A 144,179-nucleotide genomic window follows, 5' to 3' on the forward strand; every position below is an offset into this window, starting at 1 on the left:
TAGACCACATTTTGTTTATCCATTCATCAGTTGATGGACATGTGGGTTGTTTCCCCCTTTCGGCTATCGTGAATAATGCTGCTATGATGGTTGGCATACAGGGTCATCTTTTAAAATACAAATCAGTTCCGGTCACTCTCCACTCCTTTAAAGCTCTCCAAAGCTTTATGTAAAAATAAAATCTAAACTCCTTTCCCTTGTCCACTAATTTCTACAGGTTCCCTCTCTGGCCTCTCTCTCTCTCCCCCAAGCTCACCAGGCTCTAGCCGTACCAGCCTTCTCTTCGTTTCTCAAACTCACCAAGCATGTCCTCCTGAGGGCTTTTGCACATGCTCTCCCCCCTGCCTGGATTGCTTTCCCCCTAGACTTGAGAGTGGCCAGCTCCTTTTCATTCAGGCCTTCCCCGTGCACCTGAGCTGCAGGAGCCCAAGCGTCCATCCAGTCAGCAGGTCCTGCTCCTAGTTTGTTTGTTCCCAAACAGTTGCACCCCTGACATCACATAACATCCCTGTTGGGTGCTGCCTTCTCCCCATTCTAGACTGTAGAGCAGGCTGCCTCGCTCACTGCTGAATCCCAGAGCCCAGACAGGGCCCGGCACACAGGGGGCACTGTGGGTTTGTGGAATGAATACATCCGAAAGTCTGATCTGACAGTGCCGAGTGGAAGTGTGGCAGGACAGAGGAGTCACAGGGCTCCAAAGGGAGCTGACTGGGGGAACACAGTGTTGGTTCCTGTTACACTCCAGCCTCTGCTGTGAACTCTTCCTTCAGCAGCTGCGTTGGCCGCCTCCACGTGGGAGCCCTGGGCAGAGGAACATATGGCATGGAAGGGCACACCTGGCACCATAAAGCCCAAGGCACATGTCCACTCCCAGCTATGTCGGGCTTTGAGCTCCCAGAGAGCTTGGAGGTGACAGGGGAAACCTGGCTGGGTGTAGCCAGAGCAATTCTTAATAGGCGTGTCCCCAAGTCACTGTACCGCGTAATATATATAAGGAGAGAACCCATTAGTCTGTGTCTCTTCAACGTTCAAAATGTTAAGTCATTTTTCAGGCTTGGCTTGATTTCTCGTTCATCAATAAGAGCTACAATCCTGCCAAGCTGGGAACAGATAGCTCTACCTGCTGCTGAGATAGGCAGCTCCGTAAAAGGTACAGGGGATGCCAGCCACCATCCTATGCTCAGCAGGTTCCACACGGCTGCTCTTAAGAGCTATCAGAGGCTCTCATCCTTGGAAGGGGGGGTGGTGTTACAGCTGGATGGCCTATCCTAGGGCCACAGTGATGACATCCGTCACTGGAGAGACATAACCAAGACTTCTGCTGGAAAGATGCTGCATGCTGGACACAGGCGCAAGCTGGAAGCCTGGAGGCCTGGCTCAGGTGCACCCCTTTTAGTAACCAGGTGGCACTGACAAATCTTTGAACTAACCTCTTTGGGTCTCCATTCCATAAAGTGCAAAAGCAAATAATTGAGCCAGATGGTTCTCAAGCCCCCTTAAAGCCTGGACATTCTAACCCAGGTGTAGCAAGAGGGTGCAGAGAGAGATGTGAGGGAGAGAAGGGAACCGAACGCTGCTTTCATCCCCCTTCACATTTTGCCTTGCACCAGCTTGCAGTTGGGTAGTACACCTCAGGACTCTAAGCCAGGGCGAATTCATCTTTGTGGAAAAGAAAAGTAGGAGAAGAAATTATTTCCCCTCCCCTCAAAATGATCAGTTAAAAATCTACAGAATGCCAGTTGACGAAAATAGCTTTCTCATTATTATAAGGATGCTACTGGGTATGCTTCCAGATCACCGTGCTGCAGACAGATTCTTGGGGCCCCCTTGGATTTCCACAGGTCCCTTTAGGGAGAGCCCCTGGCCCTGACTACTCTGGCCCATACAGTCTGCCTGGTCAGGGTCCATGTTTCCATGAAGAATGGGCTTCAATCATTCATTCATTCATCAAAAAAAATGTCTTGAGAAAGCAGGGGTGGGGGGATGTGGTGGTGTGATGAATTGGGAGATTGGGATTGACATATATGCACTAATATGTATAAAATAGATAACTAATAAGAACGTGCTGCATAAAAATAAATAAATAAATAAACAATTTTAAACAAAATGGCCCAGAGAACTTCCATCTCTGGCGATGATGGAATAACTTATATCAGACCAACTTTACCACCAAGAATTTGCATAAGAGCTAATCATAAAAATAAGTTAAATATATTTTATGATATATAAAATATAAAAGTAACATATACATATATAAATATACAAGAAAACATTTTTCTTTTTTTAAAATGTAAAATAATAAAAGTATTTAAAAAACAATGTTTTAAGGTGTCAGGAGCACTCATTTCCAACTCGAAAGTCTGAGATGGAAAAAAAAATGTCTTAAGCACTCACTTTGTGCCAGGCACTCTAGACACAGAGATGCAAGATACAGTCCTTGTTCTCCAGGAGTTCCCCATTCAGAGAGGCAAGTAAACAGAGTGATCAAGCCACAGCAGTCAGGTGTGATAAGTGCTATGGAAAAGAGAAGCACAGGCTGCTATGGGAACCCAGAGCAGAGAACTTAACCCAGAGTTGGGAGGAGTACTCTGCTATCAAGGAGGTCTCCCTGGAGGAGGTGACACCTGAGCTTGTCTTAGAAGATTCTACCTAATTATCTCTATTTTTGTCATTGCTAAAGGTTAAGATCAGCTCACAGCTGCAAGGGACTATGGAGAAATAGTGGTTCCAGGGTTTGGGGAGAGGAGTTGAGGGTCTGATGGAGGGACAGAGAGAGGGATTATGAAGCCGCACTTGGTCATAAATCTTTAATGACACTAAATGACAAGGTTGGGGGATAGGTTTTTTCCCACCATATCAGGTAAGGTGGAGGGTTCCATTGATGGACTGTGAGATTATTCCAGGAGATGCAGTAGGTGGGCAAGAGAGCAAGAGAGCTGGTCTTCCCGATAGGAGAGTGGTTTATGTGACAGGCCGGGGGTCTAAGCCGGATGGGGAGAAGGAAGGGGCACCAAGAGGGAGAGGACCCAGGAGAAAACGGAGGCAAGGGGGACTGGTGAGCCAGCGTGGGAGGACGAGCCAGTGTTACAGAAGCAAAGCATGAGTGTGCTGAGGGTAGGCGGTGAGGCTGCAGATGAAGCCGACCTGTATCAGGCAGAAACATGGAGGCTCTCTGGGCTACAAAGAAGGAAGCCTTGAGGAGGGAAGCTCCCAAATCTCTAAGGAAAAGGGCAGAGTTTCCCCGGCCCTCTGAACTTGAGGAGGTTTCCTCCTCCCTCCTACATGAGCAGATGAGAGAGGATCCCCCCAAATCCAGCCCAGATCAGTGGGGACGCAGCCAGATGGGATCCCCTGCCTCCTCTGACATGTTAGCAAAGCCTCAGCATTTCCTTAGAGCTCCATCGTTTTTGCCCGCTCTTCACCTTACTCTTCACAAATGCCTTCTTGGGACAGAGGGCAGCCATGAGTATCTGATCTCCAGGGCCATTCATTTAGCAGCTGACCCAGCACAAAATGTAAACGTCTCCTAACTGGTCTGCACAACCACTCAGTATTTTCAAGAATCTAGCATTTGTAGAGGAGCAGGAAAAAGAAGAGGGAAAGAGAGGGGAACGATGCCCTTAGGACATCCTGCAGGACCAGCCCACCCCAGAGGTATTGAGGATGTGCGGGTGCCCTGGACACTGCTGTGGGCATGTATGTGTCCATGTGTGTGCACATGCATGCATTTGTGTGTACGTTGTGTCTGCATGTGTGTGCTTCAGGATGTGTGCCCAGGTGCCTGTGTATGTGTGTGTGCATGCATGCATGTGTGACTGAACGTGTGCCTATATGTGAGAGGGGAGTAGCAGGGTTCCCTGGGGAATCGGAGGTCTTGCCAGTCGGCTCTGTGGCAGTCTATGGATGTCATCCCATCAGGCTGCTTGGGAGGCAGCCATTTCCACAGTATTTTCTACTACAAGTGGTCTCTACTATTTCAGATAAAAAACAACCTAGGGTCTTTGCAGAAGCTCCCATGATCTGCTATCACTTAAATGTGTCAGCAGGTGGCAATACCAGCAGGCTGATCGCTGGGTCAGAAGACAGGACCCTACGGAACACCATTTCTCTTAGACTGGAGCCAGCCCCAAGGAAGGGCTGAAATGTGCCCAGGCAGCTTCAACCTCCCCTGGATCATCCCTATGTGTGGGGTACAGGACAGACCCAGGCGGCTCTTGGCATGGAGGAAAGTAAGATGGCTCAGAGGCACAGCCCACTCCCTCCCCGAGCTCCCCTGCCTGCCCTAGAGGGAGGAACAGCTCCAGGCTCAATCCTAGACCACAGGTTCGCTGGTGGACTTGCAGGGGCCACCGAAGTGAACATCAGGAACCTTGAACCTGGAAGCATCTGCTTCCTGCCCAGGAGGGTGTGTGACTGGCCAGCCTCCTCTAGCGGCTTCTAATTGACTCTGCCCCTGTTGAGCTGAGCCAGGTCTCTGTGTCCCATGTGACCATCCACGTTGACTGATCAGAGGTACAAAAGGTAGCAGAGTGGGCCACTGACCCCAGAATGGCAAGCCAGCAAGACCCTCAAAAGCCCCTGAGAGCAGGGTGTGGGAGATAAAGGTAGAGCTATCGTGCCAGGGCTCAGAGCCCATCTGGGGCGGGGAAGCCAGGTGTGGTTCACTGGAGCTCCGACGTGGCTCCAAACCACCCCCGTTCACACCTGGGGAAGGTGAATCAGGCATCTGTTATCTTTTCCCAATGGAAAGTGATGCACAGCATGATAGTAACAGTAATGATAATAATAAGTGGCATTTACTGAGCCCTTACTACGCCTTACTACCAGGCAGTGTGTTGAAGGTTCTCATGGATTAGCTCATTAAATCCTCATAACAACCTTAAGAGAGAGAGGTACATAATTGGTGCCGTATTACATGTGTCGCAATAAAATTTGATGATATTAAGTGAGGAATTTTCCCTTGTTGAGTGCCATACACCTCCCTCCCTCCCTACGTGGAGCCACAGCCTTCATTGCCTCAGAAGCTATGCCTTGCCCACAGGTGGTGGGTGCAGAGGATACAAAATCAAGAACAAAAAACAACCAACTAATAAAAAAATAGAGAAAACACAGAAATTGATCGTGTCTCCCAACAGGCATTGTAAGAATCATAGCAGAGACCATCCTCTTGAAGTCCCAGGGGTTTTGATTGACAAAAGCACCGGGACTTTTTGCTTTGATGTTTTATAGAGAATGTATTTTCTACATTCCAGAAGTTTGACTTGGATTATGGAGAGGCAGAGAGGGAGGGGCTGGCTGCTGAAAGCGTCTGCCAACAACAGGGACTGGGAAGAAGGCAGGATGATGAATGGTTTAAGAATGATGCCTTCCTCCCACTCAGTCAAAAAAAAAAAAAAAAAAAAAGGAGCAGGAATAAAATAAAAAGGGATGGTGGGAGGAGAAGGAGGGAGAAGCAGCAGACAATCTACAGAGAAGCAGGCGGAAGACCAGAAAGGAGAGGAACCAAATTCACTGTTGGTGCGGCTTTCTGAGAGGAGCCAGGGTTCTCCCCTCCCCACTCTCTCCGCACCCACCCTGCACCCTCTCCACGCCACCACTACGTTCAGAAGATGTGAGAAACCCAGCTGAAGTGTTTCCTGGGTTTATGCTGCAGGGAGCAGCAGAGGGAGGTTTTGAGCCTCCAGAACACACACACATGCACAGACACACAAACACACACAGACACACAGCAAACGTCTGGTGCACCCACACACCCTGAGTGCCAGGGGGTGGGGGGCTGGTCCTGCTGGATGTCTTAAGGGCTGTCATTTCTCTCCTTCCCCCAGCTCACTGTGATGGCCAGGTCTCTTGCTCTGGGCACCAAGACTGACTGGGCAAGTGTTTTTCTTTCTTTGCTTTTTTATTGCATAAATAATTCAGTATGTTATAACCTAAATAACACTTTCATGGCAAAAAAGAAAATACAGTTAAGCGAAAGGAAAAATAATTAAAATCCCGCCATCCAGAGATGCTCACTATTAATAATTTGTGTGTATGTGCATGTCTACCTATAGATCTATGCAAATTAGGTGTATTTTTATAGCAATACAGTTTCCAACTGGTTTTACAGTCAGATTGGGAAGGACTATAGCCATCAGTTAGACTATGTCACCAGTAATTACAAGGCTGCCCTTAATTCAGGAATTTCTATATAGTCCCATAAAGATAAAATAAAGGAAAAGTCATAGCCATCTTGTGGCTGGAAGAATGTACCTCAGGGGAAAGAAGGGACGGAGCCCAGCTTCTGACCCAAAGATACGGTGCAGACCAGGCCAGACTCTGAGCTCTGGTCCTGATGTTGGGATGCCCTGGGTGCCAGTGTCAGGCCCAGCGGGGCCGAGCTGCCATTCTCTCCCTGTTGCCTGCAGACCCCGGACTTTGTTCATTTCCAAGTATGTGCAATGCCTTCTTGCAAAATGCCTTGAGTTAGAAATCCTCCTCTCAGGATCAGAGATCTGCACTGGGGAGCAGAAGGGGGCAAGTTGGTCCCTAAGACAGTGAGAGCCCCAACTCTTTAGACCCCCAAAAGCTTGAGATCAACATCCCACCACAGTCTTAGAGACCCATGTGAAAAGACTTGAAAAGCCAGGCACACAGGAAACGTGTGCTTCCCATAATGGTTCAGATGAAAGTATATTGTCCAGAACATTTTAAAAGCAAGCAGCTTATTTCAAACAGGGGCACACAGAGGCTACTGACGTGCACTGTGAAAACTCAATAAAGGAGAACATCTAATGAAAACAGATAAAACGTACCACTGCAATCACAGGTCATGCATGAATTATTAACCTCGGGGAGTTTTCTATCAGTTCTGAGAACTATGGATTGAGTCTCTGGTATACAATTTGGCAGATACTGGTTCTCCATTTCACATGAGAGAGGTTGAAGCAGGAAATGTTTTTATTTCTTCTTTAAATATATAGTGTAATTGCCAGTCCGCAATGACTAAATGTTATTGTCCATCTGTTGGTTGTTCAAGGACTGGTAATGAGTAAACCTTAGCAGGTTCACGCCGCCTTCTGTAGCACAGTGGCTGGGGCGTGTACACCCAGGTAAAGTACTGAGAATTTGTTACTGAACATTTTTATAGAGACCAAGAAATGAAAACAGCCTTGAACAGGTTTAAAACTTCTGCTCAAAATTTTTTGATGAATTCTCACTGCAATCAGAATAGAATGTAAACTCTTTCGTTTGGTTTATAAGGCCTCCCATGATCTGGCCCCCTACTCTGTGTCATGTCTATCGCTTCCTGACTTTCTCTGCATCAGCCATCTTGCTCTTCAAGAGTCTTCAAAGGTGTCAAATTCTTTTCCAACTCAGGGTCTTTGCACATGCTTTCCCCTCTCCCTGAGCCATTCATCTCCGCTCCCACACTCTCTGCCTGACTTTCTCTTTCTCATTCTTCAAGTCCCAGTTTAAATATCACCTCCTCAGTGAGGTCTTCCCTGAATGCCTTTTCTTAAGTAGCTTCTACCTGCCCAGCAATATCATCTCAGCATCCCGTTGGTCTCCTCCAGGTCACTGCTTGCAGTTTAGAGTGGTTTAACTGTGAGTTTACATGCCAAGCCTCTGTCTCTCCCAGGATGGCAGAGATTGTGTCTGTATTATTTACCACCATAATTCTAGCAATAAGATGGATGGGTGGATGAACCATGCTATTTGTTGCTATTTGTTATTTTGGGGATGTAATGTGTAAATGGCAGATTTGAGTCAGGACCTATGACACAGTCACAGGGATTAGAGTCCAGGAAGCTCTGCCCACAGACCAAGAGGTAAGGCACCCAGGGGTGGACCAGGTTTTCTTCATGTCTCCCCCATTGCACCTGTCAATGTGGGCCTCTCTTTTGGCATGCACCCAAATTCCCCTTAGCCCTTCAAAATCCTTAGCTCTTTTAAGTCCCCATCAAGTAGCACTTCCTCCTTTAAAAATGTTCTAGGTTCCTCAGTCAGAAAATCAAGAGACTCCTTAACACCCTTCTTCATGTTACAGGGCTCCTTCCTAACCCTCTAACAACCATGGCCCTAACTTTCATTTCACTACTTGTGTTCTGTCTCTATCAGGCACCTTGGCTTTGTATGCTGGTTATGATTTTCCTATCAGATGATAAGTATTTTGATTAGAGTCTCTGATTCTGGTGCCTCCCTATCCTGAGAGTTCTAACTGTAGTGGACACAGACCTCCCCCGCCCCAGACGAATCCTAATGCTCTCCCATGGGCTTGTGGTTTCACAAATCCCTCTGCCTCAAGCTCCTGTCAATGAGGGATTCAGTTTTTTTCAAAGTTTCCTTTGAAGAGGAGCTCCCCTCAAAAAAATCAACGCCCAAACAGAACATTTATAGGGACAGTAAAACTTCCTGAAGGTTTTGGAAACCGCAAAGAAATAAATCATATCTCAATTCCTGGAGCAATCAATCTCAGAATCCATCTTTTTCTTTTTTTTTTTTTTTTTGTGGTACTCAGGCCTCTCACTGTTGTGGCCTCTCCCATTGCGGAGCACAGGCTCCGGACACGCAGGCTCAACGGCCATGGCTCATGGGCCTAGCCGCTCCGCGGCATGTGGGATCTTCCCGGACCGGGGCACGAACCCGTGTCCCCTGCATCGGCAGGCGAACTCTCAACCACTGCGCCACCAGGGAAGCCCTCAGAACCCATCTTTTTGTATTCCTTTCTACCTGAATCCTTCCCAACTATCCATCCAGACTCCATAATCCTTCCTTAGGGTCCTCTCTTCTTTTAGTTCCCACCTCTCCTTTTCCCCCTCTTTCTCGGAACCAAAACAATTCTCCTTGGCTCTGGCAGAGGAAAGTAGTGATTATCTATGGAAGCTGAAACACGCATTAGGGGTGTCTCACACTCCACTCCAGGCTCAACATAGCAAAGCCTTTTTAAAATGTCTCACCTCAGTTTATAATCTTGCTTCAATATCCTCCACTATCTCTTCCAAAATGCCAAGCACACAGTAGGTGATAGAAAAGACTTGCTGAACATTGACTGGAGGACCTGGTTGAACTGGGAGTCCTGGGGGGTAAAGAGTAAATGTCATGAACGCTTGGTAGTGATAGAACATTCTAGGCTAGCATTCATGTCCTTGATCCTCCTGGTGTGAGAAGTAAGAGTTCCCTTCTCCAAAACCATAAGGGCAGTGCCATCCAGAGACAGGAAATCCATAGTTCAAATTAAAATAAGATGGCAATAAAGTGACACACAAATATCCAGTTGTAAACGTGGAAGGGACTTAACTTAATCAAGCAAAAGGGCACAGCTTTTCTATTGCAGCATAATGTAAAGGCGTTTTATTACACTGGCAATTGGCAAAAAAGTCAAATGACTTTATGAGGCTTTTTCTAAATTACCTTTATTAATGCATGTAATATTTTTGAAAAATTATGCTACAGAGTAAATGTTCCATTGAGCTACAAGTTGCCTGCAGGAATGTGTTTGAAATATACATGGTGAATATGTTACTATCTTTACAACTCATTTCACACTGACTTCACCCTTCTGAAACCAAACTAGCACTGAGTACTTGGAAAGGTATGGGTATTTTACAACAAAGTATACAGCATGGGTAAATTTGCAGATCCTGGAAATACACCAATTGTCAGAGTGTGAGAACGTATTTGGAAGTTTTCTCTTAGAACTTCTTTTCCCAGATCACTTGCATCCTTCTGATATGTAGACATTTACTTCTAAAAACCTCTTCCAGCTGATTTGAATAAATGTGTTTTGGGGCAGCTGACAGGGCTTTTTGTACTTATTGTACTTTTTAACGCTTGGAAACAGAAGATCTAATGGCTGAGGTATGCCAGGAAGGATCCGGGTGAAAGCTTTTGCCTCTTCCCTCTGGTCGTTCTGTATGCATCTATCTTGATAGACAGTACATCTAGTTATGGTCCAGGGATTCCAAACGCAATCTCTCTTCACCTCTGTAGTTGGCTCTGAGACCACTCTCTCACTTTGAATGTGCTAGTAATCCAGCCAATATGATTTCAGAACCTAGGATTCAACATCAATGTTTCAACCCAGATCTCTCCTGTCTTACAGCCTGTCGTCAGGCATGACCCCTGAGCTACTCTCTACCTTCATTCACTTTCATCTTGTTTCTGCTTAAGTCTCCAATCACTTTCGTGGTTCTAAGTCAAACGGATGGGAGTCATCTTGTCCTAATTTATGAGGCTATTTTACATGTCCTGCTGCTTGCTATTCACAGTGAATTCTATAAACTGATTGGAGAAGCAGAAGGGAGAGGGAAAAAAAAACAAGAGCAAAATAACATGTAAGAAAAGGTAGGTCAGTGAGGCAAACTAAAATTGACTGCACTGCTTTACCTCGTGGATTCCTCCAGAGCTCCCACTTCAGAGAGGAAAAACATGCCGCCTCTCTGCAGACTGAAGCTACAACATCCCCGAGAAGCCACCATCAGCCAACGGATGTCAGGCTTTGCCCCTCTGTTCCCACTGCAGCTAGTTCCAGACTAGGAAGACTTCCAAATGCAAAATATGTCACATTTAGACATAACTTTTAAATTCTGTTTTTCAGTCATTCACACTCCCTTTCCTTGCTTATCTAACCCGCACCTTGGTTTTTCGATTCGTTTTAAAAGCCCTTCTTCATATTCTTCTTTGGCAGGATGATAGTGTATTAGAAGTATTTGGATCAAGTCACTGATGAGTGGCTGGTTGCAAATCATCAGCTAGGAAGGGGAACCAGGACCTCCCCCAGCCAGTGTTAGGGCTGGTGGATGAGATGTAGTGATTTCCCTAGTGTAGCTCAAGGGGTTCCCTTGAGGTTCCCTTCTCTCACCATAGCTCCTCCACTGGCCTCCCAAGGACCTGCCTTCCCACAGTCTTTTGAAAGTCAGTATATTTCTACAGCTGGCAGAATGTTGCCCATGGCTATTACAAGGAAGAACAATGATCTAAGACGCGTTTATCTAATATATAATAATTGATAACGTCTAAATTGGTTTAATTTTTAAGTGTGTATATGTAACATACATGTAATATATATGTGTATATAGAAGTAAATATCTTTACATATAGTATATGAATATGCACACACATTTTTGATCAAAAAGCGTTTTGTTTCTCCCGTGGTATCCCATCTTCTCATCTTATACTATGCCAGCAAGTGTTCTGACCACACAAACAGCACAAAACTAGAGTGATGTTTCATTTCCCAGATAAGCAGAAAATGCCAAGTCATCGGATAGAGCTTAATCCATCCACCATGTGGTGATACCAACCATGTGCTAGGCACCATGTTAATTGCTAGGGACACAGAAGTTGAGTAAGATCCATGCCTTTACCTTCATTCTCAGCTGATGACCTGCTTCTTTGAGAAATGCAAGCAATCAGAAGAGAAATTCTATCCCCTCCCACTTTCCCATTTACCAACCCACTTGCTTTTACTCTGCCTTCCCTCCAGTGACTAGGCTCTTATCTAAATCCAGCTCTCAGTTGAAGACGGGATCTCATCCTCTCTTGCCCACTTAAGGACACTAGTCAACTGAACATCCTCTCTATTCTGCATCATCTATTTTCCTCTGCTCTGAAGTCACTTATGACTTCCACATTGCCAAATCCAATGGTCAATTCTCAGTTCTCATCTTACTGGATAGATTCACAGCTCTTAACACAAATGAATCCTCCCTGCTCCTTTTTTTTTTTTTTTTTGAGGTACACGGGCCTCTCACTGTTGTGGTCTCTCCCATTGTGGAGCACAGGCTCCAGAAGTGCAGGCTCAGCGGCCATGGCTCACGGGCCCAGCCGCCCCGTGGCATGTGGGATCTTCCCGGACCGGGGCACGAACCCGTGTCTCCTGCATTGGCAGGCAGACTCTCAACCACTGAGCCACCAGGGAAGCCCCCTCCCTGCTCCTTGAAATACTGTCTTCCCTTGGTATGGATAAGTCCACTCTCTCTTGGCTCTCCTTGTGCCTCAGTAGGTCCTCTTTCTCATTCATCCTTGCTGGTTCCTCATCAATAATAACATCTCTAAATGTCAGTGCACCCTCCGCTTCCGTCCTTGGAATCCTCTTCTCCTCATACACTCACTCCATCCATTTCCATGAATATTCACTGATAACTTTCAAATATATATCTCTAGTCTAACATCTTCCTTGAAGTATAGGCACTTATATCCAACTTCCTCCTCAGTATGACCTCTTGGAGTTCTAATAGTGACCGCTAACTTTATACATCCCCAAATGAACCTCCATGCTCTAAACCTGGTCCTTCCTGGCCTTTTCCATCCTAGTTAATTGCGTTGCCATCCTTCTGTTTGCATAGAGCAAAAATCTTGGTGCTATCTTTCACTCTTTATTTCTCTCACCTACCATATTCAATCCGTCAGGAAACTCCATTAGTTCCTCCTTCAAAATGTTACATAAGTCACATCATGTCACTCCTCTGCTCATAACCCTCCAATGGTTCCCCATCCTACCCAGAGAAAACCTGCAGTCCTAACTATGGCTTCCAAGGCTCTACATAATGGGCACTGTTTTCAGACACTTCTGACTTTATCTCGTATCACTCTCCTTGTCACTTGCCTTCATACTATTGTCAGAATAACACAAATATAAACCCACCTCAGGATCTTTGCACTTGCTGGTCTCTCTGACTAGAATACTTCTCCTCTACATATCCGCATGGCTTGTCCCACCACTTCCTTCAAGTCTCTGCTTAAATATTTCTCATAAGAGGTGTCCTTAGACCTCCTAGCACCACTTTACTATCCATGTTTACTCTATTTGAACTTTCCTTATAGCACTTATCATACTTGGTATACTATATTTATATATCTCTTTTCTCTCTTCCACCCCTGGGGTGTAAGTTCCTTGGGAGCTACTTTGTTTATTGCAATGTCCCCATTACATAAAACATACTAGATACTCAATAAATACAGATTAGTGAACAGAATTACAACCTCAGTCCTTGCCCTTAAGGAGCTCATAGTCTAGCAGAGCAGCCAGAAATATAAAAATACACTCACAAGGCAATGTAGGAGGTCAATGACAGAAAGCTCTGGAAGCAAAAAAGAGACACAATTACCATCCCAAATTGGGGAAGATCATAGAAAGCATCCTGGAAGAGGTGATAATCAGAGTATTAAAATTAAGGAGGGGGCTTCCCTGGTGGCGCAGTGGTTGAGAGTCCTCCAGCCGATGCAGGGGACGTGGGTTCGTGCCCCGGTCCGGGAAGATCCCACATGCCGCGGAGCGGCTGGGCCCATGAGCCATGGCTGCTGAGCCTGCGCGTCCGGAGCCTGTGCTCCACAACGGGAGAGGCCACAACAGTGAGAGGCCCACGTACCGCAAAAAAAAAAAAAAAAAAATTAAGGAGTCAGCTAGGTGAGATGCATTGGTGGAGAGAGAGTAAGGAATGGGAAGCGCTGCCAAGAGCTTTTAGGCAGAGGGTCAGCGGGAGCAAATCCAGAGAATTCAGAAACTCTGTGCTACATGCCAGAACATGGTAGGAACCAGAAAAGGTAGAAACATATTCCTAAGCATAAACCAAGAGGCCAGGAGTGGCAAAAGATGAGGTTGGAGACCGAAAGAGAGTCATATCATGGAGCACCTTCAATGCCAAGTTAATGAGCTTGGGATGTAGATGACAGCAAGACATTTCAAGGTTATATGAAGAGGTATGATGGTGTTATTCACTCAGAAACTCAATAAACTTCTTTTGAATTAATATAGGCAACGTGCCAACTGCTGGGCAAATAGCACTGCGGTCACAGTTATAGTCCAGTAGGGATGTCAGTGAGCAGCTACAGTGTAGGCAGGAATGGAGTACGACCTGAGCCAGATCACCTCCCCAGCAACATGGAGGATGGCTGGGAGGGAAACACACAGGAAGGAGTGACAGATCAGCTGGAGGACTCATATTCCAATTCAGGCAAGAGATGATAAATTATCAAACCCAGGGAAGGAACAGTGTTCTCAGAAACAGTTGACACCCCATATGCTGTGATCATAAAAGGTAGAGATTGGGCTCCCCTGGTGGTGCAGTGGTTGAGAGTCCACCTGCCGATGCAGGGGACACGGGTTCGTGCCCCAGTCTGGGAAGATCCCACATGCCGCGGAGCGGCTGGGCCCGTGAGCCATGGCCGCTGAGCCTGCGCGTCCGGAGCCTGTGCTCCGCAACGGGAGAGGCCATAACAGTGAGAGGCCCACGTACCTCAAAAAAAAAAAAAAAAAAAAAAAAGGTAGAGCTTATTTGGAACCTTCACTCCTCTTCCAGTGCTTCATCTCACACCTGCTCTCTGGAAATGGATGTACGTTACCTCACAGGCTGCCAGAACCTTCCTGGGAAACCAGCACTTAGATGAATCTTGAAAATTCAGTCTGGCTGCATCCTGAGAATTTCACATGCTGCTTCTCTGGGATCACACACTGAGACACTTTGCAAGAAAATTTAACAGAAAACAGATGGCAAATGTCGTGAGGCCTCACACAACAGAGGAAGCAAAGGAGTAAACCCAGAAACAAAGCGCTAGGAACAGAGTTCCTAGAGCAGGCAAAGAAGTGGTCACCTGCCCTCTGCCCGTTGACTTGGTACGACTGGGAGGGGGACTGACCTCCTGCAGGAGCAACTTCCGTCTCTGTGACCCAGTGGATGGGTTGGTGCTTAGACTGATGGATGATTTGTCCCACATCCTTTCCTTCTGTTCCTTCACTCTGAATATTCTTTGAGCTCATTACAACAGCTCAGAATGAACACTCTAAATTTAGACCCAAACTATTTCATGTTTCCAAGGGAACTGTAAATTACTTTGTGAATGTACATACAACACAGCCAGCAAAATCTGCTTGATGAAGCCCTCTCTTACATTCAATGTCTGAAGGTGCCTCATCAATTGTTGCCCTGTCCAGGCTCCTGGACAGCTGACAGCCTCAGACAGATTGCCTTTGCTTCCCCATAGGACATTTCTCTAGGACACTCTGCTGTGGGTACAAGGGACTCAAACCTTCAGCTGCTACAATTCCAAACTCCCCAAAGTTCTACACTGTGCCTGTGAAGGGTTTGTTGGATGGAGAACACAGTCAGGAATGCTCCATTGTTTGTGATGAACGATCTAATATGAGAATGACCAGACTGCCCCTTAAAGCCTCGTGTCCTACCTAATAGTGAAGAGAGAAGGGTCAATGACCTAGGAGGGGATAATGGAGCACGGGAAACAGTTTTTGGTGAGGTTAGTGGATCATTTAGGACTGAGTTCAGCTATGGAACAGAGACTGGAAATAACAATGGCTAAAACGACTTAAAAATTTATTTCTCAGGGCTTCCCTGGTGGCACAGTGGTTGAGAGTCTGCCTGCCGATGCAGGGGACATGGGTTTGTGCCCCGGTCTGGGAGGATCCCACATGCCGTGGAGCGGCTGGGCCTGTGAGCCATGGCCGCTGAGCCTGCACATCCGGAGCCTGTGCTCCTCAACGGGAGAGGCCACAACAGTGAGAGGACCGCGTACTGAAAAAAAAAAAAATTATTTCTCTCTCACATATAAAAAGTCCAGAGACATCCAGTCCAGGGCTGGTATAACAGACACACAATGTCATCATGACCCTAGACTCCTTTTATCTTCTCTCTACACTTCTTATTGTGTAGTTTCTGTCCTCAAGTTCACTGCATGGTTCAAGATGGCTTCTGGAGCTCCAGCTGTCAGGTTCATGCTCCAGTCAAGGAAAGCAGGAAGGTGGAAGGGCAAGAAGGATGCCATTCTCAGTGGGTCAGCTTCCTTTGGGCAACTTTTCCAGACTTCCACACAATACCCTGCTTACATCTCACTGGCCCTACCTTGATTATCTGGCCACTCCTAGCAAGAAAGATTGGGAAATATAGTCTTTTAGTTGGATGCAATATAGCCCCATATATTATGTGTTTGCCACTAAGAGAGAAGAGGAGAATGAAAACTGGGTGGAATCCAGCAGTCTCGGTTACAGTTAGGCTGTAATCATATGAGGAGCAGAGGACCCTAGCCCCTAACCTGATATCATGGAACCTAAAATAACAGCAAACGCTCTGCAAAGGGAATGAGTCCAAGAAGAATGGAAGGATTGAGAGGAGAGGAAGGAAAGAATGATCAAGGAGGGAAGGAAATGGAAATGAAAGGAAGAAGAGGAAAAAGGAGACTAGAAAAGAGAGCTGGAAATCAGAAAAAAGGAGAAACAAAAGAGGGTTAAAGAAAGGAGGAAAAGGAAAATGTAACCCAGGTGTTTCAAGGTGCCTCCAGTTTCCATTTTTAGGAATGACTTTTATTACCGGGTAAATGTTGGCTTCCTCTTTCGCAAGCCTAGGGTCTTCTTCTGTGCCCTTCTAGGAGCAGGGCTCCCTGCTTCTGCTTGTAACCACAGATGTTCCAGCCCCTTCTCCTGCAATGCCTAGGAAATGGGGCCAGCCAGGTTCCTCTATCTCTGGGCGGCCCTTGACCGTAAGCTTTCACCAAACCAAGCACCCCGGTACCCAATGTACATACTCAGGGTTCATTCCTATAGCATCAGGCACACCTCCAGTGTGGAAGTTGCTGCTACCTGAAGACAGCCCCTTCTGGACTGGCCTCTGCAACATGGTGTTCTCTGTGATTGCCTCCTTCACCCAGGACATGTAGCCCCTGGGTCAAGAATCCCAGTCGGCCACCCAGCCCCTCTCCAGCCCTCCACACAGGGGGAGGCTCATCCACATTCCTCTTTGCATCTTGCCAGTTGAGGCAACAATGCATTAAGCTTTGGCAGAGGGCATTGGTATTCCCACCTCCATCAGTAGCCTGCAGAGGGAGAGACAGATTAAGGTCCATAGACAAGGGGATGTGGATACCCAGTGAGGGCTGAAGACTGACTGATGCCCTTACTAGGTTGCCTATCAAGTAATCACCTTTCACAGAGGCAAGCTTTGGTTTTCCTCAGCTTTTGACCCTGCCCTTTAGGAATAGAAGACCACCATCATGGCCTTGACCCCCTTCTATGATTGTTCTGAGAGGCATTGACTCTTTACTGCTCTGCCTGAGGCCGGGCCCCAGTACAAGAGAAACATCACAGCAGAAGCCCTCCTGGCCACCTGAGAGGAAAAGCACCCATGCTGATTAAACTATTTTTATTCTGGACCTTCCTAGAACCTAAAGCACTGGGTGGAGGCTAGTTCATCCACCAGTGGAAGGAGGGGAAGAGGAGAAGGGAGGATGTCGCCTATGGTATCACCATAGTTAGAACGTAGAACGTTCTGTAGAACAGACACTGAGATCTTACATGTATTTTATATTACCCTCAATACCAACACAGTGCTCCCCTCACATGGTAGACAGTTGATAATACCTGTTAAATAAATATATGAGAAAATGTCTATTTTCTCAGCTCCACATAGCTGAGACACAAACCTTAAAATTTTTTTTAAATAGCAAGTTAATATGAAAAACTTCCTAGGAAAAGGTTCAGGTTCTGATTTTTCTCGTAACTGATTCATTCCTCCCTAAACGTCCATTTGGTACAGGTCCCCAAATGAAAAGGCAGTTTTGAGGATGTCCGAGGCTGAATGTCACACAGATGATTATGCAAAAATGCAGGCTGCTCCCGGGGCTCTGTGGGGAGCTGTGAACGATTCAGTTCCTGGAATAGGTACTTATATGAGGAAAAAGCAGATGATGAGGTCAAATGTCTCCCCCAGTTCATATCTATACCTGCAAAATAAGGATGCCCAAATTGGGCCCAAGAGAGACTCCAAAATACTTAGAGTGGCACTAAAACAAAATTTTCCTTCTCCTCATCAAAAATGATGTTTTTTTCACTCCAAAATATGAAAGAACTCATTATTGCAGTCATAATTTCCCTTTAAATAGTGATGTTTCACTGGGTCCTCTTCTCTATACAGTAGATATAAACAACTTTTATCTAAAGACTGTGAAAGGGAAGTAGAGAAGAAATTTGAAGGATTCCAATGAAAAACATGGTTCTCTGCTGGGTTTAAAGGAAAACTCTGAGGCTGCATGGAGGAGGACGATTGTACAGTGGAAAGAACATAGAGCCAGGCGTCAGGAGACCTGCTTTCTAATCTCAGATCTACCACTGAGAATCGGGTTGCTTCTTCTCCTGTCAAACGGAAAGGTCTAAATTGAGCTCTAAACCCTGCTGATGCCACTTGGAGTCTGTACCCATTGGAAGTACAAGGAGATGGGAGTGAGGAGTATGGGAAACTGTTCTAGAACATGATGTAATCTCAGCCACTAAAATGATCCTTTTAGCCTGAGATAGGAGGTTACAAATATTCTAAGACTTCTGTCTAATTCTTGCATCAGGAACCCTGACTTAATTCCTTCTTCAGGAGTTATTTCCTAAAGGCTGTCCAAGTTGCCGTTCAGCTACCTGCCCACCAATTTCTTTCTCACTTTTGCTACTATTATGACTACCATGACTTTTGTTGTTAGTTAATTTCCTCAGCTTCTATACAGAGCCAACTCTAAACAAAGTTAGCTGAAAAGCTGGTGTCTCAGCATAATTAGTTGTCTGACCCATGCATTGAGGTTTCAGCAACCAGCTGTGTTGAAGCACTGCTACTTTCTTCCCCACCAAATGATGACTGACCCAGGGCTAGAAAGTAGGTTTTCTCTCACACACAAATTCCACCCTTCTTGTAGAGTTTCATGAAGTCCCGTGTTAAGAAGGTTGGCAGGAGAGCGCATCATGATCAGTTGGCAATGTCTGCCATGAGGGAAGAAGACAGAAGTCATGACATACATGCCACTTATTTGCTGTCCCTGGGCCCCAAGCTCTTGGACGACCAACCTGTGCCTTCATGGAGATGAAACTACAATGGTGAGGACCCCATTCCTCCAGTGACAAAATCTTTCCTCAACCAGTGACCTCATACAACAGTCTCCGCCCATCGTCCAAAACAGAGCTCCCAGCTCCTACCCCTATTCTCCAGTTCCAACCTGTGCTCTAAGTTCTTGAGAAGCATTTTACAAAGAGTATTTCTGTAGTATTAACCCTAGAAGATGCTATTAAAAGAAGGGCTTTTGATCTGACATTTGGGAAATGTCACATGCTAAATATAGCTAACATTTTCATCTAAGAGTTATTGAGCATTCATCATGTCACAAATTTTGATTTAAGTGCTTTGAATGTTTTAGTTAATTCTCACAACAACCCTATCATAATGTCCATTTTACAGATGAGGAAACTGAGGCAAGAGAGGTCACACAACCAGCAAATATTGGTGCCAAGTTTCAATCTGGCAATCCAAATCTAGAATCCATTCATTTAACCATTACATTATGTTGCCTCCCATTTCTGTATCTATCTATCTTTATACTGTGTATCTTTATCTACATATATACTATAAACCTATACTTACCTCTACATCTATATCTATCTTCATGACTCACAAATCACATTAGCATGTTAAAGGCTCTTAAAATTCCTTCCATAAAGAAATTTATTTAACTCTGTTTAAGTGATTTCTAAATTAATTTGACACAAGAAGCCCCCAACCGACACTTTTCTCCCCATCTTTGCTTAGCTTCTACTAACAACTCATGGTATAGAATGTTCTAGAGCACCAAGAAAATATGCTTTTGAGGGTTTTCTGAAGGAAGAATGAGAATCTTGAATCCTAGACTCGGTCTCTGCTTAATTTACCATTGTTAGTGGTATTAGTATACAATATTAGACAAACATTAGTATAACCAAATGACTTAAAAATCCATATGAGAGTTATCCAATTTTTCAGGTCCTAAATGAGTTTAAAGGGAGTTAGTAAATGTAGAGAACAGAATGGACTCCATCCCTGAATTCCCAATGAAATTTTTACGTAATTGATGATCCATGATAAACAGGTCAGTCAAGTCAAGCCAAGAACAAACTAATATAGATGGTGAGCATTTCCACCTACATAAAATGAGAATAGTGTGGGATGGCATAAAAAGCTTGAAATTTGGACTAGAGATTTTCATTTGAGCCCCAATTCAACCAGTACCTAGAACTTCATTCCTTCTTATAAGCTCAACATATAATATTGCGTCTGGTAGGTGCTCAAAAGAAATGTATGTTGACTCAAATGAATGTTTGATCTTGAACAATTTTCTTAACCTTCCTGAGCCTTTGTTTGCTCATGTATAAAATGGAGAAGATAATAAGGATTTCAACTTCCAGGGTTGCTGTGAAAATTCAATCAGATGATGTATTTGTGAGTGTTAATTTTAAAGGCTGATGTAAATGTCAGTTGCAAGCACCGTCATCATCAACAATAATAAACTTAGTTGGATCTGAAGCACAGCCATTCCAGTTTACATCAGCTCTCTCAGCCAGGTCTCCACCTGAGTCACACCCTGAGTAGGGGACGCTGGGTAGTGGCAGGCTTGCAGGGAGAAGAAACCCCCTGGTACAGAAAGAGTTAAAAGAAAGGCCACTAGGGACAAAGCAGGGACAACCCCTATGCAAATCACCTTCTGGCTCTGAGTAAAAGAGCCCCCGAAAAAACACTTAGATGCTGAGACATTGGTTTACACTTGATACACAGTGACTGTTCAATAATGGTTTGTTGAATTCAGCTAACTTTACACCTTAAGGTTTACTTAGGAGATAGAATGGTATCCCCCTGGACATCCTCCTTGAATGTCTCCCCAAACTACACAAAAGATAGGATTTCTAATAATAAATCCAGATACCAAGCCCAAGTCCATTCTGTTGTACTGTATTTCTTGGTGCTGGAGCAGAAGTGCCTGGAAAATGCAGCTTCCAAAAAAAAAAATATATATATATATATATGTTGCCAGGACCTCACACACCTGTAAACATCAGGATAAACACTTGATTCTTCTTCCTGAAGTATCCTCTAAACTTGGCCAAAAGAGGAGTCACCAGCCCCATGTGACTATTGAGCACTTGCCGAAATGTGGCTAGTCCAAATTGAGATGTGCTGTGAGCATCAAGTACATACTGGATTTCAAAAACAGTATTAAAAAAAGGAAAATAGCTTGTTAACAATGTTTAATACTGATTACATGTTGAAATCATAATATTTTAGCTATAGAAAACATATTAGTAAAATTAATTTCACCTGCTTATCTTTGCCTTTTTAGTGTGGCTAACTAGAAAATTTTAAATTACATACGTGACTCGCATTAGTGACTTGCCTTATACTTTTATTGGACAGTGCTGCTCTAAAGCAATGATTTCTAAATTGTGGGTTGTGTATTAGTAGAGCATGAAACCAGTTTATTGGGTTACAACCTATTCTTCCTTAATGAAGGAGAATAGAATATATATTCTGTGTTAGGTTGGATTAAAACATAGTCAAAATAGTAAGTATTGTTTTGTGAAATTTGGTTTCAATTGTATATGTATATAGAATTTATGCATGATGTATTGAGTTACAAGGTAAGAAATATTTTTCACTGCCAATAGCATAAAAAAAGTGTTTCAACACTCCTTTTCTAAGTTATATAGGATGAGACAGTACTTCCTTAGATCAGAATGTTCTGGCGTAAAAACTAAGGCTATACGACTGGTATCTGACTAGGGAGATTCAGCAATGAGTCAGGTCGATGCTGCAATTTTTTTAAGTTCTGCTTATGGAAACCTCGCAGCCTCTCCTGATGCAGTAAAGCGGGAGAGAAGGGCACCTGCACTGCCCATTAATCCACCCCTGTGAGTCATATAAGTACAGAGGCCTGAGGAGAGAGCAGCTGAGCACTGCCCTGCGACGCCCTGAGGGCTCCTGGGGCCCTGGCACATCAAGGCAGGGGCAAACAGCATCCAAGGACCCTGAGGAGCAGGAAGTAATGCCCACTCAAAGGCAAATTAGACCTTGTGTTACTAGTTTATCCATCGAGGTCTGCTCTTTTCTTCAGTCTATCCCAGCATGACCGGAGAAGTTTCCTCTCCAGACTGGTCAGGGAATCCAAAACTCAAAGACCTCTTCCCTCCAGGTGGTTAAATTAGAAAAATGCAACCCACCCTGCACTTCCCAGAGACTGAGCCTCAGTGATCTCAGCAGGCTCCTAGGGCAGCACTCCCTGGAAGTCAAAGGCCAGCTCTAGGTTGATTTAAGACCCCACAGCAGCAAGGTGATGAGCTGGGCTCTGAACAACCTCACTGGTGGCAGAGGCTGAGGTCCACCCCGGGGCTGGTCCTGACCTCACCCCAGTGATGCAAGTTCATAGAAGGCATGGAAGCTGCAGCTCCCTGCATTGTAACAGCTGCTCAACCCCAACTCTGCCCCAGGAGTCTCAGCCCTGGGAAGAAGGGTCAGAAGCCTCCTATGTTTCCAGGCCCCAGTCCATGGGGGTGCTGACAAAAGGCTTGTCTTTGCAAATTCAGTGGCCGTAGGCAATGTGTGAGGAGAAAGGATGCAAACACATCCCATTGCTGCCAGCTGCCCTTTATCCTGCCCAGTGGTTGTCACCAAAGGCCATTTCCATAGCTAATGAGGACACTATTTCAGGAACTGACATCACAGGTTTCAAAAAGTTCCTGAAGCTCTTTCTGAGCACAATTCCATCTTGGCCAGCAGCTTCTGTCTTGCACGCAAACTTGGCCGCTGGCCCTTCCTAACTCACTCTGATGGAACCTAGCGGTGCAGGGTGGTGCGTGGGAACGGAGGGACTTCACCCACACCCATCGTGTCTGCTCTGTGCTCCGGGCACGCCCACCTTGCTGAAACCTCTCTTCTCCAGAGCTTCAGGTCCACCTGCCTGAGGGCCCTGCTGTTCAGATCGGTCAGAAACCACAGAGTCGGGAGTCACCCTGCTCTCCCTCAGGACTCCCTAATAGACCTCGTTCTTTATTTTGATCTGGACCGAAACGGAATGTCCCCCACAACAGCCGTGCATTCAGACACGATTCTGCACGCGTCTTAATGAGGAGGACTGTGCAGAGGAAACTAGTCACCCTGTCAACACTTGCCCAGGTTCCCAGTGAACAGAGAAATGTGCTTGTTGCCAGGGGAGGAGGGAAAAATACAAAAGCTGCTCCCTGAGTGAGATCCACCTAGCAGCCCCCCTACTCCCAGGCCAGGCCTGGCCCCTGCCTTACCTGTACAACCCTGCAGCCTGGCAGCTGATGCGGACCCGAGTTGGCCTGAGACTTGCCTTCTGAGCCTGCCTGAACTGTCACTGGGTGGTGCTTACCCAAGAAATTTATTTGTTTAAAGTGTCAATTCAAATAGCATTCCATCCTAATTATGTGAAGAAACACAGAAAAAAATCGGGGAAAAATATACCAAAACACTAGTGGCTTTCACTGGGTCAAGTTATTAAAAATTCAGCCTGTATGTTCTGATTCGTTTATAATGAATATGTGTTTTACTTCCAATCAGAAAAAAAAAATTTTTTTTTTTAAAGTGGATTTGGCACAGGTCTCACTGCTAGTTGGAGAACCCAGGACTGCCGATCGCTTTCTTTTTTCTCTCTCTCTTTTTTTTCTTTAGAGAAAGACTTTATTTATTTATCTTTGGCTGCGTTGGGTCTTCGTTGCTGCGTGCGGGCTTTCTCTAGTTGCGGCAAGTGGGGGCTGCTCTTCGTTGTGGTTAACGGGCTTCTCACTGCGGGGGCTTCTCTTGTTGTGAAGCACAGGCCCTAGGTGCCACGGGCTTCAGTAGCTGTGGCATGTGGGCTCAGTAGCTGTGGCGCACGGGCTTAGTTGCTCCACAGCATGTGGGATCCTCCAGGACCAGGGCTCGAACCCATGTCCCCTGCATTTGCAGGCAGATTCTTAACCACTGCGCCACCAGGAAATTAAAAAATTTTTAATAGAGACTTGTTGGTTTGCTTTAGGCCATTGGTGTGGGTATTGTAACTCCCAAGGCTTATGGTGTTGGCTGGCACACACCCAGCTTTACCCCTGTGACACATGGGATTTGCATCCTGGTTCTGTTGATGTGTCTCCTCTTCTTTAGTTTCTGACTCTGGTGGCTTTGATCCAGCTCTGTGACTTTCAGTTGACCCTGGCTATGCCCTGGATACACCACATTGTCCACCCTAGTCTGGTCCAGCTCAGTACAGCCCCACCTTGGCCTTGGACCCCAAAGTTGGCCTCCCAGGCCCCATGTCTGGTTGCTGTAATCAGGTGAATAGCTTTTGATCCCTGGTGTCCCTCTGGTTTCTTAGAGTCCAGTTTCAGGGTGCAAACTCAGCCTAGGAACAGCCATAGAATAATTCAGAAATCCTTGTGATTCTTAGGGGATTGAGTTCTCTTTTTACATTCTAATCAACCCCACTCTGGAAAGCAGACAATTCCCTGGGGGTTGTTGATCATCTACATGAAGTGATGGTCCTCCTCTATACTTGTGGGTCAAGAAGACGCACCACAAATGCCACCACAGGATTTGTCATTCTTCACCACCTGAGCATCCTCAGTTCTACTCAATCCAACAATTACCAACTTAGCAACAAGTGAGGACTCATCATCCTGCTCGTGCCCCCTCTAAATGCTGGGGCTCAGGGAAGACTAAGAAGGCAATACAATTCCGTGGCTGGATGTCAAATAATGAAACTCTGATCCATGCAGAAATGGAGACCATGTGCTTCTTTATTTGTCATACGTTAGCAATGCTGAGACCTTCCCACTGATTATGGGCCACTTCATAGATGATACAATATTCCGCCCCCCTGGACATAGTTCTTTTTTTTTTAATTGAAGTATAGTTGACTTACAATGTTGTGTTAATTTCTGCTGTGCAGCAAAGTACATATATATACATATATATACAAAGTACATACATATACATATCTATACATATTCTTTTCCATGATGGTTTACCACAGGATATTGAATATAGTTCCCTGTGCTATACAGTAGGACCTCGTTGTTTATCCATTCTATATATAATAGTTTGCATCTGCTAACCCCAAACTTCCAATCTATCCCTCCCCCACCCTTCCTCCCCCTTGGCAACCACAAGTCTGTTCTCTATGCAGGACACAATTCTTAAACCTCCTCCTGATAATGAGGGTCTAAAAGGTTGAGAGCAGTACCTAGGAGAAGATTCATTTGGAGAGAGCAGTATTTTTACATAGACTTGATTCTCACTATAAATAATTCCCACTTCACAGGTAGTCAGAGCAGTCTCATGACTTGCTCAAGCTCAGAAAGCTTGAATAAATAAAATTGAATAAATGAAATAAATGAAATAAATGAATAAATGAAAATGGCAGGAGACCCAGAGAGATGCTGTCTTCAAGGCAGGGCCCTGCCCCCTAGGCAATGACCCCTCTCTAAAACCTCCCTGAGGTGGCCCTCTGGAGAGGACCGTCTGTGACCTGGCTCACAGCCAAAAACCTTCATCAATCCAAGGGCAAAGAAGGCCACAAAGCACTCCTTCACTTCTGAGAAGAATCAAGTAAATCCACGAGAAACTGCCAGGGACTGAGTAATCAGAGAAACCAGCCTTTCAGTGAAGATGGACGGGTAGCAGGTAAAGACAATTAGGGGGTGTAAACGGTCTGACAGGTACCAAGGTCAATAATAAGAAACAACGTGACAGGCAGCAGTAATCAAAATAAGTGTGCGGGGAAGACTGCAATCCTGAAGCTATCAGCAAGGAAGCCTGGAAGGGGGTGGGCAGGACATTTATTACCCTAACAATAAACTGTGCTGATGGCCAGCACTCAGTCCCATTGGGGTCACCTCACACACTCCCAGCAGCAGTTCTCCTGGCTAACACTGCAGAGAGGAACGTTTCAGAAACTTTGGCAGCAGGAAAAACCAGTTTGTGGGGATATGCAGACACCTGAGTAGGTAAGGATGGCTGGAAATACGTCACAGGTTTGTGTATGTATGTATTTGGAAAGAGAGAGAATCTACTAGACTCCAGGATCTGTGCTATATGCTGGGACCAAAGACAAGTAGATTATACACCTGCCCTCTAGGGACTCTCTGTTGGTGGGGAGATGGGGAACAACTTTGCAGGTAACTATGTGATAAGTGTAATAACAAGTTCTGCTGGAGCTCAGAGAGGGAGATTATTGTCACAAATTCTTTCTCATATGGAGGCTTCCAGACACACTGTATGCATCCTTTGACAAAAAAAAAAAAAATTGAATCTTGGTGCCCTTACTTAAATGCTTTGTGATTTTAGACAAGCCACTTAAACTCTCTGTGACTCAGTTTCCTCATCTGTAAAATGGGGACAACCATAGTAGTTGGTATGGTTGCTGTGGGGATTGAGTTAATATGTAATGCCCTTGGATGAGTGCCTGGAGTGTCCCTGGGGTATGCAGGTATCAGTCAGAAAAAGCCACTCCTTTCCTTCATAGAACAATCCTGCACACATATTGCAATGCGGTCAATTGCACAAATCCTGGGTCATGCAGTTATGTGTGAAGGTGAAGGTGGTGGGGATTTTACCTTCCTAATCAAAAGCAGCGGGTTTGGACAAACCCAGCCACCAGTCCCACATGCTCAGTCTTCAAAGAAAAGCCCAGCGATCTTGCTATTTTGGAGAAAGGCAATACATACTCATTGTTGATTTATGAAAAGACAACACTCAGAATGGGAGAAAATATTTGCAAACGAGTCAATGGACAAAGGATTAATCTCCATATATATAAACAGCTCATGCAGCTGAATATTAAAAAAACAAACAACCCAATCAAAAATGGGCAGAAGACCTAAATAGACATTTCTCTGAAGAAGACATACAGATGGCCAAGAAGTACATGAAAAGCTGCTCATCATCACTAGTTATTAGGGAAATGCAAATCAAAACTACAATGAGGTATCACCTCACACCAGTTAGAATGGGCATCATCAGAAAATCTACAAACAACAAATGCTGGAGAGGGTATGGAGAAAAGGGAACCCTCTTGCACTGTTGGTGGGAATGTAAATTGATACAGCCACTGTGGAGAACAGTATGGAGGTTCCTTAAAAAACTAAAAATAGAACTACCATACAACCCAGCAATCCCACGACTGGGCATATACCCAGAGAAAACCATAATTCAAAAAGAGTCATGTAACACAATGTTCATCACAGCTCTATTTACAATAGCCAGGAGATGGAAACAACCTAAATGCCCATCAACAGACGAATGGATAAAGAAGATGTGGTACATATATACAATGGAATATTGCTCAGCCATAAAAAGGAACGAAATTGGGTCATTTGTAGAGACGTGGATGGACCTAGAGGCTATCATACAGAGTGAAGTAAGTCAGAAAGAGAAAAACAAATATCGTATATTAACGGCATCTATGTGGAACCTAGAAAAATGGTACAGATGAACCAGTTTGCAAGGCAGAAACAGAGACACAGATGTAGAGAACAAACGTATGGACACCAAGGGGGGAAAGCGGGGCGGGGGTGGCGGTGGGATGAATTGGGAGATTGCGATTGACATATATACACTAATATGTATTAAATAGATAACTAATAAGAACCTGCTGTATCAAAAAATAAAATAATAAAAGAAACTTTTAAAGTTAAAAAAAAATGTGGATTCGTCTTATTGATCAAAAGTTTCATTCTAGACATTAGGCTCTAGACTAATGAAGGTATAATATTCCAGAACAGTAGGAAGGCACGTCACTGCCTACTTCAAAATTATCTTCAAATACAGGATAAAGCATGGAAAATTCTCAGAGCTGGCTTGGGAAACATGTCACCTGTGTTGGGCTTCTCATTCAGTGAATCAGGCTGGTGTCTGGCTCAGCAGGGGGAACTCTTTCATAATGATTTCCCTGCAGGAATCCTGTTTGATAATGCAAACTAGGATCAAAGGGATAGGTTTTCCCATTACAAACTCCAGAAAAAGGATTCACTCTTGAGTTTTTACTGGGGAATCTGGGAGCCCCTTGGGGTATAGTCCTCCAACCCTCAAGCAGGAGAGTTGTTGAGTAAATCCAGAGAGAAACAGAAAGGTTCCCTGTGCCCTGACCACCTTGGGCTCCTCCCGCTCTCTCCTCTGACCCTCGGCTGGCTGCCAGACCCCATCCCACCCCAGCCCTGCAGCCAAGAGTCAATGGCTGCACCCCCAAACCCCTACTCCAGCCAAGTGCTCGTTAAAGCCCCTATACATGGCCAAAGAGTTGAAAAAGTATAAGGCTGGAACTATTTTTTAACTCAGAGAAACACATTCTTGCTGAGGAATAAATAAACCCGTGCCTTTATCATTATTATTTTTTAATGTCACCGTACTTTTCCAGTTTCCCCATCAGAAAAACAAACTCAAGAAGATGTGAGTCAAATTCCTTTTAACACTGTAAAGTTCTCAAAGACAAATTTCTCAAGTTTTCCTCAGAAAATCTGATTTCTTTAATACCAGCTTTATGGCATGTTATTCATAGGAATAAGCCTCAGTTTACTCATCTGTAATGTGGGGCAGTATACCCACCTTACATACTTTACAAAATTCATAGAACAATCAATCGAGATTACGTTTATGAAAACGTCTTGAAAACTATAATGAGCTCTGCAGATGCCAGGTGCTCCGTTACTCTGACCCATTTTAGTGCTTTTCAACAGGGGAAAGGTGGAAAGACCAATGTGAGAAAAAAATGTTGAAACCTTTTACAGGCAATGAATCTTATTCTCTGCTACAGCATGAAACCACACTGAACCATGTCCACTGTTAGGTTAGTTGAAGGCTGTTGTTAAAATGAAAATATGACTGTTATTTATGGTTTAAGGCCTACCTGTTTCCAAATAGGTTTTCAGAAGGTGTTAATTTATTGCCAACACTGCATCTTGTATTACTTTGGCATTTGACTACTGAGGGAATGAGGCACAGAGGACCGGTACGTTTTAAGCAGAGTTGGGGCCAGGAGGAAATGTCTGGGGTAAACAGCCCTTCCCAGGAAGGCAGGTCCCTGTGGAGACCTGCAGGGATGAGCACTAGACAGCCACGGGTCACTCAGTGAGGACACTGCACCCAGACCATCTGGGGTTAGTAGAAGCTGAGCTGTTGCCATCCTTAAGCCCCAAAGGAGGTGAAGGGAGTTGACAGAGAGGTTACCAGAACCTGGAAAGAGAGTCAGTCCTGTCGAGAAGGTCACCTTGAGAGAAACTACACCCTTCAGCTGAGGGACACAACCAGCAGGTGACCTCCCAGGAAGGAAGTCAGGACCCCACTCCCCTCTGGCTGGAGCTGCAGCTCCCCTACTGGGGATCTCCTTTAGCTGAATGGGAAGCTCTCTAGGAAGAGAGATCAGGTCCAAGAAGAAAAGGGTGGAGAGAGGGTCTGGAGGGGCAAAGGGAGAACTCCAACTGTGTGTGCAGGAGAGGAAGGCAGGCCCAGGCAGTGCGCACAGAGGCTAAGGAGGGAGGAGAGTTGCTCTGGGGAAGGAGAACTCCCATCAAAGAGAAGGGGGCGCTATGCACAAGTTATTTCAGGCATCAACCCCAGCCCACCGGGGACATTCTGAATCCTCTTTTGGGCTGTTTTGTACCCTAAATGGATCATACGTGGACTTGGGAACCCTCAAAACCGTGCTTTGCTCACCAAAGCCTGGCTATATTCAGAGCCAACTCAGTGCTGTCTGCATTCTCAATTTGTCAGAAAGGCAGCTGCTTGGAGCTAAATGGTCAATTCTTACCTTTATTCAGATTGAAAACATTTAAAAAGTCCAAAATTGTATAATACATAGCCTGGATTTAGCAGTTAATAAAACAACATTTGAATTCTACTGGAGCCCCCTTTTAGCAACAATGAACAAAGATGATGCAGTATAACTTAATGGAGAGCAAAATGCATTTTGTCAAGACAGAGAGCGAGAGAAAAGGAATTTAAGAAATTATGTACCCTGAAAAACCACTCTCTAAAGTAATGAGCAAGGCTAATCCAGGCCTTACTGACTGAATAACTACAAAATAAGATAAACGACAAGCAAAAAAAAAAAAAATCCTTTGAGTTTTTCAGATTAGAATTCATCTCTGGGGCCAACTGCAACTGCAGATATTAAAGGATTTCTTTAATCATGTCACGCCCTGCTTAAAAAACACTGAGGCTCCACCAGCCCACAGAATACAGAGGAAACTTCTAAAGATGCCAATCAAGGCTCTCTGACGTCTTCTTAGTCCCCTCAACCCTGAATACACACAAACACCCCAGGAACTGTGCCCTTCTTCCTCACTCACTTTACTGCCCTTTTCCCTGTCTCCTCCTTTCAAAATCTTTCTAATTCTTCAAGACCCAGCTCAAAGGCTACATCGATGGAAAACATCGCGATTTCTCTAGAGAGTCTTGCAGTTGAAATGATTCCTTCTGCTGGGCTCCCAGAAGAATTTCTCCATACCTGGGATATGCTACTTATCATGGTTTGCTATTTATTCTTGTTATGTAAATACCTTCCTCCTAGTTATAAAGGGAGTTACCTGAGATTTCTCTAGCTCACCCCTGACATCTCGAATGGAACCTAGCCCAGTTCCTGGCATGCAATCAGTGTGCATCTGCATTTAATTAAACAGGCTGTGCTCCATATACCAGTACCCTTGGAGCTTCCTCAAATTTCAAAATGCTATTTCATGCACTAGAAAATAGAATTCATCTGTGTGTAGTCTTTGGTTCAGAGTGGTGCTCTTTCATGCTCGAAAACACATATTGATAATTTGCACAATAAAGTAAATAACTCCTCTAGACCTCTAGAGCTAAACGTTCATAAGTTGCCACCTCCAACATACATGTTATCTGGAGAAGTTAATGGATATCAGACATTAAAGCAATTATTCAGTTCCTGATAGAAGGACCAAATCCAATGTAGTTATGTCATATAATTGGAAACAGCATGAATCTGATATTTGAACCTGTCATTAGGTATTTTTTAGAGCAGATGAATTATCTGGTCTTCTGGATGTGGGTGAATATAATTTCTACAGGTAACTACTCCCAAGATTTGCTTGTTTCTAAAGGGTCTCAATGTCCAAGTAATCAAGCAAACAATTCCTACATTTATAGTTATAATTAATTAGAAGTTCTGAGCCCATGTTTATAAATTGGCCTGGCCCCGAGTCGGCCTCCTGGACATAAAGCCCTGGAAGCACTACTAAGACATGACCAGCTCCCTTACCTTAGGCACACACAGGGCATGTAGGGATTATTTTCAAGCATTTTCATAACATAGTTTTAATTGATTTTAAACCTTCGTGAAGACTGAAGATAGTCCCTTCAGAGGCAGGACTTCCTTGCACTTGGCCTTGATGCTTCAATCAACCCTGCTTATGCTGTGCCCTTTTCCCCCCTCCTCACCCACTCCTCACAGCTCGTATCCACCTTTCCAACACCACCCCTCCATGCGGACTGGGACGCCACCTCTTCAGGAAGCCTCTTCTGGTCACCTGTCCCACACTGTGAGGGGCATCTATTAAACTTAAAGTAAGTGACTAATAATACAAAAGGACAGCCTTGCCGTGTCGTTCAGTTTCACGTGTATGAGTCTAGTCTTCTCAGCTAGATTATAAGCCCCATGAGGGCAGAGACCATTTTTTTATATTCTAAAGCAATTTCTCCGTCTGTTCTAATGAGTATCTTGGGCAAGGAAAAAAAAAAAAAAAGCATCGATTTGGGCTGCAGTCTGAGTAGTCATCTTTCTTAGAAGAGACTTTGCTTTGCAGTTGTATTAAATGTAAAGAAAAGAAAGATGAAAAGCAGGATGATGACTGTTCAAGAAGAGTGATTGAACAGCAAACGGTGACGTGCTGTTCTCCCAGCTTGAGAAACACACGATGAAAAATAGATATAAATGATAGCAAAAGGTCAGGCTCTTAGAAGAATTTGTGAACCAAAATGGTGGAGATTAATTAGGAATTCATTTTTTATATCCTACCTACTTCCAAAGGACAAAGGTGGCTGATGGAGGGAGGTTGTGGCATCCACGAATAAACTGAGAGTCTGGAAATATGACTCAGGATTCAGTTTGGTTCTAACTCACTGTGTGTAACTGGGCAAATCACTCCCATACTTTGAGCCTTATCTATAAAACTGGAATAATCCCATTGCCCATTATGAGGATTAAATAGGGCTTTGTATATATGACTCCCCCCCACCCTCTCTCTCTCTCTCTCTCTCTCTATATATATATATATATATATATACACACACACACACACACACACACACATATATAACTATATATATATATATATATACGTGGTTATATATATATTTGTATATATATACGTATGTATATAGTCAAATGCTCTACAGATGTTAAGAATTCTCTGGGATCTATAGACATTGGATAAATTCTCACCTAAATGGGATCTCTATTTACCAAAAATCATGGGGAAACCTGGAGGTAGACTGTCAACCTTAGCTGCTGCAAAAGGAAGCAGAGGCCCCCAGCAGTGACATTTGCCCAGCCTCTCCCCTTAGACTGTAAAGCAGGAATTCAAACCTGGATGGCCTCACACTCACTTCCAATCGAAAGATTTTATTACTCCTTTGGTGTTATTCCCTTGATGGATCTTGAGGACCCCACTTTTCAGATGAAGAAGGAACTGCTCTGAGAGGCCAGGTCAGTTGGAATTCTCGCAGACAGCACACGACAGAGCCAGAGGACAAGACCAGAAGCCAGATTCCTCCACCCAGCCAATGCGGTTTCTCTATCCCGCAGGGACACACACACAAATATACTGGGCTGACCCACTTGTGCCAAAAAATGAGTGTGGCTCCATCACATTCTGAACCAAAGACCCTTCCTGCAGATCCCACCTGGAGGCACGTCAAGGGATGTGGTCCCGGAGCGGGGGTGAGGCGGCCAGTCCTGGGGGCAGGCGACTCCCCAGCCTGGCCTTGCATCTCCTCTGACACTACGCCGCGTGTCCCTCTTGACAGCTCTGGGCCAGCCACCGAGTCCTGTCTGCAGGGAGTTTTCTGCCCTCGGGTTCTTTTCAGAAACCTGACATGCCCAATAAAGGCCTGGGGCTGATGGAGACAAGCGGGCCCTGAGTCCTCCCAGCAGCCCTGACGCTGCCTCCGCTGACACAATGGGGCCGCAGTAATCACATTACACCCTCGTCTTTCATAATTACCCTCTTTCTCCAAGTGACAGAGCATCCCAACGGCAGGCGGGGAACTATTTTTAAACTAATTCTAACTAAAAAAAAAAAAAAAAAAAAAAAGAGTGCCATTTTTTTCACAGATATGGTTCTGGTTTATAAATCACCCCCAGGGACAGTGTGGAGTGTAAGGTTGGCAGAAGCTAGAAAATCTAAACAAAGCACTGGCTGCTCACCTCTCCTTGCCCGCCCGACAACCTAGACACTCATTTTTTTCTTTCTTTTTCTTTTTTTTTTCTGAAGCTCCTCTACCTGTGTTTGTCTCTTTCACTCCCTCTCTGGCTCTAAGAGAAAATAAAAAGGAGAAAACACAAAGGCAGAGCTTCAACGTGAGTGACTTGTGGCTCTTTCTGTCCCTCGTCGTCCCCCTCCTCCCTCCCGCCCCACATCCCACCTTCCTGAGACCACTCCTCCCCCCTCCCAGCCTGTGTAAAGGTGATGGCTCCCAGAACATTTTTTTGTAACAGTAGCAAAGCCCTTCAACGTGAAGAAACAAAGCCAGGAGAAGGCATGTGGAGGGGGGCAAGGGAAAGAAAAGCCACTGAAGGACAACTTTAGCTGGGGCAAGACTTGGCCGAGCCCGGGTGACCCGCACTCTCCCCGCAGGCCGCCCGGGGGACGAGCACAGACCCCAGCAGCACGGCACCACCCGTCCAGCTGTCCACTCGCCTCTTACACATGACCCGGAGACCCCTGTGGTGCCCGCCATGATAATTATATTGATAAGGAGGCTGGAGTGGAGGAAATGAGTCAGTGGCACTGCATGGATTTCCTGAGTATCGATCTATCGAATTGCTGCAACTTGCTTGCACTCTCATTTGGAGGGTCATTAGCTAATACCTGTCTTGCTTACAACTGTTAGTGTCTCATCGAACCCTGAGTGTATTATCTGTCCCTCAGGTTTATGTTTTCTCCCTCCACCTGTAGAACTCTGTCTGTTGCTCTCGCCAGCCTGGCGCTCTGGCATATTTTTCTTCTCCATCTTCTCAGCTTTCTCCTCCTCTTCCCCTCTCTCAGCACCACTTCATCCTCTGACTGGCCTGTTTTGCTTCTATCCTGGAGTCTTACAGCTCTGGTCGGATGACTCATCTGAGAAACAGGAAGAGAGTGAGGGAGGAGAGGGCTCTGCTGGTCCCCTCCAGCCTCCAGCGTTGCTTTTGGTGACAGAGATTTTGCATCTAGCTTAGAGGTGCAGCCACCACTTCACACCAAAGCCAGACCACGGGTCTCAGAGCAAGCAGGACCCCTCTAAAGGCGACAAACACATCAACGTAGCATTCTTGGATATGCCACAGGATTAGAACAGGCCTTCCTCATAGGAAGTTGCAAAAATCTGCCCAGCAGCATCGCTGAAGAGTGCCACGGAAAGGGGCCGCCTGCAGAACAGTCGGTATTCCTTGTGATCCAGAGGAACAGGTGGTGGAGGTAGAGAATGAAGCCCGAAAGGGAAGCTTCCAGGGACACAAGAAAGAAAAGCCACTTTGAAATAATTATTAAGTGACATGAGCTTAGCAAAACTAAGAGCACATTTACGAAGCAGGCACTAAATAAGCATGAGTTTCATTCCCCTGCCCCCTCCAGCAGGCTTCAGATGAAATGAGAAAAATGAAGCCTCCCTTGCCATTCATCCCACCCCCTCTCACTGCCTGCCTTCAGAAAGCAACCTCAGCCATATGCAAATGGAGAGAAGCAGAGAGGTCAGCGGTGTGGTTAACAATGGCTTGTGACTGAGCCTGCTGGGGACCAGCCAAAGGGAGCTCAGGGAAGTGAATGAAGCTGGCAGGGGCCAGGGCAAGCCCTGGTTTTCTGTAGCTTCTGGTTGGAGGGGAACTGTCCTAGGAAAGGACAAGTGTAAAAAATGTCTCCTGACCCCTCTAGGATCAAGGTTTACTTGCTGAGCATTGTTCTTGACTCTCTGGGACACAGTGGAGGCTGGGCACTTTTAAATAAAAAGCCAGCAGACAAACCTTTCCTCCAGGGTAAGAGGCTAAAGCAATATCTGGGGTAGTAGCCGGGATTGGTGGAGAAAACATTAAGCGAAAAGTCATCGCTGTCAGGAAGTCCTAAATCTGATCCAGGGGGAGGAGAGTGTTGATTTGTAAGAGCTCTAAGTCTTTTCATGAGAGTGCTATGTGGCTGCTAATTAAAGCTGGCTGAAAAGCAGCAGTTAAGAGGACAGACTATGGTCAGCAAGATCTGGGTTCAGTCCTGGCTCCTGCGCTCATTAGCTGTGCAATCTTGGTCACATTCCTTGGCCTTTCCTGAGCTCATTTTCCTTGTCTCCAATAATGGAACTTGAAAGAGGACCTACCATCATGGTGAAATCACCACAGAGTCCTGCTGGTTGTCTACAGCAGGTCTGATCGATGGATGCCCCCTTCTGATTGGTTGTTGCCTGAGCCATACCAGTTGCTAAATATCTTGACTCCTAAATCTAAATATCACTCCTCCTAGCTTATAGGGTTGCTGTCAGGAATGAACGAAGTACTATAAGGAAAATGCTTAGCTTGGTACCTGGCAAATACTCAGTTTGCTATTGGTATGTATCGTGGATTGAATTGTGTCCCACAAAGAAGATAATGTTGAACTTCTAACCCCCAGTACCTCAGAATGTGACCTTATTTGGAAATAGGGTCATCGTAGATGTAATTAGTTAAGACGACATCATATTGGTGTGATGGGCCCCTAATCCAAGATGACTGATGTCCTTGAAGGAAGATGGCCCCGTGAAGACACAGAGACACAGGCAGAGTGCAATGTGAGGATGGAGGCAGAGACTGGAGTGATGCATCTACTAGCCAAGGAATGCCAAGCATTGCCCGCCATCACCAGAAGCTAGGAGAGAGGCATGAAATAGATTTTCCTTCAGAGCCTCAGAAGGGATTAACCCTGATGACATCTTGGTTTTGGCCTTCTATTCCAGTCTCCAGAACTGTGAGAGAATAGAGTTCTATAGTTTTAAGCTACCTAGTTTGTGGTAACTTGTTATGGCAGCCCTAGGAAACTAATACAATATTATAATGGGTAGACTCCTCAAAAGACACATAAGACCCTGAATTCATAAAGTAACAGGAAAGAGAAAACCTTAATGTTCATTTTAATCCACTCTCTGATGTGATGCTTGAAAGCCCATCTTCAACATTCTCACTAAGTAGTCTTGTGGCTTGTGCTTGAACACCTCCAGTGACCAGGAACTCACTACCTACCATGACAACCCAATAGGTCTGACTATTATAAAAACTGTTCTTTACATGGAGCCAAAATCTGTCTCCCTGTAGATTCTCCCATTTGGGGGAAATTCCCTCCCTTGGACCTTTTTCTGTATAAAAGTCCAATCCCATAGCATTTAACAGCCCTTCAAATACTTGAATTCCTTGAATAAGCCATATTCATGCACATGTCAGAGTTTTAGCAAATGCAATTTCTTTTGTCTATAATGAACTTCTGTCTTCTCTACTTAAAGAGTCATCTATTAAAACCCAGTTCAGTATTATCTTCTGATAGACTAGGTTATGCTGTAGGAAAAAGCAATACCAACATCTGTGCTTCAAAACCAAAAGTTTATTTCTCTCTCATGCACTACACACCTACTGTACACAGCCAGGGCACCCTTTATCATGGTCACTCAGGGACCCAGACTGAGAAAGCAGCCACCATCTTGAACATTGCCAGTCACCATCGATGGGAAAGAGAAAGCTCTGGGGGGTCTCCCGTCAGCAATGAATGCCCCCTCCCAGAAGTCACCCACATCACTTCCTCTCACAACCATCGGCCAGTACTAGTGACATGGCCTCACCTAACCAACAGGGGGCCGGAAAACACAGCCCTGGAAAATGTAGTCCTACCACACGTCTGGAAAGCCAGGCCAGAAATACTTGGCAAACAGCACTGACGATTACCCCACACTCTCTGCGTAGCTTCCCCCTGCTGCCCCAGGCAAAGTTGCTGTGTCACCTCCAGCCCTCTAGGGACATTTTGTGTGTTTTTTGGTTATGATAATGATCACATTGCATTGTCATTATATTTACTTGTGTTTCCATCTCTTTCATGAGGCTGAGAGTTTCTCAATGGCAAGAACTAGATCATCATAAACATTTAATATGTGGATGCATTTGAGAGCAATGACTGTAGAGCCACAGTAAGAGCCCAAGTCCTTACAGTGGTTCACAGGCCTTCTCTGACCTGGCCCCCACTCCTTCTCTGACCTCATCTCCCCACATCTGCTCCCTCATTCACTCGCCTCCAGTCTCACTGTCACTCAAACTCACCAGGCCGGCTCCTGCCTCAGAGCCCTCACCCTTGCCGTTCCCTGTGCCTGGAATGCACTTCCTCAGCCGTCTGCTAAGCTCACTCCTTACTTCCTTCAGGTCTCTGCTCAGTGGTCACCTCATTAGACAAGCTTTCCCCGGCTGGGCTCTACAAAATATCCATGTGACTTCCCTGTCCTGGTACCTCCTCCTCTCCCTTCTTTTCTTTTCCTCCACAGCAGTTACCACCTGCTGACACAACACACACAAATGAATGTTACATCGTCATATATTAAATACCATATAATATGAATTATATCATACATTATATATGACATACAGAATTATTGCGGGTATTTATGTATTGTATGTCCTCCCCCTCCCACCCTCTCCCCCCCCACACACACTTAAATATAACTTCTGTGAATAAAGGAACCAGCATATAGTAGGTACTCAATAAATATCTGTCAAAGGAATGAATGATAAAGGAACGATAGCTCTGGGGTTGTCACTTCTCTGGACAAAAATGCTAAGTTCCTCCCTCTCCTACAACAAGATTTTGAGTACCTTCAGCATCCTCTCCACCCAGAAGTAATCAATGACAAGTGCAGTACAGAGCAAAACAGTCCTCTGCGCATCCTAGTCTATGATTTCAATTAATAAAGCCTGAGTCTGTAAATCAACTATACTTCAATCAATCAATCAATCAGTCAATCAGTCAATAAATCCTGAGTCTAAATAAGGCTTTGGAGGTTACAAAAATCACACTGTTGACTAATTCATAGTCAGTCTGGTTATTGACTAAAATCTTGTGTTTTTCACACATAAAGCTATACTTTTCTCTCCACATATAATTTTATAGTTGTTGCTTTGGACTGGTGTGGAACCTAACATTATTCCCTTTTAAGTTTCCTGTCACTTGTCTTCCTTTTCATTTATAATGTCATTTATTCTTTTACTTATTTATTGAGTGTCTTTTCTGTGCAAAAAGTTCTGTTAAGTACTATGGGTGCTACATGATAATTTTATGATTCCCAGAAAAAAAAAAAACTATTCAGCAATATCAACATGGATCAGACAAACCAACTTTAGTTTAGCAAGTAAGATGGCTAAGGCTCCTTAGCCTTCAATGTAAATGTAAGTGTAAATGACTTATGTCAGAGCCATTCCTGGGAAACTTTCAATGATATAAGGGCAGTGTGCCACTCCAAGGATGAAATGCCTAGAGCAGCTGAAAATGGGAAGGCAAGTAATACCTCAGATAGAGGGGCTTGGAAAGAGCTTACAGTCATGAGAGAACTTTGGTTCAGACATGTCACTCCCTGTGTCCCCAAGGTTGATTTACCTCATCTGATGTAGCCAGTGGATCACCACCTCTCCCATCACTCCACGAACCTCACCCTTCTTTGAATAAGGGTATGCTAAGGTTGGGCTTTCCGGCTGTCAAATGATGGAAGAGATTTCTCACATGTGCCAGTGATTTCAGGGTAGTCCTGGGATAGGGGAAGAACCAGGCAGTCTGGCTCCAGAGTCCAGAATCTTAATAGCTCTACTCTGTTCTGCTTCTTCTTCATATTGGAAACAAAGATTTTAGTCCAATATATAATATAAAGACTGAGTCATAAGGCATGGTTTCCAAAATAGCCACTAATACAGATTACTCCTAATAAAATCATCCCTCAGAAATTGTCCAATTGAACTGAAATTGAAGAAAATAGTGAATAACTTGAGGATAATGGAAAGAGATTAAATGAGTTGGAGAATGATTCAACCTTTTGCTCGCAGGGCATTTACTCATTAGTTCATCTGTTTATCCATCCTTCCATGTATCTACTCACTTATTCATTCAACAGCCACAGTACAGAACACGTTTGCTGTCCTAGACACACATCAAATACTGTGAATAAGATGTGGTCTGACCTAAATTGACTTAGCAGTTCGGGGCCAGTGTGTGTGGGGGGGCAGGAGCAGACAAAGGAAACCCAGAGTCTAGTGTGGCAAATGCTGTCAGAGGGGCTTTATAAGGAGTGAGGGATAAACTTAGCCTGTGCTGGGGATGCTCCTTAGCCTCCTGAGGGAACAGGAAGAAAAAGATGAGAGGAGAATGCTTCATGCAGGAAGGAACATTGGATCTGGCCCTAGCAAAATTTTCTAATCTCAGTATTCTTGGGAAGATCCTATAACTAACACAATTTCCATCAGAGACAACAGAACATTGAACATGCTTATCAAGACAAGCACTGGGAGCACAGCAGTTAAGAACACAGGTTTTGGAGTCAGACCTGCATTCAAATTTTAAGCTTTCTAGGCAGAATTCACTCCATTACAAGATGGGGATAATCATAACATCCCATCATAGGTTTGTTCTAAGGGTCAAGTAAGATCCCACGTGAGGTGCACAGCGCAGTCTGTACACAGTACACATTCAGTTGATGTTAGCTGTTGCTTATTGCCTTCTTCCCAAATTCACATTTACTCTCACTCTGTTCCTTTGTCCTTAATCTTCTTAGCTCTAACATTACCTTTAGAACCAAAATTTGTAAGCCTCTTTTCTCTTTTACACAGGGAATATAGAAGAAATATAATTTCTGTAAAACTGATTTGCATTACAGGAAATTTATCGTTCTCCATGGTTCTTGGTGACTAGGTAACCAGTAGAGGAGCTAATACATTATTTTAGCAATTTAAACAGGACCTCGGAAGAAAGGCACCCTGTGATCACAAAGCACTGGGACTATACTAATGAGAACATTAAAAGAAAGTTCGGCTCACACAGTCCCAGATAATCACAAATGTACCTAAGGATTATTAACAACCACAGTTACCTGGAACTATATTATCTGCCTGGTCGGTTATTCTAAAGTCAACTGGTATTTGAACACATGAGCTTAGAGGAGTTAATAAGTTACTTTGAAGTGGCTGGTGGGACCCCTTCATTGTAAATATCTGGCGAAATATGAGGGTATGCCTAAGGCTCAATGGTACCCTTCATCCTAATTCTCACTCAGAAGTGAAAGGATGCTCTGAGTTCTCCTTGGAGGACTAGCCTAGCCACAGTGCCCCTGCCCCGAGTCCTCACATGTCTTCTTTGTTGGAACCACTTGTCCACTGTGGAGGCCAGACTCATGTGTTCTAGATAAGCCTTTTGGGAAATCAAAATGCCCTTCTGCAGAAGCAGTATCCATTTTCAGGGGTTCATTCCTCTAGGGAACAAAAAGCTCTGGGCTTTCATGACCCTGGTAGTCACTTCCCAACCTTCCCCTTGAAATCCTCACTGCTATCCTTTAGCTTTGCAGGACCGTGCATAGCGTGGTGCCCAAGTGCAGGTCTCAGAGGCCATCTCGTTCGTTCCTTGGTTTCTCTTGCAAATTTCCACAACTCCATGCTTTCTGCTGCAGGCCGGTCTTGAACCCAGCACTCTGCTGAGAGGATGGGGGCAGACGGAGAAACGGTGGTCTTGAAGAACATGCTCATTGGCGTCAACCTGATCCTTCTGGGCTCCATGCTTAAGCCCTCAGAGTGTCAGCTGGAGGTCACCACGGAAAGGGTCCAGAGACAGCCGGTGGAGGAGGAAGGAGGCGCTGACAGCTACAACACATCCGGCAAAGAGCAGCCGGTGGTCTTCAACCACGTGTACAACATTAACGTGCCCCTGGACAGCCTCTGTTCCTCGGGGCTGGAGGCCTCGGCCGAGCAGGAGGTGAGTGCCGAAGACGAGGTGCTGACAGAGTACACGGGCCAGACCTCGGACCACGAGAGCCAGGTCACCTTCACCCACAGGATCAACCTCCCCAAAAAGGCCTGCCCATGCGCCAGCTCTGCCCAGCTGCTGCAGGAGCTGCTGAGCCGAATCGAGATGCTGGAGAGGGAGGTGTCAGTGCTTCGGGACCAGTGCACCAGTAACTGCTGCCAGGAAAGTGCGGCCACAGGTAGAGTCTGGGAGTTTGCAGCCGGTCTCAGGAGGGAGGGAGGGCGCTGAGCAGAGAGGGAGAGTGAATGAGGGTGAGCCACCACTCCCCTCGAAATCCGGCACCTGTTCACACAGAGGGAAAGAAGTACCCTAGTCTGTAGCTCTCTGTTCAGACGTCTCTAAGATCTAAATGTGGTCCTTCCCGGGGGATTTGGTGTAGGGATCCTCTACAGCGCTTAGTCAGTTTGAAATACATTAACCTGATTTTGGGGGGATGAGTCAGGTAATGATACATCGGTTCAGCACAGCAGCTTCTGTGGTGAGCAGGGAATTTGAGGTCTGTCTTCATTTATCTTTGGTTTTCACAGGCTGTTGAATTGATATCTATCCATGTTAACCTGAGGGACTAGAGAATTCAGGCGCCCTGTTCACTCCATCTCAGTCTTTCTCCCATCTGAGTAAATGATAGCCATTATAGTCTCAGAGGACCTGGCCCCATCTTCTCCAGCAAGGTGGAAGTTTCAGCCCCTGCCCCCTCCACGAACGCACGTGGGTGTACATGCACGTGCACGCACACACCCGCTCACAGAGCTTATTACAACCCCCTCCCCTCCAAAGGCTGAGTATCCAGGACTTGTACCTCTAGTCTCACCCACCCCCTGACTAGTAACACTTACCAATGACTATCTTGTCCTCTCTGGGAGAAGTCAGAGCCAGACTTCCTGACTTCAAATCCTAGCTCTGCTACTTACTAGCTTGTGACTTAAGCAAGTTACATAACCCATGACTTCCTTTCTCCATTGACAAACGGTGACAGACTAGAACATCAGGAGTTATTAAATATAAAAATAAAAGCCTCCATTCAGATGAAAGCCTGGCTTCTACTAGGGACCCCACGTGCAATAGCTGTTATCAGCTGACCCCCGATGAGCAGAAAGTGTGTCCCTTTTTGTGCCCAGCTCCTCTCACCCAAAAGGTACCTTCAACCCATGAAATTCATTCTTTTGTAACAAGAGGACTGTGTCTTCCTTACAATCTTGGGTTCAAGCTTTTACCTTTTATAGTGGTTTAAATGAACCACTATAGTTATAGCATGGTAAGGGCTAGGGCAGGAGATATGCATAGAATCCTAAAAAGATCACAGCAGACAGTCACCAAATGAGACAAGTTCTGGGAAGCCTTGGAAGTGACCATAGTGCTAAGCTGTGATGAATGAGCAGAGTTAGTTAGATGGCGGGAAGGAGAGGGAGTGGGATGTGGCTGCAGTGCATGTGACCTTGTCCTGCATCACAGGCCTGGCACTCAGCATACAAGCCCTCAGATCCCCTTCCGTCCCCATAGCCAGCACCTGGGCGTCTTGGTCAGGGGCTGTCCTTGGGCTGTAGGAACCTCTTTGGCCTGCCCCAGGGAGACAATGGACATTTACACCCTCCAAGGACAGCCTTTCATCCCAGTTGAGGTGTGGCTTACACTGTGTCCAGAAGTCCCTGCAGGACTGCACCCAAGTGACACCCCCAGGACTTTGCCTGATAATGTGTCTGGCTTGGGCTCCAACCTCCTGAGTCTCCCCTTCTCTCTGACCGGTTTTTCCCGGGAGCACTTCCCCGTAAGTCACTCTCATCTGAATTCTCATCTAAAGTCTGCTTCTAGGGAACCCAAGCCAAGACACACTGAAGGTGAGCCCCTGAAGGACGAGGGACCCGATCTCACTCATCGTGGCCCCCAGTGCTGTGCCAGACACAGCCCCTATTAGATGAAAACATTCATGAAGTCGATGCTGTACCAAACTAGCTTGAGCTTAATTCTCAGCAACACAAATCTGATCAGAGAGTGAGGAGAGGTCTCTGCCCACCCCTCCCATACCCCATTTACAGGAGGTTCCACTGCTGCCCTTTGACCTTCTCCTTGGCCATTCCAGGACAACTGGATTATATCCCTCACTGCAGTGGCCACGGCAACTTTAGCCTCGAGTCCTGTGGCTGCATCTGCGATCAAGGCTGGTTTGGCAAGAACTGCTCGGAGCCCTACTGCCCCCTAGGCTGCTCCAGTCGGGGCGTGTGTGTGGATGGCCAGTGCATCTGTGACAGCGAGTACAGCGGCGACGACTGCTCAGAGCTCCGGTGCCCAACAGACTGCAGCTCCCGGGGGCTGTGCGTGGACGGGGAGTGTGTCTGTGAAGAGGCCTACACTGGCGAGGGTTGCAGCGAGCTGAGGTGCCCTGGGGACTGTTCGGGGAAGGGGAGATGTACCAACGGTACCTGCCTGTGCCAGGAGGGCTACGCTGGTGAGGACTGCGGCCAGCAGCGGTGTCTGAACGCCTGCAGTGGACGAGGACACTGCCAGGAGGGGCTCTGCTTCTGTGAAGAGGGCTACCAGGGCCCTGACTGCTCGGCAGGTAGGGAGGGGAGCTCGGCGGGGCCTTTGTCAAGGGTGGTCCAGCAAACTGGCTGGAGGTGGGAAGAGAGATGGGAGGGAAGGTGAATTTTAGGCCGAAGAATTCCCAGCTGGGTCATGCACACTTGCTTTCCAAGACAGCTGATTTCTTGAGTCAATCACGATTGACGAGGCAGATTTAAGCGGGGAAGGGTGGAAACCAGAAAAGGTCAAGTTCAGGATGAAAGCTGAATCTTACCCCAAGACTGGAACAAAGTCAATGGTAATAATGGTGACAGCATTTCACTGTCCTTGAGATGGAAGAAAGCAGAGAGTCAGACCATGGCACCACCTTAGGCAAGGGACCACTCTAACTCAGCGGGCTTCCCAGAGCTCCACCTGCTCCAAAATATCCCCCTTGCCTGTTGCCATATTCTGGGGACACTTCCTTTCACAGTGCGAGGGCATGCGATGGTGTTTAGTCTGTGATAACCAGACTGGCAGGGCACTCTGGCACTCTGGCTATTTTGGAGCTTACATATTGCAAAGTGTTATTAATTTTTGAAATGATCTAGTGTCCACATGGATAAAAGTATTTATAGGCAAGGAATTACTTGAAACCAGGAATAAACTACTAAAGGCATTGAGCAACAACGCACATTCTAACTATTAGTACAGCATATTAAAAGGTCACGAGTTGCTTTGTTCCAGATGACATAGCAAATTGGAACCAACCCCATATGTGTCTGCACCATGGAAACCAATACAAAGGTGATGTCCCAAAAGGCAGACCTAAATCTATCAGTGGGAAAACACCAATATCTCACTGGAGATCATTTTCTTTTGCCTAAAATCAGATTATTGTCATTATCTCACTGTTACTGCTCATCTTCTGACTAAATCAGGGACTCTCACTGATACATATGTGTTTTAAACAGTACAGATTGAGTGACCGATCTTGATCTTTTCCATTTGTAGTTCAATCTGTAACAGTGGGCTCAGAGTGCTCATTGGGAAAAGTTAAAATAAAAAATAACAACAAACGAACATTTTTAAGCTTTCTGATGGGTTGATTCTAGGAATTTTCTGATCGACCTTCTGACCTTGGTTTAAGGGGGAAATCCTGGGAGGCCAGCTTCACCAGCCTTTTATTCTTGAGCATCATCAATGATTCCCACCTAGGTACCAGACCAGTCAGACAAGTCTCCTGCACCTGCAACTTCAACTTAAAAGTTTTTAAAAGGTCGATGGCAACAACTAAAAGATAAACAACAACCTGCTGCTTAGGAAAAAAAAATTTTCATGTTCTTCCATTTTTTTCCATAGTCGATGATTTCATTTAGCCTAATTTTGTTTACTGAATATCTTACTGAAAATATAAATAGTTGTTATACCAATTGTTCAGAAGGAAAAGTCAAGCAGAAGTTAAGCTTCATCATTTCTGAATCCAAAGTCCTAGGTAATTGCTGGGAAGAGGAGGCTGAAGCATGATCCTTGTTCCCACCCACAGGACGAGGCTCCATGAGGCCCCATCAGAGGATGCTAAGGGTCCATTTGGGCCCTTTTCTATGTACGGCTATTCTGTAGTTCACATCCTTCTTAATAAAATTGATCTCTGTTGGGTGGTACATATTTCTCATGTTCTTGACCCTCCTTTTCCACAGGGATGGGTTCATTTGCAAACAGAATCTTAATCTGATCCAGGGTCCAAACTGAACCAGAGAGAAGCCCTTCTGGTCACTCAGGGAAGACTCAGCAGCTGCTAGCATAACTACAACTGGGTTGAGCCCAAACCATAAGCACATGTTACCTCCAACACGTTACCTCTGTGCTGTTTGAGGAAGACTTCTGGACGCCCAGATAAATTACTTTACAGGTTCCCAAAGCATATGAGGAGGGACAGTTGCATAATCTCCATCTGTTTCTATAGCAACCATGGAGCCACCACTGATTGCAGCAGGTGCTGCTCTCAAGGCTTTCTTGTCTTTTAAACCAAATGCCATGGGTCTTTTCCAGAGAAGTAACTAGGTCATTATCTAAAGTGCTACTTCACTTGCTCTTTGTGAGAAGGCTCTAGGAGAGGGGCTGCTTATCCACTGTTTGACTTTCCTGGCCAGATGCACCCACTCCAGCATTACTGCTCCCCTTGCCAACAGCAGTGAGGAGAGGAAAGAAGAGAATGGGTAAGGTGAAAACATGGAGAGCCACAAAATGCACTTCTCCACAGGTCATTCTTTTCTCTCTGGCAAGGGCATGGAAAATGGCTGCCCATTGTGTGGACTTCATTCTGAGGCTCCTTAGGCCGCTAGAGCATAAATGCAATTGAATAGGGTTGACAAGGCCACTCTATTTGACTCCCAGCCTTGATCTTTCTCATAGTGGGCCATGGGACCAGATCTCAACCTTTCTGCCTCTGTTCTCTGGCCCGGTAAAGATAATAGAACAAAAAAATTCATGAATATGAGCACTTAAAACAGGCTTTGAAAGAAGCTACTCTGGGCTTCTCATTTTACAAATTGTAAAAAGCAGCAGCCCTGAGAGACAGGAAGATTTTTCCACAGCCAGACAGCTAATTAATGGCAGAGCAAGAATAAGAACCCTGGTCTCCTACCAACTTCTAGCACTCTTTAATCCTCCCTGGGATGCTAAGTAGAGTGGAATCGGAAAATAAAAATTTTGAAAGCCACATACACAAAGAAATAGTCTTTTGATATGAAAGCTGAGCTCTGTCAAATGATAAAAAATATTAGGTGTTGGAGACGGGGTAAGGAAGCACATCCAACCATTTGTCCACGCCTGCCCCCAGGGAAGGAGGTTTGGCCACAACTCCCTGCAAAGCAACAGGATGAAAGAACAACCAGAGCAGGGGCTTGAAACAATCCAGAAAGCCGTTCCCTGGACTTCAGTCAGACCTGCAGAGATTCATCACCATCAGCCTCTGCGTCTGCCAGCACTGCGGCCAGCCCAACCTTTGGCACCTGAAATCACTCGCTCCTCCGAGCGAGACACTTCATGGAACTAATTCCAACTGCTCTCGCCACATATGTGCAAAATTGATGCGAGATCTAAAAAGTAAACAGCATGGCATCTTTGCAGATAAGCAACTCCAATTCCTCAAGCTGCAGTTTACTCCTTTTTAACTGCCTGCTCTTCCCCAAGTTCCCAAGTTGGAGCCCCAAAGAAAGTAAGACTAAGAATAATTCGCAGCCCACCACACACACTAAATTCCTTGAATCAAGGCATACGGCTCTTTTACGGTTTGCTTTCTAGCAATACCATCTCCTTTTATAAGAATTACTGACACCCAATGTACACAGCTGCTACTAAGTTATAGGGTGAAAGGTGATGGTCTCCTCCTTGGAGCCACCGCTCTCAAGAATGCTTCTTCCACAGTCGACACCATTGCTTCTTTCTCATCATTACCACCACCAGGCTCAGGTCTCAAGATAAAAAACTTGCCAAGTTAAGTTGTCAAGATGAAAAAATCCTTCTGTTTTTTACTTTAAAATCCCCAAATGCTCTGCCTGGATCATTCTCCTTCGTCGTGATTAGCTTTATTTTCTGGAGAAAGGCACTAAAAATGAATACACTGACTTGTCCCAAATGCCCTAAGAATTGTTGGTGACTTGAAATTTGGAATGGCTGTTTCTGTCACCATAACAGGAGGAGCCCCACACAGGAAACTTGGAATCAGCGTGTTGAATAACAAAAGGCAGGCCCTAGAGAATCTTTCTTTCTTTCTTTCTTTTTCTTATTGTTGTGCTTTTGTTTTATTTATTTTTTATTTTTAACATCTTTATTGGAGTATAATTGCTTTACATTGTTGTGTTAGTTGCTGCTCTATAACAAAGTGAATCAGCTATATGTATACGTATATCCCCATATCCACTCCCTCTTGCGCCTCTCTCCCACCCTCCCTATCCCACCCCTCTAGGTGGTCACATGCACCGACCTGATCTTCCTGTGCTATACAGCTGCTTCCCACTAGCTATTTATTTTACATTTGGTAGTGTATATATGTCAGTGCTACTCTCTCACTTCGTCCCAGCTTACCCTTCCCCCTCCCCACGTCCTCAAGTCCATTCTCTGTGTCTGCGTCTTTATTCCTGTCCTGCCCCTAGGTTCTTCAGAACCTTTTTTTTTTTTTTTTAGATTCCATATATATGTGTTAGCAAACGGTATTTGTTTTTCTCTTTCTGACTTACTTCACTCTTTATGATAGACTCTAGGTCCATCCACCTCACTACAAATAACTCAATTTTGTTTGTTTTTATGGCTGAGTAATATTCCATTGTATACATGTGCCACATCTTCTTTATCCATTCATCTGTTGATGGACACTTAGGTTGCTTCCATGTCCTGGCTATTGTAAATAGTGCTGCAATGAACATTGTGGTACATGACTTTTTGAATTATGGTTTTCTCAGGGTATATGCCCGGTAGTGGGATTGCTGGGTCATATGACAGTTCTATTTTTAGTTTTTTAAGGAACCTCCATACTGTTCTCCACAGTGGCTGTATCAATTTACATTCCCACCAGCAGTGCAAGAGTGTTCCCTTTTCTCCACACCCTCTCCAGCATTTATTGTTTGTAGATTTTTTGATGATGGCCATTCTGACTGGCATGAGGTGATACCTCATTGTAGTTTTGATTTGCATTTCTCTAATGATTAGTGATGTTGAGCATCCTTTCAGGTGTTTGTTGGCAATCTGTATATCTTCTTTGGAAAAATGTCTATTTAGGTCTTCTGCCCATTTTTGGATTGGGTTGTTTGTTTTTTGATATTGAGCTGCATGAGCTGCTTGTATATTTTGGAGATTAATCCTTTGTCAGTTGCTTCATTTGCAAATATTTTTTCCCATTCTGAGGGTTGTCTTTTCATCTTGTTTATGGTTTCCTTTGCTGTGCAAAAGCTTTTATGTTTCATTAGGTCCCCTTTGTTTATTTTTGTTTTTATTTCCATTTCTCTAAGAGGTGGGTCAAAAAGGATCTTGTTGTGATTTATGTCATAGAATGTTCTGCCTATGTTTTCCTCTAAGAGTTTTATAGTGTCTGCCCTTACATTTAGGTCTTTAATCCATTTAGAGTTTATTTTTGTGTATGGTGTTAGGGAGTGTTCTAATTTCATTCTTTTACATGTAGCTGTCCAGTTTTCCCAGCACCACTTATTGAAGAGGCTGTCTTTTCTCCATTGTATATTCTTGCTTCCTTTATCAGAGATAAGGTGACCGTATTTGCGTGGGTTTATCTCTGGGCTTTCTATCCTGTTCCATTGATCTATATTTCTGTTTTTGTGCCAGTACCATACTGTCTTGATTACTGTAGGTTTGTATACAGTCTGAGTCAGGGAGCCTGATTCCTCCAGCTCCGTTTTTCTTTCTCAAGATAGCTTTGGCTATTTGGAGTCCTTTGTGTTTCCATACAAATTGTGAAATTTTAGAGAATCCTTCTTAAAAGAAGTTTCTTACCTCTAGGATAAGCACCAGTCTGGAATTGGCATCCTACATGATAGTCTGAATTATTCACTGATGTAGTTTATTTTTAAGGGCTGTGTATAAATGAAGGAAAGCATCTGGTACAATCAGTAACCCATCCTACAAATTGTAGGGGAAAGAACACACTAAGTATAGATCTTGGTTTGATAATCAGTTCAGCTATGACCCAACTCCCTTACTTTTGGCAAGTCCTTTAGCCTGGGTCTCAGTTTCTCCATTTGTAAAGTTGGGATAATTATATCTACCCAATCTACCTCATAGAGCTGCTATTAAAGGATTTTTTAAAAAAGTCTAGTTAGATAGTTTATCTAAACATGTTTTATAGACTGAAATGCTATGCAAATGTAAAGTGGTATTGTACACTGGCTTAGAGATTCTAGAAGCATTGTGCCTGGGTTCAAATCCTAGCTTCTGTGTTTGCTGACTCTGTGAGTCAGTTTTCTTCTCTATAAAACCGGGGTAAAAATAATACCAATTCCATAGTGTTGGTGAGAGGATGAAATAAAAAAATCTATGTCAGAATGTTTAGCATTGTCCTTGGTGCATAATAAATGCTCTATATAACCATGCAAAATACTGATAGGTTCTATATACCAACCCCTCTTTCCCTGGTCCAGGAGTCATTTGGTATGCATTATACAGGCTACCCCAAAGATCTTAGTGCAATTCAAAGCTTTCATCATGCCAGGGTTAGAAATGATATATGCTTATAAACTATCATTTGAAAGTTTGATTATTTAAATTTCATTTACATTAATCTAGTTTTATAAATTAAAAAAAAATAAATTTAAAATATTTTTGTTTTGGTCAACATTTGCCATCTTTAATCAGAGGAAGCTCTGCTATCTAGATTGTTTTATACCATTCACAGTTTGGGGTAAAAGCAATTAAAGCAAATGCCCAACATTGTAAATATATGTTCCTAATTTCCATCTTATGAGTCCTCATTTACACCTCTGCCAAGGATTTGAGGCTGAGCACCACAGGCAGCGCAGGCACCTTCTTTTCACATGGCCCTGTGACTAGCAGCTGCCTCAGTCCTCTGCTCTTGTAAAGATGAAAGAGTGAGAATTCTCAGAGGAGAAATTCAACACCAATGACAACTTTTAAACTAACCAAAGCCTCCACTGCATATAAATTTATAAGTTAATTATGACTATTTAAATACTGGCCTGATCTTCGAGTTAATCTATGGGCAGGTCCAATTACAGGTATACTGGCGTTAACTTCCTAATTGATCTTAAAGTTTCAGTCATTTAATACCCCCACTACTGGAGAATCTTCACTTCCCAAGGGAACCATACATGAAAGGCTATTTCAATGAGGTTTAATTTTTGGTGATTCTCTGAATAGCATTTGAAAAGTAGAACAAGAGAGAAAAGCAAAGCCCTCAAGAATGCTCCTTTCTCATCATCCCCAAAATCAAGGCTAATAAAAATTTGTTTAATACGAGTTCCATTTCTTTCAAAACTTAAACAGTCTCCTTTTAACAGGGAAAATAAAGTGTTATTGAATGTCTTCATCAGTCCATGGTATCTAGGATTTACTGTTTTGGCTTCTTGTATTTTGCAAGATAACCAGGAATAAGCCTTTATTTCCACTTGCCAAATCAAATACTGGCTCTCAGGGTAATCTGGTAACAATAATTTATTAAACTACCAAAAATATTAGCCAATGTATGCTGTTAAATATCTAACAACTAGATCTCTGAGGGAAAAAGTAAAAAGCCCTGCTTTGTAGCATTTGCCAACTTCCATGGTGTAAATACTCCTCCGTGGCCAATTTCAAACTACCAACATGAAGTCACTAAATGCATAGTTGGAAACAGCTGTGCATTAGCACACAATTACATAGTATTTCTACCAGAGAGATACAACACATGTAAATTGACCCAAGGGCATAGATAATAGTAAAATGTAGTGAAGTAATTTGCCAGTGATGAGTTTGGAGTATTCATAATTTTGTTTTTAAGATAATTTACTTAATTGTAAGTTAATATTGAATACAATTTAATCTTTAATAATGACTATTTAAAACTGTCTTGCAAAATTCGACAATCAACTTTCCTGAGCCAGTAGAAGCCGGCTCCAGCACACCACTAACTCATGGCCCTATAGGGATGGGAGTACTGAGCACAGAAAAGATAAGAACATGCTTGCAAAGGGAATTACCAATCACTCAAAGGCAATGAGCTGAGCAGAATATACAGACAGGGCATGTGGGGTGAGATATGAGGAAGGAAGTTGGGTCCAGGATGGGGAAGGCAGTCCTCTGAGCTCATGCTATTTGTGTATTGCCTCCTGGTAGTTGCCCCTCCAGAGGACTTGCGAGTGGCTGGTATCAGCGACAGGTCCATTGAGCTGGAATGGGACGGGCCGATGGCAGTGACGGAATATGTGATCTCTTACCAGCCGACGGCCCCGGGGGGCCTCCAGCTCCAGCAGCGGGTGCCTGGAGATTGGAGTGGTGTCACCATCTCGGAGCTGGAGCCAGGTCTCACCTACAACATCAGCGTCTACGCTGTCATTAGCAACATCCTCAGCCTTCCCATCACGGCCAAGGTGGCCACCCGTACGTACCATTTCCCCATCCTGTTTCATTCTTCTTTTCTCCTACATGAGATCATGGGCATTCGTGATAGTAGTGTCTTTTCTTAATTATTCAGGGATGCCTGCAATAATCATTGCTCTTGAGGGGAAGGGCTTCCAACGTGACCCACTTAGGAAAGGGTACCTCATTAAAAAGTCACTTCCAAAAAAGAGTTTCCAAATCCAGGCAAACCCTATCAATTATAGAACCAAAAGGACAAAGAGTACTTTAATTATTGAGTTCTGACTTGTTATAAGCTAGTCTGATTAGAAGTCAAGGAAAGTATGGGCCTTATATAGACTTCAAATCTAGTTAGAGACTAGAAACCAGGAGATATAAAATAGGATGTATAATAAGCAAGTGCTAAATGGTACGTTACAGATGGTAAGTGTATAACAGAGTGGAAAAAAAATCTTATTTAAAACCACAACTGAAAACACCCACCTCTCCTCATAGCATTATTTCTTCGTGACCGTTTATTTAGTAAAATATCCTGATAGTCCATTTTGATGATAAACGTTGAGGCTCTAAAGCGTTGTCTAGAAAGACAACGGGGCAAAAGAGAGACAGTCAGACACAGAGAGCAAGCTAAACTCTTCTCCATGAGAAATGGAAGTGTTCTATTTATAACAGAGAAACTGCTATAGGTATGTATCTATATTTTGTATGTTTATTTAAGCACAGAAATTTTTTAAAAAATTGCATGCCAACTATTAACATTGACTACATCAAAGAACAGAATAAGAAAGAGATGGGAAGGGGCTGTTATTTAGTTTTCTTCATACACCTCCGAATTCTTCAATTATCTTTCCAACACCATTTGTCCAGCTCTCAAATGCCAGCTGGGTGTCCAACAATCCAGTTCAATTCAGTTCAATATCTATCCACCTGGAGTTAGCATCAGATCCCACAAGCTAAGTCCTCAGTCTCACAGGGCCTCCACGTCAGTTGCCATCACAAGTCCCAGGTTGACACCAGGACTTCTCACTGACCAGCTATAAATTTAAGGTTTTCCCACAACCCCTGCTTACTTTTGGTAATTCCTTAGAACTCACAGAGCTTTACTCTCTATTACCAGTTTCTTATAAAGGATACAACTCAGGACCAACGAAATGGAAGACATGCATAGGGTGAAGTATGGGGTGTGGAGTTTCCACGTTCTTTCTGGACAAGCACCCTTCTCAGTACTTCCATGTGTTCACCAACCCGGCAGCCCTCTGAACCCCGTCGTTTAGGGGTTTTTTTATAGAGGTTTCATTACACAGGCATGATTGACGAAACCACTAGCCATTGGTGATTAACTCAAGTCAGCCCCTTTCCCCTCCCTGGAGGTTGGGATGTAGGGCTGAATGTTCCAACACTCTCTCTAAATCATGCCTGGGTTTTTCTGCAGACCAGCTATCTAGGAGGTCCCAGCTACCAGTTATCTCATAATCATACAAAAGATACTCTTATCATTCTGAGAATTCCTAGGGTTTTGGGAGCTGTGTGCCAGGACAAAGACCAAATACTTATTTTTTATTATATAATGCAGAGAATTTAGCAGTAGCAGGAAACGGGAACAAGACGTGACAATGAAACATAAGCCCCTGGGTTGGTAAATGGGACTTATCACCAAATATGGGATGAGAGATCTGAGCCCATTTTATGTAGCTCTTAAATGACAAGATGGTATCTGGGTAACAAATGTCATGAAAGTTCAGAATAAGAAGAGGTTGAAGTAGGAAGAGTTGGCTTTGAAGTCTTCATGGAGGCCCAAGGACTTGAGTTGTGCTTTGAAGGATGTAAGCATAGGGGCAAGCAGAGGGAAAAGGATTTAAGAAGTTATTTTGTCCCCTTGCTTTTCAGGTGACAAAGACCCTGTTATAATATTGGACTCCCCCTATGAATGCTGCCTTTTTTTTAATATGCCTGTAATTATCTCTGTTTATATTTGACCTTTTTCTTCAACTCCTCTCGTGCCTGAGAACTAGTTTAAAATATCTGCAATGATTGTGTAGAGAGGCAGGTCACCATCTGCCGCTTTCCCCACCTCGCTCCAGGATGGGTCACCTCAGCAAGAGCCTGGCCCGACTCCCAGGCGTCTCTTCTCTGATCCACGTGCACATGCTGTGATGAGGTTTCCATCTCCCATGGCCTTTGTTACACCAATTCAGGGCATCCCCTCAGGCAAGCTCCCAGGTGACAAGGACAAAATCATGTAAGCTCCCCTGACACGCCTTCAAGTGGGCTCAGAATCAGCCCTGCCTTTCACCAAGAAGCATGAGGAAGCTTCCAAACAGGAAGGATAAGAATCTGTCAATTTTCCAATGGGAATATCCCAGGAGAGGCACAGCTAAAATGGGAGCAGGCTCACTGGAGAACTGAGAAAAGTCGTGCTGTCGTATTTCAGGGCTGGTACTTGGAACTCCATTAGGACAAGCATACTTCCACCTGTGCGTGTGTGTGTGCGTGTGTGTTGGGGAGGCGGCGGGGGGGGAGGGTGTAGGGAATGGAAAAAGAGGGAGATAAGCAGAGGAACTAAAAATGAGATACATGAGGCAAAGGTGAGTGAAGGAGAGAAGGGAGAGAAAATGAAGGAACAGCTGGAGAAAAGAAGAAGCTAGTGGAGTGAGTGAAAACCCCAGTATCTGCTGTCCCTCGATTATGCCCTTGCTTTGCTTGTATACGTGAAATGGAAATTTCAGACCATCCTAGACGTGCGATTTGAGCTAAACAAGATATTCTTAGGGCACATCACGTGATCGAGAAAAGCATTCCAGACTATATTCTGAAGTTGGCTTCCTCCACGTCTTTCATTACTCTCTCTGTGCCACGGTTTCCTGGGTGTGAAATGGAAACAGTGATGTTAGCCTTTATATTGTCTCTCGGGAACCCTTAAAGCCTCTGAAGACAGTGTTCAGTTTCTCTGAAAAGCATCATGTTAAATGCCAAGATTCACCACCTTAGTAAGGAAAGGAAAGTGTGGGTTTTTTATTTTAATAGTAACCTATTATGTAACAGAAAGCATAAAAAAGTATTTATTAGGTTATGTTTGTTAACTTTATTCATATCTTCGCCCACTCTGAGTGCCAAGACCACAGTGGCATGGGCTGACCCCTTACCTGGAACCCACCACCTGTGTAATGAGATTGGGGTAGCCTGCCCATCACACGCCACCACACCCATGGCGTGGAGGGAGCCCCAGGTAATGCTCTCTGCCCCTGCCAGGGAGAGCCATGACATGGTCACCCACATTGCTGTGTTCCAGATCTCTCCACTCCTCAAGGGCTACGATTCAAGACGATCACAGAGACCACCGTGGAGGTGCAGTGGGAGCCCTTCTCGTTCTCCTTTGATGGGTGGGAGATCAGCTTCATTCCAAAGGTAACCCCCACCTGTCAGACTGCTGAACAGCCTTATTTGGGGTATTCATACCCTCAACTTGGAATCGGGGCAGCAAAGAAGGCACTCCCCCCAATCTCTCTCTCCATGCCATTAGGACACAAAGGGGCATTTTGTGGGTATATGGGCTACAGAACATTTCTTTTATAAAGGCATGGTAAGGACTGAGTAATGGCCCTGAGCCTGGCACCTGAGCCTTGGATGACAGGAGAATGCGGAAGCAGCCACCAGCCCCAGCTCTCTGCTCAGAAAGCTCTAGGGTTTAGCAAGCTATAATTTTAGCAAGTCTGAAAACTGAGACCTTCAAAAAGTTGGGGCGTCTCTTTAGGACATAAGAAAAGCCAGACTGAATCGGTCTTATAATCAACCCACAGCTTCCTTCTGTGCAGACAGATGCCCCAAAAGTCAGCTTGCATGGCTTCAGTCTCTAAAGGTCAGAGATGTATCACAAAAACACCTTTCATAACCTATTCATTGAGAAATTTTTTTCTTAAGCAAATTATATTATTAGTCTTTGAGTTAAAAATTATCCTAAGATTCCTTTCCATTCATCAAAGCAGTATTTTATTTTATTAACCCTAAAACTACTTTTCTAAGTTGCCAGAGGCGCCTGACTAGTTCTAGTTTTCCAGGATTTATTAATGCCACTGATGTTTTCCCTAACTATACCACTCATAAGGGTATAATGTTTAATCATAGTCCTTTCCTCTGTCTTCATCTTTCAATATCAAAGAGGATTTTTTCAGTCATTCATCAGACTTAATGACAGATGACACATTTTTGGCCTATGAGACTATGATTTCACCACTGTTTTACTTCAAAATTCTTAGAGGCATGGACTGTTGGAACTGATGACCCTTCATTTTATATCTAGTTTGTTTAGTTTATAGAAACTAAGACTCAGTGAACTTAAATGATATCAGACAGCTAGTTGGTGGCAGGCTTAAAAGAAGAATTGGGTCTCCACTTCCTATTCCAGGGCTCTGTCCACTTCTCTTATGTGGATATGGTCACGTCATGGCAAGCTAAATACATCGAAGCAGACATTCTATACACATACATTCTTATATGTCTTATCTGCATTAAAATGGCCAGTAAAGTATGGTGGGCAATTGGATTTATAACAGGGCAGAGAGAATCATGTCACACTGCCACTCAGGCAGGAAAGAAACCAATGCCAGGTTTGCCTGTTTTACATCCAATATGTAAAACTCTAAGAGTGGGGCTAGCCAGGGCATGCCAAGGTCAAATATACAGCCACAGAAAACAGCTGTATGATCTGTAGGTTGAGGCCAGTGGGAGGTCACGTTGATTTATAAAAGTGTGGCTATAAATTACATAATAGGGCACTCCAGGTGACATAAACAGAGACCAAAGAATAGTGGAGAAGGGCAGTGCCACAAAAAAGAGCCCTCTTGTCACCTCCATTTCCAGAGGCACACAGAGAAAATGTATAATAATAGGCAAACAGACAGACAGATAGGAGGGTAGAAAGATACAAAATCCTGGACCCAGCATCATCAAGTTGATCTTTTTCATTTCCTCTTCCACCAACTTGTCTCTTTCTTCTCTCCTTTGTATTATTCTTTGTTCTACCCCTTTTCTCTTCCTTGTACTTCACAGTTAGTTGTGTCACGGATTCCTAACTCATCTGGGTAATAAGACAATGACAGATTTGCAGCCAGTGTAACACCATGAGAAACTCCAGATACAGCAAAATAATAGCTCCGGCTCATTAAAAAACTGGGAATGTCTTAGTTTGAAACATGTTGTCATGTACATAAAGATGTTTACACACATACATACACAACTAGACTCTTCTAGCTAGCCAAGGGCATGCTCACCATGATAAATGCCAAAAAATCTGATAGATGGTAAGCATCAGACATTTCATTTTTGGCAAGAGCCAATCTACATCACCTCATGACTAATTTTTATTGGCAAACTCAGTAGACTCAGAAGAGGCCAAAGAAATGTTCTTGAAAATTGGTTCTCCGTTTGCCAAATCCTCATAGAGTGGTGGCATTCTTCTTGATCCTGCTGGGAGTCATTCCTGGCCCCAGACCCTCAGCTGTCAGCCTGGAGGGCAGAGAAGTGGTCCCCATCTTTAATTCACAGTCAGTGTCCCACACATTTCCCTCCCATTGATTTCCTCTTTTGCTTTCTCTGCTTCTCCCTCCCCCCCCACCCTGCAGAACAATGAAGGAGGGGTGATTGCCCAGCTCCCCAGTGACGTTACATCCTTCAACCAGACGGGATTAAAGCCTGGGGAGGAATATACTGTCAATGTGGTGGCTCTGAAAGAGCAAGCCCGGAGCCCCCCTACCTCAGCCAGCGTCTCCACTGGTGAGTGCCCCCCAACCTTTCACTTTATGGCTACCCATTAGGTCATTCAGGAAAAACTGCAGACTCACCCAGGAAGTAGAGAGACAAAGGGATACTAGGATGTCTCCCACAGCTGAGATTAATTTGGGTACCTGGAGATGGAGCTACTCGACGAGATGTTTAGCTGAACATCTTCCTTATCCTTGCAAGCACAAAACTCTGGAAGAGTATTCTACGGGGAAATTCTTTGTTAGGATCTCGGTGTATGTCTTCTGATCTTACTCATTAAGAGGCCTTGTGTGTCAGCCCCTAGTACCTTGAGCTTTGGAACCAGCATGAGCTAATTCACTCTTATTTATTGTGAGATTTGCAGAAAGTCATTTGACCTTCCCAAACCTCGATTCATTTGACAATGATGAACTTCATAGAAATGACATGAGGATTAAATCAGATAAAGCACACAAAGTGATTAGCACTGTGTCAATGACAGTGAGTGCTCAATACCTTGTGTGTATACATACGCTCAGAGAACACTTTTAATAGTGAGAGCGGGAAACATCGTTCAAAACCAGTAATTGTGGGTTGGGTCACTGTTCAAGGTGATGACTTAAGTTGATTATTATTTCATCCCCACAGTTCCTCTCATGCAAGACCATTATATTTCTAGGTTTGATTAATTAACTGTATCGCATTTTGCTTTATTGTTTCCTTAGCCAACAAAGGATGCTGTAAATGAACAATTATGATGCATGTGTGTGCGCCCTCACCAAGAATTTCTCAAAAGTTATAAATAGCTTCTGGTATCATTTTTGGTTCTCATTTTATTGATGGGAGAGTTGAAACTCGAAGGTTAAGCAATGTTCCCTGTTAGTAACAGAGACTGAGGTAGGCGAATATTGGTACAGCTTTATTTTTTATAAACAGAAACTGACACCTAAGAAAACCAGTCATGAGTGCAGGACAAAGGCCAAGTTGGCCAGAAAAGGGAATCACAACACTATATAATGAGCCCATGTTTATGGATTAGTGATTCATACCTTGTTAACTGGATCCAAACTAAACAGCATCAGGTGCTGAGGCTTATGCTCAGTCTAGAAAACACTGGTTTAAAACTATTGTGGCATTAGATTATGCTCCATTAGAGCACCAGTTTTCCATGGCCATGCCTCAAGGCAAGGAGGAAGTGGAGATGCAGGTCTCTAATTACTCCCACTCCCATGACCCTCACACCCTCCAACCGAGGCAGCTCCACTTTTGTCTGTTCTATATTTTGTACAGTCATTTAAGATTTTGTTCTTTTAAAAAAGAATATTAGCCCCCTCCTCCCCAAAAGGCTTTAAAACCACTATACTAATCCAAATACATTTTAGAAGAAACTCTATAGCCATAAAGTCTAAAAGTACTCTGGAGGAATCTCTCCAGACACCAGTGGCCAGACTTTTTCCCCAGTTCTGTTTCCCAAGGTTATGCTGGACCCTGAAGAGTTGATTTGGTAACACGTGTAGCTTCTCCTCTTCTGATGTGGAATGTTTCAGGGTCGCCAAATCACTTCTGTGATTTGATATTAAGAAAGTATTAGTAGGAAAAAAAAAAAAAGCTAGAAGGAGATGGTTCATAAGAGGGCAGAGAAGAACATTACAGATGTAGGATGCTTTTCTTCCAAAGTACTGACAGCACTTAGAGAAGATAGTCCAACTCTGCTTTAGTCTTCTACTTAAACCACATTTTGACAAAATTTGCAGTATTTTTTGGTTTGGAATTTCCTTAAGATTAAAATTAAAAGTTCCAGATCTAGTCATCTGTGGTAAAGCCAGGCAGAATTTTTTTCAATTAAGAAAAAAAATCCTAGTTCATATTTTGGGATTGTGTACAGAATTGCGAAGAAATGGAAAGAAAAACATTTATTCCAGTTTACTTTTTGAGTAGGATGTGTGTTTGTTTAAAAATTAGGGCCTAAGTTGAAAGTAAGCTGATACCTCCTTGACTGGAATGGGACATGGCTACCCAATGGCCAACTGAAGGGCCGAATCCAAGGACGGCTGCAGAAAAGATGTTTGGCTCTCAGCCCTGTCTGCTGTTTTTAAGAAACAGTTGTTTAATTATTTCCTTCTGCTAACGTCTGACCCAAACCAACCCCTCCTGCGAAGCTCTGAGTCCTCATCAGGCACGCAGGCTGGCTTCTTCCAGGCAGGCCATTTTGGGAATTCAAATTACAAGACCTCCTGCAGCCAGAGCCCTTGGTGCTACACAGTCACATTTTAATATGAGCAATCATTATGATTAGGATCTGGGGACTTAAAGAGCTGATGGACAAAAGCCTTACATGGTCATTTGAGTTTTGGTGACATCTTTTTTTTTTTTTTTCAAGAAGCTCCAATTCATTGAAATGCTTCACTTTCTTTCTTATGCATATAGAAAGTCATCTATTTATTTCATTTACTCAACACCCATTTACTGAGTGTCTACTATGTTTCAAGCACTATGCTTATTCAGCAGTTAGGAGATCATTTCCTCCATCTCATTATTAAATTAAATGAAATTTAAAAGGCCCACGTTACTTAAAACCACTAAATACAGTGTGCAGAAAAGAAAACATCTGGATATATTCTGTTGAATCTCATTATTACTCCAAATATGAAAAACAGAACTTCACTTTCACTCCAAACCAGGTGGCACCAAAACCAAAATGGTCTGGTGATTTTCATTTTGGCTGGTGCCAGACCAAAAATCCTAAGCTGCTTAATAGAGAACAGGACTGGGCTAGACCCAGAAAGAGGGTGGGGTACCCAGCGAAAGGCCCAACTCGGAAAGATTAAGAGGCTCCAAGTCAGGCTGAGACAGTCCTGAGGGAGACACTCCATTCTGGAGACAGATGAGGAGGTGGTCCAGTGCAGACTGGTTAAAAAAAAACAGAAAACAGTCTTCATCAAGACTCTCTGGTAACAAGGGAAAAAAACTTTCTTAAACTAGCTGTAGCAAAAAAGATAATTTACTGGAAGGACACAGAGTGTCTTATGAAACCCCAGGGCCAGAAATGCATCTGAGTCTCACAAAAGACTTGAACCAAAAAATGGACAGTCAAGAACCGAGTTATTCTCTATACCTTTCTAGAAGCGCCACAAGGTCACTCATTTCTGCTTCTCTCTATGTATTTGCTCCTAAAATTCTGCACCCAATTCCAGTATGTGTGTGACTGGGGGAGGGGTTCCCCATACCAAGCAATTCTCTGCAACACCAGCTGGGTGTCCTACCACTCAACTCAATTCCAACACATCTACCTGGAGAGAGCATCGGATTCCACAGGTTGGAGGGCTCAGTCCCACAAGACTACCCTCCACTTCAGATGCCAATCACGAGTCCAGGTTGTCACCCATGCTTCTGACTGACCAGCTACAGATTGGAGGTTCCTATGACCCCTCCTTGGGTTTGATTAATTTGCTAGAGCAGCTCATATAACTCATGAGGAAACTCATTTTCTCACTGAATTACTGGTTTATCACAAAGGATATTAAAGGATACAAATCAACAGCCAGATGAAGAGATACATAGGTGAGGTCCTGAACAAAGGAGCTTCTGCTCCTGTGGAATTTGGGGCCCATGACAGTGGCACAGGGAAGCATTCTGGTTCCCCAACCTGGAAGCTCTCCAAACCCAGTCCTTTTGGGTTTTTATGGAGGTTTCATTACATAGGCAGGATTGATGGACTGACCAGATGTCAGGGGTGGGACTGAAAGTTCCAACCCTCTAATCACCTGGCTGGGTCCCTTGGCAACCAGCTTTCTCCCTCGCTTCATTAACATAACAAAAGACAACTTGATCACTCTCATCACTTAGAAAATTCCCAGGGTTTTAGGAGCTCTGCGCTAAGAAGGGGAAACCAAATAGGTATTTATTAAAAATCACCTTTTCCCCTTTCTCCTCTTCTCTCTCTCTCTCTCTCTCTCTCTCTCTCTCTCTCTCTCTCTCTCTCTCTCTCGCTCTCTCTCTCTCCCCAGATCAGATGTTTTCTATTTATTTGTGAATATGGTAGAGAATGGCCAGACCAGCCCTGGCTCTACATGGTCCAAAACCAGCTAACCAGAGAGCCAGAGTCTGTGGCTCCAGTTCCAAATCCTTGAAGAATATTAATATTAACGTTAATCAGCCCCAGCTAGAGGGGTGTAGTCCATAATAAATGCAAACATGGAAGCCGGGCCAGCTCTTTTTAGAAGGTAATGAGTAATACAAAGGAGGGCACGTCAGCCATCCAGACACACCATGAGGAGTTGAGAACACCATTTTCTATTCTACTCACTAAGCCCTTTCTATTTCCCTTCTACATTCTCTCGCCTTGCCCCACCGCCACCACCATCTAATTCAATATGAACAGGACCCCAAGTGGGTGCTGGAACCAGGGTGGTAGGACCCCTAGGAAACCAACCAGCTTTTCCTAGGCAACACCATCCCACAATGGTGTTCCCTTCAGGTGCTCAGTGCCAGAGGCCAGGACTCACGAGGGACACATGCTGAATAACCTGGAGGGACTGTGTGTGACTGCAGTGCCCTCCTGGCTCAGGAATACACAAGAACCGGTGGGGAAAAAATAGCCCACAAGAGGCTGTTCCAAAACCGAGATCCTTGTTTTTACAGAAGAGCAAGTTTCCCCAGAAGGCATATTTCATATCCACAAATACAAATGTCTGTTGGGTTTTTGACTGTCTTAGCAGCTGGTTGACTGAGTTGTTGGTACAGCGAGCAGGGACATCTTCTGGATACTTGTGATGCCCTCATTGGCAACCAAGTTGGAAGTCTCAGATGTTTAGATAGGGCTTCTAATGTCATAGATCTTTCCTTGGGGCTCACAGAATGTGAGAGCTGGGCAGCTGGGCACACACGAGAAACACAGTTCTCTGTTGTCTGTCCCATAACCTCCTGACAGAACAGTGCTGGCCCCCTCAAGCCAGGAAGTGCCCTTCCCCTGTCTAAACTGGGAAGTGCCAATCCTAAAACCCACAGCCGCGTGACAGCAAGATTCAGGGGATCTAAGATCCAGTGTCTGTTCCCCCATTGAAAAACCATGTGTCCTCAGGAAAGAGATTTTATCTCACTGTGTCTCAATTTCCCCATCTGTAAAATGGGATAATAATACCTATTCTCTCTCTGACCGACCAGGCTAATGTAAGGAGGAAAGGAAAGGAAAGAGCTTAAGTCAGAGGCTCACGTCTCAAACTTTTTTTTTTCTATTGGATCCTTCTCATTCAGTCATTGATGGGCCCACGCACATCCTGGTTCGAGATGTCTCCGACACTGTAGCCTTCGTGGAGTGGACCCCACCTCGAGCCAAAGTCGATTTCATTCTCTTGAAGTACGGCTTGGTGGGCGGGGAAGGCGGGAAGACCACCTTCCGACTGCAGCCTCCCCTGAGCCAGTACTCGGTACAGGCCCTGCGGCCCGGCTCCCAATACAAGGTGTCGGTCAGTGCAGTCCGTGGAACCAACGAGAGTGAGTCCACCACCACCCAGTTCACAACAGGTGAGGCTGTAGGTGGGGTGGGGCGGGGGGGAGCAGAGTCTGAGGAGGGGAGAGGGTGCTGAGCCAGCTGGTATCCCCATGGCAAGAGGGGCATCCAGGGAGAGAGATGACGTGCGCTTGGGCATCCACGTATCACAGACACTGCAAGAAGGAAGCGAAAGGTTTCAGGGCATCCCGGTGAGGTCACATCTCAGGGCAGAGAAGCGCACAGCACCAGTGCATGGGAGAGCTGGGTTCCTGTCCTGCCTCTGCTACCAGCCAGATCTGACTTGACAGAAGTCTCTTCCCCTCGGGTTTCAGGTTTCTCCTTTATAAAAGGAAAAGCTTGTCCTGAAGTCACTTGACATCCCCATCGCTAGCCCAAAGGGAAATTTTGTGAGGGTTCAGTACCCCTTCCTGGAGTCACTTCATTGCAATTTGCCAGAAATGGCTGTAATGATTCCATAAGTCCACAGTGAGCATACCAGCATGATGGCACCCCTTGGAGTTGTGCAAAGCTGGGCCTGCATGCCTGGAAGCAGGCCTTCCACCTGAGAGTCTGTGACTCATCCTGCCGTTTGTGAGCACCGGCAAGAAGGCTAATGTAGACCCGGCTCCAATAGTCGGGAAAGGCCAGACCTCACGACCTGCTCCCTGGCTCTCTAGGAGCCCATCAGGCCGACCAGCTAGTGGACAAGTAGGTCAGGCACCATCCAAAGACAGGCTCCCTGGCACTCTCACTGGGTGATCGGGGGCTGTGATCTGACAGTGAGTCTCTATCTAACCCAGATACCCAGTCTCCGCCTCTCTGCCCTGGGGGGCAGCAGGGGGGTGGTCACACATCAAGGAATGTCTCTGACAACTCCCCAGTTGTTGCAGAGATCAAAGAAAACTGCCAGCTTCTGTAAGATCTAAGAACCGGCATCTCCTGATAGGGTAAAGTAGGAAAATCACTAATTCAGGCATCCTACATTGAGTGGTGGCCTAAGAGTCTGTTATGGGATGGGGTAAGCCAGCCAAGGGGCTGCAGGGAGGTTCAATGAACAGCACCATTACCCTCCACTTGTGTTTAAAATCAGCTGATAAATAAGGCAAAGAGTAAGCCAGATGGAGGCGAAAATATCTCCTAGATTGGAGCATGTAGCTTAGTGTTGGGTGGGCTTGCCAATGGATGGACCCTGTGGACCTGGGCAAGACCCCCATCTGGCGGAAGCTGTGGGGCTACGCAGGTTAGGGCTTACAGCACAGAGGAACAAGCAGAGGCCGATCCCCATATGCAGACGGCTCCCATGAGAGAGGGTAGCAGGAGGGCCGGGCCCCGGCCTGCTACAAAACTCACCACTGCAGCAAGTCCATCTTCCCCAGCAGAAGAAAGAGGGAGGCCGGGAATCTCATAATGGGTTTCCCTCCACCCCAAAGGACACATTCCCTGTTACAAGGGAGCAAGCATGGACACTGATGAAACGGAGAAGGCAGTTTGATTCTGAAAGAGGCCCTCTCAGGTTTGCTCTCCAGCCCCTGTGCTAGACTCCACACCAGCCAGGGGTCGCTGGTCAGATGTTTTACTGAACACATGTTGGGATTCCCAGTGACTGTGCATATGTCTTTAAAATAAAGGGACTACATTCTGCCCATTTCTCTTGCCTTCTTTTCCCTCACTGAACCAAAACTGCTCAGGGCCTCACACACAAGCTCCCTTCTTGGTGAATTCAAGGTCAGCCCTGCCCACCCCCCAGCCTTCGCACCCCCAGGACACGGTCTGCTCCGGTGCTGGGACCTCCTGAGGGCCATGAGTCGTGCATTTTTTTTTAATTTCAACACAGTTTTTGTGCGCAAAGTGGTTTCTTTGTGCTTTACTCAGATAAGGAGTTTGAAGAGGCAGAAAAGGAGACGAGAGCTCTCCAGCGGCAGGACGGAAAGCATAATTCTTGATGTTTACGTCAACGAGATGGAAGCAGGACTGGCTGGTGGCCCAGGAAAATTCCAATCAAGACAATTACATTCTGCCTCCTAGAAGCTCCCCCTGAGTTTCCGTTCGTTGTGTGATTCTCTGTTTGCGGTTGCCTGGAGGATGGTCAGCTGCTAGGTGGCTACCTTCTGCAGGCAGCAGCAGCCCGTACCTCCAAGCTGGCCCCCTCTGCCTGAAGCGGATGAGGGGGCAACAGGGGTGGGGTGGGTTGCCGCAGACAGCTTTGCAGCCCAGCTCTCAAGGCCTGGGGTTGGCAGGTGCTGGCTGAATGAGGAGAAGGTGCCTGGACCCTCACGGCAGGGCCCTCAGTCATTTCAGAACTCTGCTTAAATTCAAATTAGCCAAAGTGCTTTTCCAGGTGATGGCTTCGACGCTAGGAGCGCACTAATTGCACAGGCAATTAAAACGGGGATTTGCTTCCTGCGTGGTGAGCAGATTTGTCTGGGTCTTAGAGCCGCTCGGAAAAAGGAAAGCACCAATGGAAGCCCACTGAGGCCAATGGTTAGAGAGAAGGCAGCCCAGGGAAACCGGGAGACCAGTCTCCCGAGCCTCCCTGCCCTCCGGAGCTCTGGTTGCAGTTGCCCTCATAGGGGCATTCCCGGGACTCTTTTGGTGGATCCTTCCGCAAACCACTGGAGAGAAGCATGGAACAGATTCTCCCTCACAGCCCTTGGAAGGGAGCCAACACGTTGATCTCAGACTTCCAGTTTGTGAGACAATACATTTCTATCGTTGAAGCCACCCAGTGTGTGGCCCTTGGTGGCGGCAGCCCCAAGAAATGCATACAAAGGCCCAAGTCACAACAGCTGGAGCTCCCGCCTGCTGGGCAGGGACTGTACTCCGGGATTCTCCAGGAAATGCCTCCACAAGTTCAACCTGGATGGCCCTTGTCAGCCAGCCAAGACCAGCTGCCCTCAGTCAAAGCTGTTCTTTTCCCTGTACCACCTGGCCCCAAGCATCCTCAAAGTCCCCAGCTGGAATATTTAACAAGACTTTTCCAAAGGCTTTGAGGGAGCAGACAAGACAGAGAACTGACAGTATTCATTCAGCCACTTCACATGTGCTTAATGAACACCTAGTAGGTGCCAAGCACTGTCCTAGGCAGTGAGGATGCAGAATAAACAAGATAGACAAGATCCCAGTTCACATGAGTTACATTCCAGGGGGGGAAACTAAATAAGGAAGAAGAAAAGAAACATATGGGATCATTTCAATCACGAGGATTATGCTAAAAAAAATGAAATGGATGATATAGAGGGAGCAGTCAGAAAGGCCTCTCTGCGGTGCTAAAGTTTTAACCAAGACCTAAGTGACCTCAGTCATGTGAGGGTCTGGGGAAGAGCATTCCAGGCAAAAGTACCAGCCAGTGCAAAAGTCCTGGGGTGAGAATAAGCTTGCTGTGATTCAGGAGTAGGAGAAAGGCAGTGCAGCTGGAGCACGGTGAGTAAGGGTAGAATGTTCCAAGGTGCCACCTGAGAAGCAGGCAGGGCCAGATCACGTAGAGCCCTGCGGGCCACAATTAGGAGTTCGTAATAGGAAGAAGCGGAAAGTTTTCAGCAGGAGAACTGCTTGATTTAATTTATGTTTTAGAGGTGAGAGTCTACAGCCGCAGCCTCTCCACAGGGCCCCCACTGGACACCTGGCTTTACCTTGCCCCTAGCTTGCTGGTGTGTTGCAGAGACCAGCACAGCTCCCACTTGCCAGGGTGCCCTTCAGCTGCCCCTCCTAGAGGTCAGGCTTCAAGACCTGGGGGGAGCAAACCATTTCACTCCACCCCAGTCCTAAGACACCTGCCTTCTCCAGCCCTCATTCTCAGGATTGATCTCCTTGGGGATCATTGACATTGGAAATGTCCAGTCCCTTCAGAGGAAACACTGCCGCCTATCCACAGGGCACAGGTCCTAAGGCCAAAAAAGCAAAAGACAAATCCATAGTCTAACAAACATTTCCCAGGTCTGGGGTCTTTAGTTGTGAAGAGCAGTAGGTAAATATAAGACTCAACCTGAACCTTAAGTGAATCTCTTTTTGCTCCAGTTCCATTCAGGCCACACACCCCCAAGCCCCGCCCAGTCCTTTGCCAGCCTCTCCTCCCACGTGAGATTTAGGGATCTGCAGCCCAGAGCATTCCTCCTCCATACCCCTCTACTCAAGCTCCTCTTTCCATCCAACGGCTCGAGAAATCCCACACACAGCACGTGGATAACGCACAGTTTCCAGCATGCTAAACCCACACTGAGTAAGGAAATGTTTCTCAGAAAAATAAGCTGCAGAGGCATAAATCTGCTAAAAGGTTCACCCAATTTACATCACTAAACAGAACACTTCTCACTCTGCAGCAGCTGCACTCAGATTGATTCACAACAGTCCCATCTTCTGAAAGAACAATCGGTGGAGACTTGCCTGGCATTTGCAAATTAAAACAGTCCACTTGAGGTTTTCCCAGAACAAATGGCTGGTCCACTCCAAAGTTAAATTCAAGTCTCAAAGTCAAGACCTATTTGGAACTTTTTAAGTGGCAGTTTGTCAAGACAGCACATTCTTATCCTGTAAGTTGTTTATGTTGTTTCTGCCCAAATAAGCCTGAAGAGATGACCAGTCCTGGAAGAGAGAACCAGCACAATTGCGGAAAAGACCCCAATGCCGATGGTCTTTTCATTGTTGTGGAATTCTTGGAACCCCAAGGAGCAAGCACTGGGGGCGCCAGATTGTTGGAACTCAGGGAGAGCTTTGGAGGCACCAGGAAGCCAGCCCAGGGCTTGGGCACCTAATTTTGTACCAGGCACCATGATACTCACTTCTACATGCATTGTCTAATTTGTACAACTCCCTGAAAAGGCAGTGTTATTAGCCCATTTTACAGATGTGGCCATCAAGGCCCAGTGAGATGAAGACTTGCCCACGGTCCCATTACAGTAAGAGTCGGATGTGGGGCTCACACTGAGACCTGACTCTAAAGCTGACTGATTTCCAATACATCACATCCCCTCTCTATATGCAAAACTTTCAGCAGTGTCTATGCAAGTAAATCCAGGGGAAGACATTTTATACTTCAAAATCTTGCAGTCAATCCTCTGCCTTTTGCTCAGTGATCAAATTTGAAATTATTTCATCTTAATCACTTGGATGCCATCTCTGTTTCCGCTTTCCCGGGTTTCTCTTGCTTAGTCTCAACCTTATGATACTAACTGGTTCATTCTTCAATTTCTAGAACACCACTAGAACTCCTGAATGGGAATGGGGAACGTATGAAGTGTGTGATATCTAACTCCCGAGTAAACCTCTCCAACCTGCCCACGTAATCTGTCATGGCCAACCTGGCAGGCCAAAAGCCGAGGGGCAGGCAGCCCCTGGGTTCACTCAAACGTGAGGCAGAGGGTCATGCGCTCTCACCCCAAAGCCTGTTCAAGTTCAAGATGCACGACAAATGCACATTATCCTGTGTGATGTTGGTGACGTCTGGATTTTTTTAGAGATTGACGCCCCCAAGAACCTGCGGCTTGGTTCCCGCACAGCAACCAGCCTTGACCTTGAGTGGGACAACAGTGAAGCAGAGGTTCAGGAGTACAAGATTGTGTACAGCACCTTGGCAGGCGAGCAGTACCATGAGCTGTTGGTCCCCAAGAGCATCGGTCCAACCAGCAGAGCCACGCTCACAGGTAAGTAAGCTCCTGGGGGCATGGCAGTTCCTGAGTCCACACCCTCCCAGCTCTCTCCCCGGACATCCAACCCCAAATCCAACCGTCGCCAAACCCCATTGACTTAATCCCTCAAGTACCTATCACATATGTCTGCTGTTCTCCATTGCACTGCCATCACCTTGTCTAAGCTACTACCATATCTTGTCTTCGCCACTGCGATAACCTCCCCACTTTCTCTCCCCTCTGCTCTCCTCTTCACTCCATCAGTTATCTTTTCAAAATACATTTCTGATTATGCCATCCCATTTTGCAGCCATTTCAGGGACTCCGACTGCTCTTGGGATAAACTCCAAACCCTCGCACGGCCTTGGTTTCCTTACCATCTTCTCCAGTCTCCTCTCCCTCCCGCGTCCCCTGGTGCTCCCTGTGCTCCAGGCGCACAGGTCTACTTTTTTTTTTTTTTTGCGGTACGCGGGCCTCTCACTGTTGTGGCCTCTCCCGTTGCGGAGCACAGGCTCCGGACGCGCAGGCTCAGTGGCCATGGCTCACGGGCCCAGCCGCTCCGCGGCATGTGGGATCTTCCCGGACCGGGGCACGAACCCGTGTCCCCTGCATCGGCAGGCGGACTCTCAACCACTGCGCCACCAGGGAAGCCCAGGTCTACTTTTTTCAGTTCCTCAAACACCTTCTCCCTCCTGCCACAGGGCTTGGCACATGCTGTTCCCTCTGCCTGCCAGCCTCTCCCACCACCCTCTTTACCTCGTGACATCTGCTTCCCTTCCAGCTCTCAGTTCACTTGTCACTTCTCTGGAACCCTGCCTGGTCGCCAGGCGAGGCCAGGTCATCCTGTCTGGCAGCCTCATCTTACTGGTTACCACTCACAGCACTCCTCAAGTTATCCTTGTACGCTTGTGGGTGTGATTATTGGATTGTCAGTCTCCATCTTAGACTAAACTCTGTGAAAGGAGGACCATATTTGGTTTTGCTCATCATGACTCCCCAGCGTTCAGAACGGCATCTAGCACTTACAGGTCCTGGATGAGTGATGAACGAATGAATAAACACATGCATGAATGATGAGAGAAACTGCACATATTCACTATGACTGGGGCATAGGCTACAAGAGGCCAGTGATAAGGTAAGAGCCTGGTTATGCCTTATGTACCCTATAAAGAGTGTGAGTGGAGGGTTGTTGAAAGGTCTTAAATAAGATGATGCAATGACCAGATTTGGGCAGCTACAGTGCGGAGAACAGACGGGAGGAGGACAAGGCCAAAGGCAGGGAGAGGTCAGGAGGCTGCACGGAGTCAAAGAGAGAGATAATGGTGGTATGAACTAAGACGATAGCCCAGGTCACCATGACGCTTGGCTGGGGAGCATTCCCTGTCCCCATGAGGATGTGGCACCCGACCAGTGCTCCTCCTGGGGCCTTAGACACACCCGCCAGGAAAACCTACCTGCTGGACTTTGCTGAAAGGTAGATGGCTGGAAATGTGGGGCACAGTTTTCAGATGGAGACTGTGCAAAGCAGCCATGGACCAGGGGCCACCAGTGTGCTCGAAGAGACTTTGTTTATCCTGTGTCTTGGCTTCTTGCGAAAGCATTAGTAGACAAGGGATCCACACAAAAGAGTGCGTACAGTAAACAAGGGCAGTATAATCAAATCTGTTTTCCTCCTGAACTGAAATCCCAGACCACCTTGCCAAATGAGGCCAGTTAAAGTAAATATAATAAATGTTTTTTTCCAAACAGACGCACTCCTGAAACACAGCAAGGAGATGGAAAGATATGCTAACCAAGCAGGTTAATGGGGGTGAATTAAACATAGCAGGAACAGACCATCTGGCACAGAGCCTTTACAGAGAGCTGGAGACATTCACAAAAATTAAGCTAAACAAAAAAAACCTGCAGTGATACAGGAGGGAACTGGTTCTAGGCGCAGCCCATCTCTGCTCAGAGCCGCAGGCTGCTCTGGCAATTAGCAATTTTACAAAGATGATGACTAGTTGTTTGGATGGAGGACACACTTTAAAATCATGAGATATAGAGAAGAACTCAGTCACATCCTACTAATAATCATCCTATTATTTCCCATTACCGGTGGGGAGGGGTGGCGGGGAAGAAGATTCTACATCCATTTGATCATCTCTGTTATTCCAGGCACCTTCACATAGTTTTAGCTTATTTAATCTTCACAACAACAGCTCATGAGGGACAGGAGAAATAAAATACTGCCTGCTGTATCAGTAAACAAAGGATGTCACAGCCATCAGCCATCACATTACAGGTGCCCCAGTCAGCATCTCCATTTTACGGATGAGGAAATTGAGACTCAGGGATTTCGGAAACTTGCCCGAGTTCACAAAGCTAGAAAGGGGGCCGTGACTCAAAGGCAGTTCTGAATCCTAGTCAAAAGTCCCCATCCGGGCTTCCCTGGTGGCGCAGTGGTTGAGAGTCTGTCTGCCAATGTAGGGCACACGGGTTCGTGCCCCGGTCCGGGAAGATCCCACATGCCGCGGAGCGGCTGGGCCCGTGAGCCATGGCCGCTGAGCCTGCGCGTCCGGAGCCTGTGCTCCGCAACGGGAGAGGCCACAACAGTGAGAGGCCCGCGTACCGCAAAAAAAAAAAAAAAGAAAAAAAAAAGTCCCCATCCCTTTTCATGGCTGCTCCTACTAAAGAAGTAACATGGAAGGAACAGTCAAATCTTGCAAACTTACAAGGAATGGAAAGGTTATTAGTAAGGAGTGAGCTCAGATAGGTTGATTTTTTTTTATTTGAATTGGGCTTACGAAATAAAATTATAAATATATATTACACATAATTATCCCAGGGAGCTCACTGCTGGGAAGATTTATAAAGGCAAATAGCCTTATGTGATTTAAAAAGGGATTATAGGAATGTAAGGAAATCAAGTATATCTGTACTTGCTGAGATGCAGATTACAAGGATTGCTGGCACTCTTGCTGTGGTAGCTGGGGAAAAAGAAGGAAGGACCTGGAAGGAAGGAAGGCAAAAAGAGCGAGAAGTTTGATCCCAGCTCTAAATACTTGTGTTTTCTCCCTCACTCTCCAACTGGGATGCTAAAGAGGAGACTTTTTTCAGCTTCCGAGACTTGTTTTTGTTTTGGGGGGTTTTGTTTGTTTGTTTTTAGTTCCAAACAAGTTATTTGCTTGTATATATAAAACAAGACCCTGGACTCCGTGGGAAGGGCATTCCAGGCTCATCTGAAGCAATTCCTCCCTGGCCAGAAAGAGTATGAAGGACTAGAAGGACTAGAAACTTCAGCTGTCCCCACCCTCCTTATCCCCAGTCAAAAATAATTGCAACCCTAACAGAAGGTACCATTCTCTCTTGTCTTCAGTTTTATTTGAATGCTTGGTTCTGCAGGACATGTTAAGAGCTGGGACTCTAGACTCTGTATCTAGGCCCGGTTACTCACTGTGTGATTTGGAGCCTTTCTAAGCCTCTGTTTCATCATTGGTAAAAGGGGAATAATGCCACTTACCTCATAGTGTTTGAGGGGGCTTTAATGAGATCAGGTACCAAAGGAGTTTAAGACCATTCTTCTAACATAGCAAAGTACTCAATACGTGGATGATGGTGGTGATGATCGGGGGGCAAGGAGGTGGGGGAGAGGAGGAGGAATAAGGAGGCAGAGGAGGAGGTCTGTGAGCTAACGGATGGTTTGGGACGATCCCCTGTAATAAGTGTGGCACAGCGTGGAGACCCTGCTTCTCAAAGTGGGGTCTAGCGGCAAGGGCATCACCCCAGGAGATGTCAGAGCCTTCTCCCCCTAGACCTGTGGAATCAGAGCCTGCATTTTACAAGCCCCTCGGGGGATTTGTGTGCACATTAATGGTCAAAAAGCACTCACTTAGAGCATGGTTTCTGAAGTCACCCACTCAGCCTTGAGACCAACTTCACTGATGTGCATCTTTGGGCAAATTTCTTCAATTTCTGTGCTTCCGCTTCCTGGTCTGAAGGACATCATGTCTACCTCATAGGTTGTTGGGAGGATTCAATGAACTCATATATATTTATATATCTGAGCACTGGTACATAGAAAACCTTCAATAGCCATTTGACCTTTTATTGTTTTTAATTCCTTCAAAACTCAGACTGGATCTCTGGCCACCTGGCCTCTCCCAGGCAGAAGTTCACATACCCTTTATTCTCACAGCCAGCTGACTCCAAGTCCTTCAAGTCCTACGGCATCTGTACTGGATACTCCTTGCAGAAGCCCTTGTCTCTGCAGCCACCACTTACCCCTTTGCTGTGGAATGCAAGCCCTTCCTGACTCTGGGGCTCAGAGTCACACGGCGGGCTCACAGCACCCCCCTGCATCCTCCATCATATACCTCCCCCTTTGCAACACAGAGACCAGGCTGGGGCACAGAATACCAAACATTTCTTTTCCATTATTCTCTCTAGGCAATGCCCAGCAAACTCCCTCTGGAGTGTGAATTTGTTTCTCGACAACAGACTCGGTGTCTGCAATGATTTTTTTCTCTGCTCTGGTGGCTTCTGCGTCCTTAATGATAAGTCTTTTTTTAGGCTCAGCCTCTCAGCCTGGACCATATCTGCTTGGCCTGTGAACCATACCTGGAGTCCCAAAGGGGTCCCCGAGTGTTATGTATCTTACAGGCTCACCAAGGTCCCTCTAGGTTAGAACCAGAAGCATGTACCAGGGACTGGCACCATCACTGCTTTCTGAGTAGCAGTGAAAAACCATAAACCATACAGAAAACTCCTAGTGGAGGGAGACGGGGAGGAAGGGAGGAAGGGAGGGAGGAGGAAAGGAAGGAAATTTTCATTCTTTGACTGGAATTTGATTAAAAAAACAAACAAAAAACCAAAACCCTGCCTGTGACCAATGCAAATTATAAACACTGCTCTAGTCTCTGTCTGAGGGGACTCCACTAACCTGTCATCAGAAAAGCCTGTGGCTTCGGTGTTTCATGAAAAGGGAAAGGGGTTCGTCTTCAGTCATCTACAGTCTCTTGCCTGGTCCTCCCTCGGGAACAGGAGCCCAAACTTGAGGACCCCTGTGGTCAGGAGAAGGGCAAAAGGAACTGGCCCGTATGGCCACGGGAGCACTGGGCTCTAACCCCGCTCCGGGGCCCGGTCATCACGTCCCTCACCCACTCGATGGGGCACCCCCTACACACCTCTTGATGATGCTTCCCAACCAGCTGCCTCTCTGCACTGCGACTACCCGGATCTCCAGTCAACAAGGTGCTAATCAGAAAAATCATCACCAGGGCTTAGGAAGCCCAGAGGCTTGAAGATTCCTACAGACTTCATGGTGCAACAATGGATCGCAAGAAAACAAAGACCTGCAGCCAGCCACACATGACACCCCCACACACACACTCTCACACACACACACACACACACACTTGCACAAGGCTGATGTGTGCAAGCATGCCCCAGTCAGGCCCTGTGAATTGCCACCTTCCAGGCCTTTGGTTGCTGGGGACAGGAAACCGAGGCCTCTACCAAATCCCTCACTGTCTCCTTGGGGCTCAAATGGAGATCTCGTGGTGAGAAGGTGGGCTCCGCGAGGTGCTTGTCCACAGGAAGATTTTCCATGAAGAAATCCGAGACCCCCAGAGGAGTCCAGCTAGCAAATCAGCGCTGACCGAGGCACTTGACGTTCACTTCACCCTGTCTGCACTCCCTGACGTGCCAGGGCACAAGCCCCAGACCGAGTGCCAGACCTTCAATGCCCTGCAGGCTCCTCTGAGGAGGAGGAGTCAGGCAATGGGCCCGGGGCCTGGGCCAGATGGTGCTCATCCTGCTTTGGGCGAAGTCACAGTGACCCCAAGTGGTCACTTTGTTAAGGCACCCTCTGAGCACAGCGCCACCTTCCAGGGGCTGCAGAGACCCAAGCAGAAGAGAGGAGATAAGGGGCAGAGGCTTCCACACCGTCCTCCTCCTCACAGCTGGCATGTAAGGGCATCTGTCCCCTTATTTGCATTAAAGGGCTGGTGCAAGGGAACCAAGAGTAAAGCCAGGTGGGAATTTTTCCGTTTCTGCTTTGACTTCTTCAGCAGCGAATGCTTGTTTACAGTAAAGACCCAGACATGGGATGTGCCTGTAGGACAGGGGGTGAAGACCCATGTTCCTGATTAACCCCACTGGCAACAAGAAAGTTGCATCTGAGAACAGTGCTTGGTGTTATGATTTTCTTTTTAAATATAAGTTTGTAGGACCAGTCCCTTCCTTAAAGTCAGCATAGAGTCTTCTCTTGATGCTCGAACATCATCCACACCCAAAAAGTGGGGAGATGTCCTCCAAAGCCTGACTCATGCGGGGAACCTTGGAGAAGCATCTGCCATTCCCCAAGAATGTCAGAATGCGGAGCCTGGGAGCTTACATCTCAGTACGTTGAAAAGTAGTTTGTTGCCTATCTGGTATGATTTTAGGGGTTCCCAGAAGATCCTCTGTCTCCAAATACCTCCCCATCTATGAAACATCTGGTACCCAAATTCCCTGCTGGAAATTTCCCTATGAGGGGCCCTACATTAGGTCCCTGGTTTTCATGAGTTCTTTTACCAGATATACCTTTGCATATGTTATTCCCTCAGCCTGCCCTTTCCCCAACCAAATGTCCCCTGATCCTTCAAAATCCAGCTCAGATATTCTCTCATAGAGGTCTTCCCAACACCACCCTTGCCCCCACCATGCTGCTTCTATGCATCATATATTTTTTTCACTATACTACACACTGAATTAAAATATTAAAAAAATCAAATCCCTTGACCCAAAGACCTAAGAGTCTACTGAGGAGACCAGCAAGAAAACTAACAATAACAACATAATAGCATGATTGTGATAAAAACTAAGAGACTGACTGCAAGCTCCTTGGGGACAGGGTCATCAGTTTGCCCCTCCCTTTGAAGGCAGATGTCCTTCAAATGCACTGGAGCAGCGGTCCCCAACCTTTTTGGCACCAGGGACCAGTTTCGTGGAAGGCAATTTTTCCAAGGACGGGGGGTTGGGGGGGCATGGTTCAGGCAGTAATGCGAGCAATGGGGAGAGATAGGGAGACGCAGATGATGCTTCGCTGGCTCGCCCGCCGCTCACCTCCTGCTGTGCGGCCCAGTTCCTAACAGGCCGCGGACCGGTAGGGGTCTGCAGCCCAGGGGTTGGGGACCCCTGCACTAGAGACGACCAAATCCCCAACCCCAGTTTGGTAGACTTGCACTTCACAGATATTCTGGAGATGAGTCCAGGGATTCAGAGACGGAAAGGGTCCATCTTTCTGCCTGGCCATCTGAACCTAATCAAGCCTGCAGACCCCAGGTGTCTTATTCATGTTTCTGCTGGCAAGACACAGCAATCTCAGTTTCCTGGGCTTCCTTCTCCCACTGTTTTCCTGCTAGCAGCAGGAAGCGTGAAGATAGGTTTCCTAACAGAGGGAAGTGAGTCATACTGTCTTTGTCACCCACCCACAGTCCTTGCAGTGCAGGTGAGAATCTGCTAGTTCCTCTTGCTCTCTAGCTCTAATTAATCTCTTCCCGCTCACTAGGTCCCATCCTGCCGATCAGAAAATTCCACACCTCTGTCGTCCCTCAACCTTTCCTAACCTTGGCTAGCTTTCCAGGTTCAAGTCCCTTCTCTAGAAAGCCTTCTCTGGCTACTCCAGCCCATGCTGATCTCATCCCCACTCTGAAATGGTTTTCTTAGTTAGCAGCCCATGGTGTAGTGCCAAATCACCTTCAAATTCCAATGTGCTTACTCCACTCCCCTCTGCTAGCCTGTAAGACTCTTAGGGACAGGGACCATGCTATGATGGGTCAGAAGGAACAATGAACCTGGGTTCTAAACCCTGTTTTATTGTATATTATCTTTGTGACCTTGGTCAAGAAATGGACTTCTCTGATCCTCTGTTTACCCATGAGTAAGGCCCTTCTGGCAGAGCTGCAGGGGAAAACGAGGTAACAGGTATGAATCGCTAAGAAACTAAAGTTAATAATAGACCTCCTGGCCACCAGACACTTAAAATTCTCTTTTGATTTTTATCCTTCCTTTCTTCCCTCTCTTTTTTATTCATTATTCTTCTAGATTACTGCATGCAGCTCATTGCTTGGCATATTATGGGTGCTCAGTAAGTAATTAATTTCCTTCTTCAGTACAGATTTCTTTTTATCTCATTAAGGACAAGGGTGATTCCATTCAGCTCACCCTGGTATCCCCAGTATACAGCCCTGTGCCTGGCACAAAGGGCACTCTCAGTAATGTTTGTTGAGTGAATGAACTGTGTGCTTTGGGAATTCAAAGAAGAATGGATACGCCATGAAAGAGTCGAGAAAAGCATCACCCTCTAAGCTGAACAAAGGAAGTTTTATAAGGGATGCAGAGTGGCGGTTTCCTATGAGATGAATTTTCTGAGCTATTGTTAAGAAAGGGAACAGAGCCATTCATATGCTACTACTTGCAGGAGCTGGATGGAAAGATAAAGTGAGCATTGGTAGAGAGCAAGGGGTCTTTAAAAACTGAGAAATCCCTAGGAGTCCTCCAAGTGCTGATATATAAGTGTACTGGGTATGCCTCAGATACGCATTTTCTTTTCCAGCAGAGGTGTATTTTACCTGCTGGCAAAGAGCAACAATTCACTTGTAGCACAGGAAGAAAGCTGCTGAAAATCAAAGGAAGCGGCAGGCAGGAACCCATAAGCAAGTCTCACTTCCACATCACCTAGACAGAAAGCCTGGGAAGAGAGTCCTTTAAATTCTGCTCTGCACTTTTCTGGGAGAAGATGATTCCGTTGTAAATTATTGAACATTTCATTTAAGCTTCATAAATAAGAAACTCGGATGAAAACGTTACATGGTAGATCCGTTTGGCAACATGTAATTTCTGTCTTCCTCCCTCGATCTGTCACCCTTCATCTACGTCGGAGAATTTCTACTTCATCATAGGCAATTGAAGGTCTCAATCAGTTGTCTGAGAAAAGCTGTTTATGTCCCAAAGGTAATCTAATTTCTCCAACCAAGGATGTACCTGGGACTCGCTGAACATACTGACAGATATAAATGTGTTCTGTGAATGGATCTGGGGCGTTGCAATTACCCAACTCATTCTAGTGATAGGTACTCGGCCCAGCCAGGGGCCAGCTCCTCACTGACACCGGGACTCCCTAAATCACTGGTTTCATCAGAGCCAACAGGCTAAGCTTCAGCAAACTGCCAAGAGGTGTGCCGAGGACCAACCTGTACCTTCCTGGGGCTCACCAAAAAACAGCTCAAAAACCTGGACTAGTTCTCTGAGCAAGGTAATAATACTATGAGCTACTATCACAATGGGTCAGGCACTGTTCTTCACACACATTGGTTCACTTAATCCTCACAATGACCCTCTGAGACAGATACTATTATTCTTCCCATTCTACAGAAATTGAAGCTCAAAGATGTGACGTAATCAGTTACACGTGTAGAAAGTGGCAGAGCCTGAATATTAATGTAAGTACGGCAGACCTCAAAGTCAAAGTTTACCTCCACCAGTATTGACACCTTAGAGAAAGAAAGAACTAAAGGTTAGGAAATGAATGGAGCTGGTTTGAGAAGGAGAAAAGAGGGCTGATTCTAACATATTCTGTCCAGAGAGCCTGGTCAGTAAGGCCTGGTAGGTTCTGCCGTACTGGAGCACGAGGGATTCACCGCACAGGCTGTACTGAAAGCCACAATGAGGAGGGAGTGCAGAACCCTCTGGCTCCCAGGCAGCATTCACCTGCCTTAATCCAAGCCGCTGTTAAGGAAAGGTTGCTCAATGCATTTCCTGTCAAAATCATTCCTATTAGGGCTTCCCTGGTGGCGCAGTGGTTGAGAGTCCTCCTGCCGATGCAGGGGACACAGGTTCGTGCCCCGGTCCGGGAAGATCCCACATGCCGTGGAGCAGCTGGGCCCGTGAGCCATGGCCGCTGAGCCTGCGCGTCCAGAGCCTGTGTTCCGCAATGGGAGAGGCCACAACAGTGAGAGGCCCGCGTATCGAAAAAAAAAAAAAAATCATTCCTATTACCTCAGGGCTCCTGGGGAAGTCACAGCTGCTCGCGGGAGGGGATGAAATGAAGGGAAGGATAAGGCATTCAGTCCTAAAAGCCCTGAACCCTGAGGCCAGAAGCCTGAGGATCATCTCCAGCTGGTCACAGACTTACGCTCTGCCAACGTTTCTTTTTATAAAGAAATAACTACTAATTTGAATAGTGTCCCCCCCACCTCCAACCCCCTCCCCAAAAAAATCCATTTCCACCTGAAACCTGTGAAATGTGACCTTATTCGGAAAGAGGATCTTTACAGATGAAATCAAGTTAAGATGAGGGTGGGCCCTAAATACAATGTGACCAGTGTCTTCAAAAGATTAGGAGAAGACACAGATACACAGGGAGAATGCCATGTGTTATGGACTAAACGTTTGTGTCCCTGCCCGCAAATTCGTATATTGTAATCCTCATTCCCAATGTGAAATGGGGGCCTATGGGAGGTGACTAGGTCATGAGGGTGGAGCCCTCATAAATGGGACTAGTGACCTTATAAAAGAGACCTCAGAGAGTTTTCTTGCTCCTTCATTGTATGAGAACACAGTGAGAAGATGGTCTATGAACCAGGAAGCTGGGGCTCAACAGACATCAAGTCTGCTGGTGCCTTGATCTTGAACTTCTCAGCCTCCAGAACTGTGGGGAACAAATATTTATTGTTTAAGTTGCCTGGCCTATAGCAGCCCAAACAGACTAAGACACCATGTACCAACAGAGGAGAGGCGGAGACTGGAGTGATGCAGCTGTAAGCCAAGAAATACCAAGGATTGCCAGCAACTACCAGAAGCTAGGAAGAGGCAAGGAAAGATTCCCCCCATAAAGTCTTTGGAAGGAGCACGGGCTTACCAACACCTTGATTTTGGCCCTCTAGACACCAGAACTGTGAGAGAATACATTTCTGTTGTTTTAAGCCACCCAGCTTGTCATCCTTTGTCATGGCAGCCACAGGAAATTAATGCAGATGGTGAAAAGGATCCCCAACCCACTTTCCTCACAAGGTTGTGAGGAAACAACAGTCAAAATACAGTCAGGTATTTTGAAAAGAACAAATGTTATATAAATGCAGAACAGCATGATCATAGGGCCTTGGCTCTGTGGAGCCCACAAAGGGCCCCAAAAAGAGCCTCCCAGAGGGACTCAGGCGGACAATGAGGGGCCCTACAGGTGATAATCTGATCTTGTTGCATATTCCTGCAGCTCCAGTCCTAATAAATGAGGGTGAGTTTGATGGGGGTTTGGTACTAGAATAAAGGCCCCCAAAGATGCCCACATTCTACTCCCTGAAACGTGTGACTATGTCATCTTACATGGCAAAAAGGAAAGTGCAGATGTAATTAGGTTAAGGATCTTAAGATGGGGAGAACAGCCTGTCCTATCCAGGTGGGGCCAATGTAATTACCAGGGTCCTTATAAGATGGAGGAGAAGATGGGACCATGGAAGCAGAGCTCAGAGAGAAAAACAGATTTGAAAATGTTACACCGCTGACTTTGAAGATGGGTTATGGGGACACAAACCAAGGGATGCAGGCACCCTCTAGAAGCTACAAAAGGCGAAGAAACAAATTCTTTCCTAGAGCTTCCAGAAGGAACACAGCCCTGCTGAACCATTTCAGACTTCAGACCTCCTAAACTATAAAATAATAGATGTGTGTTGTTTTGAGCCACTGGGTTGTGGTAATTTGTTGCAACAGAAATAGGAAATTAATATACCAGTCAAATCAGTTAATCTGAAAATGAATGTGGGAGAGGGTAGGGAGACACCCCAAATAATTCTAGGTCCTTTATATTGAACCCTAATGAATTTCCCCCTGTAGTTGGGCAGTTTTTTTCATTTTCTCCAGCTTCCTCGGGTCCCCCAGAAGTCATCCTAACATTGAATCCACAGCTTTGAGTGCCCTTGGTAGGGAGCCCACAGCAATAGGACTTCTGCGTGCCCCTACATTAAAGGCCTGACAGCCCTGTGCTCAGCGAGACAGCCCATCCACATTTGCTCCCCAGAAAGGATGCAAACGTCCCCACATGGCCTCAGTCCCTGTCTATAAAAGGTACAGCTTGGTCTTCATCCACAATGTTCAACAAATGCTTTAAAGGCTTATGTCCACACAGTCCTTCTCGATTATGCACTCCCCCGATTCACAATGTAAGCAAGAAATCCCTTCACCCGTTGTAGCCAACCTGAGACTCTAAGTACCTCAGGGAGACCTTCCACAGCAGAGCACAGTTCTGAAGGTCACTGACAAGGGCAGCCTCACTGCCCTCCCGAGGAGACCAGCAGCAAGAAGGAAGCTCTGTACTGATCATTTCGTCCTGTTGACTTGGTATGGATTTCCTAAGTGGTGAAATTGGGATTTCCTAATAGGTAAAAATAGGAGTGGATTCGGGAAGGATTAAACACAAGATCTGAACAAGAACCTAAGGTCATTTGCTTCCCTCCATCCAGCCTTCCCCATCCCTGACACACAAGGAATAATGTTTGTTTCTGCATCTACCCACAGATCTAGTGCCTGGCACTGAGTATGGAATTGGAATATCCGCCATCATGAACTCACAGCAAAGCGTACCAGCCACCATGAATGCCAGGACTGGTGAGTAGGAAGATTGCTGTGGAAGGAGACCGGGACAGTCTGCAAGCCTGAGGGGCCATGGAAGCTTAGCCCAGCAAGGACTGGTCAGAAGGCAATGCCCCCTAGTGAACAGGTCCCTGGGTGATGATTATCAGTCAAAGAACACCATCTACCGGCAGCTTTTTGATTCCCTGTGCCTACTCTCTGACATCTGACGTGCAGGATGGACTCTCACCCTCTCCCCACAGATCTGCACGTGGTCCCCCACAGTCTGAAGGGCTGCCCACAGCTGTGGAGAGCAGAGGTGGAAAACCCCAAATAAGTGGGAGTTGTAGCAAGTCATATTCCCTTCTAGATCACCCTACAGCAGGCAGAATGTGGTACTCCTCACCGTGTAGGACAGAAGCCCTCAGAAAAGCCACAGGCTGAAGGTCTAGACATGGAAACAACCCATTCAATCTAAGGGCAATGGAGAAGTCCACTGAGACCCTTGCTATTCTGGATCCAGCAGTTTTGCTTCCAAATCCTGGGCAAATTCCAAAGTCACTTTAGTAACTTAAGTACAAGCAGCCTGGGCTGGGCTGGGGATTTTGAACCCATCCCTGTCCCAAGGTTGTCCAGCATAGACCACCTCTCTAGAGAACCACATGGACATGGGTCCCCAGGAGTCCTCAGATCTTGTTGCCTGCACAACCATGGCCAGGTCAGTCAAAATGGCACCAGGAACAGAGGTAGCTACGGTTGCCAGGAACGGCATATCCCTACTTGATGGTGGTACCTGTTTTGCCCTGGTTGGTTTACTGAGAAAGGCTGGGAGAAAATGATTATGGAGAGCTTAAAAATCAGCAGCCAGCTTTGTCCCAGAGGTGGGTGTATTCCAGTGGTGTTAGAGTTACTAATGCCTTCCTGCAGATTGTTCATCTATATGCCAAGCCCCCAGCCATCTTTCAAAGGAAAGGTGCTTAACAAAGTGTGAGATAAGTGTCAGCAATGACAAGCCAATGTTCATGGTCAGCAGACTCACTGATAGCTTAGAAATCCACAGGGGGTCCAATTCCAATAAATACTGGCCCTCGTGTGGAACTTATGTAAAATAGGCCACTTATGTTGATCCACAGAACTTGACAGTCCTCGAGACCTCATGGTGACAGCCTCCTCAGAAACCTCCATCTCCCTCATCTGGACCAAGGCCAGTGGCCCCATTGACCACTACCGAATTACATTCACCCCATCCTCTGGGATCGCCTCTGAAGTCACTGTGCCCAAGGACAGGACCTCTTACACACTGACAGATCTAGAGCCCGGGGCAGAGTACATCATTTCAATCACAGCTGAGAGGGGTCGGCAGCAGAGCTTGGAGTCCACGGTGGATGCCTTCACAGGTACCAGGACAGCAGAAATCTCGGCTGGGTTCAGGGATCAACGGATCTTAGTGTGAGAAGGTCATCTAGGCAACCCACTCTTCTAATGCCCCATATCCTTTAGAGAAAGGAAGAATGTAGGTAGAGAAAGAAGAGATAGAGGAGAAACTAATAAATACCTCAAGAGGGAATGGTTGGAGGTAAAGGGGGTGATGAACAAGGCTACCTGCATGCCTGAAATTTTGTATCTGGTTTCCTATAGGCTGCACATAGTGGTTGATCCTGTTCATAATTCCCTGCCTGCACAAAATCAGTGGGCATTCTGAGGATCCATGGGATCATGTTAAATTCCTTCCAGGATAGAGGTTTTAAATCCTAGATCAGTTTTATGAATAACTCAGAGGTAATGCTGGTTTTATACTGCTGAGGGCATTCATTTTTCAGTGTATGGCTTAGAGAAAGGAGAGTAGACAGGACAGGAGAGTGAGGATGTGGAAGCTCTGGGTCAACAGGTGAAGGTGTAGTCCTTTTCTGCGAGGAAAGGAGATCTCTTCAGTCAGATGCCTCTTTTATCCCAGTGGCCCCACAACCTCATGTGGATTTCAGAACCATCCATGTCCTCTGCTTTGCAGGGTTCCGCCCCATCTCCCATTTGCACTTTTCTCACGTGACCTCCTCCAGTGTGAACATCACCTGGAGTGACCCATCCCCTCCAGCAGACAGACTCATTCTGAACTACAGCCCCCGGGATGAAGAGGAAGAGACGATGGAGGTCTCTCTGGATGCCACCAAGAGGCATGCTGTCCTGATGGGCCTGCAGCCAGCCACCGAGTACATTGTGAACTTGGTGGCAGTCCATGGCACAGTGACCTCTGAGCCCATCATGGGCTCCATCACCACAGGTGAGGCTGGAGGACTTGGCAGCAGGTGGTGAGGGGGGTTCCCACGGTAGCCTTCAATGAGTCAATGAAATTTACAAGGAGAAACACCCAAGGAGTAAGAGACCACCTCATTTATCAAGAGAGCATCTATGAGTCGTTCTGAAACAGCCACCTCTTCCAGGGCCGCACAAAATGTATAAGATGGGAAACTTCCATTTAGAAGGTAGGATGGACTCAATGTCTTGAGGAGGCCAGGCCTTTAATGCATTGGTCCAGATGTCTTCCCACTACCAACTTAGGAGAAAGCCCTGGAGAGAGCTAGTCTCCAAGAGGAAACCCTTCTACAGTGAGGAGACATCTGTTCCTATTCTGGCGTGCCATCTCTTGACTGCCCAGTAAGTTCACTGATGTGAATGATGCTTCCTCAGGATCATATGCAACTAGCATGCAACCATACAGGGACCTGGTACTCTGAGAATGGGGTGATCTGCATGTTGTTTGGAAAACACAGGTACTCTCAGCTGAATTGGATCACTTGTATCTCATCCTTCTCATATATAATCACAAATATGAGTGTGCATGTGGGTGAGGACATGTGTGTTTGGGTGGTTCCTTACATACTTACAAGAATTCATAAACTGAACAAGTGGATTAAACACTCAGCTGGTTTTGACCCTGCAATCTTCCAGTAGTCAAAAAAACAAAGTATATAGTATAAATAAAATACAGTTTAGGGAAGTGGATTTGTTCTGGACTTGTGCTCTGAAATCCCTCTACAGCCAAGAGCAATTTTTCCAAATTGAACAAAAGGCGGCTGCTTAACAGAGATAGAGAGAGAGCTGGGTTTGTCCAAGAGAAGCTGCCCCAGAGAGAATGACCATTACTCCCAGTTCAAAATAAAACATACAAACTTAAAGGAAATTTCCCAGTTGGCCTACAGATAGGTAATAGTTGCTGCACAGGCACAGACCTTGACAGCTTGACTTCATGTTGTTAAAATATTCTCCAGGAGCATGATGCTGGCCACTCCTATGAGGTTTCAAGTGAGACTTCAGCCTGATCATGGTTTTAAGGTTGTCCTAGTATAAAGTAAGGTCTTGTCTGCCTCTGGGACACCATTAGCTCTTGGTCCACATAAAACCAAAAATAGGAATTTGTTTTTCACACTGTGCTTCCTGTCTTTTTCCCATAACCACCCGGGGCCTTGTAGGAATTGATCCCCCCAAAGACATCACAATCAGCAATGTGACCAAGGACTCAGTTATGGTCTCCTGGAGCCCTCCTGTTGCATCTTTTGATTACTACCGAGTATCATATCGGCCAACACAAGGTAATAAGGTTTCTTGGTTTCTCAAAGATGAATGGGATTTGGAGCTGGATGAAGATTGTTATGGGAGAACTAGCGTATCCCAGGGGATATCACCCTCCTGCCTGCAATTTCCTTCCTCTCTGCAGCATGCTGCGTCAGAATGAGAGTGGGTTGATGAGGAGCAGCCAAGGAATCCAGAACTTACCAAATTCTCTCACAAAAGGCTTGATTACATTCACTCAAAAAGCAGGCCCTTCACCAGTAGAGTGAACCATGGTAATCGGTCACCATTATCCAGACAGTGTAGCGAGAAACAAAGAACTCTAAAAGAATCTACCAAGAGCCAAGGTCACATGCACTTTTCTGAGAGAATTAAAGTCCAAGGCTAAACACCCCAGGGGATGCCTAAAGACACCACAGAGCCAGATGGAGCCTTGGAGGGAACCACAGTGACGGTGGTCCTATTACGGCCACTCCAGCCAAGTTATGAGTCAGAAGAAGTTGGCCCAGACCTCACCTGCATCCTAACAGTTCTTGCTGGTGCACACAGAATTGTTAATGAAGTAGAAGGTACAATCACTTCCAGTGAGGAGGTGGGATAATTTTCCAGACTACCCTGTCTCTGGGCTGCATGGACCACTCTTTTCTGCCCTTCCCTCTATACTGCTTTAAGACAAGTTTGTTAGAAAACCACCTAATAAATAGGTTTTTTTTCCTTTGCTCCTGGGATCCTATATAATGAGGGGGTGGGATCAGCATGCAAGGTCTCTTCAAGTTCCAACATTCCCAGCCTCCCCGTCCCCCAGCTGGGTGCTGAGCCTTGCACCCATATTGGCTTCATGAAAAAAAGAGTGCCACCAGGAGCTCCTGTATTATGAGCTGTGTATCTACAGGATCCACTGAACTTGACCTGTGGCTTCTGTTCTTCCTTAGTGGGACGACTGGACAGCTCAGTGGTGCCCAACACAGTGACAGAATTCACCATCAGCAAGCTGTACCCAGCTACCGAATATGAAATCAGCCTCAACAGCGTGCGGGGCAGGGAGGAGAGTGAGCGGATCTGCACTCTTGTGCACACAGGTGGGCATGTCTCCCTATCGTGGGCCAAGTCGGGACCCTGGCTGAGGACCTGCGACCAACAAAAGAGGGAAAGAGTGAAGTTGTCCCGGCTAATGCAGAGGGCACTGACCCTGGAATCTCAGGCTCCTCTCCTGGGTGCTCCTCTGACTCACATTGTTATGTAAAACAGTTTGCAATGTTCTCCCCTTTGACCTCCTCTGTAACACTAGGAGTTTAGAGAGACACCTTCTAAGAGTCTTACTGGTTTAGGGCAGACATTTTCATGGAACTTCCAGTATGAAAAGGAACCTTCCAAAGACTCATGACAGAATGAATTCCAGAACAGACATCTGATTCATCCCGTGTAATTGTTAAAAAGACTCAGACAAGGAAACTTTACCTTAGAGAAAAAACAAAAGGGTCTGTTATTCCAGTAATGACCCTTGGGGTCATGAAACTCCTCATCCTATGTGACCAGAAACCACCAAGTAGCTGCATTTGTTCTTGCTTTATGCTCAAGGGAGGAGGAAGGAAGTGCTTTTCTGTGGAAAAATGATGGGCCAGAGGACAGGGCTCTGGCAGCAGCTTGCCTGCTCTCCTTCTCTGACCCCTCAGCCAGCCCATCATGCAAAACTAGGAAAGATTTGCTGTAGAAGACACAAGAGGGAACAGCCAAAGTTTCCTGTTGCAACCCCAGACCTAACTCTCCATGAGGCTATCATTCCTGTAGCACACAGGAAAACATCCAGCTTGCCTCATGAGGAGAACGCCTGCATTTCCTGAGGCTGCTTACTTCCCTCAGAGAATCGTATTTTCTGAATGAAGGCAACTTGGAATTCCTCACTGCTTTTGTAGATACACTCACTAGCCCAGAAAGAATATCCCTATGGCCATGGCCAAAGAAACATTCCTTCAGAAACTCAAACATCTAAAGACACCACAGGATGTTCTAATCTTCCCTAATCTCCTTCCATGCCTATGACTACAGATAACGTAGCCATGTTCTTGGTTTAACCTTACTCTTTCTATCAAGTTATCTATGACCATTAAAGTATCAACTGATATTGACCTGAAGTGATGTCCAATGAGTAAAAAGAAGCCCCTCCCCACCCCCCATACTTTCCTCAAAGTCTTAGAAATCATGTTAAAGAAATTAGGGTTTTTCTCAGTGAGGACAATAAAATGGACTTCTAGAGCCTCCTACCCCGGAAGTAAAGGAGAACAACAATTCAGGTCAAAACCTCATTCCTTGGGTTCTTGGTCATAAGCAAGTCTCTCTAAAGCAGGTATTCAGTAGTGCACCAACCCAAACTGCCCTCCTTCAAGTTTAGGCAGAGCTATTTTGGCAACTCCCAATGACCAGATTACTCACAGAAATGTTTTATTTTGTTGTTTAATATGATGTCTATGATTTTATAACTTTTGGCAATGAGTACTCCTCAGAGTCTCATGGTCAGTCTCAGAGAGGTCAAGCTCATTGTAGTCTCATAAGACTTTTCTTCTTTGTTTCTTTTCAATAAGGTTGCATTCGAAGACCTTGTTCAAGGCACAGATTATGGATACAATTCAGATGTGAAAATTGTAAACATATTTTATGGTTGTTTCTTTGAAATAAAAGACATAGACAAGCGATAAGAACCTTCAGTTAGAGAACAGGACCAAATCAACAGCATATCTTGGTCCCCAAAAGTAAATTCCATGACACGTAGGGTGAGCTGATGCCTAAACTACTGTAATAACCTGCATTTCTAAGATAAATCCCAACTTTATGGAAGGGAGGCACAGTTAGGAAACAAACGCATGGAGCATAGGCAAGTGAGAATAAGAACATGGTGCTATGATGAGCAACCTCTGTTCCTCAACAGGCACTCCTGGCTTTAAGCCTGGACGAAGTCCCTTGACTCTCTATGCCACAAAAAGGATCCCCAGGACTCAGTACAGAGTCAGCCTCGTAAGTAGCAAAGAAAGAATTCAGTAATCAGATCTGACTTTAAAGGCAACCTGAGTCCCATTCTTCATTCCACAAGTATTTACTGAGTAACTTCTAAGTTCCAGGTGCTGGGGTTACTCCCTGACTTCATGGAACTCCCACCATACTTCCTGACATTCATCAACAGAGACTGTTCCACAAGGCATGCCCCTTGTATTTATCAAAGAACAAAGAGCCTGGGAAGCACATTAGCTCATTAACTAGAAATATAATAGTTTCTATAGCATGTTCTTAGTTTCTCCATCTAGGTTTAAATATCTAAAACACAACATCTATACCTTGGACAACCCCGTAACACCTGACAGCCCTCTGCACATAAGAAGTTAATGAATGAATTAAAAAGGAAGATCTGAGGGCAATTAGGGGAGCACGGGGTGCTTGAGAGGAAGGAGGAATGGGAGAAGGGGAAGGGGCTGATGGAATCAGAAGGGGAGAAAGGAAAGAGGTCCTCACTCACTTCATTATTTTGTATAGTTCAGCAGCAGACATGCATCCTGGGTGAAACTATAGGAGACGGTTCTCTGCTCATCCTGCAGTTCCTCTTACCTTTACCTGATATTTTCCTGTACTGTTTCAGCCATGGACAATCCTGTGGATCTGACTGCTACCAACATCACTCCAACAGAAGCTCTGCTGCGGTGGAAGGCACCAGTGAGTGAAGTGGAGAACTACGTCATTGTTCTCACACAGTTTGCAGGTAGGTGTCTGCGGTTCTATGCATCGGGGGGAATGGCGGGGATTGGGGCTGAAGGCTAGTGTGAAAGTAAAAAAAACCAAAACATTTTATCCATCTGAGAGAAAATTGGAAATTTTCCTGCTTTAATTTCACCATAAAGCCCTCAAGATAGCCCCCAAACTCTGTGAACTGTATCAACTATGAGAACTGAGAAAGCTGAATCTAAAAGGTATAAGAAGGGCATGTAACCAAGAGGAAAACAAAAACAGAAATAGCACTTGGAAGACAAAACTCAGAACTTGCCCCAAAATGCTGCAGGCAAGAAAGCTGACTTTTCTAGATATTTACAAAGTGAACAAAACACTAAAGGACCATCCATGGTAACAGGTGACAAAGGATTCAGAACTACTAAGCTCTTCTGTTGCTTTGATCTTCTCTACTCATATCCATCTCAAAAGGTTGAGCCAACATGAAATCTTTCTTTTCTTTCTTTTTTTTTTTTTTTTGTGGTACGCGGGCCTCTCACTGTTGTGGCCTCTCCCGTTGCGGAGCACAGGCTCCGGACGCGCAGGCTCAGTGGCCATGGCTCACGGGCCCAGCCGCTCCGCCACATGTGGGATCTTCCCGAACCAGGGCATGAACCCGTGTCCCCTGCATCGGCAGGCGGACTCTCAACCACTGCGCCACCAGGGAAGCCCACCAATGTGAAACCTTGAGTTGCAACGTCTTCTTCACCATACTTGTTCACCTTAAAGCTATTTGAAGTTGAACAGAGAAGCCCAAAGCAAAATAGTGTTGAGTAATTCAAGTTCCTAAGCCAAGGAAAATTATTTCCCTGCCTAAATTATACATGTGCTCACAGAATATTGTGGGTTATAGGCAGGAATCCAGAGAACAAAGATACCAGAAGAGAGAAGGCAGGCAAATGTCTTAATTTTCAAAAATGACAGATTAAGTCAATTCTGTAAGCTGAAAAGTAAACTGATTGTCAAAGCTTGGGAAAGTACAAACCAAAACAGACTATTAAATAAGCTGGAAGGGAATCAGTGATTACTACATACCAGCACAGGTTCACTAAGCATGAGTTTTACCAAAACCACTTTATGTCCTTTTTTTTAATTGGCAAGTCTGAGAGCACATTAGTATCTCAGCAAGGCATTAAAAAGACCCACTTACCACTTAGATGGAAAAATACATGGTGGACCACATTTGGAGTTACATAGCTGATTGAATGATTGACCCTCCTCAGAGAATGAATATCATTACTATGGATACATCCTAACCTCCCTGTGTGCATGCAAAAGCCACTTCAACCCCTACCACTCCTCCTTGCACATTATGACCCTGCATTTCTTAATTCTCACCTGCCTTCTCAAACCACCGTGCACATGCTCTTTCCTCTACCAGGAAATGCTCTCCCTACTTATCTGCCTAGTAAACCCATCCTTTAAGCCTTAGTTTCAACACTATCTCCATTATTCCCCTAAGGCAGTCAGATGCACCTGCTCACAGATACGAAGCACAGAGCTCCATCATAGCCATTAATTTCCATTCATTCAACAACTACTTTTGCTGCCCTCCCATGTGCCAAGCACTCTCTAAGGCTATAATGATTCAGAGACCAAACATGAGTTTTTGTCTTTGCAGAACTCACTTCTGGTGATGATGCAGACAAGTAAAGAGTTACAACCCAACGTGGGCAGTGTCATGATTTGGGCAAGCACAAAACACCAGTGTGCCACCTCTGATGGGCCACTGTGATTTGGGATGAAGGTGTTGAGGGGAAGAAAGAAGGCAGATCTTAGATAAAGTTGAAGACAAAGAGAATAGGAGAAGAAGGGGCGTTCCAAGAAAAACAGTACCCTGTATGGAGAGAGAGAGTGGGGAGTTTGAGGAACTGCTGTAGTTAATGCGGCTGGGGAGCTGACTGTTGGCAGCATATGCAAAGGAAGATGTTAAAGAAATAGAGCCATTATGTGAGCTCTTCCAAAAGGCAAAACTGAGAACAATAGAAGCCAAATTCACATATATTTTAATAAACTGAAACAGTGGCCCAAAACTCAGTCAACAAGGCAAAATGCAGTAGAAATGAATGCAAAGCTCTTCCCATGGGTGCAAAAAATCAACTAAAATCAACTACACAAGGTAAGGCAGGGGAGTGGGTTATAAACAAGATCTCTGATGAATAATAATCTCAGCATGTGATAACAATATCCCATGACTGTCTCAAAACCTATGGATTAATATACATAATTGGCACAAATAGAAGCAGAGACTGACCCTGTTTCTTTCACTGTCAGTACAATGAAAACTGACAATGTACTGACATTACAATGTATTGTAATGAAACAATCTCAATGATTGTTTTCAATTCTCTTCTGAGTTTTGTATTTCAGCAGGGACACTGATAGACTGCTACTCGTTTAGAGAAAGGTAGCCAGGATTGTGACAGTTTTAGAATCATCACGTACATATAATGGGAATTGGGAGCTGAATTTTCTCAGTCTAGAAGAGAGAAGACTTGACTAGGAAGGGTGGGGGGCAGGAAGAGGTCAGGTAGACAAAGGATTTGGTTTATTCTTGTAACTCCAGAGACCCGAGTAGAAGTTATACAAAAGACAATTTGGCCTCCAAATAATTTCTCAATTAAGATGCAAAGCAAGATGAGAGGGGAGCTTTGTATGGAATAAAATGCTAAGCTCAATAACCTCTAAAAGATTTTTTCCAAAATTCTCTAATATTGCATCTTTATGAAATGCCTTTGGATTTGATAGGTCTTTCCTAAGTTGAAGAGCCTTATTCATTCCTTATCCATAACCATCTGATTTCAGTTGCTGGAGAGACCATCCTGGTTGATGGAGACAGTGAGGAATTCCAGCTTGTTGACCTGCTTCCTAGGACCCACTATACCGTCACTATGTATGCCGCCAGTGGGCCTCTCACCAGTGGCACGATCAGCACCAACTTCTCTACCCGTGAGTACATGGTCAGCTACACATCTAGTATCCTGGGAGGCTTTTGTTGATCCTGAAAATGATCAGTTTCCATGTGCTCGACTAGATTATAGTCTATAGGTTTTGGACAATGCAGCTATGAGCTGTTCTTATTTTAGTTAACTGCAGCCCAAATGCCAGTGAAAGTGAGTTGCAGCTCTCTTCCTGGGTCTGGCTGACAGCAGTAGAACCAGGCCAACAGAGGCCAGTACTGAGAATGCATCTGGCCCGGAAAAATCTGATAGATATTAAAGGGCTTAATATTGGGGAGGGAGTTGCTGGGTACGGTCACGGCCAGGAGAACAGTAGACAAAGGTATAGATATGGGAATGTTATATGTTCAATGATCATGACATGACGATTATCTTCTGACCCAGGAGTGCCTTTTACGCTCCTGTCCAAGCTAGAACTGGGGTTAGCATGTGAGCAGCCCAGAGACCACATAGATAGACAGACTGATCTACATGCCTGGAATCAAAGAGGAAGGAGATAGAGGGGCAGGCACCACTGGCATTTTCTCCTGTCTGCAGTCCTGGATGCTCCTGCAAATCTGACAGCAAGTGAAGTCACCAGACAAAGTGCCCTGATCTCCTGGCAGCCTCCCAGAGCAGAGACTGAGAATTACATCTTGACCTACAAATCCACTGATGGAAGCCGCAAGGTGAGATTTTTCTGGAAAGGTGAAAGACCGTTGCTGTCCAGCAATCCACAAGGGAACAAGCTAGGTTTACCACTATGGATACCTAGCGTGCTATTGAGGAAAGAGCCCTCATCTGCAAGCCAGCGTTTTGGGTGCTAGTCTTGCCTCCACTATTACTCTCCATACAAGTTGAGGCAAAGCACTCAACCTCTCTGAGCCTCAGTTTCTTCTCTAGGTAATGGGGGCATCTACCCTGCAACTTCACTTAGTTGTGGTGATGCGACCAATATGATGACGCACCAGCTTCCAAGCCAATATAAGTACACAGTATTGGAACGGTTTTTCACTAACAGGGCCAAGCAAACATGAGCTGGATACCAAATTGGACAGTCTCATATGCCTCTAGATAAGCATTATAAAGGCTACATCTATATAGCCCACAGTACAGATGACAAATTTCGGTTTTAGGTGACCAGTTGAAACAGCTCACCTAGAGCACTGGTTGTCAAATTTTTGTTAACAGTGGAATCCTTTTTTAAAGTGAAATCATATTCAGAAGCCAAATACACAGAATAGATTTAAGTAGAGCTAGTCTGTTGGATGTGGAAGAGGGAAGCCTAGGTTCCTGCATCCTCAGGGCTCCAGGAGGCCCTGTGCAATCCGAAAACCACTGGGTTCAATAATCCCGGGCCTAAGTGTCTCCCAATGTGCATCCGTGAGATAGGAGCTGGCCTCAGTCTCACATAAGAGCTGTTTTCCCTGCTTATTGGAACGGTTTCCTTCTTACATAATGTGGGATGGAGAGGATAAAAATGGCCACTGCAATACCGACCTTGGGGTCTGAACTTCCTTTCCCCACTGCCCTCCATGGTGACCCCTCTGCTCACCCCCTTCCACCTCCCTCCTCCGCTTATCCCGCAGGAGCTGATTGTGGATGCGGAGGACACGTGGATCCGACTGGAGGGCCTGTCTGAGAGCACAGACTACACGGTGCTCCTGCAGGCGGCCCAGGACACCGAGCGGAGCAGCATCACCTCCACTGCCTTCACCACAGGTGAGAGATTTCCTGCTGCTCTGGTGCCTTCTCCTCCCCTGCATGGCGTCTGGCTCCTTGGCTACCTCTGCTGAGACTTGGCCAGGGAGGAGCCCATCAGAGAAATTCAACTGCCTCTTCCTGCAAAGGAAAATAATTATTCCCTCCACTCCTGCCTTCCAAGGCCCTGCCAGGAACCTCTCACTACCAAGGCAACCACAGGAACCAGCAGTGCAAAGTCCTGGTCCACCTGCACCAACTAAATGCACCAAGTAAGAGAGCAGGCTCCTGTTGAGATTTTCTGCAAGGGTCTTTCCAGCACAGGTTGTCCTTCCCTCCTTCCTTCCTCTGCTGCCTGTAATCAGATTCACCTAGTAAAAGTCACAGGAGTAAAGCCCCAATATTAAAACTGTGGTTCTTCTCCACACGCAAAGCACTTTTGCATTTCTATGGTCTCAACTCATCCTTACAACAACTGGTGAGAAGGGCCTTATTATCCCCATTTCATCTCAGATGATGAAACTTAGGTTCATGGAGATCAAATAACTTACATGGCAGTAAGTGGCTGGGTCAGAACTTGAACCAAAGTCTTCTCCTTCTAAATCCAGCATTCTTCCTGCCTTCCCTCATTAAAGTATCAGCAGAAGATACTGGAAATGCCCTTAAGGGATAAGGGTGTCCTAATGTGTATAACAGGAAATAAACTAACACCTGACCTTTGAGGGCTATCTGACAGGCACTGCTGTTCTAACTGCATTACGTGTACTATTTAATTCTCATGACAGCCTATGAGGTATGTTCTAGTATCCTTATTTACAGATGAGGAAATCGGGCCACAGAGAGGTGAGGTAACTCACCCAAGATCCCATAGCTCTCAAGTAGGAGACCTGGGATTGACCCCCAGTTGTTCTGCCTCTGGGGTCTGTGCTGTTAACAACCCTTTCTAACACTTCCCATGGTACTTCTCTACAGTCTGTAATGTGGGACTGCCCAGTCCAGACCTTGAATTCTCTCCCCCTCCCATATTCGGAGGGTGTTGGCTCTACACAGTGTTGGGCAAGTGTAGGCATGTTCCTTATCCCTAGACACACTTCTGCGTGCCATCTTAGAGCACCAGGATGATTGGATTGCTGTCCACACCCCAGAGCCCATCCTCCCATCACCAGAGAGAGGTGACAGAAATTCCCCCATCCCTACCCAGGTGCCTCCCCCACTAGACTTGTTCTGAATAACAAAGCAGGACACTGGATCAAATACATTAAAACGTCGCTAGTGATTCTTTAGGGTAGTGAGATTATGAATGAGTCCCCTTCTTCTTTCTGTTTTATACTTTTCAATATCTTGCAAAGTGTCGACAATGAGCACATTAATCAGAAAAACAATTTTTAATTAAAAAATAAAAATAAACCTTGCTCACACAACCAAGACATGAATCCAGGATGGGTCCTTGACAAGTGGAATTTGGAGGACACCTGATCTCTTCTATGGGCTGAAGTCAGTTACGCTCACCCTCCATGACCATTCTAGGGGTATCTTATCTCAAAACCAAGGCGTCACCCTCTTCTTGATCAAGCTCTTCCCTGCACATTCACAGGTTAATTAAAGGGTCCTCTAGGGTTTCCTTTCCCAAGCCACCACTCTAAGGCCCATGGATTGGAGCTTTTTCACTGAATTAAATTTTTCCTTCCCCTAAAAAGAATACAGATGACAAAAACATAAACAGAGCCCCTGATCTGCATATTTATTAGGTCTAAACTAATCATTTCATTCCAAAAATGCGTGGGTTTCAAGGCTTGCTCAGTGTAGTATGAGCTTTCAATTCCCATCCTGGTAATGCCACAGCTAGTGGTTGTGAGCAGGATGACAATATGCCTGAGGTTTCTGCAGTATCTTGCAGCTGTGCCTTGCTCCAGGTCTGCCTGGGCTGTAAAAGTATGCCAGCTTCTGTGCCCACCGCTGGCCTCTCTTAGATGAAGCTGCCCCCAGCGGGTGTACAATAGTTAGAATCCCAAATCCAGCTGGGGGCCCAGCAAGATCCAATAAACAGAGGGTTGACAATTCGTGGAAATCTGGGGAAGAGCCCAGGGTAGTGGCTTTGTTAGGAGGACAGCACAGGGGGACCATCAGGATGTATTTAGGTATTTCTTCGTTTGTTTGTATGAGACTTCAACTGACACTGGGTGACTGCAGCATGACCAATACCCCTCGGAAAGGAGAACACTGAAGAGCCCACTTGCCTGTACCATCAATGTAAGTTACTGCCTGAGTTGCTCCAAGCAGTTTGGGGAATCAGAGAAGGACTTGCTACTACAACTACAGTGGTACATGGCAAAGATGGGTCCATGTTTAGAAGTTTTCACAGACTTTTACTGGAAAGCTCAAATTTAAATCTCAATCACTGATGCATACCAAACCCTGCTGGCTTTGTCTTGGAGATTTATCAGAACCCCCTGAAATGACCAGTTACAGAATGAAAAGTTCAGGGACAGAAGTAATGCATGTGACATCACGTTGCACAAAGCCTGGCACATAGCAGACATAATAAATGGTGGTTGAGTGGAATAGTTAAATCCCAGCTGCAGAGCATAGAAGAGGGCTTTCTGGTTAAAGAGAGCTCTAGGAGGAGAGGATTCTCAGTATCCTTCAAAGGGAAGACACAGGCAAAAAGGTACTGCCTACAGAGTATGCTGCCCAGCGTCCCTCGGATTGCAGGCGCTTTCTGCTACCCCACATGCAAATTTCCCTGAATAAATTACACAAAGCCTACAGAGTCATTTGCATGTCAATATTAATGAGTCCTCATTGCCTGTGCCACGCCCTCCCCCTTTTCTACCCCTATCCTCCAATTCCCCCACCAAAAAAGCAAATTTTATTAAAGAAGAAGAGAGTACAAGGGTACCAGCTTCCTAAGTATGGGGGTGGAGATGTTCTCAAGAAGAGAAGGATTGGGGTTTACTTGATAGGTGGCATGAGCTAGACTCCTTTACAAGGAGTCTGGGAAAAGAAAGGCCTCCGTCGCCTGGGCGCCCAGGTGTTTCTCATCCCAGAGATGCCCTGAGAGTGGGCCTCCTCTGGGAAGAGAGGTTGGGGCAGCAGCGCCTCAGGTCTGATTCTGCTCTTCTCTGAGCGCCCCCAACACTTAGCACATCCCAAACCATCCTCTCCCTGCCCCTCCATCAGGACCAGTGCTTATTCCCCTCACACCTCCGAAGCCACATAGTGTACCCTGCAAGCTCCATCTGCAGGATCCTGTCACTTGCTTAAAAGAGAGAGAGAGAGAGAGAAAGAGAGAGAGAGAGAGAAAGGGAAAGAAACAAAAACAAAGAGCAGAGTATCTTCACTTACTCGAAAGATTGGAGGCCTGCTGGCCTGAACCCCATGAATCACTCCTGCTGGGCAAGAGGGCTGAGGAACACCAGAGCATCCTATGTTATGGCAAACCAGGGCTGATGGATTTAGAGGCTAATTTCTTTCTAATAACTAACTGGCATCCTTTCTGACTTCACTGACAGTACCTGAGCTTTCCACTTAGCAGCATCCTATTCTTAGGACAGGCTGATCTCAGCTGATCTTTCTAAGCGTTTTTTATGCTGTGTTAGGGAACAAAAGAGCTTAAAGCTGGACCCCAAAGTGGCCTCCATCCATTGACAAGCCCTCATCTTGTCCTGGGTGGGCCAAGTAAAGAGACTCATTTCAAGCAGATGCCTACTTAAGGGTCTAGAAAAAAGTTGAGATGTTCAAAAAAAAAATAAAATAAAAATAAAAGAGAGAGCTACAAAAGGGAAGAACTGGCTCCCACAAAACCTCAAAAAACTCCTTTGATCAAGATGTCTCCCCTTGTTGCATTCCTGCCCATAACATAAGCCCATTTCATTCTTTCCATCATGTTAATAGCTTCCTGTCCTCTTGTCTCTGGTGTTTGCACAAGACTCTGGGGGGAATTAAATACAAGTAGTATGGAAGAGAAAAAAAATATGGACACATTATTTATAACTTACTGTCACCTGAAATTTCATTCAAGGTCTATTTGTCTTTTAGAGACATGAATATAAATGAGGAAAAAATATTCCCCGCAGAGTAACAGGGACTTTGTGAAATGATCTTCTGAGAAGCCAATTTCATTGTCTATTTTAATACTATAAGAAGCAAACAAGGTGCTCACTAAAGCTTGTCCTCTGAGACAGTGAACACAATAAAACTGGTTGTCTTGACCTTGAGGTTAAGTGAAGACAATCATTTTAGTGAAGCACCCAGAGATGGGTAATGAGAAGTTTTCTTTAGTGCCTTTGTTTTCGTCCCTGCTCTTCCAAAGCCAGGCTGAGCTGCTCTCTGGGACTTTTAAGGAAAACTCCGAGAGTGTACTCTAACACAAGCTTCAGTTTTTGAGGTTGTGAAAATTAAGGAAAATGGGCAAACCCTAGGTTCTGGAACAATAGATGGTGGATCATGCAAGTCCACATAGTTATCAATGGGCAAGGAAAGCCTGATGACCACTATTCATTGCGACCTACTCCTATATATGCCACACATCCCCACACCGGAGTAGGGAACTGAAGGGGCTTCTCTCCGCTCCACTACTTAGAAACAGCTCTGAGTAGAGCTGAGTAAACAGTTCTGAGTAAACTTCACTGAGACAAGCAAACCCCTAAAAGGAGAGGCCCACCTTCTCCTTTGTCCATCAGGGTTCCTGTGCTAGATAAGTATTAGCTATTATTATTTGAACTTTTGAAGTCTTTCTTAAAAAATATTTCCCTTGCCTGTAGGACACAAACATATTTTTCTATATATCCTTCTATTAACTTACTGGATTTATTTTTATATCTAGTCTATTTTGTACACAGTATTAAGTAGGGATACAGTGAGCCAATTTCCTCAGTATCTTCTACTGAATAGTCCATCTATTCTCCATTGATTCGTGGTGCTGTACTGTATATTAAATTCCCATATATACATGGCTCTCTCTCTGAACTCCTATTCTATTCCATGCTCTATTTTTCTGTTCTTTTGCCAACACTACATTGTGTTTTTTTAACCTCCCCCAACATTTAATGTTTTTGACATCATATTCTACATCTTTTTGTTTTGTGTATCCCTTAACTACTTATTGTGAATATAGGTGATTTTACTACTTTTGTCTTTTAAACTTCCTACTAGCTTTATAAGTGGTTGATCTACTACCTTTACTGTATGTTAGCCTTTACCAGTGAGATTTTTCCTTTCATAATTTTCATGTTTCTGATAATGGTCTTTTCCTTTCCACTTAAAGAAGTCTCTTAACATGTCCTGTAATGCCAGTTTAGTGGTGCTGAACTCTTTTAGCTTTTGTTTGTCCATAAAATTCTTTATCTCTCCTTCAAATCAGTAAGATAGGCCTGCTGGGTAGACTATGGTTGTAGGTTCTTTCCTTTTATCACTTTGAATATATCATGCTACACCCTCTGGCCTGAAAAGCTTCTACTGAAAAGTCAGCTGAAAGTCTCACGGGAGTCCCCTTGTATGAAACTAGTTGCTTTTCACTTGCTGCTTTTAAAATTCTTTCTCTTTAATTTTTGCCATTTTAATTATAAAGTGTCTTGATGTGGATCTTTGGGCTCATCTTGTTTGGGACCCTGTCCTTCCTGAACTTGGATGTCTCTTTCCTTTCCCAGGTTAGGAAAGTTTTCAGCTATTATTTCTTCAAATAAGTTCTGTGCCCCCTTTTCTCTCTCTTCTCATCTGGGACCCCAATAACGTGAATGTTAGTACACTTAATGTTGTTCCAGAGGTCTCTTAAACTATCCTCATTTTCTTAAGTTATTTTTCTTTTTTCTGTTCAGCTTGGGTAATTTCCACTACTCTATCTTCTAGTTCTCTGATCTGTTCCTCTGTATCATCTAATCCACGGTTGATTTCTTTTAGTGTTTTTTTTTTTTTAATTCAGTTATTGTATTCTTTAGTTCTGTTTGGGTCTTCTTTATATTTTCTAACTCTTTGTCAAACTCCTCACTGCATTCATTCATTCTTCTGAGTTCATCAACCATCTTTATGATTGTTACTTTGAACTCTACTGGGTAGATTGCTTATCTCCACTTTGTTTAGTTCTTTTGAGGTTTTGTCTTGTTCTTTCATTGGAACATATTCCTATGTCTTCTCATTTTGCCTCATTCTCTATTTTTATTTCTACATATTAAGTAAGTCAGTTATGTTTCCCCATCTCGGATTGGTAGCCTTATATAGGAGACGTCCTATGGGGCCCAGCAGCACACTGCTCTCTGGTCACCAGAGCTATATGCTCTAGAAGTTCCCCCTATGTGTGCTGTGTGGGCCCTTCTGTTGTGGCAGGGCTGACTATTGTAGGTATGCTCGTAGGTGGGACGGGCCTCTGGCCTGGTTGGCTGCCTGGTCCTGACCCATGTGGCAGTTGCTGGCCCATGGTGGACAGGGCCAGGTTCTGGCAAGGCTACCTGTGTAGTCCAGGGGATATGAGGCTAGTGCTAAACCACTGGTGGGTAGGCAAGCCCCTGGTGCTAATAGGCTAGAAGGAGGATTCCAAAATGGCACTTGCCAGCACCAGTGTCCTTGTTGTAGGACAAGCTCCCCAAAATGCCTGCCACCAACATCTATGTCCCCAGGGGGCATCCCAATTGCCTCCTGCCTCTTTGGGAGGCTCTCCAAGATAAGCAAGTGGGTCTGATCCAGGCTTCATTCAAATTCCTGCCTCTGCACTGGGACTCACTTGCCACTATCTCCCCTCATCGCAGACCCTGGCCTCAACTAGGGTGGTCAGGAAAGGCCTCTCTTTGAGCTGAGACATTTCAGCCAGGAGTTGAAAGATGAGAGTGAATCACACAAGAAAAGCATTCCAAGCCTAGAGAAGAGTAATTACTACAACTCGAGGGAGGAATAACTTTGCCATGTTCAACAGATTAAAAGAAAGCCAGGAAAATAGTTCAAGATGGCAGAGTAGAAGGACGTGCTCTCAGTCCCTCTTGTGAGAGCAGTGGAACCACAACTAACTCTGAACAATCATCTACAGGAAGACACTGGAACTCACCACGAAAGATACCCCACATCTAAAGACAAAGGAGAAGCCACAATGAGATGGTAGGAGGGGTGCAATCACAATAAAATCAAATCCCATAACTGCTGGGTGGGTGACTCACAAACTGGAGAACAATTTTACCACAGAAGTCCACCCACTGGATTGAAGGTTCTGAGCCCCACGTCAGGCTTCCCAATCGCGGGTTTCGGCAACGGGATGAGGATTCCCAGAGAATCAGACTTTGAAGGCTAGCGGGATTTGCTTGCAGGACTTAGACTGGACTGGGGGAAACAGAGACTCCACTCTTGGAGGGCATACTCAAAGTACTGTGCACATCAGGACCAAGGGGGAAGGAGCAGTGACCCCATAGGAGACTGAACCAGGTCTACCAGCTAGTGTTGGAGGGTCTCCTGCAGAAGCAGGGGGTGGCTGTGGCTCATCAAGGGACAAGGACACTGGCAGCAGAAGCTCTGGGAAGAACTCCTTGGCATGAGCCCTCCTGGAGTCCGCCATTAGTCCCACCAAAGAGCCTGTAGCTTCCAGTGCTGGGTCGCCTCAGGCCAAACAACCAACAGGGAGGGAACTCAGCCCCACCCATCAGCAGACAAGCAGATTAAAGTTTTACTGAGCTCTGTCTACCAGAGCAACACCCAGCTCTACCCATCACCAGTCCCTCCCATCAGGAAGCTTGCATAAGCCTCTTAAATAGCCTCATCCACCAGAGGGCAGACAGCAGAAGCAAGAAGAACTACAATCCTGCAGTCTGTGGAATGAAAACCACATTCACAGAAATATAGACAAAATGAAAAGGCAGAGGACGATGTACTAGATGAAGGAACAAGACAAAACCCCAGAAAAAAAGAACTAAATGAAGTGGAGGTAGGCAGCCTTCCAGAAAATGAATTCAGAATAGTGAAGATGATCCAGGACCTCGGAAAAAGAATGGAGGCAAAGATCGAGAAGATGCAAGAAATGTTTAACAAAGACCTAGAAGAATTAAAGAAGAAACACCTAGAAGAATTAAACAACAAACAAACAGAGATGAACAATACAATAAATGAAATGAAAGATACACTAGAAGGAATCAATAGCAGAATAACTGAGGCAGAAGAACAGATAAGTGGCCTGGAAGACAGACTGACGGAATTCACTGCAGCAGAACAAAATAAAGAAAAAAGAATGAAAAGAAGTGAAGACAGCATAACAGACCTCTGGGACAACATTAAACGCACCAACATTCACATTATAGGTGTTCCAGAAGGAGAAGAGAGAGAGAAAGGACCCAAGAAAATATTTGAAGAGATTATAGTTGAAAACTTCCCTAACATGGGAAAGGAAATAGCCACCCAAGTCCAGGAAGCACAGAGAGTCCCAGGTGGGATAAACCCAAGGAGAAACATGCCGAGACACATAGTAATCAAATTGAACAAAATTAAAGACAAAGAAAAATTATTAAAAGCAACAGGGAAAAATGACAAATAACATACAAGAGAACTCCCATAATGTTGACAGCTGATTTCTCGGCAGAAACTCTCCAAGACAGAAGGGAGTGGCACAATATATTTAAAGTGATGAAAGGGAAGAATCTACAACCAAAATTACTCTACCTGGCAAGGATCTCATTCAGATTTGATGGAGAAATCAAAAGCTTTACAGACAAGCAAAAGCTAAGAGAATTCAGCACCACCAAACCAGCTCTACAGCAAATGCTAAAGGAATTTCTCTAAGTGGGAAACACAAGAGAAGAAAAGGACCTACAAAAACAAACCCAAAACAATTAAGAAAATGGTAATAGGAATATACATATTGATAATTACCTTAAATGTGAATGCATTAAGTGCTCCAACCCAAAGACACAGGCTTGCTGAATGGATACAAAAACAAGACCCATACATATGTTGTCTACAAGAGACCCACTTCAGACCTAGGGACACATACAGACTGAAAGTGAGGGGATGGAAAAGGATATTCCATGCAAATAGAAATCAAAAGAAAGCTGGAGTAGCAATACTCATATCAGATAAAATAGACTTTAAAATACTGTTACAAGAGACAAGGAAGGACACTAAATAATGATCAAGGGATCAATCCAAGAAGATATAACAATTATAAATATATATATATATGTACACCCAAATTAGGAGCACCTCAATACATAAGGCAAATGCTAACATATAAAAGAGGATATCTATAGTAACACAATAATAGTAGGGGACTTTAACACCTCACTTACACCAATGGACAGATCATCCAGACAGAAAAGTAATAAGGAAACAAAAGCCTTAAATGACACAATAGACCAGATAGATTTAATTGATATTTATAGGACATTCCATCCAAAAACAGCAGATTACACTTTCGTCTCAAGTGCACATGGAACATTCTCCAGGATAGATCACATCTTGGATCACAAATCAAGCCTTGGTAAAATTAAGAAATTTGAAATCATATCAAAGATCTTTTCCAACCACAACGCTATGAGATTAGAAATAAATTACAGGGAAAAAAACGTAAAAAAACACAAACATATGGAGGCTAAACAATACGTTACTAAATAACCAAGAGACCACTGAAGAAATCAAAGAGGAAATCAAAACATACCTAGAGACTAAGCCCGTGCACCACAACTACTGAGCCTGTGTTCTAGAGCCTGTGAGTCACAACAACTGAGCCCGTGCGCCTAGAGCCTGTGCTCCGCCACAAGAGAAGCCACAGCAATGAGAAGCCTGCGCACAGCAACAAAGACCCAACGCAGCCAAAGGACAATGAAAACACAATGATCCAAAACTTATGGGATGCAGCAAAAGCAGTTCAAAGGGGAAGGTTATAGCAATACAATCCTACCTCAATAAACACCTCAAATAAACAATCTAACCTTACACCTAAGAAACTAGGGAAAGAAGAACAAACAAAACCAATCATGGATTGGTGGTATGAGGTAAAACTTTTACAGTCTTAAGGGTCGGAGGCGGGTGGAGAAGAGTGGTTTCACGATAAGTGTCGTCTCCAAGTTCCCAAGATGTGAATATTGCCGCTGCGGATATTCTGCATAAGAAAAATGCTTTTGATTATCTTTCCATTAATGCCACAGACTAAATTATGATAAGTGGAATCTCTAAACCACCAGGTGGCCTTGCCATTTGTCAAAGGTAAGGCAAGCACACCCAGCAACTATGAATCAGTCCCACACACATCTGGTGAGTGCCTCCACCGACCAGTCCAATGTGAAGGCTCAGAAGGAAGAAAACACGACCCCTCTCCTCTCCCAAGGTGCACTCTGAGACCTTCATCCCGTCAGAACTTTTTTTTGTGTGTGTGGTACGCGGGCCTCTCACTGTTGTGGCCTCTCCCGTTGCGGAGCACAGGCTCCAGACACGCAGGCTCAGCGGCCATGGCTCACGGGCCTAGCCGCTCCACGGCATATGAGATCTTCCCGGACCGGGGCATGAACCCGTGTCCCCTGCATCGGCAGGTGGACTCTCAACCACTGCGCCACCAGGGAAGCCCCCACCAGAACTTTTGACACTCCTTAGTTCACAATTTTTTCTTAAGTTGATTTTATTCCCGTTTCCTGACTTTATAAAAATGGATCCCTGTTTAAAAAAAAAAATGTTTTTTATTCAGGTACAGTTGCTTTACAATGTTGTGTTAGTTTCTGCTGTACAGTGAAGTGAATCAGCTATATGTGTACAAGTTGCTTTACAATGTTGTGTTAGTTTCTGCTGTACAGTGAAGTGAATCAGCTATATGTGTACAAGTTGCTTTACAATGTTGTGTTAGTTTCTGCTGTACAGTGAAGTGAATCAGCTATGTGTGTACATATATCCCCTCCCTCTTGGACCTCCCACCCTCCCCCATCCCACCCATCTCGGTCACCACGGAGCACAGAGCTGAGCTCCCTGCACTATACAGCAGGTTCCCACTGGCTACCTATTTTACACATGGCATATGACCACCGTTCAGATATTTAAAAACTTCTCTCCTCCAGAGCAAACCATCTCATTTTCCTATATTTGTTTTTGGTAGTTCTACCTTTAAAGCAACTAACATGTTTGAGCCTTTTGAAAGTATCTGTAATAGAAAAATTAAATAATTGATCTTATCAATGTGAAGAAGCCTGTATAAGGTTATTGATTTGTCTGTTCTAAAGTTTCATTTGGTTTTGTACGTGTATTTGGATGAGGTTGTCGTTTTGAGGTTTGGGAGAAGATGTTCTGTGGGGGACATGTTGGACGTTGGGAAGAAATTTGGGGTTCTGGCCCCTTTAAGGCGCTGAGTTGATTCAGGAGAAAGGGCTATTAGCGCATAAGGTAGGAGTGAGCTGAAGACCAAGCATGTTTTGTATTGATCTAAAATGAGAAACTCAGGCAGTGAGAAAAGAGGGGAGAAAGGAAGGCAGACAGGATGGTTGCTTCAAAGATCCACTAGAGAATGGCCTGGAAGCCAGGAAATAATCACTGTGCTCCCAAAGCAACAGGGAGAGAGAAGGCACTCACCCACACCTACCCCTGAAACATAATTGGACCCTCTAGGAACAGGTGGGATCAGGAACTCTACCGAGATCTAGGACAGGCTGGAGATGAAAGTTAAGAGCTTTTCTGCAGCTATTAAGGAAATACGTTTTGAGAGGGTTAAGATATTTAATGTGAACATAGAACTTTTTGAGGTAACTTTAACCTCTGGGGCTTTATATGCTTATAAGATAAATATAGATTTTAGTTAATCATTTGCTATCTGGACAGATATAGATCCAGTAAACGGTATCATATGTTATATCCCCTGCTTTAGTAGAGTTCAAGGAGCACTTGACTCGGGGTCTGAAAACTTGAGTTCAAGTGAATGGAGGAAGTCATGCGATCTTTCTGAGTACAGTTTCCTTCCCTGTAAAGTAAGACTTCAATCTATAACAATCTGCCTTCCTCTTGCGTTTCTTGCAAGAATTAAATGGAAGTAAAAGCACACTTGGTAAAATACTAGTTCTATAGGAATATATTGTTATTCCCTGGTGTATGCCTGAAGCAGGCGGTGCCTTGTTCTAAACTACCTTAAATGCGAGCGACCCTTGACCATGGTGTGGAAGCAAGCTGGACAGTCCTTGTGCAAGAGGAGTTAACACATCTCCGAGAGGGGCCTTTTAAAGTCTACCGAACCCCTAACAGGATGCTTCAGTGAGGTTGCTATGTTACCTCCCTTGTGTGGCATTATGCTGCCACTTGCTCTGGCCCACCGGCTGACTCCAAGGGGCCCCTCTGTCACACCTGCAGTGCATGAGTTCTGCCACTAGGAGGCACTGTAGGTCTCATGAAGTCCCTACCCCACCTCTCTTCCTAGCTCTGCTACCCTCCAAGGATGCAGAACCACATCAACTGCACCACACTTTCCATTGACCCAGAGGTCATGTATTTACAGAACACCCAAACCACTTTTCCTCCCGTGCCAAGCTCTGCCTTTAACTTGCTCCATCAGCTCCTGCAGCCCAGTACAGCTCCTCCTATGGGACCTCTGCTTTCTGGCTTGCCTGTTAAACATTAAAATCTGCCCTGAAGCTAAGCTCCTCAAGACACATGATTTAAGCTTTTCTTTCAGCTAATTAGATATTGTTCTACAAATAGGGCTGTTCTCTCTGAAAGATGAGCAGCAATTTATTTCCTCTGCCCTCTCCTTAAGCTTAAACTGAACTGTAAAACACTGGCCATTTGATTAAGTGCAATCAGGAGATTATTTTGCAGGAGGAATAGATATCCATCTTCTTGCTAACGCTAAGCTTGTTTGGGCATTCCTTACTGGCTGCTGTGAAGACGGGGGACAGCTGTGCTTTATCCCTCTTGTTCTTTTTTTTTGTTTGTTTTGTTTTGTTTTGTTTTTGGGGTTTTTTTGCGGTACGCGGGCCTCTCACTGTTGTGGCCTCTCCCGTTGCGGAGCACAAGCTCCGGACGCGCAGGCTCAGCGGCCATGGCTCATGGGCCCAGCCGCTCTGCGGAATGTGGGATCTTCCCAGACAGGGGAACGAACCCGTGTTCCCTGCATCGGCAGGCGGACTCTCAACCACTGCGCCACCAGGGAAGCCCCCTCTTGTTCTTTTGAAGGGTGGACTCTGCAGTGTTTTATTGTGCTCCATGCTTCTGTAATCATCGCCTAAGTAACCAATTACTAGGTACATTAACATACCTTCACCCTTGGTGGAGGACTTTTTTTATTATCCCCATCTTTCTGATAAAAAAGATGATGCCAGGAAGTCAGGCTATTTGTCTAAGCTAAACAAGTAGGTGAACGGGGGAGCCACACAGTGAACACAGCTCTTTGGTCCTCAGATCCCGTAAAACTGTGTACTGTCTGATAAATCCAACATCAGTTGAAAAGAGGGAATGCAAGATTCATACACAGATTCAGTGAGGATTCCTTACAGCTCTTGATGAAGTACCGTGAGACCTTCTAAACTGTTCTCTGATCCAAGGGGCTCTTATGCATAGTGGGAGGAAGGACCCTTTCCGGAAATTGCCTCTTTTCTTGTGCAGGGGGCCGGGTCTTCCCTCATCCTCAAGACTGTGCCCAGCATTTGATGAATGGAGACACTCTGAGCGGGGTTTACACCATCTTCCTCAACGGAGAGCTAAGCCGGAAGTTACAGGTGTACTGCGATATGACGACCGACGGGGGTGGCTGGATTGTGAGTACCTGCGGCTGTTCTCCATGCCCACCAGCATCGTTGATGCTTCAGTCCACCTGGCTCAGCACCCATCCATCCACACTTCACCATCCTCTGGCCATCCTTTCACCCACTCCCCTCATGCCCAACCTGGGGCTTTGCATTGACCTCAGGGCCTTGCTCAGCAGCCCATAGGTTTGGTGAGGCAGAGGAAGGAATAAGAATATCGAGGCTGCAGTGGCCCAGCCCAGTGAGGGAGCCCCAGGAAAACTGCTCCTTCTGTGGGGATAGTTCATGCAGGAGGGAAAGGGAGTAGTGGCTCAGAGAGGCCCAAGGGTCTTGCCTGATGAAGACTGCGGAAATAATAAAGAAATAGAGGAGATGAGTCCCCTGCAGGAAGAGGTGAGTCTCTATGGGGAGATGATTAGGATCTTTCTATTGGAGAATTGCATATGGCAGATGAGGGGCAGAACCCGGATAGCCCCCTCTAGTTACAAAGGCCACCCCTGTCCCCATCCTTCCCTGGCCTCGCTGGTTCTTCCCCAGAGCTGTCATAGCCTTCAGGGAGGAGAAGTGGTGGGGAAAAGAGAGACACCATTTCCTGTCGCCACCCTCCTCCCATGTCTGATAGGGCAGTACAGAGAGAAGAGGAAGGACAGCCTGGCGAATGGCCTCACACATCAGTACAGGCCACTACGCAGGTGGGCGAGTTCCGGCAGCCTGGCCTGAAAGCAGAGCAGCATTAGCTCAGTCAGGGCAGACGGAAACCCAGCCCCTCCACCCACCCTCCTCCTGCGGATCCCTCCTCTAGCACTAACACACAGCGCTGGATTTTTCACAGTGCAAAATGGATAGCTGTTGAATGGAGTTACATGGTGGCTGTGCTCGTAACAGCCACTCTTGGGAAACATTTTCTTTTATGTTTCTGACATATGTGTGCCTTCTTCTTAAAGCATAATTGGAAATTGAAGTCGAGGCTGATGTATTGGAAGGTAAATGAAATTAGCACTTAAACAGCTCGGAAAGTGAATGATATGCAATTGCTTTGCCTGAAATAGGATGATGACAGTTCCTAGCTGATCTGAAGTTGGTCCCATTCTTTTGGTGAGAAATGCTTTCTACTGCATTCTGTGGTGCAAAAAGATTAATTTGAGAGCCAAGCCTATTTCCCTTGACTAGTTGGGGGCTTCATATACTTTCTACATTGCAGGGGTGCAAATAAGTGTCAACATTACACCCTGGCCTATTCATCAAGCGCCCCTGCGCATCAGAGAAGGGCTCTGAGCATCTCCTACGACTGCTGTGCAAATACCAAGCTCCGTACTGCAGTGGTGGCTTATCTGAGAATCTTTGTCACTGCAGATATAAAACCCAGTTATAGCAGTTTTACTCGTTAGAGTTTATTCTCCTTAGCATTTTCTTCATTTCCCCTCTTTCTCTTCACAGGTATTCCAGAGGCGGCAGAATGGCCAAACTGAGTTTTTCCGGAAATGGGCTGAGTACCGCGTTGGCTTCGGGAACCTGGAGGATGAGTTTTGGCTGGGTAACGCCTCCTTTTTGTTTCCCTTGGAATGCAGCTCCGGCTCTCTGTCCATCTTTCTCCTTTCTGTGTCCATCTGGGATTATCAGAAACCCTGTGTCCCTTGAGAAGCCGACAGCTCGTGAATTGCTTTCAGTACCTCTTGCTCTGTTAGGCTCCACTATTGATCTGCTTCTATCTTGTTGCGGTGTTTTCCTCTTTGCTCCGTCTCTTCCCATCCTCATTAATAGTCTCTTATGCTGATGGGTCTTGACATGAGGCAACTTTTACAAAGGGAGAGAGCTGCCTGGGAGGGGAGGGGGCAAAGGGAGCAACAGGATGGCTGGTCATCTCTCAGAAGCCAGGCACCAGCCAGCCAGCCTGCAGGTCAGAAGAGAAATGAGGCAGTCACTCGGCTCTAGGTCCTTGGAAGAATGTTATTACTGACTTGGGATGGGAAGGGAAAAAATGAAAATGACATTAGAGGTGACCGGCAATTTCCTAGAGGTCTGATATAAGCAGGAGGTGTAGATTGAGAACTGAACTGGTGTGAGAAGGTAAACACACACATGACCCAGGCAGATGGCAGTGGAGCCAATCCTAGAGAGCAGTCAATTTATTTTTCCCTGCATCTCCCTCTTGGTTGGATTTTCACAGTGATTATAAAGGGAGACAGGGGAAAGGTGGATAATTGTGTTCTGTATTCGTGGCCTCCTCTCTCTCTCCCCTGTCACTATCCTGCTTAGCCTCAACATCTTTCTCCTGGACGCTCATATAACAACCCCTCACTGGCCTTCCTGCCTCCTGGACCACCTATTGTCCACATGGCCAGGAGAATCATCTCCCTCACGCCAAAATCTGAGCAACGGCTAACCCCATATGTAGAGCTTTTAAGCCACTCCCCATCACCAGCACGTGAAGACTAAACACCTTGGCTGTGGTACAAGGCCCTCGTCTTGGGCCTGTGCCCCACCACCAAGAGCACTGCTCCTCTTCCCTGCACCCCCCAACCAACACCAGACCCCAAGCCCTTTTTTTATAGAAGTATAGTTGATTTACAATGTTTCAGGTGTAGAGCAAAGTGACTCAGTTTTACATATATATATACATATATACATATATATATATATATATATGTATATATATATACACACACACACACATACTTTTTAAGATTCTTTTCCATTATAGGTTATTACAAGATATTGAATATAGTTCCCTGTGCTATAAGTAAGTCCTGTTGTTTATCTATTTATATATAGTAGTGTGTATCTGTTAATCCCAAACTCCCAGTTTATCCCTCCCCACCCCAAACGCCAAACCCTTACAATCACTAATGTTTCCTCTGCAAGGAACGCTCTGCCATCCAACTCTCCCCCTCCCCCATACACCTTGCTGTGCTCTGTGCATATTCAAAGGCCCAGCTAACCTCTTCTTCCTCCATAGGACCTATCCTACCCATTTTTCTCACCCTTTGCCTGTGGGAGAATTAGCTACTTTCTCTTCTGTGGTCCAAGTCAGTGTCCATTTTCCTTTCTGTCTCTCTTGACTATACTATGTAAACTTCTTTCAGGGCTGGGACCAAACCATATTCATTTTTAACCTCATTATCTATCACAGTGGCTGGGCATAGTAGGTACCTAAAGTGTAGATAACAATCAATCAATCAATCAATCAATCAATTGATAAGAATTTATTGAGTGCCTATTAGATGCCCAGATCTGTATTTGCTGTTGAACATAATAAAAAATATAAGGTAAAAATCACATAAAAACATTGAAAGAGAAGTCAAGTAAATAGGAAAATATCCTTACCGTCTAAGAATTTACAAACAGTTTGGGAGATAAGTATAAAGCACAGGAATCAATGCATCCATAGCAGACAGTGTTCATGTTTCCCAAACCTCAGCTACCGTACACCATGTTCACAATTTTTACCATATCTGGGAAATATCTGAACTATCACGCACTTGAATTTTCTATATCGCGCTTGTTTTTTTAAAGAAATCTACTGTTTTGTGAAAGAAACTTTACAGCAGCGTCAAAAATGGAAAGCTAGTAGTCATCATGTGCCATAAATAAAAGGGAGTCTCAAAAATAAATTCAATGAAAAGAAAACAGTATATATATTATTAAATGTCAGTTGTTGCTGTATTGGTGGTACTAAAAATGGAGATTAGAAAGTGTTGGGTATAAACCACAAAGTACAAGATCCAAACTGAGAGTTACCGTTAGGATCAGGATTATGGTTTCCCCTTAATCTATTAAGAAAAAGAGAGAATTTGGAAATATCTTTCTCCCTACATGTTCAAAGTTATTTAGTCCTTATTCCCCAAATACTTCTCATATCATCAGAGATGCCCTCCCACATTGGGAAACACTGTTCTAATCTATGAGCTACTGACAAGAAGGCTGCAGATATTCAGAGAAAGAAGAGTCAGTTTCCTGGAGAAGGCATTGAGGGATGAGTAAGAAGAATGCAGGAGGGAAGCACACAAGAAAAGAGGGAAGGCAGGGATCCTTTTGACATGTGCAAACAGGACAATGGAAAAACCATCCAACCAGAGCAAAGATGCAGCTCAGGGAAAGAAGAAAATGAGGTAAGGTGCATTGAACAAAGGCATGTTGTGGTACCTAAAGTGGGGAAGAGAAGGTTTGAATCAATGCCATAAGTAATAGGGAGCCGGGGAGGGCTCTTAAATAGAAGCACGGCCTGGTGATGTGTAGTTCGGTGACAATACTCAGGTTAGGGGTAACACTCTGACCCATGGTTTATGTTGTAAGTTGGGTTCCCTAGAAGCAAAACCTGAGACAGGGATTCTTGTTCAGGTGATTTATCAGGGGAGCACTCTCAGAAGGGGAATGAGGGAAATAGCATAGAGCAGGGGGGGAAATGTGTGATCTTGGTGGGAGATTAGCTTCAGTCTGATCCTCAGGCAAGCTCTGGAGCATGAGTTGCTCCTCAGATTAGTCCGCAATGGGACAAGGGGGCTGGGATTTGGTACCTCCACATCAGGTATTGATGGAGGTCTGCCCCAAGACGTGGGGGAGGGAGCAGGTAACTTCCAGAGTAGAGCAACTCCTGTTCGGTCAAGGGCAATGATCCAAGAAGGAGGCAGCTGTGAGTTGTTAGCAGCTGGGGGCTATGTCCACTGTCCAATTAAAGGGCATCTGGACTGTGATCTAACCAAATTCTGCAGATGTGTGTTGGCTCCTATTTCAACGTGCCTTTGAAGGACCATTTTTCCCCCTCTGACAATTCTCTCTTCTCTCTACTTCATTGAATTTTCCCCTATACATCTTATACTAGAAAACATGCTGTAACATCTCCCTCCTTCAAAATAAAAACAGTACAAAATAAAAAATAAAGGGCATCCGGGCAGGGCACCGCCAGGATCCGCCATATCCACACAAGCACAAGCCTAGGGTAACAGCAACCTGGCACACAGCAAACAGCAAACAGCTTTCAACATATAACTAACATAAAGCTTGAACTCTCAAACAGGATAGGGAAACAGAAAGATCGAGGTGACCCTCAGCCAGTCACTTCACTTCTCTGGACTTCAGCCTCCTTTTTCCACAACACAAAGAGACTAGCCTAAGTAATCTCTAGATTCCCTTCCATCTCTGCAATTTTTTTTATTCTAAGTCATGGTGTACTCTGATAGATATCAAATGTCACCGTAAAGCAAGAGGACCCCAGTTCAGTAAGCAGGTAGAAATCAGGAGGACTCAAAGATCACCAGCAATGCAAGGGGAGTGGTTCAAAGTCTGGGCAGGTAGTCAAAATCAGAAAGTCCCAGAGCACAGCCATCCAGGGCAGAGAGATAAGAAAATACATATGAGAAAATATCACCAAGGAAGAGCTGGGCTCTGCCTAACTCTGGACTCACGGGGTCTGCACCTTACAAGGATCTATTAGACCAAGGCCTGGGAAGCTTAGAGGCCAAGGAGAGAGTGGGTAAGGGAGCGTAACTGCCCAGAAAGACGAGTGAAGACATAGCAGTGCAAGATATAGCAAGTAGATTAGAGAGAAAAGAACTGGAGTTAGGAGACAGGTGACAATATTCTCTGACCCAGTTATGGGAGCCTCAGGAGGGCTGGAGGCTGAGAGAACAAGGGGCAGTATAATTAAGGGTGGACGGAACCCCCTCCCAGGCTCCTAGGAGATGGTAGGACATCCTGGACCCCGAGGGCCTACTGTGAATTACTCTGATCAGTGTTTCTACTTCTTGCTTCCTATCACTCACACCAAAGAATTCACACCCATGTGATGCCTCTTGTCATCTTCAACTAACATCATGGTTTGGAGTGGGAGGTGGCGGGGGACAGGACCCGGAATCCTGAGGCTCAGGGGCTTGTCCGGTACTGGGTCATGACTAGATGGTAGGACCCCTGAGCTGACCTGCGGTGGGAACTCATCAGCAGAACTGGTCTGGTCTTTTTGCAGGAGGAAATTCAGTCTGGTAGGGTCTGTTTGATAACAACCTGGGAAGGACTGAAGGCAAAAGCAACCCCAGTACCCCTCCTCTTTCCCAGAACATCTGTTTTGAGGCCACAGTCACATCTTGCTTCCCATTTCCAAAGCCACTGAGGCCAGGCTGACTGCGTTCTCTGCTCTTCTCCACAGGGCTGGACAACATACATTGGATCACGTCCCAGGGCCGCTACGAGCTGCGCGTGGACATGCGTGACGGCCAGGACGCCGCCTTCGCCTACTACGACAAGTTCTCGGTCGAGGGCAGCAGAAGCCTGTACAAACTCCGCATAGGAGGCTACAACGGCACCGCAGGTACCTTGGCCCCGAGCAGCCCCCGAGAACAGTGGGCGTGCAGCAGGACCGGGCCCCACGTTCTAGGCCTGAGCTGCAGAATTCCCCGCTAGCCAAGGAGGAGGGCAGAGGGCTGGCGCACTGCCTCTGGTCCACGCTGCCCCTCACCACTCAGGTGACCTGAAATCAATTTCTCAGGACTTCAGTTTCCTCATCTGGAAAATCTTAATAATGATGCCTGTCCTAGTTCACAGAGCAGTCAGGAAAAAAAATGTGATAAATAGAGCGAAAGTGCTTTTAAAGTTAACCAAAAAGAGTACAATGTGAGGGTGAAGGATTATTTTTCTTGTCTAGATTAATCAATATAGGCTCTTATCCAGTGACAGCATAATCGTCTATTGTCTGGTAGAAATCTCCCCTGTAATGACATCTAGGAAAACCATCTTTGAACTAATAAAACTAAGACAGGTCCCCCCATTCTGAGTTCTACTCCCCTCCATCAGCAGTCACCATAACACCTCCATCAGGGAACACACAACAGCTCCTAAATGTTCCCCATGGGCCACATTCCTTTTCATTCCTCCACGAGAACCCCATACATGGTCACGTTTTCTGTACAGATTTTTATGGCACTTCCACGAAGTAGACCAAACCCATCTCTATAAGCTCTGTTGCATTAATAGTTTTATCAGAACATAATATCCAGTCTGCTTCTTAGGCTTTGCCAATCTATTTCCAGGGTTCTCTTATAGCACAGTTCCTAAAACCTGTTTTGCCAAATATTCCACTATTTGGTACATGGAGTTATTGGTCCTTTCATTAACTCCAATTATAGGCTAAATGTTAAGATATAAATTTAGCAACATTTTTATAACTCTTGGAATTAAGAAGATCATCCAAGTGTTGCCTCTTCAACGACTGCATCTGCTCAGTTATTTCTCTGCTCAGCCAGGTACTGTTACTCCAAAGAGAAGACACACTTTCCCTTGTTGTTTTTCATATGGGAGATCATTCCCAATGGCCATCAGACCTGCCCGAAGTGCCCCAACAAAAGATCCAACTTACCACACTTTGGGCATAAAATAGCCATTGAAATGGAGTGTATTAAACAAAATATCAGACTAAATCATTGCAAAAATAACCTGATACCAACCACTCCCTAAGATTAGAATCGTGCCTGCAGAAAAGCAGTTCTTATTTCTCCCACAGAAAGAGAAGCAAGCCCTCCCACTTCCTTACATGGCCTCCCTCCCTCCCTCCACCTCACCTGCTCCAGGCCTATGCTCTTACCTGTCTAACTTGGGCCCAGCTGCTGCAGCCTGTGTTGCAGCTCTATCTCGCTACCGGGCCCCATGGAGGTCATAACTGTTGGACTGCATTCTACTGTCATGTCTCAGAGGCAAGTCCCGCCAACAATTTGGCCAATCATCATAAATTAATTGCAGTCTGACCTCTTATGTCATATATTCAGTTCATCTTCTTCAAAAGATGAGAAACTAGGCTTATGTAGGCTGCCCCCTTCTCTGGGCAACTTCACACAATGGTTGTTCTTTCCAGGTTGGAAGGTCTCCAGGGAGGAAAAGCCCATCCTCTCTCTGGCATTTACTATTGCCCAAGTTCCCTGGCCTTTATCTTATATGTTGCTCATTTTTACTGGCCCTTCTGGCAACAATCCATCCCCATGGCCTCCAATTCCAAGTTCAGCCCCTTCTCCCATCTCCATTGTTCTCAAGGCTACAAAAATCCAAGTCTCTGACCAGGACTCTAATTGGATTAGAACTGAAAATTCCAAGTCAAGTTATCAATAAAAGGTTGTTGAGCAACCCCTAAAAGTTCATTGTGTGAATTGTGAGGACTCAAAAGAAGCATGAGACATGACCTCTGCAAGAACTAAACATCCATTTATGAAAACAGACCATTAAGAAGCAACTCACCACAAAATGAATGGTACTCACCCCCAGTTGACCGGGCATTCAGAGAAGGGGGTTCTGGGTGGTTGAAAAAGGCTTCATGAAGGCAGTGGCGTTTGACCAGGATCCTGATGGTAAAGGAAACATTCCAGGGAAGGAAAATCCTGGGAGAAAAATCACAAAAGGAGCAGTTACCATGGAGGGAGGGAAAGTGCAAAGCGCCTGGCTGTCCAGGACAGGGTGTGAGTTCAGAAAGAATAAAAAGAAAGTGGGTGGAGCCAGGCCCTGAAGAGCCTTAAAACAGAGCGGGCAGAGGAGTTCTGTCGTAATATGGTGGGCAGTGGGGAGCCACGGTGGGTCCTGAGTGACACAATGGATGTGGGGTTTTAGGAAGATCAAAGTGACAGCCATAAGTAGCATAAAGTAAATCTGAGTAAAGAACAGAGACCCGCAGGAGCTGCTGCATTAATCCTGGTAGGAGATTATAGGAGACCTGACTGATGTGAGAAATTAAGAGAAAAGTACAAATCTGAACAGCAGTTTGAGAGAGAAAAACCAAGACTTAGATAGTGTACTGAATATATGAGGTGGATATACGAAGCAGAAATGGGAGGGGGAGCCAGATTTGGGAAGGGGACAAAGACCAACTTCAGGATCATATCTGAGAAAGCAGAAAGCAACATCAGAGTGGAAGTGGGAGAGAACTGTTCCAAGGGAGTAATGAGGTCAGCTTCTAGATTACAGGGAGACAAGCAGGAGATGAGAAGGTAGGAACGTGGGTAGAGACAACATAGGGAATTGATGGTAAAGAAAGGGTCTTTAGAGAGTAGGATTAATTCAAGATTTTTTAAGACAAAGGATATGAGTATGAGTTAGGGTGAGAGGAGATGCAAACCCTAATATATATATATATATATATATATGAAAAAAGGAAAAAATAAGAAATCTTTTCTGCCTTCTCCAGGACCTGGAAGACATGGGAAAGAATGAGTTACAAGTAGTGGGATTAGCTCTGGGTGGACACAAAACCTGGTTTTTTAGAGACAGGAGGGGGAAATGAAAAAGATGGGATAGAAATAATGACATATGGACTTAGGGACCCAACTGGCCTGAAGGAATCAGTCTTCCCCATAAAACAAAGATCATCTTCTTAAGAGTTAAGCTGTGGCCAGAAGCACTTGGAGGCATTGAGTGGCCACTGTGAGTGTGGACTCGGAAGCCACAGGATCAGAACTATGACCTATCCTGGCTTAAAGTGACCTCAGAAGCATCTAAGACAACACTCATTCAGTAGTGTGAGCCCCTTCACAACATTTCTAACCACAAATCCTGTCAAAAGTTTGGCCTATAGGTATAAATTAATTACGGTTTGATACCTCACCTCAAATACTCAATTCATATGAGTCCCCTGCATAACATCCCAACAAGAGAACACCCAGCCTCTAAGAATAGAGATCTCTCCATATCTCCAAATAGTATATACCATTTATAAACAGCTCTAATATTTAGCTAATTCCTCCTCATATATTTAGCCCAAATATGCCACCTTGCAGTCTCTACCTACTGACCCTCATACTTTCCCAAAGAGTTTTTGTTTTGGGGGGGGATTGTTTGTTTACTCAATAGTCCATCAAATATTTGGAGTCAGTGATAATGGACACTGTCTCCCCCTTCAAGCCTGCTCTTCCCCAAGATACAGCCCTGGTTTCCCCAACCACTTCTCCTCTGACATGGTTAGGATTTTCTTATCATCCTGTTTCCTATGGACAGGAACTCTAGTTAGCTAATGTCCCTCTTCACATGTGGCCCCAAGTTCTGAACAGGGAGATACTGGGTGTAAGCTGACTGGGCCTGATGAACCATGGAGAAAGCCAGGCTGTACGGTGGTGACCCGGACTGGCCCAGGTCACCATGGCTTATCACTGTCTCCTCTGAGACAAAAGGAGCCGTGAATGTCTGTGTCCCAGTGCTGGCCTGAAAGAAATAGACAGGGATGGTGAGGTGGAGCTGAGTGGACAGAGTTCTGAGCAGAAGGCCAGGGCAATGAGGCACAGTAAGTCCACTACAGACAAACGAGTTCCATTCCGAGAACGCATTCGTAACTCCCATTTGTTCGTTAAGTCCAACAAAGTTAGCCTAGGTACCCAACTAACACAATCGGCTATATAGTACTGCACTATAACAGGTTTATAATACTTTTCACACAAATAATACATAAAAAACAAACACACATGGGGCTTCCCTGGTGGCGCAGTGGTTGAGAGTCCGCCTGCCAATGCAGGGCACACGGGTTCGAGTCCTGGTCTGGGAAGATCCCACATGCCACGGAGCAGCTGGCCCCGTGAGCCACAATTACTGAGCCTGCGCGTCTGGAGCCTGTGCTCCGCAACAAGAGAGGCCGCGATAGTGAGAGGCCCGCGCACCGCGATGAGGAGTGGCCCCCACTTGCCACAACTAGAGAAAGCCCTCGCACAGAAACGAAGACCCAACACAGCCATAAATAAATAAAAATAAATAAATAAATAAATAATTTAAAAAAACACACACACACACAAAAATAAACATTTTTAATTTTATAGTACAGTACCTTGAAAAGTACAGTAGTACAGTACAACAGCTGGCATACAGGGGCTGGCATCGAGTGAACACGCAAGAAATAAAGATACTGTACTACCGTACTCTATACAGTACAAAGTACACAAAAGCACAACTACTTAGAGAGGATGCACGCGCATGACAATGTACGCCAGACATGTGAACTAACTTACGTGATTGGACGTACAAACACAGGTTCGCATCTTTGAAAGTTTGCAACTTGAAGGTTTATATGTAGGGGACTTACTGTAATGAGCTGGGGAGAGCAGCACGGAAGTAGTGGACCCAAGGGGTAGGTGGAGTAAGAGCTCAGTACAGCCAGGATGAGGAGCCAGACAGGAACAGAGAGGTGAGTGGAAGGTCTCTTAAGCGGATGCCAGGTTTGTTGGGCATGGGTCAAATGTCCAGAACATCCTGACAAAAGAACAACAGGTTGGACGGCCTCATGAATGTGTCTTTTTTCCAGGGGACTCCCTCAGCTATCATCAGGGCCGCCCTTTCTCCACAGAGGACAGAGACAATGATGTTGCAGTTACCAACTGTGCCATGTCATACAAGGGGGCTTGGTGGTATAAGAACTGCCACCGGACCAACCTCAATGGGAAATACGGGGAGTCCAGGCACAGCCAGGTGGGTGAAGCTCTGCCGCTGCATGAATGACCCAGAGCCGTGCAGCCCACGTCCCTTGGCTTTATGTTCTAAGTACACAGGTGGGTCTTATATTTCCCTTTTAAAAAGATACACTCAGAGTGTTGAGAAAGGACTCTCATAAAGAGGAAAGTAATGCAGACACTGGGATAAGAGCAGGACAGAGTCGAAGCCAGAGGAAGAAAAGGGAGGCACCTGGACTCAGGAGCTGGAACTCACCCAGAGAAGCCTTTGACAACCAGTCAAGTCCCATTTCATTTCCTCATCCAGCATATCCCATGGAAAGCTCATCAAGTTCAGGGACAGCTTCAGAGGCTCAGCTTCATCCAAAGAAGTGTCCTAGGAAGGGAGAGATCAGAAATAGCAGTGTAAACGGGACTGTCTTTCCCCATTAGAGACCACAAGTGGGCCAACTAGGACCTCTCCAATTTTAGCACTGAAAGGCTAGCAGCCAGGGCACCCCTTAGTCCTGGGCAAACCAAGATGGTTGGTCACCTGATAGGTGGAAACCACCTGACTCTCCCATCAGGAGTGAGCAGTCAAACACAGTTATGCTCTTCAAAATGCTTCTATACTGTTGGGAACTTGAAATTCAACACTAGTTACTGGTGTGTGCAAATCCTGAAAGCCAAAACCAGAAAGCCAGCAATAAGGAATGACCTGCAACTCATTCCCATTATAGACCCAGGCCACTGGCAATGTCTAAAGAGAAAAGCTAGAAAAAAATCTCTGCTCTTTTGCCCTTTTTGGGAACTCAGCCTCAAGCTTCATGTTAATGGAAAATGACTAAATGCACATCTTGGATTCTCCACTCTCATCATCCCCTATCTTTTCAAGCTGGCAGTTCCGTTGAGGGGGTAGGGGTGATCTGACATGCTTATCTTTCTCCTTCCCAGGGAATCAACTGGTACCATTGGAAAGGCCACGAGTTCTCCATCCCCTTCGTGGAAATGAAGATGCGCCCCTACAGCCACCGTCTCATGGCGGGGAGGAAACGGCGGTCCTTGCAGTTCTAAGCAGTGGGCGGCTGCGAGCCAACTGACCTTTTCTGTCATTTGTTTGTATTTTATAATATGAAACAAGGGGTGGGGGACATAGTAATGCTTTGCAACATATTAAGAGCGTTTGAAGGAAGCAGGATGTAGCAGGAATCAGCTGAGAATCAGCAGCTCATGGTTTCTGCTGCCCCCGGGCCTGACCCTCTATCTCCATGCTCCCTCCTACCCAGTCATCCTTAACCTACCCCTCTTTTCCCACCAAGGAGGAAAAGTGAGACGTTTTCTTAAAAGACCAATTCAAAGGCAAATCCTGGAGTCAGACTCTGTGACAGTGACAGGCACGTGCCTTCTTTCCTGCCCTCCTTCTGAGATGCCCTTCACTTCCAGGTATTGTGCTCTGGTCACTGCCTTGGATGGCCAGGTTCTCACCCCAGCCCAGAGAAGAGGTCTCAGCAAGAAAGCTTTGCCAGCAAGTCCCCTTAAACGGAAACAGATGAACCTCACCCCATCCCAACAACCCAAGGCCTTTCTAACGGGCCAAAGATTCTCATCGGACACTCTTACTCTTACCAGCCAAGTGTCCTCTGTCACCTTTCAAGAGTAGTGGCCTCTTTTCCAGCCAACCCATCCTTTGCCCACTTCCATCCTAACCCTTAGACCCCCTACAGCCCCACAAGCGCAACCACTGTTTTGGATTCTAGCTCCCAAGGTGTTGCCTGCCCCTGGCCTGGGCTGTATAGCAGCTGTGTACCCAGGGGTCATAAGTCCCTGCCCCTCCCTTGGGTCACAGACAGCAACTTTAAAGATGGGAGGGGGAGATAGTTGTGGTTTGTAGCACTTTGGGGTCAGGCATGGAGGAAAGGACAGAAGAAATAGAAATCAGGGCCCCCCCCATTGAGATGACCAGTTCCATGGGGAACACAGATCTCACTTAGCTCCATTTTCTCTATTTCTGGTCCTATTTGTCATGGATATTTTTTTTTTCCTGAATTGCAAACGAAAGGCCTCATTCCTGTCTTTAGCCAGGCTCTCCTTGGTGGTGGTGGTGGTGGTGGTGGTGGGGTGCTTAATAAGAGTCAGAAGAGGTTATACGACCAGCCAGTCATTCCCCTGACTGATAATCCTTGGGAAAAGGTGGAATTTTAGGGTTTTGGTTTCAGTTTTCTCCTCTTTCTTGGTCCTGTGAGAAACAGGAATGACTTCCTTAATGAGGTGAGCTCATGAGAAGCCTTTCTCCATCTTCTTTTATTATTCTGCCTTTAAGAGGAAAAATGAAAAGTGCCAGCGGAAATAACATCTAGAAATCCAAAGGTGAAGAGGGGAGGAGTGCGGGCCTACCTCCCATTTTATGAGATGTGCTCTCTTCACTGGCATGATTTGATTTTTAAACCCAAGAGAGCTGGAGGCTCTAAAAGCCATGACCCTTCAACTTCTCCAATCAAATGTCAGCTGCAAGCATCCCTGCAGCATCTGCCAAAATCCATGCCCGGTCTCCCCAGCTGCCTTTTCCCTTTCCTCTCCTTTTCCTTAAGGCCCCAATTCTGTTTTTCTTAATGCCCACATTTAGTCAAACTGGGGCATCCTGGGCCTTTCCCAACCAATCACGGGATGAGCCTGAGAGCTGGAAATTTTCTAATGGAAACATCCACAATCTAACCAAGCTCTGTTAACCAGGAAAGGAGAGTCCCTCAGACTGACAACCACACTTTTGAGGTTATGAGGATGGAGTCAGCTGCCACTTGCACTCTCCCTTTAGCAGACCCTCGAGGCCTTGTTCACTGCCATGGTGTGGGTGTGACTGCCGGACCAGTGCTGAAAACAGAGGTTCCATTTCTCAGTTCACCATGGGCTTCAAAAAACTAAGGGAAGGAAGAAGAAACAGAAACAATCCTTTCAAGAAACCTGTTAATTAAATAAGATTTAGTTAGGGAGTGGGACACCAATGAACATTAGGAAACATGTTGAAGGAGGAACCTGGCATCTCAGGAATAGGCCCAGCTCTGCCACTTTGTTGGCACTATGACATCAGGACAGTTGTTTCACCTCTCAGGGCCTCAGTTTCCTCTCCTGTTGAAGGAAAGTTTAGACTAGAATGGTTTCCCTTTCAGTTTTGACAGTCAGTAGGGCTAGTCTTTGACCTGAAAATGGAAATTGGCATTGGTGAGAGAGCAGAATTAAGTAATGAAAATTCACCAGAAGTCCTGCTTTATGAAAGACAGAAAGAGAGAGACAGACAGAGAGAAGGAAGGAAGGAAGGAAGGAAGGAAAGAAGGAAGGAAAGAAGGAAGAAAGAGAAAGAAAGGAGGGAGGAAGAATCAGAAGTCATCAGTCAAATATACACACAAGTGTGCGGCACGTGCGCACACACACACAAACACACACACACACACAAGAAAACATTGCAGAAAAGATTGTGCCAAATAAGTGGCTGAACTCATTTTGTCCATAAAAGCAGAACCCAGGGACCTAGTGCCAGTACAGCCCACCTCATCAAGGGAACTGAAATGGAAAAAGATTACGAGTCTCCATGATGTCAATTCAGGTGAAAGCCAAGAAACATCAGTGGAAACCAAAATCTGTCTTTTATTGGAACCAGTTCACCCTGTGGAACATTTTTATAAATAATATCAGCAGCATTGCCTAGATTCATGTTAAAGAATTTTAAGGCTAGAAAGGAACCTCAAAGATTAGCTCACCCAACATTCTATAAAAGGATTTATAGATTCCTTTTATTAAGTAGAGTGATTTTCTCACAAATTTTCACCATTTTTAAGAGACACTGTGCCCCATTACCTTCCCAAGGCCCATGGTCAACTTGACTCAAAGCTTTATAACTAGACTCATGCATTCCTGCTTATCCTGTTCCTCCAAGTACCCGTGCTCTTCCCAAGGGTGGATCCAGTAAGCAATATTCACAAAGCACTCACCCTCACACACCAAAGTTTCCCTCAAGGGACTCAGAGGGAACAGAAGTGGACCCTGGTCAGAGGCAGTTAAACTGCAGACACATCAGGATGTATATTTAGAAAAAAAAAAAAAAAACTCTACCACCAATGGCTGCAATACACTCACTGCCTAGACCTAAGATCCAGACAGTTTCTTCTTTTTGCATTTCCCCATCAGATAATTTCCAACACAGTAAACTCACATTCTCCAGGCTTATATCTGGAAGGTGAAGGGGCGGGGGTAGGGGGGAGACGACAAATCTGTGGAAAATGCCTGCTGGCCTTTAGACAGATTTAACTGGAGGAGGGAGGCTTGCTAAGTGTGACCACTGGGGCATTTACAAGCCCCCGTCACCTCCTGACAGTGGGGTTGAGGATACCCAGTGCCTCCAGGTTTTCAGAACTCATACCAAACCAGGACCCAGGAAAACTGGCCAACTGATTTGTAAAAGAAACAACAACAAAATGGCAGCAAGAAAATGCAAAGCAAACTTCCAGAAATAGTTAAATCCGCCCTACCCTTCACCTACCAGCTCCCACTCCACTCCTCATGGAGTAGCAAGATACCCAACACCTGCGCCCTCCCACCTGGGAAGCAACCAGCTCTCTGCACAGTGAAGCTGTTATTTCAAAGACAAACCTGAAGAACCAAGGTTACCAAAGAGCTCAATGCCAAACCAAACAATCCTTAATCACATTTATACCTTCAAAATCCAGTCCCAGAACTGAGCTGTAGATTAGGGGACAAAAGGTCATTATGGAATTTTTTCAAAGAGCCCTTTTAAAAGTATCAGTTGAGAGAGGTTTATGAGTTCCTCTTTGTCCTCTCCTCTAGAAGATAAATGGAACCTGTGAGAACAGTGGGTGCACCAAGCTGAGGGGGTTGAAATAGACCAGCTAGTGGCCTGGATTTGCAAATACCCCTTGGGCATGAAAATATTTTTCTTTTTCTTCTTTAACCTCCACCCAGAATTTCAGGAAAGGTGGAGCCACTTAACTCAAGATATGTGATTTTCTACGCTTGCTTTCTTATCACCAGACTCCTACTCAATCTAATCCCTTACTTCCATTTCTTTCCCTCCAAAGGGCGCCCTATACTTGTATCTCACTGTCCATTCTTAAAACTTTGATAAGGAACCTCAGAAAGATTCACACTTCAGTTTCAAGAATCCCAAGAGGGTGGGATAATCTGTTTTCACTTGCCTCAAACTTGCTATGGCTGCAAGAAGGGCCCTGGGACCTCAGAGGGCTGGAGTGAATCTGTGAAGTTTAGGAGTCTGCCTCTTGCACAAAGCTCCAGATACCAAGAGCTGCTGACTCAGTTCTGCATAGCCTCCCTGGGTGGTCTGTTTTCCTCCCAGCAACAATAACAGAGAGGTTCTTTGCTCTGAGGAAAGGTGAGTCACGGGGCTGGCTTCTGCACTGTACCTATAGCCTCTCTCTGGCTCCACCTTAGGGTCCCTTGGCCAAGACCCTGAAGATCTTTGACTAAACGCTTCCCTAAACCTTTGTTTCTTCCATAACCCAACCCCACACAGATGGGATAAGGTTTCCCTCAGCAATACTGGAACATTCTGGCACTACCAGGCCAGAGGAGGACTCATAGGCCAAATGGAAACCTCTAAAAACAAGTAAGGGAAAAACTCTAGGATAAAGAATGTGTTGGTGTAAATTCAGGTCCAATTTGAAAGAATGGGTCTAGTTCATCCTAATTGTATCCACACTGGATTTACTTATGTCCATTCTGGGCTCTTCAAGCTTTGAGAAACAGCTGGGAAGAAAAAAATTAAATGTAAAGTATAAAATAACATAAAAAAAGAAGCTGATGGGTCATTGGAGACAAAAAGCAAGCTTTCTACAGATGGTCCCACAGTAAAAAAAAAAAAAAAAAAAAAAAATACAGAGACCCAGGCATGAGGAGCCCTGGTAAAGGGACCAGCATTAGTTCCTTGAGTTCTAGCCCCCGACCTCCCCACAGAGCTCCTGTCAGTTCACCCACTTCACCAAACGAAGGCACCAGAGGCCTTCAGGGCACAGAAATGAGAAGTGGAAGGGCTTTCTTTGCTTGCTCAACCAATCTGCCCGGACCTCGCTCTTTCTTCACAGCAGCCACAAGCCCGATTTGCCATCTCCAGCATTTCTGATTCCTTTTTCAAGGTCACCCCTTGCCTGAAGCATGACTTCACTGCACCTGCAGCACTTCATTGTCCAAATGTCCTTGGCAAACCTTGCAGTGTTTGGACAGTCTTGCATTTTCTCCCCACCGGAAATCCTCCCTCTTTCCCCAAGCTTAATAGGGCTATTGCAGAGCATCCAAATAACACAGCTCTTGTTCCTCAGAAAACCCCTGTCTGCTGCTAACTTCATAAAACAGCTCCTCAGTGTCGACTGTGAAGCTGGGCTGATGCTAAATTTCCAGTTCATTTAAGCCTTCTGGTCTCATGGGCTCAGCTCTCCCAGGTACTGGCACTGGCTCACTGGCATCAGGGGATCATGGGAGGCAGTGCAAACATCCCAGGAGGCCTGGAACACTGAAGCCACGAGAGAGGGCGTGGGCCCAGGTGCATGGCCAGGAGGCAAATGCATGGATGAGAACTATTGTTTTCTTCCCATCACTGGTTTGGCAGCCCCCAGGAAGACCTGCATTCTTTATTAATATCTTGTCCTTGAGGCTAATAAGCTCAACACAGCCTCCAAAGGGCAAATATGGGAACCTTCAGAGCTGGAAGGGACTCTGAAAATCATCTAACCCATCCCCCTCATTTCATTCTCCAGGAAACTGAGGCCCAGAAAGGTTAGGCAACTTGCCCAAGTTCACCCAGCTAATTAGTAACAGAGCTGAGATCAGATCTGGCATAGGCTTTTTCATTTTTTCTCTCCCCAAATGAAGACTAAGAGAAACGGTATTTATAGCATACCTACTGTTTTCCAGATACTGTGCTAGGAGCTTGACATCTATTACTTTGTTAAATCTTCACCACACTGTTAAATCTTCACCACACCCTGGCTCAAGTTTAATCATTTTACAGATGAGAGAATAGAAGAACAGGAAGGTTAAGTAACATGCCCAAAGTCACACAGCTGCTAAGTAGAGCCATAATTGGAAGTTCTTTGTCTAACTAAAGTCCATGCTTTTGCTGCTTCATGAGGCTGCAGCCCTTTAGATTTATTTAGCCAAGGGGCCACCATCTTGGATTTACTAATATTCTCACAAAGGGGCTTCTAACGCCACTTCCTCTCTCCTCTCTGTCTTTTAAGAAAAGGGAGTTCTTGCATAGTTTTTGCCTCATACTCCAGGGGACCTTCAACCTCACCATCAGAAGTAAGAAACACCCTGGCAACTTTTTCATTTTCCTTTTTTTTTTTAATTTGGGAGGTGAAGAAGAGGGTCACAGTGGGTTGGGAGGGGAAGATAAAGACCAGAACACAAACACTATTTCCCCCACCCCAGCTCTTGGAGAATATGCAGGCTCTGTCTCATCCAACGTTAGAAGAGTGAGAAATTCCAGAATCATTCTTCTCAAACTGAGGCAGAAGACGTGGCCAGGATTGAGGAGGGGGATGCCCCCAGAATAAGCATGGCACGTGTTCCTGGAGTGTCAGTTTTACTCTTGAATTTGGGAGGAGAAGGATTATATTATTCATGTATTCAAAGCGATGCAGATGGCATCAAATGCAGAAATGCCAAGAATTTTTAGGCTAAAACCTGTAAGTTATAGACTGACTTGGGCTCCCTCCTTCTAGACTCTCAGGGGTACTAGGACCCTCATGGTTCTTTGCAGGGACATATCGGTGGAAACTTTTGAGGAATGAGGCTAGAAGAAGGCAGGGGACAAATTAATTTTGTTCATTCCCTGGTTTCTTTACCCTTCTCCCTTCCTGCTCCCACCTCCCAGTGGGCAGGGGGGCTCAGAGGACTCAGTGACTATAATCTCAGCTCTCTGTGCTACTTTGGGGAGCTTAGAAGGCAATTGGTACTTGGTAACTTGTATTTTTCACTGCCTGGCCCAAACTCCAGAAATGAGCCCCTGTCTCTTATTTGAACAACATTTACATGTAAAGGAATACGTGTCCTGGGAGAGATCTCTGCATTTTATGGTCCTCTCCCATGTAGGGGCTGCTTGGGCAGCAGTGACCTCTGTTAGATGCAGCAGACACCACAGTTTCCAAAAACATGTCAATCAAGAAAGTGCTCCCCTGCCAACTCTCTGTCCCCACCCATGACCTCCCTGATGCCTAGACTCGCACCACGGCCCCACAGACCAAGGTTCACAAGCTATTGCTAACACACAGACTCGCCCTTCCTATCATTCTACACACCCATCCCATCATTCCAACCTCAAAGACACTCCAGGCCCACAGGAATTCCCAGGTACCCTAAGCAAGTCACCGTGACTTTGAGGGAGCTGTTACGTGGGGCTCGGCAGCTGGAACCCACCCTGGTGGTCTCTAGACTGTTGTTCTGAGAAATCATAAACACCAAATCCTCCAGTCCCTCCAAATTTGAGTTTGTCGTTTTAACTTTTAACAAGCCTTTTCGGGTAAAAATAACAAAGACCCGTTTACTCACTTTGTAGCTACAATGTGCCTGGAAAAACATTTACTTAAAAGAAAGACTGGAAGGAAGAAAAAAACAAGAAGAAATGGAGTACACACCCCTCAGGCAATGCACACTTAGATGAACTAAAATAACGTTAAAAACAGACAGAGGAAGGGAGAGGACTAACCCATTTCCCCCATCTTTCCATGGCGCTGTAGCTCAAAGACTGGAATCTCCACTTGTTAACCATTGTTAACTAGTATTTTTAGTCCTGGTTGCTTTTAGCCTCTGTATAGTTCCTTTTTTAAACACATTTTCTATACGTTAATAAAAGATCCTGAAGGAATGATGTGCTTCTGCTGAGTCCTGTGGGGAATCTCGGAGGTGCACCTTTCTTCCCGACGGGCCAGCCTCCTCCTCTGCTCTGGCCCCTCCCCCGCCCCTCAGGGTTCACCCATCACTTCCGCCAAAGTACCTTCTTTGCATCACCCTCTTGGGTAGTGAAGGGGTTCCTGGACCCAATCCCATCGTGTATGTGGAGGCTTCCCCACACCAACAAATGACTCTCAAACACTATCGACCTGGAATAGAATCAGGTAAAGGGCTCAGTCCCGGGAGACCGCCCTCCGCTTCAGACACCAGTCTCAAGACCAGGTTGTGACCTGTGCCTCTGGTTGGCAGCTACAAATTGGAGGTTCCAAGACCCCCTCCTTGGGTTTGATTAATTTGCCAGAGCGGCTCACAGAACTCAGAGAAACATTTTCCTTACTAGATCACTGGTTTATTGTAATAGGATATAACTCAGAAACAGCCAGATGGAAGAGATGCATAGGACAAGGCATGTGGAAAGGGGCACGGCGTTTTCATGCCCTCCCCAGGCACACCGCTCTCCCCAAATCACCACCTGTTCACCAACCTGGAAGCTCTCCGAATCCTGTCCTTTTAGCTTTTTATTACATAGGTATGATTGATTAAATCATTGGCCATTGGTGACTGTTCCAACCTCCAGCCTCTCTCTCTCCCCTCCCTGGAGGTCAGGGGGTGGGACTGAAATTTCCAACCCTCTAATCGTGTGGTTGGTTCTCTTGGCAACCAGCCCCCATCCTTAGGTGCTTCCAAAAGTCACCACATTCACATAACGAAAGACACCTTTATCACTTCTCAACTTTTAAGAAATCCCAAGGGTTTGGGGAGATGTGAGCCAGGAACGGTGGATGAAGACAACTATGTATTTATTATAAATCACAATAACACAGGTCGCTGATCTCATTCCCAATGTCTTGCTACTTCATCTGTGTTTCTTGCCTCCACTGTTCCTATTCCCTCATGATAGCCTTGTTATCTCTACCTCCTTCTCCCCACCTCCTCCTCCTCCTCTATCCTCTCTTCGTCTCTCTCTCTCTCTTTCTTCCTTCCCTATCTCCCACTCACCTTGGATTCTCCATCTCACCCTTTGCATTTATCATCAGGAAATGTCACTGCTGGGTGGCAGCCTCTGCTGGATGCCCCAGCATCACCCGGACTGGTCCTGTCTATGATTCTGAGCCCTTGATCAGCCACAGAGACTGACTCATTATCCAGCTCCCTCAAGCCTGCAGTGCCCAGTGGTAGTCAGATCGCCAAGGCTCTAGTGCCATCTATGGGCACCGGTGGAGAACATCTAACAGGCCCAACTCGCTGGGCCTGCTTCCCATTGGCTCAGTCAGTCTCCAGCTCCTCGTGACCACCTGCCTCTCAGACTTGGTTACCTGGGATAACACCGTCTCTTTCTCTCCCTTGAAACTAGTCCCAGTGCACACTGTCAGATCAACTCTAACCTCCAGGTAACACTAGGTGAGACCCAGCAAGGTAACAGCCCCAAGAGGGGGGTCACGAGGGAAACGTCCATGCAGTTCAGTTCTACAGGCATGCAGAGCCAGGAAGTACAGAGATGACTGTGACACAGCACGGCAGGCGCCATAAACGCAGACAGGCTCTTCCCCCATAAACCCAGACAGGCAGGGACATGGGGGAGACTACCTGAGGAGGTCAACCTGGCTGGGTCTCACGACAATAGGCATTAGCCGAGGGAAAGACGAGGAGGCAACAGCATGAATGAGAGTCAGAGGGCATGAAACAGCAGGGCCAGGAGTGGTGAGTATTCATGTTGGCCTGGCTCCCTGGGGCCCTGAACGGGAGTTTGATGACAGAGCTGCTCACAGGGACAGACTGAGCATTGTGAAATCCCAAGGCCAAGAGGGAGAGACTTTTCTCCACATCCCCACATTAAAAGGGAGACGTAGAGCGTACTTTGAAAAAGGGACAGATTCCCAGCCTTGGCAATAAATTTTTTAAAAGTTTATTCCTCTTAGGAATAAACCTTTTCTAAGCACCAGCAGGCCTCTCCTCCACCCTGTGGCTGTGTGAGAAACACGCACAAAAATCCCAGCTTCCAATCACGTGACCATCTCCCACAGAAGGCACCCTACTCGAAGGGGGCAGAACACTTTTCTTAGCCTTTCCCTGTGCCTCTTTTCCTAAAAAGCAGATTTCCGTAATATCAGACGAGAGGCCCTTTTTCTAAAAAAAACACATTTCCTGGTCCTATTTTAAATAAGCCACCCCGAAACCCATATGTCAGGATTATGTTACCAGAGGAGTGACCTTTATAATATTCAGATAAAACCCATCCCCTGAATCTCATCCTGCGTGTATCTGGGAAAAGGAAACTAAAGGGATATCATGGAACTCAAAGGCATTTCAGAAATTATTTATTGCTGAGGTGCCTGAATGCTAACGTTATGTTCTAACTTAAATGAGTATAATTAACCCATTGCTTAAGACCTCTGGGTGCATTTACAACCATCTGAACACAGATTTAATCACTGCTGTGTTATGGGAACGAAGAACTGCCACGGGTAAAATTAAAAGTGGATTTTTAAGCAAGAGAAATGTTAACAGCATTAACAATCAGTGCGATCACCAAGAACCCGACCTAAACACAGTAGCATCTTCTCTCCCTTCTCTTCACTCCCAGCAGTGACTTCTTTGCCAGTTAGCAGTAAGACATCATCGCAGAGTAAGAGCCCATGGGGCCTGTATCTCTCCTCTCGTGTGATATGTACAATAGTCTCCATTGCCCAGGCTTTCAAGGAACGTGCATTGGACTCGTAAATCTACACATAACTTCATCTCTCATTCCTCTTCCCTCATCTCACCATCCGTGCTCAATGGGTACCTGCTATGGACCAGACCCAACGCTGGCCCTGCATGTGCAGAGATGAAAGGGCCGCCTCTCCCTTGAAGAGATTTCACCTCTTTTTGCCTCCAATCAATGCTCCACACATATGTGAGTGAAGACCCTCAATTCAAAGATTTTAAAATAAAATAGAGCAAGTTTTCCAAATTGATGTTTATGTGTTCATGAGGAATTGGAAAGAGATATACAGAAATAGAATTCAGTCAATTAGGATGAGGGTTGTCATTTCAAAACTGACAATTTTTTTTTTTAACTCAGACACATTTCAAACACTAAGAAATGTGGCAATTAAGGAAAGTTCTTGAATCCAAAAAGCTAACAGAACCTTCTCAAAGGACTGATTACTATAGAATCTTCCTTGGGAGGGGGAAGGGGGAAAAGGGCATCAGAAAATGTTCTGGTACTTTCGGATGTGGATGCCCTTTAATGCCTTAAGTAAGAACTGCTATGCTCAGAGATGACTACTAAGCACTCATTCATAGCTTGTGTAAAAGCTTTGGGTCTGCTCTTCATGACAAACAATAAGCCCTTTAGAGGTTTCTGGGAAATGAGTATAAATTACAAGAAATGCAGTGGCAATTATGAAAATTCAATATGCTAGCTGTACAGGAAATTTAAAGATCCAAGGAAAACAGAGAGAACTCTGAGGGGATGTGTAAATTATGTCTGTGTGTAGGCACTACCTGGCATGATTTGTGACCCACACTCACTTGTTATGACTTTTTCCCCCACATAAATAAAACCCACAGAGTAATAACAAAAACTTGTATTTGCAACCAAAGCTACACTGAAACAATGAGCGGCAGTGACAACCTGGATTGCTATTAAAGGCAACTCAGCTGACTTACTTAGATGAGCGAGGGATCACTGAAGAGGTCAAGGTGGAACCACCTGCCCTCCCCCAGCCCCATCATGTACCATTTAGAGATTCTGAGAGACATTTATATAAATCTACCTTTGACCCTTTTTCTCCCCCCAAAGAAATGACCTGAATTTTAACTCAGTTTGAAATGCCCATGCTTGCTATAGGGCAGGGTTTCAATACAGCAGTGCAATTGACATTTTGGTCAGATAATTCTTTGTTGCAGGGAACTGTCTTGTGCATTGTAGAATATTTAGCAGTATCTGTGGTCTCTACTCACCAAACTCCAGTAGGACCACCACCCTCTCCAAAAATATCTCCAGACATTGCCAAATGCCCCCCTCAGGAGCAAAACATCACCTTCGGTTGACAGCCACTGTCTAGGGAGATTTATCACAAAAGAAGATGACTTCAATCCCAGCTTCGTTGAAGCAACATTTTCAGAAGCTTCAGCCAGTCCATTTCAGTCCAAAAGACAAAAGAGTCACCCAAATTGAACATTGCTGTAGATTTTCTATTGAATTTCTTTTTATATAATTTATAAATGTTTGAAAAGCATATATCTGTTTTAGTTTCATTTTGTTGTAATTACTCCAGGTATTTTTGTGGTATAAGATTAGATTCCAGGGCAGCAAGTAGAATTTATAAGATGGTGTTTGATGAAAATGATAATATGACTTACAAATGGTTCAATTTGTCATGGCTCTCCAGGACTCAATTAAGTTTCAAATCTAGGGTCACTAGGAAATTAGACCTATGGCTCTGTTGCGCCACATGAAGGACAATAATAAATGGTATTGATTGTCTAAGATCCCCAGATACTTCTCAATCTCATATGTCCTGAAGGTTTCTTAAGAACAAAGAAATCAAGGGAGAGTTGGGCAGCAAAGACAGGAGGAGGGAAGGCTTTGTCCCAAAATTCTACTTAGGTCCAGGATTCTGGTCAAATAAGCAAGGAAGGATGGTATCATTGCCTATGTTCCCCCAGAAGAATGTGTAAATCAAAGTCACTTGCCGAAGAGGGTGCTCTGTGATGTTAGGGAAAGCAAAAGGCTGAGACCCCCAGCAAGGGAGAACTTTAATTGTGTCACAAGAATAGAAATGGAGCAAAAGGGAAAAATAGATAGCTGTCCATGAAAGAAATCTACTGCAGCATGTGGCAGAGAAGCACACCTACCATTAAACCCTTTCCCCAGCTCACCTCCCCCAAACAAGCTCTTCCAGAACAGGAAGGTAGATGCAAGGAGGGATGTCATTTTTACTTCCAGATTTTTCAGAGGAGTCACCGTGTTGATTTTTCTTTCCTAGTGTCCCAGCCTTGCCTGTGGAGCCACTTGGCCTAGTTTTGTGCTTAGAAAAAGCAGCCACCATGGTAGATCTCTGTAATGTTATGTTACTTGTAAAGGTCATCTGGGCTCAGGAGAGTATCGACATGCAAGTGTGACTAACAGCCCTCTTGGTCAAATGGGACAGGTCTGGTTCAGTCTCTCAAGAGATTCTGATGAGGTCCCTTTCCTACAGGGATGGGCACAGCCACAGAGCTCACAGCAAGGGAGGAAAATGTGGGGTTCACATCTTGGTACCAAAAGAGATGTGCTGCTCTCCATCATGGTCTTTTCCACCACAGAGTTTTCTTCCAGATCAAGAGCCACTGAAGCAGCTCAAAAAGTGCTTCTCCCACTAGGGTCTGGCTTTATCAGATTGCCAGACCATTTGTTTCTCTTCCAAGTCCAAGCCACTCTGAAGGGTCAGCCCTCCAGTTTGGCGAAGTAGAAAGCGTATTTTCTTTCCAAAAGCTTGGAGGGGATTGGGAAGGGATTGGGAAAGTACCAGTGAGAAGAGTATCCCCCTCATCTGTGAGCTCCTTGAGGGAAGAGCCTGGGTTTTCCATTTCTATTCCCAAAATTTAGCCCAGCCCTCTGTATGGACTCAACATAGAATTGATGTAAATGGAATTGAATCAATCCTATCTTATGTCTATAAAAGAGACTCAATTAACAGCTTTAATTATGTTAAAATTCAGGATAGATCCCTAAAATAGCATACTTTGAGACTCTTTGAGGAACAGAGGAAAGGATGCTGGATATTAGGTCAGAGGCCTATGTGATCGAACCATTTCTGCCACTTACTGGTAACACGCCCTAGGGTAAGTCCCTTTGCCTCTCTGAAGTTTAGTGTCCTTATCTCTAAAATGGGAACAAGAATAGCCATCCTTCCTACTTCAACAGACTACTGTGAGAGGCAAACTTTAAAATGTGCAGAAAATACTTTCAAGTAGGTATCCTCACTACTGGAAATGCGATAACTTGGTGAAGGTATAACAATGTTGAAAATCATGCTTAAACCTCAAGTATCTTCCCAGCAGCATTATGATCTAAACTTTCACTAACCTAGTTCCCTAAAGCAACTTATTGCCTTATAATAATGCCCTGGGAAATATAAGAGCATCAGCTTGCTATCATGGGTGAGCCGATGGCCACCTGAGAACAGGAGGGGGCAAAAAGATGAAAAGCCAGAGAACAAGGAACAGAGGACACAAGAGTGGAACAAAGCAGCCACAGCTGAGGTCAGCCCCACCGCTGACTCTTCGGGTGGAGAGAGGTGAAGAGGACCAGGCTACGTTGAAAGCCAACCCAGTATGTTCCAGAGCTACTGCTTAAGGACAGTCTGGTTCCATCTCATTCCCCCACCAGACGCTACCCTGGGACATAGAATCAGGACCAGCGAGACCCTAGCAGGCACTCAGCAGCCACCAGAGATGCTTAATAGCACTCTTTTGGATGTGTGGGTGAGGGCTGCTCACTGAGACCCTGTATTTATCAAAGCTCCTCCCAGGAGACCACATCTGGTTGTGGTTGAAACCTGCTGGGCTCAAGCATTAGCGCCCCAAAGGGCATGCTTCACTAGCACAGATGATGACTTCTAGGGAGGGGGCTCCTGTCTGGGTTCTGAGGAGCTGTGGACTTCAGTTTCATTGAGTGAGGAGTCTGGGGCTAGAGCTGAAATACTCAAGGGATAGAGAGGCTGAGCACTGCCATCAGCCCCACTACGTTCCCCCAACATGGGGGTCAGACCCTTAGCCACGCTCCTACATAAACATGAAACACATGTTTGAAGAATATTCACTTGAAAAGGCCATTATTCTGGATGCCCACGTCTCAACCCAGCCTTGCCCTCAACTTTGCTAAGAAACCTCACATAGGACTTCCCTGGCAGTTAAGACCCTGCGCTCCCAATGCAGGGGGCATAGGTTCAATCCCTGGTCGGGGAAGTTCCACATGCCGCACGGCACAGCACAAAAAAAAAAAAGAAAAAGAAAGAAACCCCACATAGGAAAGAGTATGTGTTTCTGCTCCTCAGAATGGACCCCAAACTTCCCACTGACAGAAGCTTGGTCTCTCAGAGAAGGCCCTTGCCTGACCCCTGTCCCCACCCACCCCAGGAGCTGGGCATTCATCTCTCCCCCACTTCCCCCTCCAGCTATGGAATGGGGACCGCAGCTTGTCACAACCCAGCTCTGATTCCGCCTGGTGCTATAGGGCAGCAGTCCCCAACCTTTTTGGCACCAGGGACCAGTTTCATGGAAGACAATTTTTCCACAGATGATGGGGAGCCACAGATGAAGCTTCACTCGCTTGCCTGCAGCTCACCTCCTGCTGTGCAGCCCGGTTCCTAACAGGCCGAGGACCAGTACCGGTCCGTGGCCCCGGGGGTTGGGGACCCCTGCTATGGGGGCAAAGGGCTCAGAGCCACCTTCAGAGCCACTCATCTGTCCCAGGTCCTGATTTAAAAAAAGAAGAGGAACAGAAATTGCCACGTTCACCCTGAGTCCTCAGTTTCCGCTTACACCCAGCGGCACAGACAAATTTGTAGTTCATCAAGCCAGTTGTTTCACTCTGGTGGTGTCATATAGACTGTGACAGATATGCTGAGGCACTGGAGCCTCTCTGCTGCTGTTTTCCCCCGTCAAGCACGGTATTGCATGCTGATAACAAGAGCACGTCTCCCCAGGCAGAGAGCCTGCTGCCCATGAGACCCCACAGGGCAGAGAAGAAGACTGTGTCCTTCAATGCAGTTTCTCATCTGAGCCCTCCCAAGCATGCCTCACCTAGAGCATTCATTCACTCATTCTTTCACTTGTTTGTGTATTCATTCTTCATTCATTCACTCATTCAACAAAGAGTCATTGAACACTCCCTGTCTGCCCTCACTGTGCAAGGAACTGGTGGAAAGCCAGGGCCGCTGGAGCTCAGATGGGTGGCGAGTGGGTAACACAGATGCAGCTGTGAAGGAGGGCAGGACCTCACCAGACAGAGCCTTGCAAGACACACAGGAATTATGATCTATTTTATGAGTAGTGGGAAGCCACGGGGGCGGGGGGGAGTTCTAAACAGGAGAGTGAGATGATCATACATGCATTTAAAAGAGTTGGCTGTGGGCTTACCAGCTCTCACTTTCCTCCCACCCAGTTCCCAGAGCTCGGGGGCCAGGCAGGGATGGAGCCGAGACGCTCCAGCCGGGCCAGCCTGCCCCTTCTCTCTCAGAGCCCTGGCATCCCTGCCTCAGCCTGCTTGAAGCAACTGTCTCCTTTGAGAACACTTGAAAAAGCCCCTTGCCCGTCAGAAGCTTTTCCTGTCAACAGTTTTTCTTTCCTGGCATGGAACTCATCGCAGTCTCCTTCACAATCCTCTGAGGTCGGAGGCTGTACTGAACAGCAAAGAAAAACACTACCTGATGCAATGAAGGCTCTCAATAGATATTTGTTGAATAAATAAATGAATGGGGGACTTCCCTGGTGGCACAGTGGTTAAGAATCCGCCTGCCAATGCAGGGGACATGGGTTCGATCCCTGGTCCATGAAGATCCCACGTGCTGCGGAGCAACTAAGCCCGTGCATCACAACTACTGAGCCTGTGCTCTAGAGCCTGTGAGCCACAACTACCGAGCCTGCACTCTAGAGCCCACGTGCCACAACTACTGAAGCCCGCGCACTTAGAGGCTGTGCTCAGCAACAAGAGAAGCCACCGCAATGAGAAGCCTGCACACTGCAACGAAAAGTAGCCCCCGCTTGCCGTAACTAGAGAAAGCCCACATGCAGCAACAAAGACCCAATGCAGCCAAAAACAAACAAATAAATAAATAAATTTATTTAAAAAAATAAAATAAATGAATGGTTCAGGCTATAAGTGCTCTAGTTCTTCAGAAAAAGAGAGCCTTCATTATGTGCTGGGTATAGGTGACCACGAAAATACAACCTAACTGGTCCCCCAAGGATGGTCAAGTGTATTCTATAAGCCACTCCTGCAAAACAGCTTTCAGCTTTCTTCTGAAGTTGGTTGTTTTGCCAATCATTTATCTTCCTTTCCTATTTTATTGTGTCAATTCCTAAGTCTTATAAGGTAGAAAAGTGTCTTGACCAAGTTGTTGTTTGACTCAGAAGCCTGTTTCTCTACTTAATAAATCAGCTCAAGACCAAAAATAATAATAAAAAAATAAAAGAGTTGGCTGTGGCTGTCATATAAATGACTAGGGGATGCACAAGATTTGGGGGGGGAAAGTCAGGAGCGGTTCAGATGAGAAATTAGGATAGCTTGGGCTCATGTGGCTTTAGCAGAGTTGGGGAGATAGACATATTCAAGAGATGTTTAGGGTGTAAATTGACAGAACTCAAACAGGTGGATGAGGGACACTGAGGTCACAAAGATGGCCTAAAAGATTCTGGATGGCATGACTGGATGGGCAGTGGCCACGCAGGAAGGGAGAATTCACTAGGTGAGAGCCAAAGGCAGGAACTCCATTTTGCATGTCAGATAGAGGTGCTCTGAGATATCCAAGCAAGAGGGCAGCAGCATGTATAGGCCTACAGTTCAAGGAGAGGCCTGATTTAGAGATATTTGGGGATCACATATTCAGGGCCAGCTTCATGGGCATATGACCTATGCAGTCACACAAGGCCCTACACTTAGAAGAGCCCCATTCTTGATCTAATGCTCTGCTGTCATCATCTTGAAATTTTGAACAAGGGGATCCACATTTTTATTTTGCATAAAGTCCAGCAAATTGTAGAGCTGGTCCTGAACATGTATCATGATGTCAAGAAGGATACTGAGAGTAATTGAAGCTGTAGACATGGATTCATTTGTTCATTGCACAAATATGTACTGAGAACTCAGTGTGTTCCAGGTATTGTTCTGTGCACTGGGGATACAGCAGAGAACAAAAGAGACAAAAAATATCTGCCCTCCTGGACCTTATAGCATGGTAGATGGAGAAAATCAGCAAACAAGATAAATTAGTATAACACATAGTATGTGAAATGGTAATAAGCCTCTGAAGATAAAGAAGTAAATAAGGGGGATGTATTAGTCTTCTCACACTGCCACAGCAAAATATCACAGGCTGGGTGACTTAAATAACAGAAATTTATTTTCCATTAAGAAATAAATATATAAGGCTGGGGAAAGCCTCAATGAGAAAATGACATTTGAATAACGTCCCATGAAAAAGGTGAGGAAGCAAGCCATGAGGGTATCTGGAAATAAAGTATTCCAAGCGGAAAGAGTGGCAAACACAAAGACCCTGGGGTCTTTGCTCACGTTCTAGATGCACCAGTGAGGCTGATGGAGAGCAGCAGGAAATGAGACCAGCTCAGCAGTGGGAGGCCATTTAGAGAACAGCCCTGGCCAAGAGAAATAGCATGAGAGCCACATCTACAGTTTTCAACTTTCTAGTGGCCTAGAAAGGTAAGATAAATTTAACAATATATTACTTAAACCAATATATCCAAAATACTATTTTTCAATATGTAAGCTAAAAGAATTTATTAAAAAGATGTTCGATTCCTTTTTCTACTCTTATCTCCAAACTCTGGTGTATATATATATATAGATATATATATATTTTTTGGCGGTACGCAGGCCTCTCACTGCTGTGGCCTCTCCCATTGCGGAGCACAGGTTCCGGACACGCAGGCTCAGCGGCCATGGCTCACAGGCCCAGCCACTCCATGGCATGTGGGATCTTCCCGGACCAGGGCACGAACCTGCGTCCCCTGCATCGGCAGGCGGACTCTCAACCACTGTGCCACCAGGGAAGCCCTCTGGTATATATTTTACACTTATAGCACATCTCAGTTTGGATGCTAAATTTCCATCAGGCATACTTAACCTGTGTTATGGGCTGAATTATATTCCCCCCAAATTCATATGCTGAAGCCCTAACCACCAGTACTTGTTAGGGCGGGGCGAGGGAGCAGGTTGTCCTGTGCATTGTAGCATTTTGGGATATTTAGCACCAGCCCTGGCCTCTACCCACTAGATACCAGTTGCACACATACACGCATGCACACATCCCAGTTTTGACAACCAAAACTGTCCCCTTGGGGCAAAATCATCCCCTGCCCCTTGAAAGTCACTGTTCTAAGGACAGGGCACAGTGGTTCAGGCCTAAGCCAAGCAGCACAACCCTATCCCGGCCCACAGTTAGTGGTTCATGGTGAACACAGTCCCAATTCAGTTCCAGAAAATTGGGACAAACATTTTTTGGCAGCTTCCCGGAATAAAACTCTCACTCCCTCTGAATTATGGGGTATATGGATGAAATTCTTGGGACCAGTGCATCCTTTTTCTCTCCATGAAAAAAGTCAGGCTCAGAATGAACCTAACACCACATGAGGCTAAACAGACACTGAAAGAAACTGGGTTCTGATTACACAGTTAAGTTTCAGAATCCAGTCTGACCTGGATTTGTGAATACATCTTCTTTTTTTTTCAGTTTCAGCTGGGTTTTCTGTTATTTGATACTAAAAGAATCGTAACCTATAAAATATGGTAAGTAGGTTCATGACATTTAGGCCCCAGCAAATTTTTTTTTTAATTTATTTTATTTATTCATTTTTGGCTGTGTTGGGCCTTCGCTGCTGTGCATGGGCTTTCTCTAGTTGCGGTGATTGGGGCCACCCTTCATTGAGGTGCCCAGGCTTCTCATTGCAGTGGCTTCTCTTGTTGCGGAGCATGGGCTCTAGGTGTGCGGGCTTCAGCAGTTGTGACACATGGGTTCAGTAGTTGTGGCGCACAGGCTTAGTTGCTCTGCGGCATGTGGGATCTTCCCAGACCAGGGCTCGAACCGTGTACCCTGCATTGGCAGGTGGATTCTTAACCACTGTGCCACCAGGGAAGCCCCCCAGCAAATTTTTAACTCAGTCTAAAAAATACCTACCATCACTTCTAGTTTTGAAAAAAAATTTAGAAAAGTTGAAATTGCCTCTTTCCATGTTTGACCTCAACTACGTCCATCCCCAAAGTAATGTCGGTTGTATACTCAAATGGATAATGTCAAAAGAGTTCCATCAGATAGCCTCCATCAAAATGTCCTGGATTCCCAGCTCATTCAGATGGTCCTGAGAGACCCCCATATAGCAGAAAAGAAAGACAACCGGACACTTAAATTCTAGATGTTTATATTATTGCCTTGCTGTCAACATTGGGGAAATCACCCATTCAGGGCAACTGTTGTCAAAACTGTAGTCCACAGATCCTCAAGTGTCCATGAGACCTTTTCAGGGGACCCTAAAAATCCAAACTCTTTTTATAAGAAAACTAAGATAATATTTACCTTTTTCATTGCACTGACATTTGCACTGATGGTGGTAAAACTGTAGGCGCCTTAGCACAAATCAAGGCAATGGCAACAAACTATACTCATAGCTGTATTTTTTCCTCACAGTAAAAAAAAGAAAAGTCACTTTCACTTAAGAATGTCCTTGACGGGGACTTCCCTGGTGGCGCAGTGGTTAAGAATCTGCCTGCCAATGAAGGGGACACGGGTTTGAGACCTGGTCTGGGAAGATCCCACGTGCTGCGGAGCAACTAAGGCTGTGCACCACAACTACTGAGCCTGTGCTCTAGAGCCCACGAGCCACAACTGCTGAGCCTGCGTGCCACAACTACTGAAACCTGAGCGCCTAGAGCCCGTGCTCTGCAATGAGAGGCCACCTCAATGAGAAGCCCGTGTACCACAGTGAAGAGTAACCCCTGCTCACAACTAGAGAAAGCCTGCGCACAGGAATGAAGACCCAACGCAGCCAAAAATAATAAATAAATAAATTTTAAAAAAAGAATGTCCTTGACGAAAAAGTAAAACTTATTAATTTTATTGCACCTTGATCCTCAGTGCATGTCTTTTTAATTCTGTGTGACTAAATGGGAAGAATTCTTAAAGCGCTTCTGCAGCACACCCAAGTACAATAACTGTCTCAAAGAAAAGAACTTGTGCAATTGTTTGAGTCGCCAGCTGAACTAGTTGTTTTTTTCACGGAATGCCATTTTTACTTGAGAGAACATCTGACAGACCAACTAGAGAATTTCAGACTTTGGCAGAACTTTACTTAAAAATGAGCCAAGGGAGCCTGTCATTTTGAGGAAAACAATTGACAGTATTAGTAGCTAGTGATAAAAATTGAGCTCTCAAGAGAAAATCAGAATTTTGAAAAACTTGTATCCACCATGCTGAGCTTGACAGCTTCCCAATACTTAAGAACACTGCAGATGAGATCAGCGGTGATGTTTAAAAATGTGATTGTTTGATTTTGTATAATAAAATATGTCAAATTTGAAATATCTCCATAACTCATTGAATGGTTTTTCTATTATATTTATGTTTTCTATTATGTTTTTTCCTATTGATCATAGAAGTTATTTTTACGTATTCTAGATAGTAAGCATTTGTCAGTTACATGCATTTCAAACATCTGCTTGCACTCCATCGCTTGTTTTTCCACTCATTTATGGTGCCTTTGATAAAGAGAGTTTCTGATTTCAATGTAATCGGATTTATCAATCTTTCCCTTAATAGTTAACGGCTGTCGGTCTTGTTTTCTGAGACATGAATATATTCTCCTGTGTTATCTGTGGTTTTATCTTTTACATTTAGGTTTTTAATCTATCTGGAATTTTTTATTAGGTAGAATTATATGAAATTGCCTATGTTTGACTGTTTTTCACCTACAAAATAATAGTTCTCTATGGCTCAACACAACATATGATATGAGGCAGGGGTATATTTTCATTTTTTTCCATATGAATAAAAATTTTCCCAGTACTATGTATTTAAAAGTCTATCCTTGCCCACTGATCTGCAATGCCACCTTTCTAATATAGGACTTTTTTTCTATCCCAGACCCAATACCACGTCATCTCAATTATTATGGCTTTAAAATAACTTGATATCTGTAGGGCAAGACCTCTCACCTTGTTCCTTTTCTTCAATAGACTTTGGTTATTCTTGACTTTTTGCACTTCCAAATAAACTTTAGGATCAGTTTGTCAACTTCCACCAAAAAATTGATATTTTTCTTGGAATTACATTGACTCTACACATTAATTTGGAAGAATGGGCCTCTTCACAGGTTGAGTTCTCTAGCCAGTGGACACAGAATATCTCTCAACTTATTATATCTTCTTTAATGTCTCTCAGTAAAGGATTATAATTTTCTTCTTAAGAGGTTTTACACATCTTTCATTGGATTTATTGTCAAGTACTTTTTGGCTCTGAGATTTGATTTCACTGTACTTACAAGTTAACGTTGGCCTATTATTATTTCATGAATGCTGATAGAAGACAGGAGACTCCTGTAGAAATGAAAACTCCTATTACTCCCAACAAGAAGCATGTGAATTGGTTTTCCTTAATCCAAGTACCATGAAGGAGCCCACATGGAGTCTATCCATGTAGTGGGTTTGCCTTATGGTTAAGGATCACTGAGTTTGAGAAACCCATTATTTTATTGTAAGCAATAAGCAAGCTTGCTCTTTGTCCCAAAGGAAGATATTATTTCATCCCTCAAGAACTCTTGATGCAAAAACAACCTTAAGATCAGGCTCATGTAAGAGTTGTTAGGACAATGCATTCTTGACATATCCAACAAAACATGCAGGAGTATGAAAGACTCCTGGAGGAGGATCTCCCAACAGTATTTCCCATAACCTTGTAAAAATTTCATTTTTTGTCTGTGGCCGATATAGAGAAATATAATTGAATTTTGCACATTAATTTACTATCTAACAATCTTACTAAACTCATTCATTCTAATAACTTATCCTTGGATTCTAGAGGATTTTTACAAATAAAATCATAGTATGTTTGAATAATGAAATGTTTTCTTTTGATTCAAACTTTGTATCTTTTATTCTTTTCTTTTTTCCTGCTGTATTTCACTGGCTAAAATGTTTCACTGGCTAAACTAGAGTGATGTTGAGAGAAGTGATGATGGTATTCTTATCTCATTCTTTATCTCAAAGACAAAGCTTTTAATGTTTTACCATTATAAGTGATGCTCTCTCTAGTCCTCTTCCCCTATTTCTGCCAATATCCTTTATTAAATAATTTCTTTCTATTTCCAGGCTGCTGAGCATTTATAATAAATGGATAACAATTTTCTGCATCTATTAAAATTATTGCATGATTTCCCTCCATCCATCTAGTAATGTTATAACAAATTTAATTTTCTAATGTTAAAACCTTGCTTTATTGAGATAAACTCAACTTTGTCTTTATATATTATCATTTTTATACACTTAATTTTGATTTAGCCTTTCTTTTTGCTTATGTTGGCATTTGAAGTATAAACTCTCCAAGTACTGTTTTAGCTTCACCTTTTGATTGGCAGTACTTTTTATTATCATTCAGTTTAAAATATTCTCTAATTTCTATAAACATTTCTTCTTTGAACCAATTATTTAGCAGTGTGTTTTCCTATTCTAAACATACTTTTAAAATTACCATTTTATCATTGATTCCTTCTTAATTGGATTGAACTGAGAAGACCCAATCTACGTTATTCAGCCCTTTTAAATTTGTTAGGGTTTGCTTTATGGCTCAGCATACAGCCAACGTTTTGGTAAATATTCTGTATATTTTGAAAAAATGCATATCCCAGTCAAGTCAATTATACGTGTCTGTTAAATCAAATTTTTTTCATCATGTTGTTCAAATATTCTATATTCCTACTGATGTTTTTATCTGCTTGTTCAATCAATTACTGAGAAAGGGGAATTAAAATGACCCACTATGATTGTGGATCTGTCTATTTCTCCTTATGGTTATTATTACTTGCCTGAATATTTACAAGTTTTGTTATTAAGGTACACACAATTTTAAATTATACCCTTTTGGTGAATTAAACTTTTTTGTGTGAAGTAATCATCCATAACACTAGTAAGGATTTGGGCTTAAAGTCTATATTTTTTGATCTTAAAATAATTGCATTAGCTTCCTTTTGGTTAGATTTTGGCCAATATATTTTTTTCACTCTTTTTTTCTGTTCACTCTTTCTACATCTTTTTATTTTAGATGTTTCTTTTATTAATAGAACATAGTTGTTTTTGTATTTCACTCAATCAGACCACCTTTTTTCTCTTAACTGTAGCACTTATTCCTTTTTACGTTATTAATAGACTTTATTTTTTTTTAAGTTTTAGATTTACAGAAAAATTGCAAAGATCTTGCAGAGAGTTTTCATATATCCCACACCCAGTTGCCCCTATTGTTAACACTGGTACATCTTACATTCATGTGGTACACTTGTTATAATTGATGAACCAATATTGATAGATTATTATTAACTAAAGTCAGATTTCCTTAGTTTTTACCTAACACCTTTTTTCTGTTCCAGGATACCACATTACATTTCGTTATAATTTTTTCTCAGCTTCTCTTCGTTGTGATGGTTTCTCAGGCTTGTCCTACTTTTGATGACCTTAACAGTGTTGATAAGTACTGATCTAGAGTTTTGTAGAATGTCTCTCAATTGGGATTTGTATGATGTTTTTCTCATGATTATCCTGGGGTAGTTTGTTTTGGAGAGGAATACCACAGAGGTAAAGTGCCATTTTTTATCACATCAGATCAAGGGTACATACTATCAACATGACTTATTACTGTTGATTTTTACCTCGATCACTTGACTGAGACAATTTAATCAGATTTCTCCAGTATAAAGTTACTCTTCCCCCCCACACACCCCCATCTATACTGTATTCTTTGGAAGGAAGTCACTATGTGCCATCCATGCTTAAGGAGTAGAGACTCATGTGTCACCTCCTTGAGGGTAGAGTATCTACATAAATTATTTAAAATGTTCCTGTAAAGGAGAAATCTCTCTTCTATCCCATTTATTTATTTATTCTATCCTTTATTTATGTCAATACAGACTCATGGATATTTGTTTATAGTTTGGGTTATAAACCAATATTACTTTATTTCTTGCTCAAATTGCTCCAGCTTTGGCCACCGGGAGCTCTTTCAGTTGACTCCTGTGCCCTTTTGATCTATGTACATCAGTATGAGGTGTTTGTTTGCTTGTCCGTTTTTTGAGCATTTCCTTACTTTCTGGCACTGTAAGATAATCCCAGCTCATCTTGTAGATTTCCTTCCCCAGTCCTAGAATCAACCATTTCTCCAAGGAGTCTGCTTCCTTTTATTGGATTAATGGTATTACAAAC

General features: G+C 45.1%; 1 protein-coding gene across 1 annotated transcript; it reads left to right on the top strand.

Moving 5' to 3' along the window:
* Window positions 1-40,699: 40,699 nt before the first annotated feature.
* TNR (tenascin R) lies at window positions 40,700-119,113 on the top strand (the record flags this gene model as incomplete). Its single annotated transcript, XM_079697277.1, has 21 exons — window positions 40,700-41,198; window positions 43,098-43,574; window positions 51,356-51,619; window positions 54,888-55,003; window positions 57,217-57,367; window positions 62,588-62,857; window positions 68,276-68,461; window positions 80,978-81,067; window positions 82,165-82,428; window positions 83,040-83,309; window positions 84,499-84,618; window positions 85,531-85,677; window positions 88,224-88,343; window positions 91,154-91,297; window positions 91,846-91,976; window positions 92,877-93,009; window positions 106,525-106,676; window positions 108,102-108,198; window positions 112,804-112,965; window positions 117,916-118,079; window positions 118,994-119,113. The coding sequence occupies 21 exons, from the start codon at window positions 40,700-40,702 to the stop codon at window positions 119,111-119,113; spliced, it is 4,077 nt and encodes a 1,358-aa protein (XP_079553403.1).
* Between the last annotated feature and the right edge of the window lie 25,066 nt (window positions 119,114-144,179).

Source organism: Hyperoodon ampullatus (assembly GCF_949752795.1).
Source record: "Hyperoodon ampullatus genome assembly, chromosome: 2".
Lineage (NCBI taxonomy): Eukaryota > Metazoa > Chordata > Mammalia > Artiodactyla > Ziphiidae > Hyperoodon > Hyperoodon ampullatus.